Source organism: Protomyctophum parallelum (assembly GCF_964188405.1).
Source record: "Protomyctophum parallelum genome assembly, chromosome: 18".
NCBI classification, from domain to species: Eukaryota; Metazoa; Chordata; class Actinopteri; order Myctophiformes; family Myctophidae; genus Protomyctophum; species Protomyctophum parallelum.
The window spans coordinates 26,849,658-26,993,836 of NC_139716.1; the positions used below are offsets into that span (position 1 = coordinate 26,849,658).

The following is a 144,179-nucleotide window of genomic DNA, read 5'->3' on the forward strand; positions in this document are numbered from 1 at the left end:
GCATCAGTGTCGTTCTGTGTCCCCAGCATGTCAACCAAAGCAATGTTACCAAATCAAAGGAGCCTTCACCTCAAGTCACCTGGGGCTGGGTGAGCAATCGTATCCTGTATCTAGCCTCACAACTAAATACAGACTGCCGTTTGAAAGGGTCAAACCCTTCATCCTGATTGGGGAAGACCACCCCACCTAATCACACCAACCGAACAAGTGAGGTTGGGGCCTCCAGGTGAGCCAGCAGCCATCTGCACAAGACTGGGCTGGACCCTGCAGGAAAGCAATCTCCAGCCAAGACAATGTAAGTTGACTATAACAGAGCCCCAGAACACAGAGCTCATGAGAAGGATGGAGAAACACTGGCAGGAGGCCACCAAGATACAACGCCACACTGCAGTGGCCAGTGAAGTCAAACTGTGCGTCTGTACCTGAAAGGGACAAGTCAAAGGCCAGAAAGCCCACCTCCTTTTAATGTCCTGTCAGTAGCAACTCAACCTGCACCTGAAATAAGCCCTGACCCCTCCCAGAGAAAGTTCATCCTTGAAAATGTAATGATTAGTCACCAGAATCAAGATCCTAGGTGGTCTAAAACTTGAGTAATTGTAAAATAACAGCAGGTGGTGGCCATTTTGAAAAACAATGGCTGCCATGGTCACAGGACAAATCTAAATTGTACCACTGTATCCCTCATCCTTGAAAATGTAGTCTTATTCACCAGAATCAAGATCCTAGGTGGTGTAGAACTTGAGTTATTGTAAAATAACATCAGGTGGCGGCAATTTTGGAAAATGGCTGCCATGGTCACCACGAGACAAATCTGTGATGGCCCTATCGCCAAAAATGTTCCTTAATGCATGCTCTAACTGTGTGCCAAATTAGAATACGTCCCATTATTCAAAAACTATAATTTTATTGTTTTAGGAACACTTTTGTCAACTCCGTCAGATACATGTCAACTCCGTCAGACACAAAACCTGACGGAGTTGACGTCTGACGGAGTTGACAAAATGTCATTTGTTTTCATCTTAACCCTCTGTAGTACAATGTAGCCATTTTGTTTTTGCTTCATTTGTTAGCTAAACCTAACTCTAAACTAAAATAATAAACATTATTTTGGAATTCTTAACAAAGATCATAATAATGTCCTGACGGAGTTGACATGTAAAAGCTGTGACCTCATTGATATCAACATTGTTTGTTTAAAATATCAAACAATTGAATGCTTGTCAGACCAGGTGCTCCACTGTTGCAACAAATATAAACGGGACTTGGAAAAGGAGTCTTCAGGCTAAATCTGTCGACAATATTTTCTGATTAATTTAAGACTTTTAAAAAACCTGACGGAGTTGACGGAAGACGTGGGACACACATTTGATATGAGATATCTAATGGAAAATATAAATTAGAATTAACTGTGTATATTGTTTGCTATGTTGTTGACAATCTACTTTAATTTAGTATGTATATTCATGTGATTGTGCCAGTATTAGACACTTTTTTAGCAGTTTGAAATTGTGACCACTTGCTGGGGACAGGCTAAATACAGGCGTTTTTGGGTACAGTGCCTGCTTTTAACTAATTCAGATGGCATATGAAAACAATTATAATGAAATTAATGGCATAATAATACACAACTGTATTACATTTAACTTTGCAAGTGCTTTTATTTTTATGAATTAATTTATTTTTAACATAAATAAGGCTCTTATGTGTGGGACATGTTTTTTCCACTTTTGTCCCTCATCTCAAGAATGAGTGAATTATAATTTGAGAAATATAAAACATTATTATGAACCTTTCATAACTCATTATCGATACCAGGTATGATGAAACCAAATCTCTTCCTGGATTGTTTTGCATGTTGTATCGACGTGTTGTTATTGTTATTATAAATAGCAATATATTGTTATGTAGTTGTGTTATAATACCAGATAAAAAGGGTAGGCACAATTAGCTGTAGGGCTTGGACCTTTTCGCTCCAAATATTGGGGGGGGGGGGGGGGGGGGGGAGGCACTGGGGGGGCACAGGGGGGGGGCTGGGGAGGCACTGGGGGCATGGGGGGGGGGGCTGGGGAGGCACTGGGGGGGCCCTGGGGGCACGGGGGACACTGGGGGGGGGCACAGGGGGTTCCTGGGGAGGCACTGGGTGGGACACTGGGGGGGCACTGGGGGGGACACTGGGGGGGGGGGCATTTTCTTTTTGAAAAACGACAGTTTTTCTGTCTTCTGAAACCATGAACTATAGCATGTAGTTTTTTCACACCTGTGTGAAATGAGTGGTGCAACTCCGTGTGGGGGCCCCGGGGGGTCCGCGGAAGTTCTAGACCCACAGGAACGCGGCCAGGGTGCCAGCCCGGTTCCGGCTAGTTGAAACGGTCGAGAAATGACAGTTACCATGTGGGGGTCCCAGGGGGTCCCCGGAACATCCAGACCACCAGGAAAGTGCCCAGGGGGCTGGCCCGGTACAGGGACAGACAGACAGACACAGACAGACAGACAGACAGACAGACAGACAGACAGACCCACCCAGGGACAGACCCAGGGACACACATAGATGTGTAATGGAGTGGTTGCACCACTCAAAAAGATGAAAATCATAGAAAAACTAGGTTACACTATAGTATGTCGTTTTTCATGATTTTCAACCATTAAAGAATTTTGGGGAGTTTGACACTTTTATCAGGCTTGCTTTACTAGCATTGGAAAATTATGGGTAGGCCTATACAATTTCAGCTATTAAAACACAAAAACACGGGGGACGGTGGCACAATTGGTAGTGCTGTCGCCTCACAGCTAGAAGGTCCTGGGTTCGATTCCCACTCGGGGCGCAGTGGGTGCTGGCGGCGTGTTTCCTCCTCCGCGTCATCAGTGCCCATACCCGAAGGTGGGGTTGGCGAAAGGGCCTTTCTGTGTGGAGTTTGCATGTTCTCCCCGTGTCCCCTAGGGTAGATACCCTCACAAAAACATGCAGTAATCCTGGTCTCTAACTGCCTCCCCCTGGCCAGCCGCGGCGCCTGATGGAGGGGAAAGGAACTGGTTGGAATAACGTGTTCCTTCCATGCGCTACGTCCAACCAGGGAAACTCCCCCCTGTCAGGTGTAAAGGAGCAACTTGGACACTCAGGCATGAAGGAAGCATGAGTTCAAGTCCGTTGCTCTCCCCAGGTTGGCGGAGGGTGTGTAGAGCCCAGGATCACAGTAGATGATTGAGACAAAGTTCTTCCTCGGGAGACAAATAATAAAGAACCTTGAACCTTGTGTAATCAGTGGGACTGAACCAATAGGTTTCATAGCACCACCCCCTCAGCTCAGCATATAACGTAGCTAGTCAGGCATAGGGGGAGGCTGCGTATTACCCAGGTTGCCCACTTCCGGCGTCTGTTTAAGCTGTCTGGCGCCGCTTCATGTTTGTGTCCGCGTCGCCGTGTCGAGGTAAGCTTTAATGAATATAGTGCTGTCTAGTTTCTAGGTTGACTTATGTAGACAACCTCCCAAGTACTTACGTTTATATCTTCTATTGTTAGACGTTGGTGGAGCTCTGACTTAGAGCGGACAGCCCTGTCATTGTAGGCGTGTTGGTATACACCGACTGCTAGAAACAAAGGTAGGCTTGCCTCGTACGGCGACAGCACAAACAATCCGTGAATCTAAGAAATGGTGTTCCAGTTATTTATGTCAATGCTTCTCTCGTTAGTAGACGCTGTGAACGAGAGCCCTGCTATTGTGTGTGTGTGTGCGTGGTACACACACGAGCTGGAACGAGAGACTGCAAGTGTGTGTGACATGAGTCTAGAGGTAGGCTTAACGTCTGTATTGCGACAGCATTACGTCTTTTTGTAATGTATACAATGTGAGTTCTCATGATGCATTTATATTACACAGATGGCGTTCTGAACGAGCAAACGCGCACTGTACAAACAACCTGGGATGCCCTGACACCTGTTAACAGGGTATGTGCTAACCACATAAATACTTTGAATGCACTTCATAGTACTAGTGTAATGCTAATGATGGCGATGTCCAAATTGTATTAAGTACAACTAGAACAAGCACGTTAGACCCAGGATGAATTGTGATGCTAATTCAATGTTTGCTCTATTACAGGACTGTGTACTGTTGAACCGCTGTTCTTTTTTACCTTTTTGTTTTGGTTTTTAAACTCTATGCTGCTACAGTTTTATTCTTTTGTATTAGATATATCTATCACGGAAATAGCCCAGGTGGCTTTAAACGAGTCCCGCATTGTCATCTTGACCAACGGCTGTAATAGGCTACCCTTAAAGACAGACATATACTTGGTTAATGGTTATGCTGTAGACTGGCACTTGATTACTGACCTTTTTGCTGTGTTTATGGCTTTTAGCCTTTTGATATTATTTTGCAGTGATCTTTGCTGTGTTTAAAGTGTTTAATGCCAATTACTTTTGGCTCAGAGTGGCTTCGATTTGCTGTGTGGAATTAATCAAATAGTACATCTCAGTACAGCTATTTACCCAAGTTATGATCTGACTAATTAAGCCTGTTGCAATCTATATTGGTGACATTTAAATGTTTTTATTAAATGCCAATACTGTGTATCTTCTCTGAATAAAGTTATATTCCATGAAGCAACCGACAGTTATTGTTCACTCAAACTGAACACTTACCTTGTGTATTCCGGGTCTCCCACCCTGTAATTGGGAGTGGCGTAGTAATACTGTGACATTAGGAGTACGTAGCGACTCCACTTGGTTACACTTGTAGTTTGCATAATTCGTCTGAGTGACTCATAAAATGAAACTAACTGGCAGAGCGTTTACCGGGAAATGAAACCACAGAGATTACAATAAACAGCTGTGGAGTAAGACAGAAAGAGGTGTAAAACAGCAGTGACTATAATCTGACCTACTCTCAGCAGCACTAAGGTAATGAACATGTCATATCCCATGTTTAATAATATGTTTTTGTGTGTTATTGTGTGTTAAGGAAATAACATTTTATGAAGATTGTGTTAAAAAAAAAGCTGCACTATGTAAATTTCCTCTAAGTTACCATTAGTAACAGAGCCTATACTTGCTCAGGGGCTAAATCAAATCTTGACCTTCAAGGTCAAAATCCGTGTCAGATCAGATGTGAAACATGACCTTTGACACGATAGAAGAGCAGTTAGACAAAATACATAAAAGCACCCCAATTGTACAACTTGTACAACAGGGGTGCCCACACATTTTTGACGTGAGAGCTATTGTACTTTCAAAATGACCAGCTCAACAAGATCTACCCACCGGAAAAAAAATTCATACCATTGCTGAAAATAGTTTATGTGATGTACCTGAGGGGGCTTTGGTCGTTCCATATAAGACAAATGCACTTGTCTTATATGGAAATAGAGGGGGAAGAAATGGAATAAGTATTTGTATTGTATAAGTATTGTATAATTTAATTTGTAATGCTTCCAACGTTTTTGTGCACAGCAACACTCTTTAATACATACAGGGAAGGGGGTGAAATTATGACAGGCAGTTTCTGCTGTCAAAATATGTAAATATTAAATAAATATATATTTTATATTCTTTAAGGGCATGTCATGTGATCTACCTGCACAGCCTTTGTGATCTACTGGTAGATCACAATCTACAGTAATGTACAAGTTATATTGAATTAACATACGATACCATACAGATTGGACAAAATAAAAACATCTTCATTAAAAAGTGACATATATAGCCTACGCTAAATTCCAAAAATAATTGTTTGTTTTGGGGCAAGCCCATATATAAAGCCCATAGTTAATTATTTACCCCATACACGGGATGGGCTCCTCTGTATTATGTAAAGTTATATAACTGGTTATAATACCTGACAGAGCTATTAAACTCTGCTCTGGTGATGCAGTGAAGGTTGACTATTAGAAAATCTGACTTATCCACCCAGAAATTCCACAGTCTCTCCCAGAGGATTATTTTATTTCACATCCATTTAAACTGTACTCTGAGATCAAAATAAAAGTTATAATGATGATCCTGTGTAATAACTGTATCCAATTATCAACCAAATGTTTAAAATTCAGCATTGAGTAGGCCTATGCTTAGGAAGTAATCCTGTGTGATCAGTTAGTAATTAGTAGGCCACTAGGCCTATATATATATATATATATATATATATATTCATCATTTCACTATTATTTAATTGACAATAAATGTAGGCTACCTACTGATGTTTAGTTAGATTGCTGAAAAGGTTCTCAAATTAAAGATTCTGGTCCTTACCTGTTTGAATATATATATATATATATATATATATATATATGATAACATATATGAATTATGTACAGTGTGGGTAATATAAAACATATTAGTGATGTATTAATTTTGAGATGTACGCTGGGGGGGGGGGGGGGGGGGGTGTTAAGGGATGAGTTTAGGAAGTTGGGATGGCACAACAAATAATACTGTTATTAGGCAGGTGGTCCGCAGACCCCCAAGTGGTCTATTCCTCGGGCACACACACACACACACACACACACACACACACACACACACACACACAATAATTGCTGACCCCTGATATGTGCTGGTTGGTGCCTTGCATGGTTTCTTCCGCCATCAGTGTATGAATGTGTGGGTGAATGTAATGCACAACCTATGTAAAGCGCCTTGGCTAAAGGCGCTATATAAATGCACCATTTACCATTTATTGGTTTCAAAAGAGTTTTGTGTTTATATTTTTCCCATTTACAGATAACCGTGGTTCTGACAGAATAAAAAAAAAACAGAACAAATTAATACCAGGCATTTAAACGGTGCAAAATCAGATATTGTAAAGTAAATCAGATCTGTAACTCAAAATATAATAAACAATAAGGAAATACAATAGAGAAACAAAATTATTTTTATAATACATTTTTATCATTCCACGCATGGCTTGGTCTGCAGTGGAGATGGGATGACTGCTGACTGAGTAGGCTCAGTAGTAGTAGTAGTGAGTAGCCTACTGTGGAGTGACTATTCATAGTCTGGATTTTCGGTGGTGAGGTGACCACTGCTCTGGTGGTGAGCTGACCACCGGAGCTGAAATAACGTTGAGCGGTGGTGAGTATAAACAGAGAGAAGGGCTGGAGAGGTGGCGGTGGTTTGCTCTTCACCGCGGCCTGTGACGTCATGTTGTAGTTCGGTGGTCACCCCACCACGAAAATCCCGACTATGTATGAGCCTTGAGTCTTTACACACCCGCACTTATATTGGCTAATCAATCGGGGTAGTGATGGCAGACACCTGTTTGTTATTGGTGCTACAGGGAACAGTGAGAAGGGAACTGTCCACCAGAGGTTGCCATTTTACGTAGCATGAGAAAATTCACAACATACCCAATGAGAGAATGTTTAAAAATGACTATTCTGTTCATTCAGGTTTCATAATATTCACTGTCGATCTGCCGATATACAGTATAATATGACAGGTAAATAACTTCCCAAAAGTTTGGGAACCACTAGTGGTTCTCAAAGTGGATTGAGATTCCAGGGACTCTCTCCGAGTTACTTCAGTGGCGGGTCTAAATTGACCCTTATACAAGAGTCTCTGGACTCTCCGACGACTGACCTCATTGTGCCCCGCTTCAACAGACATGGCCTCATCGCGTCCCGGATCGTCCTCCATGCCCAAATCTCTGGAGCAGCACCTGACCTGCTCCATCTGCCTGCAGGTGTTCGATGACCCCGTCACCTCGGCCTGTGGCCACACCTTCTGCAAGCGCTGCCTGTCCTGCAACGCCACGTACAGCGACTGCTGTCCGCTGTGCAAGAAGGTCCCCGGCGCGACAACGCCGGACGTGAACATCGTCCTGAAGAACCTCGCGGAGGACCTGAAACAGTCCATACAGTCGGACAACCTGAAAAAGGAGGAGTACGCCTGTGCAGCTGACGAGGTTATTATGGAAGATATCAAGAGACTATTTTCTATTTCTGTGTATTTTTTGGTTTCTTCCTGAAAGCTGAAAGCCTTTGAGTCAAAAGGCCCAATTGAAAATACACAATCTTTTGTGACATATCCAATATCATAAAAAAAACAGCTGTGGGTGAGCCTTATAGTTCAGGTAGGTGGTGCTATTGTGAAAATCAGGTATACGTAATAAACTGGTGGGTGTGGTGTGGCCACGTAAAAACATAATCGTAACACTTTCTGTACACCTTTTTGAAAATAATCTTCCTCCTAGTATAATCGTGGTAGATGATTATCATGTTTTAGGGGAGAAAACAATCACGGCACTCTTTGATCAGTGGCAATCTTTAAAGGTATATTCAGTGATTTCACTTAATTCAAATATCACTTATTTTTGTTTTGTTGTGATAATCCTCCCTACTATAGAGTGTGCTGGCCATATAAGGAGTTCCTCCCTGTCCCCAGTTAACCCCTGGGGGTCAAAAAACCTTAGGTTTCGTTTTTGACTCTCTATCCTGATTGGACGAAAGGCTGGGTCCCACAGCCAAAAACGAAACCTAAGGTTTTTTGAGTGAAATCACTGAATATACCTTTAAGTTAACGACCATGCTAAAACAGTTCCATTTAGGCCTGACGTCGAAATTAAAAAAAAGTCTTCCGAAAGGATATATTTATTCAAAGATTTGTGCCGCATTTTCACGATTTTTCTAAAATAGCAGACCTACAGGCTCGTAATGCGCCACTCGGTGGCGCGCTATGAGCTTGTAGATCTGCTATTTTCTAATAGCTAAAGTATAACATAATGATTAGTTGAAACGCCAAAAGGGGTTCCCGGCCCAGAATGGGTTAAGAGTTTGTGGAGGAGTGTTTTAACAGATTGGCATTCTAAAAAAAAATCTCATTATAAGGTGCCATGCGACGCGTGTGTCGGCACGGTGAAGCACAAGGCCCACAAGTCGTGCCTGGTGTGCCTGGCGTCGTTCTGCCAGGAGCACCTGGACGGCGGCCTGCACTCGGCCGCCAGGCTGAAGGGCCACAGGCTGGTGGAGCCCGTGGACAACCTGGACGAGAGGGCGTGCCGGACCCACGGGCGCCCCCTGGAGGTCTACGACAGGCGGGAGCGGCGCTGCGTCTGCGTGCTCTGCATGGAGGAAGGCGACGACGTCGTCTCCCTGGAGACGGAATGGGAGCGGAGGAAGGTAATGGAGTAATTGGTTTGTGTTGTGCAGTATCTGTTTGAATAAGTTTGATACTTCATTTAGCGTCTTTATTGATTCATGTGCCAATACTAACGTGTGTGTTTGTGGGCCACAGTCGGAGCTTAACGACACCAAGACGGAGCTGCAGCAAAGGGTCCAGAAGAGAGAGGAGAAGGTGAAGGAGATCACTAAATCTCTGTCTGACCTCAAAGTAAGCCTGACTGTTAACTAGGCTAGTTTATACTTAGTATAGCTTATACACATAAGTCACATAGCCATGTCATACCCCGTAAATATATTGCAGCTGTTCATACTACAAACGTACATAGGGACACACGCAGCCAGTCATTGGAGCGGTGTGCATCGCTCAAAAAGAAAGAGCAAATAACACAAATTAATGACTTGAAAAAAATCACACCTGTGTGAACTGAGTGGTGCAACTCCCCTCCTCCTCCTCCTCCTCCCTCCCTCCCTCCCTCCCTCCCTCTCTCCCTCTCTCTCTCTCTCTCTCTCTCTCTCTCTCTCTCTCATTAGCAGGCAACAGTGCAGCACTATCTCTATCTCTCCGTTTCTGGCACAACAGCGCCCCTACTGGTACTCATAGTCATACTGGTGCTCATAGTCACATAGGTTAACTATAAAGGCTCATACATAGTGTGGATTGACGGTGGTGGGGTGACCACCGAACTACAACATGACGTCACGAGCCGCGGTGAAGAGCAAACCACCGCCACCGCTCCAGCCCTTCTCTCTGTTTTTACTCACCACCGCTCAACGTTATTTCAGCTCCGGTGGTCAGCTCATCACCGGAGCGGTGATCACCTTACCACCGAAAATCCAGACTATGAATAGGCCTTAACACGGACATTGCTGTTCCTTGGACTGGTTGCACCGCTCAAAAATAACAAATAAACTATAGCTTCACTGCTTGTAGGACCAGCTGGATGGTGAGTGGTGGTCGATCGAGGCCGTGTTCACGGCTGTAATGAAGGCTGTGGAGGACGCCCAGCATGGAGCGCGACGGCCTCTGGAAGTAAAGAGACAGGCTGCAGAGAAAGAGGCCAAAGAAATCACAGACGACATGCAAAAAGAGATCGGCGAGCTCCAGAAGGCCATCGCTGACATGACTGACCTGTCTGCCTTAGAGGATCACATCCACTTCCTTCAGGTGAGAGTTTGGCCTACGATTCAGATGCCTGTAAGCACTCACTGAAATCATTTATTAAGGTTTTAGGTGTAATATAGTCCATCCGTCCCTTTGCCACTTTGGCCCCAAACAGTGTCTAGGAAAACAAGCCAAGCCAAAAGAAGCGACTATTAGAGGCCACATGAGCAGTTACATTTTTTGATTGATTGAAATATTTATTAACAGTTTGCAGAATTACAGTACAATTCAAACACAACTCAATACAAAGACTGTTAACTGTGAGTGGACGACCCAATAAAGCATTACACTTGTTTGCAAGAGGGACCACCTTGTTCAATTCATCAAAACCTATTTGCATCTGCTAGTTTCAAATATTTGGACAAATATACATATTCATTGGGGGGGGGGGGGGTCCTTGACATACATTATTTTGAGAACAACTGTTTAACAGTTGTTCTCAAAATGGTTTCCCAATAGGAAACTAATAAGCAACTACATCTTACAAACAAGCCCAAAACCCTGCAAACCGCAACTACCAATAATTTACAAGCAACTTTACAGAAAGACAATCCCCAAGTCACTTATAATAAGCCCCAAAAGTCACATCTCAAAGACTACTTGGATTGGTATATTGAATCTTCAGTGCACCTTCATGACCTCCAGAGGATGTCCCTGGTACTGATTTTGATGAATCTGATGCCTTTCCTCTAGTGCCACATTTACCACTTGCACACAAGACTTGCATAGCCTTGCTTCCAAGATATTGCAAAATCAAACGGGCGGGTTGCCATAACAGTGAAACTCACCGAGCACATGCATTCTTTGTGGAGGACGGCTTCAACTCATTCGGGTAAAGCAATGGCCTTTCCTCGCACACCACCAAAATAATAATTATAAACAAAATCCAGTTGCACACACCATATCTCAAAATAAATGGCCAAATACATGTAATGGAATGATGAAGGATGGCTTTTAGCCATTTTGTTTTGTTAAACCTATACTCTGATACTTTGATGTGTACATCTTTAATACCACTACTACTTACTATTACTGTTTCTACTATATTCTGTATGCTGTGCTAGTGTATCACATTTTGACAAGCTAATGTATAGACTCAGTAAAGAAATGTTATGAATATTAATAACACATCTTCCCAGTTGCAATTATCTTGCTGGCTCTCCTGTCTGTCTGTCTGTCTGTCTGTCTGTCTGTCCAAATTGGCCTGAAAAAACTTCAGGAGACCAGCGTTATCCTGTTAGCCAAAATGTCTGACTGTACCTTTGTGCCACTTACATTTCTAATTAATAAAGTATTCAAAACCACAAGGGGAGGTAAATGCATACTCGCATAGAAAGGAGACGTGTCATTCACTTTCACGGCAACCATTTTTTCCTTTGTAGTAGTAGTTTTATATTTGTTGATGACATATATTATTATTGTGTAATTTGTTTATGCTATGTTTATGAATGTTATACATTTTTGTGTTATCCTTTTTGTTAGGGACACTTATGCCATGTATCACAATAGTACAATATCCCAAATCACAGACAATATCCAGTCTAATATCATGATATGGATATAATATTGATACTGGGGATGTCCCGATCAATCAATCAATCAATCAATCGTCTGTCTGTCTGTCAGATATACCGGCATCCAGGTCAGGAGGTTGCCCGGGACTGGACAACAGTAGCCGTTGACACAACGACATCCTTCGGCACCATGAGATCCATCATGGCCGCCATGATGGAGAGAATTGAGGTGGAGCTGGAGAAACTCACCTCCATTGGTAACATTAAACTTAAAAGCTTAATGTATAATGGATGTATAGATATGACAAATGATGATTGCAATTGTTTTACTTCACAGAAATCCAGAGGATTCCACAGTTTGCAGGTGTGTAATTATTTATATATTCATTTACCACATAAACCCTACTTTGTTGACCGGAATCCCCCAGAGTTCTATACTAAGCCCCCCTCCTTTTCCCCCCTCTACACCAAATCTCACCAAAGATTAGGTGAAAATCATAAAGCGTATTGTGAGCTTGCAGATCAGCTATATTTTCACAGAACCTTTGCCACCAGAATAGGGACGATAGGGTTCATGTCGAGTGATGAAATCAGTTTGTAAATTTGGCTTGCAGTGGACGTGAAGCTGGACCCAAACACGGCACATGCACGTCTCACTCTGTCCGACGACGAGACGCAAGTGAGCGACGGAGGTGAAAACACGGAGGAGAAGATGGAGGAATTCGTGGCGGCGGCCCCAGAGAGATTCGACGTGTTCGCCAGCGTCCTGGGCAGGGACAACATAAGCCCAGAGAAGTCGTACTGGGAGGTGGACGTCGGCGACAAGACGGGATGGGACCTGGGAATCGCCCGTGGTGACACAAACCGCAAGGGGCACCTCGGTCTGAATCCAGACAGCGGCTACTGGGTGACCGTCCACTACGACGACGAGCATTACGCCGCCATGACGGCCCCGCCGACTCGCCTCGCCCTCAGAGAGAAGCCCCGGAAGGTTGGGGTGTTTGTGGACCGCGACGAGGGTCTCGTGTCGTTCTACGACGTGACGGGCGCCGGCTCGCACATCTACTCTTTCACAGGGTGTTCGTTGGGCGGCGGCGGCAAGCTGTACCCTTATCTCAGTCCACACCTGAGACAAGACGACGGTAACGACAACGCGGAACCTCTGGCCATTTCTACCGTGAAACTTTAGACAAAGAATATCTTTTGTAGTTTATTGTAAGGTGCCCGGGGCGGGCCCCTGTTCAGCACGGGTTCACCGCAGCACAGGTCGGACTAATGGGAGGTCTGACTTAAGTGCAGTCCCCGGTCCCTCTTTGTGTTTCCCTGTTTTTCTCTCTGTCTCTCCGCCCGTGTCTTTAGAAGGCCTGCTCCACAGTCCTTTGGCAGATCCTTCTTTTTTTGCACCTCACCCACATGCACTCCAACTTCCAACATGTAGGCTAAAGGTCCTAGACCTACAACATGAAATTCAACTATTCCCTTTTGGGGCTCCCCTACGTCTTCTATCCCCACAAATACCCAATTTTGAACAAGGCACTGAGGCACTGAGGTGGGGGGGGGGTGTTGCCACGACAACGGACAGCAGCGTGCAGCTAGTCCGTTAGTTAGAGTTAGTTAAGTGTGGGGAAAATAATTTGCATACAATGTACAAACAGTGCCCCACCACATCAGGACAATGTAGTACCGAGGCTAAAAAACTGCTTTAGAAGTCAGACAGAAATGCCATGGACTGGTTATATCAGTGGGGATTTAAGCTCAAACCATTAGAAATACGTTTGACGGACATAGTGTTATGATATTAAATATTAACAGTTTTAAAATGCATGTTGTAGTTCCTTTAGTATACATACTGTACAACACTCTCACCCACGCTACACAATCCATGTATGCATACACACATTAACACTGGAGTGACTTTACTGATTTCCTCACTTCATCTGTTTATTCTTAGTTTATTTGTTTGTTTGTTTGAATAAAAAGAACAAATTAACTTTTAAACTGTCTCCCTTCTTATTTGTTACGTACTCTGGTACCCCTTAACCCCTAATAGGTTATAGGATCATAATTTACAAAAGGTCTACACAATTAGAGAATGTGGAGGACATTTTGATCAAAGTTTGCCTGTTATCTCTCCTATGGTAGAAAAAAAGTCCTTGTGCACACCTACGGAGGACAAGGTGCGTCAGATAGTAGATTGAATCCATTTTTTTGCTATTTTGCATTCATTTGCATGTGTCCTAAATGCAATGTAAACTCTTCTAAAGTTGTATGGACCACTGGTATCCAAATAACCTGTAGCTACCACACACACACACACACACACACACACACACACACACACACACACACGCACGCACACAGAGGCAGAGAGAGAACACAAGGGGGAAGGAACACTGCTCTTCAGAATTAGGTACAGTATACATTATTAGTTTTTGAGTGATTTTATTGATACAAATCGACAGATGTTCTCTCTTTTGATCCTAGTATATAGACCTATTGCTAATTTGCTATTCCCTAATTGTTTTTATAAAGCACCCTGTGACAATCATTATCCTTTGATATTTGTATTCAAATAAATGTGTCGTCTGTCCAAAACTCCTACTGCTACTTTTGATGCTTTTGTGTGACGCTGTAGTTTTGTGTGACACCTTGGTATGATCAAATAGGACGGTAATGTACTAAAAAAGCACAAACAATTAAAATATGGAGGTAAGAGGTTTCTGCCCGACAACACCAATATATATAAATTCATTTTCTACTCAAATTGACTGCAGGCAATATACATTTGCATGCCATTACTGATACTGTTGCATTTAATAGCTATCTTGAGCTCTTTCTATAAACACACATGATGTAATCATCTGAGCAAAGCACCAAATAATATTTCCATTTTGCTATCTCTCTTTTGATTAGCCAATAAAATAAAGACGGACCTTTGAGTTGGAGAGAGAGAGAGAAACAAACTGAAATTACTTTAGCAGGTGAATCTGATTATGATGATGATTATGTAGTTGTTGATGATGACGACACAATTTTGATCTCAACAGCAATGGAGTTGAGGCGTAAGACTGAATATTGTACAGGTAAGCAAATTGTTATGGAACTATATATAAGTATAACTATAATAAGTATATATAAAGTTTCCATAAAGGGAAAAAAATCTAACAAATATTGCAAAATAAAATGGCATAAAAGTAGATTATGGGAGAAACTATTTGTATAGCGTGAAATATGTCTAAAACATATTTGAACAGGATTAAAATAAGTCACTCCCATCCAAAGGCATGGTGCTGGTCCCTAAACAAACCGAGATAATGGTTGTCAGTCCATCATGCCTCGTGACATCATGCCTCGTGACATCATGCCTCGTCACACATCACGCCGCCATATATGGCCGTCTCCATATATGAAGAACACAACACTGACCTCATCAAACCCTGGATAGTCATACATGGAGAAGATGGATCATCACCTACATCTGCATGGAGCCGGCCAGCAACTCTACATCTGACCTCAAACCCTTAGATCTCCATATATGGAGCTGACCTGTTCTGACATTCCATGTTGATCCACCCTCACCCTTCCTTCCTCTTCGAGGAATCAAACCCTGTACACTCACGCTCCATATATGGCCAGACCTCATCAAACCCTGTACACTCAAGAGACTGCCCCACTTCCACCCTTAGATCTCCATATATGGAGCTGACCTGCTCTGACATTCAATATGTTGATCTGACCTCATCAGACCCTGTACACTCAAGAAACGCTCCATATATGGCCAGTACAGAATTAATTCATCTGACCGCCATGCCAAAGAGCCAGCGCTCGCCCAGCAGTCTGCCGTCACCCAGGCGGATGCGCACACGCGACCTCGCGCATTAGGGCGTCTTACTGGTAATATAATAATTTGGTACACACTCCCTTGCGATATTTCTGTCACTGTATATTAGCATAATCGTCTCTGTCAGTTGCAAACCTCACAAGTCCACCTGTTACAGGATTCAAATTAAAAAATAGCAACACATTTACTGTACTAGCACAAAATGTGGCAGACAGTGATGCATTCTTTGCATTTTAGCATTTTTGGCAACCTTCTACTGCTACTTTTGGTTGATGATGTAGTATGATCAATTAAGGGCGTTAATTTAGGGGGAAAAAACCCCACAAAACATTAGAATATGGAGATGAGCAGTTTGGACAGCAACGATATGCAGTGGAATGAGGAAGCTACGAGGCAAAGTCATTTTCTCTACACTGCAATTACAGCTGGGTGGCAAACTGCAGCCGAAACTATGATGGAATACATTGGCGTCAATGGAGCTGAGTGAACAAAAAAACACTGTTTCTGAATGATTCATGGGATTGCTGTGCAAGATGATTAATATGTCGCTTTCCTAAATTGCAGGGATATTCCTGATGTCTTTGATGACAAGTACATGGAATGTTATTCAAACAGGCAAGTAGCTTGCTCGGTAAAAGGGGCACTCCACAAAACCACCAAACACACAGCCTGAATGGTCTATAATATCTTATCTAACTTCAGTTGTCGCTGTAATTGTTTTTCATTAAAAAAATATATATATATATAACATCTACCACTAGAAGATTTATCTTGTGCGCAAACCCTCATCCTAACCCTAACCTCCCACGAGGCAGCACACCTAAACCTAACCGTAACCCATGTCTAACCAATGCTATGTCTAACCAAAGTATGCCTCCCATGTGACCCAGGCGGGTGCAGTACTTAGTTTAGACAGTTTTTGGTTTAGACTAGTCATTGGTTAGACCAGCCATTAGTCCTACAACTACAACCTATCTCAAACCCTCACCCTAAACCTAACCTCCCACGGGGCAGCACACCTAAACCTAACCTTAACCCATGTCTAACCAATGACTAGTCTAAACTAAGTATGCACCCCACCCAGGTAACCACTGGCGTATAGCGTCCATTGGGCCACTCGGGCACAGGCCCAGTCAATTGAGATCTTGCCCAGTGCAGCTTCTGAAAGACGGGGGCAAAAAAAAACAAGAAAAACAACAAAAGTTAGCCTACATTGGCATTTGCCAGTAACCTCGCGTCACCAGACTTTCAACCTCACCTCAGAGTGACATTGGCAGCCCCCTCACCTTGTAGCCAACGTGTCCAAAATCACACTACAGCAAGCCCCCATAAGCAACCCACCCCCCACACACACGCTATGCGCCTGCATGCAACTGACTTCCATCTAAACCAAAATGCATTAGCCCCGGCTCTAATTTCGAAATAGTCACAATTTTCCGGTTCACTGGTCACTGGTCAGAGGAGAGATCGTGATGAACTGTTAAAATTGAGATGAACTCCTCCCAATGACTGATTGTGGGGGTTAGCAGAGATGGAGTAATGTAGAGAGGCTGGGGAATTGGGAATTGGCTATACTAAATTGGGACTTGAAGGGGAGAAAATGTTTTTCTTTTTCTTTTGTCTTGAAGGGCCATGTTTTGCACAATAACAGTCTTTTCATTATGTCTGCCCACAATCTCTGTGATTCATACAGTACGTTTGTTTACAGTCACTGATACTAAAATCTGATATTTTATTTTAATTTTTTCTATGAATCTGTGACTTGACACCCATACTGTTATAAAACGAAAAGAAAAATATTTTGAAAAGAAAAGAAAGAAATTGAGTTGAACTGAAATTCACCTGAAACGTCAGTCACATCACACGTACGTGTCTCCTGTATCGACAGCCTCTGACCAGTATTATCACCACGTCGACCGAGCCATGACCTGGAGCGACGCGCAGGCCTACTGCGCGGTGAAGCACAGCGAGCTGACCTCCGTGGACAACCAGACACACATGAATCAGCTCCGCTCTGCCACCGCAGGGACCTTCTGGATAGGCCTGGAGAGGAGAGGCCCAGACAGATGGGTGTGGTCCGACGGTTCCGGGACAGCCGGCGGGTATTTCAACTGGTTGGAGGGCGAGCCCAACCACCCCGACACCGAGAGGTGTGGAGAAGTGTTAGAGGACGGTAGTTGGAACGACAACGTCTGCGGCGACACCAAGAACTTGATGTGTTACACACGTGAGTTGAAGAATACTGTACAATATGGAACCTCTCCCTCCGCTCATATACTGTAGCTCCGACATGAGGTCCCAGAACAGAACCGGCGCAACATTTTCCACTATTTCCACAATTCGTACCCTTTTCCGCACATCGTATCCAAAAAAAAGGTCAGGGGATCTGCTCTCAGAGGTTTTCTTTTTTCACGGACAAGAACATCTAAGTGACGGGTTGAAATGAGTGTTTAAAATCGTTTATTTAGTCAGCCAGTTCCATGTTTTTCAGGAAGTTGTGGCCACAGAGGCAACATTACTGCCTCCGCTGGTCAGATGTTGAAATTGGATTTTTTGCATGAACATGCAGGGGGACAATCCGATGAGAGCAGTTCCTCCAACCTTTACTTTTTGGATACAATCGGCCGGAGGGGGTAGGAATTGTAAATAGTGGAAAATATGGGCCGGTTCTGAAACGTGGTGGAAGGTTTAGATGGTGCGACCTCACCTCAGCTACAGCATGAGGGGAGGGAGAGGTTCCATGACGGGCTAACTGTAGAAAGCATTATCCCGCCACAGTTATACGCAAATGTATTCAACTGTAAGCTGCACTGTGCCTTTATTTGATGTGCTTTGTAAATATACTATGCTTTATAAATATTATGAGTTCATCGGTCATTATTCAGAAATAAATAACACTGCTGAATTCAGCGAATTTGAATCAAGCATTCAACCAAGCCGTGTAATAGTACACAATAACATATTCATAATAATAATACACAATTGCCCTGTCAACTGCAAAATATGCCGTGAAGGTTTGAGCGATGGCGGTCAGGTGTTGGTGCACGTGAGAGGAGAAACGGCGTGGCAAGGCGGCCAGGAGCACTGCAGGACTCACTACACCGACCTCGCCACCGTCCGTTCCGACGCGGAAAACAGAGCGGTCGTCTCCGCCGCCGGCGGCAACAAAGTCTGGTTCGGACTGGTCCGGGACAAATGGGTGTGGTCCGACGGACGACAGACCTCCTTCAGGTCAGTGTGTTACTTCATTTGGTTGGTGGAAAGAAAAACCTTGACTAAAGGTTTTCGTTGACTGTACCTTTTCGTTCTAACCTGACTCCGCCAGCTGGTGGCAGCCAGTGTTGTTTTTGGCAGCAAATTTCTATTTTAGTTTTAGTCATAGTCTCCTGAATAGTTTTCACTTAGTCTTAGTCACATTTTAGTCACCTGGAATGTATTAGTGTTAGTCTAGTTTTAGTCGACTAAATGTCATAAGATTTTAGTCGACTAAATCTACAGGTGATTTAGTCGACTAAAATGTATTTTTGCGGGCCTTGTTGCCGTCATAATGACTTATTTTACACTTGGTGAAAATAGCCGATCTACAAGCTCACAACGCGTCGCAGCTATTTTCAGCATGCAACCAAGTGTAAAATGACTTATACTGGATCTGTTGTCCACTAGTCCCTTCCTAACATTTTAGTCTAGTTTTTATTTGTTGACGAAATTGTCAGTATTTTTAGTCTTAGTTTTAGTCACCATAGCATAGTTTTAATTTTGTTTTCTTCAGTGGAAAAGGTAGTCGACGAACATCTTTCGTCTTAGTTTTAGTCGACGAAAACACTGGTGGCAGCAGTGAGTTCCTCCTCCTGCTCCCATCCGGTCTCTCTCTGGGCAGAGACGATGTACTCTATGGCTTCGTATACACTAACACACATATCAGACGAACATGCTCTGTGCCGTCCGTGTTTCATGGCCCGCCTCAATGCTTTTCCAATGGAAGTCACATGGTTTGACCAAACAGTTGTGTGTGATGGGGGGAGGGGGGGGGGCAATCAAACACAAGTGTTTGGTCAAACCACGTGACTTTTGACTTCCATTGGAAAAGCATCGGGGCGAACATGAAACACAGACAGAGCACAGCACAGTTGTTATTTATGTGTGTACAAAGCCTGAAAATAATCTGATCGGAGCGATATGCGGCCGCTCTAGAGGCGGGGTCAGCGTGAGACTGGTGACGTATTGTAGCTGTGTCGCAGCGCAAATGTAAACACAAGCTAACAAGACTACAACTCGAAATTATTATGGTTCATCGTTTCTGCTTGAGAGAGACCAGATCAAGGCAGGAGGGGGTAAACTTGTGAACTCAGTGGTGCCGCAATCTGGCGGAGTCAGGTTACCTTTTTTCCACTGACCAATTTAATTAAAACTGACTAAAACTATGACTAGATATTTTGGCAGTTTTGTCAGCAAATAAAAAACTATATGGGACTATAGTGGAGAAGAAATCCAGTAAGAACTAAGACATGTCATTTTATGTTTGGCTGCGCTCGAGTGTCGAAAAGTACGCTTGTGCAAGGACGCGCTGTGATTGGCCAGTAGCCACTTTGAGTGGCACTATTCTCGGTCTATGGGCCTGGGGTCGCAACTCAAATGGCCCTGAGTCGGCTCAATCGAACTTCGCAACGCTTTAGTTCCCTTGGTGGTGCCGTACATGGCTCAAGTTCGCTTCAAACGGCGGGCCTCCGTCAAGGTCATGAACTATATACTTCTGGCAAGAGGCATCTCTGCGTTGGCCACAGAAGCAGGGCGTGGTCATACAGGTATGGGCAAGTTAAACCCCGTATAGGCTTTCGAATGTAACGCTCCGCAACGGAAATAGCCGATCATTAAGCTCACAAAGTGTCTCGGACTCACAGCTGCAGGCCTCGTTGTGAGCTTGTAGACCTGCTATTTCAGGCATTGTGACACCGTCATGGCTCAGCAAAATACATTATAGTTAACTAAATGAACTGTAGATTGACTTGACTGAAATCGCATGAATGTCATTGTGTGTTTAAATCAAAATATGAATCAATCCAAATCTGCTGTCAAAACGAACACTTCTTCAGGGCCTGGCTGCCGGGTAAACCTTCCACTCAGGGGTCTAAGACATGTGCCTGTGTGACGGATGGGGGACAATGGGACAACGCAGAATGTGACACAAAGATGGCTTTCTCCTGCCAAGGGCGTGAGTTAACTGCACTCACTGACACACTCTATATATATATATATATATATATCAAAAAAGAGAAAAACCTTCCAAGGATGTCTATGCCTGCTAACTAGACTTGCACCTCCTACGGGTCTTTTTATTACAAAATACCGGTAAATCATCTCTGTCGGGTGGAAACTTCATATGTCCAAAATTGTTACTTTATACTAGGATTAAAATGAAATAATATAGTTACTTTTTAGGATTCGAATGCAAAAAATAGCAAAAGTCGCAATTACGAAGAAAGAAAACATAGAAAAACAGGTAGAATATGTAGATAAGGTTTCTGCCCGACAGCAACGCTACTGTATACACTATACACCATGCAGTGTAGTCGGGACAAAAGGCCCATGTCTTAGCTTTGTGTGTTTTTATACAACATTTCTTGAGCTCTTGAAGTACTCACAGTTATTTCTGTGTTGGGGATAATGTGCCGTCAGGACTCAGGTCCAAGAGGACGTTGATAAAGATGGAGGTGACCTCAGAGGTGGATATGAACACAGTCAGCAGCTCTCTTCTGTTGCAGGTGAGAGGAGAGGAGAGAAGAGAGTCATCTTCAAGTCATTTATTTATATTACCCATGGATTCAAGTTCTCAGTCACCACGACTGATCACTCACTCATTTGGATTCCATATAGAAAAAACCAGCATCTTCTATGGTAGCGTAGAAGTGGAATAGCAGATCTACAAGCGTCACAGATGCATTGAGAGCTTGTAGATCAGCAATTATTTTTGTCTGCCCACCAGGGATGGATTAACCCCCAAAAGGGCCCCTGGGTCGATAATTTTTTAGGGCTCCCCGTTTTATTGTATTAGCTTTTTTGACCCAAATTTATAAAACACCCCTGGGCACCGGCCCCACTGGCCCGAAACGGCTCATTTGGCCCTGCTGCCCACTAGGTTGTGGGTTCGAATCCCCCGTAGTGCATCCGGCTTGGTCTACACCAGGGGTGCCCAAAAGGTAGATCGCATCTACCAGTAGATCACAATGGCTGTGCAGGTAGATCACACGCATGACATGCCCCTAAAGAATATTTAATTTAAATATAAAAACACTTTTTGGCATCTGCCACTTGAATTAAGTTGACTTGATTGATTGACTGACATAAAAAAGGGCCTGTCAGCTCAAACCCATAATGTGATACTTTGTTTTCAAGAGTGTTGCTGCGCACAAATGTGGTAGATTACAAATGAAACACAAAAAAACTCTACCTATTCCATTTCCCCCCTTTCCCATTCCAAGTGCATTTGTCTTAAATGTATTGCCAGCGCAATGGTATTGTGTTTTTGGTGGGTAGATCTTGTTGAGCTGCTCATTTTGAAAGTAGCTCTCAAGTCCAAACAGTGGACTACACTCTACAGTCACAAACAATTGGCCCATGTTTGGGGAAGGGATGCCGGGGCGTGGGAGCTTGAAATCGTTACTGCAGATAATCCTACGGGCTGGGAGGCGGCACGCGTCATTATCAAGGTTAGTTTATTTTTTTTCATTATAGCTTAGTTTTTACATCTTTTTTTCTAATTCAGTTAGTTTTAGTTTTATTTTGTCTAGTTTTTATTAGTTTCAGTTAACTAAAATGTTTTTTTAATTTGAGTTTTAGTTTTTTAGTTAGTTTTAGTTAACTATTATAACCTTGGTCAGTATACTGGCAGGTGAGCCAGTAGGATACAGCAGTGACAACACACATGGGAGGAATTCATTGGTATAACGACTACATTGGCGAGGTAAAAAAAAAAGAAAACCTTAAAAGCTCCAGAAATGCATTCTGACATGTTGTCACGTTGAATCCAGTTGTTGCAGGAACTGCTGGTAGGTCAGAGTGTGTCAGACTTTACACTGAGATGGAGGACTGGACCGGAAGGACAGGTCTTCACACGCAGAACAGAGACGGAACAGCCACTCCCAACATGCGGGCCTGCTGGGACACTCATAATATAACATCAATATAAATATAAAAATAAAAACATGTAAATGCCATGGTATTTTTTTTTTTTTATACAGTTTTCATTGTGATATCGATAAATAGGAGGGGTGGCAGTGGATCAGGGGGTAGAGTGGCCAGATGGGAACCACAAGGTTCCCAGTTCGATCCCAGGCTCTTGTAGTGTCCTTCAGCAAGACTCTGAACCCCTAATTGCTCCTGATGAGGATGGCGCCTTGCATGGTTTCCTCTGCCATCGGTGTGTGAATGTAATGCACAATCTATGTTGGATAAAAGCACTATAGAAAACGTACCATTTAGGAACTTGAAGTATACTACATTTGCATTAGTTCCTTTTATACAAGCTGGAATACAATTGATAATTATTTACAATAAACATGCCCTGGAAAATAAATCACATGGGTGATCACTTAATGCAGGGTTTTCAACCATTTTTCATATCAAGGTCCATTATTTATTCGGCATTTAAGCCACACAGACCACCATTTCATGAGACTTTTCCCCACAGACCCAAAACTATATTTTGTTATCGTTGGATAAGACGGTCCACAATTCCATGCTGTATTGATGTGGTACCAAAGTGAAATATCCCTCTGTGGAAAATGTGTTATACTTACAATGACCGCACGAGTCTGTGGTTGCAGGAGCCTTTTTCTTTGCAGAAAGCTAGACTAGGACAGTGAGTGGATTTCAGCCTTTTTAGGCTGCTTGTGAAAATAGATCTATTAGCTTGCAGTACTTAGTTTAGACAGTTTTTGGTTTAGACTAGTCATTGGTTAGTCCAGTCATTAGTCCTAAAACCTCTCTCAAACCCTCACCCTAAACCTAACCTCCCACGGGGCAGCACACCTAAACCTAACCTTAACCCATGTCTAACCATTGACTAGTCTAAACTAAGTATGCACCCCGCTTACAACGCATCGCATGGCAGACAGGAGCAGATTTATTTAAGAAGCAATGTTTCGGTCACTGATTACCTTCTCCAGGCATCAAAGTAATTACAAAATGTGGCCACCGTTTAAAAGCCAAATCTTTACAAGTGCACCCCCAGCTATATTGTAGTATAGTATAGTTTGTTGGTTACTTTTGATGCCAACATTGTAATTTTAATTTTATTTTAACCGTATTTAAAAGATCTTAAAAGTCCTTAGATTGTCACTTTAGAAATGTGCAGATGCCCTGTATACACTTACTGTATGTACTTACTGTTGAGTGAGAAAAACAATGTTCTCTCTCTATATATATCTATAAGAATTAAAATAGATCTAATCTCAGTTTACACTTATTGTAGAGGACAAATGTTGCAAACAAATTAAATACACAATACTAGATTTGTTTTATTAATTAATTTTATATTTAAACTCCTGAGTTAGATGATACACCAACTAAAAATAAGTGCCGACAAAATCTACAGCACAATTTCACAAAACACTCAAAAACAGAGATTGCTTTTTGCATTGAACAAAAGTCTTACCAATTCATTTAAAAATAGATTGTAATAAAGACCTGGCGAGCAAATCAGGTTTCACAAAATCAGATTTCACATACTTTTCTAAACATTATTCAAAAGTTGCTCAAATACTAGTGCATTGCTGTATTTTGGCATCATGTGCCACCATTTAAATATGGCTGGTCAAGTAGAAACCAGACCTGACTAGTAGGGATGGGACGAAAATCGAAAAAACTAGGAATTAGCTTTTGTTGAGCTGCAAATTCAGTACCACTTAAACCCTCTATAGGTGATTAACACATTGCTGCACAGCCCTCTAGGCGAGATCCTGGCGCTAGTGCCAGAGAAATCCGCGAAATAAGCAGAGATAAAGGGTCACTTCCGCCAAAAGCGATTTAGTCCGTATCTTTCGTGTAGGCATAGGGAACGGACGTGCCATCACCCCCAGAGCAGCAGCATGATCAGCGTGGCTCAGATTAATGTTTTGATATGCTATAAACATGGCATTTTATGCCAACTAGAAAGCTAGAAAAGAGGTAAAATTATACCTTGACTGGTAATCCAGTCAAGGTATACAACTCGGGTTCAACTCCCGAACCTGACGGCTTTTACTGCATGTTTTCCTGTCAGCCTACTGTCACTCTGTCCCTCTATAAAAAAATAAAATAAAAGGCGAAAGCCACAAAAGAAATATCTTAAAAAAATAATCGTAGTTTCGCGTGGCCAGATCTTTGCCTCTCACAATTTTCAAATGCTTACGTTTATACAGTCTGGAGGACGGAAGTTCTGATTATGAGTACGCGCAAATTTACGCAATGTAAAGAAGATATTAAAAAAAACAAAATGTGAACGGAAATACCAGCTTCCTTGCTTGGATTTCCAGTGTAGTTCCAGACTCGATATAGCATTCGGAGATTGTGGAATAGTTCTTTGGCTATAGTGAGAGTACAATAATCGTGACATGTCATTTTCCTATTGTCCCATCCCAACTCGATTGGCATTGTCTGAGCCAGTGGCTATTATTTTGCAAGTCTTCTTGGGTCTTGGATCGGGCCCATATCCCAGGTGTTTCAACATGTGCTTTATTAGGTTCTTCTTCAACCTGTAGTGCTTCTTCTTGCAGAAGTCACAGCGGTGGGGCTTCTCGCCGGTGTGAACTCTAACGTGGACGGCGAGCTTGCTCTCGCTGCAGTACTGCCTCACGCAGTACTCGCAACGGAACAGCGGGGACTCCCCGCTGTGGACGATCTTGTAGTGATTCTTTAAGTTCCCCTTCAGTGCGAAGGACCTGCCGCACTGCTTGCACGCGTGGATTTTTTCTCCCGTGTGGAAGCGAAGGTGCCGGCGGAGAGAAGGCTGCAGCTTAAACGTCTTGCTGCACAGGTGGCATGCGAAGGGATTCACTTTCACGAGCTGGACGATGCATGACTTCAGGCGCATGGCATGCTGGTCTGACGTCTGACCAGTGGCCGCGGTCCCTTCTAAGGCTGAGGGTTCATCCTTCATCTTTATGTTGTCCGGCTGTTCTTCATCCGGCTCGTCCTCGATGGCGATATTCCACTCGAGTACCTCCGCCGACATCGAGGAGGGCCCACGACATTCTGACGTCTGAGTCAAGGAAGCGGACTGCAAACAGGACGTTTGTGACTGAGACGTTTGATCTGGATTAGTTTTGCTTCCATTCACAAGCAGGTTATCGTAACGCGCTTTGCATTTCGTTGCACTTGGACGCCTGGGTACGGTGCGAGCTCTTAGTACTAATTGGTCACACGTCGCCTGCTGGGTAGCAACGCTTTCTTGGGAATCTTCCCTGGAAACAACTTGATTCTGATCAGCGTCTGCGTTCCCTTTTGAGGCAGAGGAGGGTCCAGGATGCTCGTCAGCCTCCATGTTGTCCACTGGCGTGCATGGAATAAAAGCAAAAATAAAGTCTCATGACGACATGAAACATTTGTGACAGGCCCAATCCTAATCTGAGACTTGGGAGATGGCACACTAGCGCTACCCTTCCTGAATTAGTACAATGTAAATAATTAAGATGTTTAGGTATTATCGTTCTACACACAGCCAAACCATTTGATAAGAATCGCAGATTGAGGCTTTTACCTTTGCTAAATATCTGAGACCACTAGGGTTTTATGGAAGATGCTTATGAAAGTTTTTCGAACAGAAGCCCAGGGGCAAGTATAAACGTTTTTTAGTCAAGTTAATTAAAGGACAAATTTTGTTTTTTTCAACCAAGGTTCATGTTTTAGGTTGTTTAAGGTGAATGTTAATTTTCTTTCATTTGCTGCTTTCTTTCGTTTTAGGGATTTTCGCCGTTTTTGACAGGGGGGCGGGGGCATTCGAGCATGGGGCTAAATATGTATTTCTTTACAATGTTTTATGGCGATTTTTTTTTAAATTATTTACTATAGTCCTACTAGACACCAAGAAATTACATCTGGCCACAAAAGATCACAGGATCTATTGAATGTGACAAACTGACATATTGAGCCTATCCACACAGTATAAGCCTTCCCACAGTAGGCTACCTTCACATTCAGTAGATCCTGTGATCTTCTGTGGTCAGATGTAATTTCCTGGGGTTTATTAGGACTATAGTAAATAATAAAAAAATAAATCGCCATAACATTTTGTCAAAAAATACATATTTAGCCCCATGCTCGAATGCCCCCGCCCCCCTTTCAAAAAGAGCTAAAATCCCTAAAACGAAAGAAAGCAGCAAATGAAAAAGAAATAACACTCATATTTTAGTTTCTCTAATAGCGACCTAAAACATGAACCTTGGTTGAAAAAAACTAAAGTTGTCCTTTAAATTCAATCCCCTATCCCAACCTCCCCCACCCACAATCCCCAGGACAGTTGGAATGCAGTCTGAAAAAATAATAATAATAATAATAATAATCAGGAAAAATGTTCGTAGCAGATACAAGTACAGATTTGTTATGGTTTGTTTAAGTTTCATTTCAAGTCCTCCAATAACCAAAAATAGCGTCTCCACAAGCTCACAACACGTCGCACTGCGACGTGCTGTGAGCCAAAACGTCTATTTTCGTTGCGCAACATGCTTCCAAATGATAGAAGGCATGGCGTCATGAAGTCAGTCATGGCGAGTCATTGGCGACTGAGAACTTCAAATCCACGGGTGTGTGTTGTGCGTCGTCTCACCTTCGCCTTGACTCAGCGACTCTGGAAGCTGGGCCTGGTCTCGGTCAATCGGCGTACCAATGCAAACATCCAACACTTCCCTTTTCAGAGGTGCGGTCGAGACCGGAGATTGTAGAGGTGCAGTAGTCGAGATGGAAGGTCGTAGATGAAAGCACAAGTCAGTCTGCGAGCACGCATCCTTTCTGGCCAGAGATGTTACATGGACAATCGTAGGGTGTTGTAAGGGGGGGTGGGGTTCGCTCTCCAATACCTTTAATAATAATGGTTTAAAAAAAGAATTAACGTTTTGAAACGTTTCGACATTTCGACACATAAGCCACGCTTTACACTTCAGCGTGAAATGCAAAAATAGCTGATCTACATGTAAGCACACAATGCATCGCGATGTGACTCGTAGTGAGCATGTAGAATGTAGATTGACTCTTTTATTTTTTACTCATACAATAAACATGAGGACATATTATAGTCAGGCCCCAATCAAGACTATGTTCTTCTTTTTTTTTTTTCATTGTGGAAAATCCGAGATGTGCATGCTTGGAATTTAGTTAATTCAAAAATGTGCAGAATTTGAAATGATAGCCAATGGTAACACACACAAAATATTCTTTAGTTGTGGGTCTGCGAGGCTAAATCTCATCAAATGGTCCCTGGCTCAAATGCTGAATAAAAAATGGAGCTGGATATGAAAAAGGTTGAAAACCACTGCTATAGGGATACTGTAATACCCCTGTTGAAAACCTAGAGACAATATTGTACGCTCACAGCAGCATCTAGTGCAGCATTCATTTGCATGTGTCCTATGCAATGTAAACTCTTCTGAAGTTGTATGGACCACTGGTATCCAAATAACCTGTAGCTGCCTACCGCACACGCACACACACACACACACACACACACACACACAAACCCATTTTGACCTGAGATCAGATTCTAAAAATGTCTTCTACATCCTGACAGTTTTCTGAAAAAACTGTTTCCATGTCAGTCGTTCTTCGATTTTTCAAAAATAGCAGACCTACAAGCTCGTAGCGCGCCACTCGGTGGCGCGCTATGAGCTTGTAGATCTGCTATTTTTCAATAGCTATATTATAACATAATGCTAACACCAAAAGGGGTTCCCGCCCAAACTGGGTTAAGTCAGGGGATATTAATAAAATCCGACATTGGTTTATATTCAACCACCCTAGGGGAATTTTTGACAGCTGCTGAAAGTTGGGGTATCATACAACCATTATAAGGCAACATGTTCTAAATTTCATTATGCTTTAAGTAGCATGTGACGTGTCAAACTAGGGGGTTTTCATCATTCTGAATCGTGGCCGATTCAGCAGCTGTCAAAAATCCCCCTAGGGTGGTTGAATATAAAGCAATGTGGGATATGTTAGTATACACCTTTACAAACACTTTGGTGAAGAAAATTCTTGGTAAGAAATGTATTCCCAGATTTGACATTATTCTGATAATATTCCCTGACTATCTCTGTTAATAATCAAATAAACAAGAACAGGTTGCTGTTTCAACCTCACCTCTTTTTTGAAGGGCACAGCAGGTGGTGGTGATGATGCTGGGACGTCAGGGCCAAGGCTGTCCGTCTTGCATGGTGGCGCTGTATTTAAAGAGATTTATATGAAAAAAAACGTTTTTTTTATGAACACATTTTTATGAAGCATATGAGCATGTCAGAAAATAACGTGCTACACATTCCTACAAGCGTGCACAACTGTAGTCCCAGATGCTTAGAGGGAGGTGTACAACTTTCCTATTGTGGTTCATTTTCCCATAGCCATATCTTAATGTACTGTACTGTACTGTACTAGAAAGACCTCCAGGAAAGACTGACAGGGCAACAGGGGTTAACATTAACAACCTCTGTTGCAGCACTTGCAAGAGGGCACCAAGCAAGCTACAGAATGTACACATGAGCAATACCCCCAGAGTCTCCAGAGAGGAGGGGAGGAAGAGAGACTCGATAGGACAGATTCAACGACGACAGTGACATGGGTGCAGAAAGGGCTTCATTGACTCAAATATACCAGAGTGTGGACAAGGACGGACACATGCACACCGCACAGACGAACAGTCTGGTGAGACGTAGGACGACACTAGGCAGGAGGCAAACCATAGTCCGAGAGACCTCTCAGTGCCTGCAATCCCCCAAGAACACACACGGCAGAGAGAGAGCCTCCTGTTAGTTCTGGCATGAGAGAAAGGACAGTGGGCGGGTTACCACTAAGACTTGTTTACATCAGTGTCCTCCATTTCCAATTCATCAGACCATATAGACGCAAAAGTATGCACTATGATGAAAACAAAGTAAATCATCATATATACAGTTAAATACAAAAATGGGAAAAGTGTGTACAGTATGGAAGAATAGGGGGGAGAGGGGGACTTTAACTTTTTTACAGGGGCCTTCCAGTTTCGTAAGTGATCTTTGTGAGCGGTTTTGAAGGAGTCTAGGGATTCACATTTCATAACAACGGCTGTTAGTAGGGCGTTCCACATTTTAGTGGCAGAGCCTAGCGAAATTAATTAACCCTAAGGGCCGATTCATACTCCTATTTTAGAGCCGAATAAAAGTCGGTTCGGCTCTGTAGAGCCTACAATGTGACGTCATTTGAGGTTCGGGGGGGCGGGTACCGTCCTAAAGTCGTCTCTTCGGTGCTACTGAAAATTTCTGACGAGCCGAAATCATTTCGGCACTACAGCGCCGAAACAGCGGTAAAATAGGAGTATGAATCGGCCCTAAGCCATTCCTAGGGCCTAGGCATACAGCGTAAAAATAATAGCACATAGCCTAGGCCCTAGGCTATGTGCTATTATGCCCCAAAGGGCAGATAAAAGCCTAAGGAAAATGGAGAAGGCATAGGAGCAAAATTAATGTAAACTCTTTTTTGAGCCGAATCTGGGTTGCACGTGGTATGTTGAACTCCCTCTGGTGCTGTGATTGTGGACGGCGTTGACATTAATTAAGGAAGTATTTAGACAGGTACATGGGTATCTTGGTGGTGTAGAGAATCTTGTAGACCAAACCCATTTATTGCAAGATGCTGTACTCATTGGTCAACCCTTAGCCATTCCAGCCTGTCAAAATGGGACTGGAGCCTTGTTTTAATTTAAGTGCATTTGAGCTGTGGTACCATGAAGGTGCATGCATAGTCGACTGTCTGTGACTATCCATTAATCTGGAAGTGGGGACCTGTTAGCCCAAACATTTCGATTCTCGTAGGTTTTTTTCGATTTTGACGAATCTCTCTACGAGTCTAAAAGATAACCCCGCCCATAACGTCGAAAAGGAACGTTTGTGCCTCAAAATCACTCTTACCTTGTACAAATGCAAAATCTAAGCTGCTATAAATGTTGCCCCACTTGTTTGTGATCTGTGCGCATCCATATTAAACACCGCACATGCTTATTTTTCAATAAAAAAGGTATTTTAATCCACTCTGTCTCGGAATCTGGCAGCCATCTTTGTTTTCTCTCCATTGTAGATGCGCAAGAGAACCCTGGCCGCTAGGGGCGCGGGCAATGTTCTGTTGCGCATTTACAATGGAGGATTCCGAAACAGAGTGGATTAAAATACCTTTTTTATTGAGAAATAAGCCTGTGCGGTGTTTAATATGGGTGCGCACAGATCACAAACAAGTGGGGCAACATTTAAAGCAGCTTAGATTTTGCATTTGTACAAGGTAAGAGTTATTTTGAGGCACAAACGTTCCTTTTCGACGTTAAGGGCGGGGTTTTCTTTTAGACTCTCGTAGAGAGATTCGTCAGAATGTTTTTTTTTTTTTTTGCTTTGTCCGGATACCCTTGCGATTAAAAGTTTAAGAACCACTGTGCTGTGCATGACATTAATTCCATAATCCATACACTACACACAACATGGAATTCGGCCATACGGGGGGGACCCACATGGCTCTGGGGAACCATGCTTAGCTGCTCTGGTCCACAACTCTAAAATGCTGTTGCTGCCGTTGCAAGGGCATTAGGGCTAGTAAACATGAACGAGCGCCATGTGAACCATGGCTATAGGCTAGCCCCTTTCGGGACCCTACGTAAAACTTTTTTGATATTGTGTTGAGTTTTACGTTGGGTCCCTGCTCTCTACTGTATTTTCGTATGGAAATTCCTAAATGCGGATGTGGAGATTCTCTCTAAAATAGGCCCCGCGGCATGTGACGCCATTATTTTCCTTGAGTTATTCTGAATTCGGTAACTTTAAGTAGCTATACATCCCGGTGCGAATATCTCCTGTGGCGCGGAAGCCGTTAAGTATTTTTAATCTTTGTTTGACCGATTTGGTCGCTTTATTTCTTCTTGTTTGTTTACCGTTTATTGTACCGCCTCCCGGTGTGCGGTTGGCTTGTGAGGCTACGTCCCTGCCTCTGATCTGCTGTGTCATAGCTATAGCGCCACTAGCTAGCCAGATAGGCGGTACAATGAGGTGTCAATAAACAAGAAGAATCCAAGCTTCCAAATCGGGCAAACATATATTAAAAATACTTAACGGCTTCCGCGCCACAGGAGATATTCGCAAAGGTATGTATGTGTACTTATACTTTACATATTCAGAAAGCCTCATACTGAAGAATATCGTCAAAGAGCGCGGGGAGGCGTTTTAACATGTAAACACAGCCAGTAAATGTTTTAATCAGGTGGCATGGACGACGAGGAACAGGACCCAATGCACTGGGTCGAACAAATGTCAGAAACTTCAGTAGCATTTGGGTTCTGCTTGGAGGGCTAGCTATAGGCTATGGACCAGAGCTAGCGCTATAGGAGTCGGACGACTTGTTTATCTTTGTTGTTTGTGAAACTTACAAGAAGAAGACTGGTCTTGTGGAGGAGAGTCCCCCTCCTCCATTGTAAAAATATTAACGCTCGTGCTGACATGATAGACGCGGGTTATTTCCGTCACAGCATCGTTTAGTAGAGTTTCCAGCACGGATCTGAGCTGTGCGCGGAACAGAGACACGCGTGGACCTTCTTCTTCCACCAGCACGGACATTCTGTCTGCAGATTAATAATACTACGCTGCTGTTGCCGCTGCTAGGCTAGCCTACTACAGCGCAATCTGAGAACCCACCGTCAGTAAATAACTAAGGAAAAACAGCGAAGTAAACGTATGTCTCTCGAGATTTAACTACAGCGGAGCGGAGTATTTTGAAAAAGGAACGGTCGTGTGTCACATTCTAGTAGTCCGTCCGAGCACGCACACTGGCGCGCACGTCCCCTGCTGCGCGCAGCTTAAAACCCGGGTTTTTAGACAGCTGGTGGGTGGAAAAGAAGCTCCACCTCCGCGTCCGACTGACGCGACGGGGACAGCTTCACGGACGCGCTCTCCGGTGGAGCTTCTTTTCCATCCACCAGCTGTCTAAAAACTGGGCGCAGCTGTTGTGCGCAGCCGAAACAGTGCGCGACAGTGTGCCTCCGGGGAGTGTGGTTCAAGCCGGACCTAGACCAGACCGTATAATAGAAGAGTTGCGTTAGTGAGGGGGCGCAGAACAGAGCTGTATAATAGAACTGCATAACTGTCTATTTCTAAGGCTCTGGGCTGAGTGAAGTGCAGGGTGTCTCACTGTCAGGGTTCACCTTATACCTCGTTCTGGTTTATTGATTATAGTACAAATGGTTTACAACTATTTATTCATTATTTATATTAATATAAATATTATTATTTATTATTTATTATTTATTTATGGTTTATTGATTATAGTACAAATGGTTTATCCTGCTTGAATATTATCGAATGTAATAGCATGAATTACTCAATTGAATTATTAATTTAACTCCGAATTATATTTGATTATTTCTGAAGATGATAGGCCTATACAGTATGTCCCAGAAAGAAAGTCACATGCCAGCAGAAATATGCCTTCAACTGAGTTTTATTATAACAAAACGCGACCTAGTTACTAGTTCCATCCATGTCAGTGTCATGGTCAGTATAATGTCAGTGTCATGGTCAGTATCATGTCAGTGTCATGGTCAATATGACTAAAATGTAATAAAATGTAATAATCAGCTCATATATTATAAAGACATTATTGCATTATAAAGTTTTATTACAGTATGAGTCGCCTATGTGGAGGTTCTTAATGTAACACATTATTACATTATAGAAAAATTATTAAGTTATGTGCTCGTCTTTTAATTACATTATGAGCTGATTATTACATTATAAGTTGCTAGTACACACCCCTTAAAAAATTGCCTTGAAAATACATTTAAGATTTGTGGACTGTCGGAATGGTGGGACTAAAATGTGTCGGAATGGGGGGATGTCGGAATGGGGGCATGTCGGAATGGCAGCATGTCGGAATGGAGGGATGCACCCAATCAATGATGTAGCGAGACGTCCCTCTGTGCCCAGCTACGATTTGGTGCATTACCTCTGGCAGTTGAGGTGGGCAGATATACTGGCATTCCTTTTGAAGTATAGGACACTTTCATGAAAAAAATAAACCTATCTACATTGCCGTATTGATACTTTTAATTAAGTTAAAATAAAAGTACCTTTTCCCCCCCTTTTATACTGTATATCCTGCTATATGGTCGGACCATAGTCTGCCATTTGGTGGAGCAGAAAAACTGCAGTAGAATACCAGGGAATCTATTTCTGATCCCTACATTTGAGAACCACTGATGTCATACTGGATTAGGATGGAGTTCCATTAGCCAAAACATGGAACATTCCTGACCTCTAGTGGTCATGTAGTGTAAATAGAAGCCAAGCACCAAATACTGAAGGTTTATTAAAAATAATTATGATCTTTGATGTAGTGTCAAAGAACACCAAAACAAATAAGTTAAGGAAGACCATCGTGAAAAAAAAATCTACTTTCCGACGACTACAAATAGAGATGCACTATATTGAAATTATGACCGATATACAACCACTGATTATTTCCAGGGTCATATCAGCCGATACATTACGATATATTACATTATATTTCTCATTGCGGATTTAAATTTATTTCACTACTACAGCAAACAATTCAATCAAACTAAACACCTCATGAATGCGAAACTGAAAACCTAAACTATAAGGAAGAGAATTCAAACAGAATATAAAACAGTTCTTTATTTTTTGACGCATCAGAGTGGTGTAACTGGTACAGAAATATGTACAATATTAAACAAGATGCTAATGTACACACCTAGCTTACGTTAACAAAATGCAAAACCACACCAGTTGTGTCGAGGGGGAAATAAAATAGGTCTATATTCAAATGAATAAATGAGTGCATACATGTGCACATTTGCCTTCCAAAGAGGGAAAAACAATATACAGCCATTTTTTTCCTGCTCCCAGTCAAAATAACACTTTTCTTTAATAAAATGTTTAAAAACACTTTAACACAAATAAACAAGCCAGCTTCGGTAACAAAATAAAATAAATGCTCCCTTAGGAACTCGAAACGTTTTTTAATTAACAGGACCCGTTAAAACTTTATTTATGCTCGCTTATAAAAAACACAGGCAAACGACTACCAAAATATGAAAAGCTCAGGCAGCCTACACTGATATAAATATTATAACATTATCAAGTGCAAATATAAACAAGTGTTTTTTATATATACATTATACACATACAGGTTTTTTTCCTCTTGTAAAAATGTACATCTTCTCACTTCTCATGCTGTCAGCACACCTTCCAAGAGGTCCATGGACACTACCGGAAGAGTTGCAACTTGAAAGAACACCCTAATGAAGTTAACACACACACACACACACACAGAGAACGAGAGAATGATTAGCCATTTTGTCTCAAATGAATCTCTTGAAGGTACCATTAACACATTTCGAGCCATAATCGTATATTTACGACCAATAAATCCCTTCACTTTAATGCCACCGTCGTAAATTAACTTTTAGGGTGTTTAGAGAAGTGATGTAAATAGGTTTTCAATGTAATGAGTCCCGGGATGCAAGGATGGTCTTTTAGATGAGTCCGAGGGACATTTTATTTTATTCAAGATCTCCCTTATTATTATGATTTTATTCAAGAATATCCCTACTTACACACCAGTGCATCTACGGAAATGCCCCTCCCTCCCCCCACCCCCCTACCTCAAAGAACTCATCTGCCCTAAACCCGCCACCCGAAGCCTCCGCTCCTCCAACACCCATCTTCTCCCCGTCCCCCACACCAACCTCCGCACCATGGGCGACCAGGCCTTCTGCCACACAGCCCCACGTCTGTGGAACCCTCTTCCCATTCTCCTGAGAGCACCACAGTCCACAGACTGTGGACTTAAGACGCACCTTTTTAAGAAAGATTTTCCTTCCCGATTATGATGTTGCTTACACTTCTTTTATTGTTTTGGTTTTTTTGCACTTTGATGTAAGAATGTAAAGTGCTTTATAAAAAAATGCATTTATTATTATTTTACGAGTCCCACTTCAACATTAAGAGTCAAATTTTGCCATTTGTACAAATTGCACCATTTGGTTATATGCATGTAGAAAACAGAAATGATTATTATAACTAAAGCTAGCAAAATAAACTAGTATAAAAAATGCTCTACATATTTCATATTTTGGCTATATGAAATTAGGGCTGACCTTCGATTACGTTTTTGATGATCGACGCTTCGATATAAATTTGTTTCGATCATCGACGCTTCGAAACCCAACGGGGGGGGGGGTGCGCGATACGAGGTGCGAGGTAAACAATAGCGGAGAGAAAGGCTTGGTCTCATTTATTTAAAACGATAAGCATTGAAGCAACAACTGTTGCAGCCTTCATGAAAGCAGTGACTCACAAATAATTAGGCTTAATAAAACATCCGACCGTAACAAGTCAACTGCCTGACGCAGGCATTACCTCTCAAAAAAAAATATATATATAGCCTATAATCAAGCTTCTCTTCCGATTGAAACTCAGATGTGAAAACACAAAAAAAAACACCAGTCCTGGAGCTCCAGGCACGCTAATTTGCGCCGCGGTCTACGCCGCTCTCAGACCCTTCCGACGAGGCTCTTTCTTGGGGTAGAAAAGTGTGGATGACCGTGGCTCAAATTAGCTCGCCTGGAGCCCAGGAGGTCAGCGGCTTTTTCCCTTGTCCCATGCGTGAAATTTCGCCGATTTTTCGCCCGTATGTGATACGCCAATTTCTTGTCACATAGTTGACACTGTACACCACTTGTTCTTTGTTCTCCTTGCATATTCTAAAATGCAACCACACTTAGTAGTGAGGGGGAGAGGGGAGGAGGCGTTGCGGTGCTGCGAGGCGCGAGCATGGCTCGCGGACCAAATGGGGCCGTCTCGCAGACCAAAAGCGTCCCGCTTTTTTTTTAATGACTATTCGATTCAAATTTTAAAAATCGATTCCCGTGCGTATCGATTGAACATCGATTAATCGATTTTTTTGGGTCAGCCCTATATGAAATCTATAATAACTGCCAGTTTCTTCCCAGTCTCTACAACAATTCCTACGTGGATTGTATTGTTTAGAACGTAGGATGAGGTCGGATGTGGCCAAGCAAAAATGATCGTGTCCGTTGATTATTGTTTTACCGCAATTTATTTTCGCGTGTATTATTTTTACTGTACATGCCGAGTACAGTAGTGCATCCCGTGGATGCAGAGGCCGTTGGTTTATTGCGTCTCTTAACTATATACTGTGGTTTGGGACACAAAACGCACCCTATTTTAATCTGTTAAAAGTACTGGCTTGAAGGCCATAGAGCAGGGGTGCCCACACTTTGACTTGAGAGCTACTTTCAAAATGACCAGCTCGGCAAGATCTACCCACGAAAAATCAATTATTATATCATTGCTGAAAATAGTTTAAATATGTATTGTATTACATTCTGTACAATATAAGACAAATGCACTAGGAATGGGAAATAGAGGGAGAAATGTTTTTTTTAAAATAGTTTTCTTTTCTTCAATATATTTAAATTAAATACTCTTTAGGGGCATGTCATATGATCTACTGGTAGATCACGATCTACCTTTTGGGCACCCCTGCCATAGAGCATCACAGTCCCGCCCCTTTCAGGGCACCGGAAGAGAATTCCCCCCAATAGAAAAATGCAAAGACCGGCACACCGTCTGCACTTGCAATACAAACTTTTTTTGGCGACGTTTCGGTCAAAGACCTTCTTCAGATGCCAATAAAGTTCGTATTGCAAGTGCAGACGGTGTCTTTGTGAACTTTATGTGCATTTTTCTGAATACATCGAGCCCTGCCTACACACCCGCCTCAGAGCATATAGGTGTGCATAAGACTTTGTTGCCCAATATGGAATTTCTCTTCCGGTGCCCTCGCCGTTCTCAAAGGGGGACCGACGCGGGACCGTGACGCTTTATTGTCTGTGATGGAATCAACTACATGCTCTGTTCCACACCCGGACTGACAGCAGTGTGGAGAAAGGTCCTATTCTGTCCAATGTGCGTGTATTGGGAGCCTGGGAGGCTGAGAGCATGTTCTGGTGTGGCCATGCATAGGCGGGTGGTTTGCAGATTACTGTTGTTGTGCCTCAGCGCCACTTACTTGTGTGCATATTTATTCCTGATGGCCTTCAGTTTGTCGTCGGGACTCGCACACAGCATGGTGTGGAGTCTCCCGACTACAGGGGCCAAATCTGACACTGTGTACCCTGTGTGGAACTGCAGGATGGGGGACTGGAAGAGAATGGAGGGAGAGACAGAAAAAGAGTGAGAACATAATAAATTAAGCCCTGAGGCCGATTCTACAAATCAGTAGAATGCTAAAATCAGCAATTCTCCCAAAGCTGTTAAAAAAGCAGTGGAAGGAAATAAATGTCATAACTAAATTGGAAAATAGGGGGTAAAGTATGATTTTGCTGTGAACGCTCCACAAGGACCAAAGTGGGGTGCACCCTGCACCCCACTTTGAGAACCCCTAGCCTACTGCCTAGTGAAACAGACAGCGTCTCCCTCTATAGAGACACATGGATTAAAGCAAAAATGAAATCCCACGACTGAAAGATTGTGTACTAATGTGCGATTCGTGAAACAGTGTGAAAGGAGCCCTCCCCACACTAGTGCCGTTTCCTAAACACCACAATATGTAAAACTATGTTTTGGTAAAAAATTGTTCCAGTTGGGTGAGCGGCACCATGTAAGACGCAGGTTGGAGGAGCTCACGAAGGAAACATACTAAATATCATTATTTTAGCTAGTTTATAAACATTTGATCCACCCTTTGTCATTTCGTAATTAATTGGACCACTATTCTTGAATTTGTGAGGAAATCACAGAGGCTTTGACTGTCGCTTTATGGAAGCTGCATCTAAACATACTGCTAGTTTGACCAATACGAATGCTCCAATCTTAAAATACCAGTAATCACCACAAATGGCCCATCTACTATTTTTGCTGTGAAACATGCTTCCAAAGACATGCTGGCTTTTATGGAATCCAAACCATCACCGAATGACTGAAAGCCATCGTGGCGACTGAGAACTTTAAAGAACCACCATTCTTCTGTGCGTTACTCACCCATCCTCCGAGGTCTTTGGTGACCAGGGCTATCAGCAGACAGGCTGATGCCAGCCGGGAGCCTCTCTCTGGTACCAGGTCCATCTCTTGAAGGCTCAGCTCACACACGTAGCGGGCCAGGGTCAGGGTCTCCATGTCTGCACTCACGCACTGCACAAACAAAACCCATAATAAGCAGACAGACATGAAAGGATGCAAATCAAACACAAAAATGGCTCACTAAGGGCCGTCGCGGACAAAGCCAACTCTTGTCGTGACAAATCATGACAATAAACACAATGTTTTGGGCTAAACAAAGAAAAAGGCATGTTTTGTTGTTTATCTTCTTTGTAATCATTTGTTTGGTCAAAAATATTGTGTTTGTTGTCATGATTTGTCACGCCTCGGCTTTGTACGACGCTTAAAAAGGTCTTTAAATAAATACTTTTTGAAATGTCTATGGGAAAAATACATTGGGAATTAGTTCCTGGGCCTGGTGTCGTGAAAGGGGGCGGGACTGCAACGCTCTATTGCACGAACAGTGCATGGCGACGTGAACACTAAACCACTACATTACTAAGATTAACCATCATAACCAAACATAATTTGTCTAAAATCAGCAAATATAATAATAAACCTTTGTGCTTTTAGAGTAGACTACATTTAAGTCAAGCTCTTTAATATGATATGGTATCGTAGTTCTTTCCACCCGCGGCCTACTTCACCTAGTGGAACTCTAAACAAAACTCACCTCTTAGTAACCATAAACGAATAAGTCCTAGCCTTAACGTACCACTAACCCTAAACACAAGTCATAAGTCATAACCATAACTCACTAACTAATCTTAAACATGACAAACACCATAACTCAAGTCTAACTTTACTCCTAAACATAAGTCATAAACTGGGTATTAGAAAAGCGCTATATAAGTCCCAGGTATTATTATTATTAACGCCAATTCTAATTCTAACCCTGAATCTCTTCATCGCAAAACGGCCTCTGTTGAGAACTTGAGGAAAGTGAGGACCAGCAAAACGTCCTCAGGTTCCAGAATGTCCTTTTTCAATACTAATCCTTGTTAAGGACAACAGGTCTTCACAAAGACAGGAAGCTTAAAACACACGTACAAACCTTGGCATAGCGCCTGAGGAAGCGGTACGGGATGGGGATGTTGATGTCAAAGCCCAGGGTCTGCATGATGTTGCACTCCATGGTGATGAGCTCCTCCCTCCTGTAGGCGTCGTCACAGATGTAGAGAAAGTCGTCCATCAGGGGCGGGCTGCGTTCCTGTGGATGGATGAGCAGTTGGGTCATTTTGAAATCGTACATCTGGTACAGTATAGTTCCAACAACCAGAATTCTGAGGGAAAGGGACAATTTAGGACAGACAGGGAAAGGAGAAATGCGTGGTTTTCTTCAAAAATGCTTAGATGGCCACTTTAATTCTGCCATACGAATTTACCAAAAAGTTTGAGAATAAATATACCGGTACCCTTTTCTACACGAACAAAAATTATTCGAACATTTTCAGGGGAAAGGGGGAATTCCAGCAAATGTAATGGGACCCGGGACCCAAAATTAGGAAAATGGCAGATCTACAGTACAGTCTCAGTTTATTATTATTCATTAACTACTTTTGAAGAAAGAAACAGGGATTGTTCTTAACCCATTTTGACCTGAGATCAGATTATAAACATGTCTTCTACATCCTGACAGTTTTCTTAAAAGGCTATGTTTCTACGTCAGTCGTTCTTCCGATTTTTCAAAAATAGCAGACCTACAAGCTCGTAGCGCGCCACTCGGTGGCGCTCTATGAGCTTGTAGATCTGCTATTTTTCAATAGCTAAATCATAACATAATGCCATCACCAAAAGGAGTTCCCGCTCAAACTGGGTTAATTGACACACGTGATTTATATATATATATATATATATACACACATTTAAAAAAAAAAGTCTTGCCCCAGTCTTGGCAAAACAGCGCCGTAAAGCACAACCCTGCTTCATTCTCTCACCTCAAACTTGGAGGCAATGAGCATGGTGGTGGAACCAATGAGCTGCAGACTCTCTCTGTTGACGGGGCAGAGGGACAGATAGTGGTCTGTCAACTTCACCGCCAGGTACAGGGTCTCATGGTTCAGCTCAAAGTTCTCCTGCAAGAGGCACACGTTTCGTTTAAACTTTAAATAAAAATGCCCGAGACCGATTCCACAAATGTCCTGAAAAACGCATGTTTCTATATCAGTGTTGCTCAACAATCTGTTTCATGTCATGGACACACGAAATTACATGTTATTTGCCCCCCAGAGTTTGCAGAGTCCCCTGGAAGCAAAGATTTTAGTTAAAAATGTTTGCTTTGTGGTGCATACGTTCAACAGCCCTACAGTCATTAGTCCGACAAACCCTGACTGTTGTATGTCTATTGTCTAACCACACACACACACACACACACACACACACACACAGCATTATAAATTCAACGCACGTGCAAAGTACTGTAACAGGAACAAAGACACACACAAAGATTTTTCAAAAATAACACATCTACAATCTCATAGCACGACACAAAGTGACGAGATATGCACTTGTATATCTGCTATTTTTTAATAGCTAAAGTATAAAATAGTTCTAAATCAGCAGTTCACACTTTTAAGATTAAAAAATTAAAAGACACTAGCTTAAGTACAGTACTTTCCACTGTCTCTCACACACAGTGACACACAGATACAATCATACTCTGTGCGAGTGCAATTCTAAGTAATAAATAACATCAACTGAGGCACACATGTTCGCACTTATATAAAACTTATATAAAACCGAAGACAAAAGCAACACAGTGGAATAAAGCCCACCTGCACTTCCACTAGCCAGTCCACCAGGATGGCTCTCATTCCTGTGTTCAGACTGGGCTGCATGGGCATGTAGTCACACAGGACAAACTTCTCCTGCAGAGAGGGAGAGAAATGAATAAATATAATGATTCAACGCATTTATGAATGTTATTTTAACCGTTTCAGTTCGTAGGACGCATGAGGCCGTCATAAGGATCCCGAAATATTAGTGCCTACGACGTCTGTGGACGTCCTAGCGACGTCCCAGCGACGCGGGGCGAGATGAGAATATTCAGAATCTTTCCTATATTTTCTTTTTGGCATTTCGCTTTCCGTATGCTAACGCTCAGTGCAATAATTAGCTTGTCATTGACTCCCATGTTAGCGCGGCGGAAAGAATGACTCGTATCTCCTAATCCAGGGCGCTCTCCGTGGTGATGAATGGATCGATATGCTTGAGCTTCATTTCTGCTCCTCATCCGAAAGTGTTTTGGAGCGTAAAAAAAATAATTAAGATGATCGGGGATGTGAGGTCTCTTTGTAAAGTCAACTTTTTTAGGAAAGTGTTTCCGGTTCATGGCTTTCAGAGTAAAAGCGACCAGACAACTCTGGCACCCCGGAGCTTCTATTTTGATGCACTTCCGGCACTAAATGTGATTTATGGGGAGTGGTGCGTTTGTTGAAAAACAGTGTAAATTCACTGAGAAAGAGTGGATAAGAGAGGGAGTGAGAATTTGAAATGCATAGCGTGCAGAAGAGAGAAACAATATGAGGGGGAAGACAAAGAGAGAGAACAGAAGAAAAACACAGGTCAGCCGACATAAAAAGGGGGATTATTTGTGCATTCACTTTGATATGCAGCATGTGCGCCAGCATGTGCGCCACGTTACAAATATTTCCCTAGCGTTTTGTTTTTACCTCTCTTTGTTTGAGGTAGTCAAAGATGTCCAGAGCATACTCGGGGTTCAAGAAAATGTCATCCTTGTTCTGGGAGTCGATATCAAAATCCACCGGGACCTATTGGGAGAGGAGAATGTGAGTGACTGACAGTAAAACATGAATTTTACCATCCTCTGCTATCGTTTGTTATCGTCCACAGGGCAGTAGTGAATAGACTGTGTGTCTCCAGCTAAATGATAGTTTGGAACCAAATGGACCCTTATATGGGTCTGAGTGTACAAATAAATGGACGTTATGGTAGCTTAATTCAGGTCATGGGTACTTGAAATTACCGTAAACGGTTTGTAAAAAATGTTCTCTTATGGGTGTCCCTGGCATATGTTTTTAAATGGTAAATGGTACACAGGCTAATTAGTGTCAATTTGGGGGTCCTTAACATGAAAAGGTTTGGAAACCACTGGCCTAGACACAGAACAGCAGAGCATTTGAAGAACAGACCACCAGCACCATCTAAAATTGACTGGAAGAAAAGTATTTGTTTTCTCCAAGTGTATCTTCTGTGCGTTCTTTCATCAAAGTAAGTACCTGTACCGGTACTATGTTTGGGTCACAAGTGTTACTTTAGTAGTTAAATAATATCTGTGACTCTGTATATTAGGTTTTGATAGTTTGTTTGGTTAATTGACAGCACATGGTTGTTTGGTTAGCTTAGCTCCCTACTGCCTGTAGTCCGTTTTTATGCCGTTTATGTTACTGTGTTACAGTATTTAATTCTTTACATGTTTATCAACATTTGGACCGTTTTTGGCCTTAATATGTTATATACCACATGGAGTGTTGATTTCCTTATCCTGTGCCTATACTGTGCAGACAATTTGTATTGTACAGGTTTACCATGCAGCAAGATTTGGATAGTTTGGGTTTAATTTGTGTACCAATGTTTGATGGCCTTTCAAGATACTGTGCAGATAATCTGTATTTCTAGTGTTTACATAATGCTGTGGATATTTCAGTTAATGTAACAAGCTCATGTTACTGATGCTATTCTTTATTTATGTTTATTGTTTATTCCAGACCACATTGCAAATAAATCTGCTTAAGATATCCTTTCTCCGGAGCCTAATTCTTTGATCGGAATTAAGTCCATATTGTCCGCCTCAACCAGTGTTTAATCTAAGTAACCGGAGGTGTCCCCCTCAGTTACACACCCCGTTACCTACCGACCCAGCTGATGCAAATATAAATTGTATAAGCTATACAAAGACATATGAACCTGAATATGGCTATATACTGCATATACTGCCATAATATGTCAATATATTTAAAATAAAACCATAGCGCAACCATTAGCCTTTTTATGTTGCTCACGGCCTAGAAGGTGCTCACGCACCACAAGGGGTGCACGCACCACAGTTTGGGAAACACTGATATAAAATAATGAATATTAAATAATAATACTTAAAGTGGCTTTACATCTTTTACAGCTGTATTAGGAGAAACTAGTTTAACACATTTTGGGTCGGGAACCCTTTTTGGTGTTTTAAGTATTACGTTACGCTTTAGCTATTGAAAAAAATAGCAGATCTACAAGGTTAGCAAGCAAGCACAAGCTTGTAGGTCTGCTATAATTGAAAAATCGTGAAAATGTGGCACAAAGACATTTTATAAATGTTGCAGTCAGGCCTAAATGGGTTAAAATAAGAGTTACAAACTATAAGGTTCAAAACCTATAAGGTTCATGGTGACGGCGAACAGACCACTCTTGCAAGCCACATGAATGTAAGATCAGAGATACACGACCACAATGGAAAAAGATAAGACCTCAGGGCTTTGTGTCATCCTTTTAGCACCAAACCCTTACAGACATGTTTATTGTATATTTTGATCCCCATTACCCATTAGCTACTACCTTAGCAGCCGGGGGTCTGTTTGGCTCCTCCTATCTATCAATCATTTAGCTGCACTGGGGACCCTCTCGAGGACCCCACTTTGAGAGCCACTGACACAAAGAACAGAGAGAATGTGAGATGCCATTACACACACACACACGACACATTACCTGTCGTCTCTGAAGGTGCCATGGCTGCTTTTGGCCAGTGGAGGGAGCAGCAGTAACCACCAGCAGCTCTTCTACCGAGGTGACCACCTCCTCCTCTGCAACCTGCACGTCAGAGGTCACCGAGCAGCACGAACTGAGGACTAGATCGGTGTCGTCGGTTTTCACAGAGGGCGAGCTGAGGAGATCGCCCTCGTCGGTTTTCACCGAGGACGAGCTGAGGCGATCGCTGTCGTCGGTTTTCACCGAGGACGAGCTCAGATCGCCGTCAGTAGAGGATGACCTGGGGAGATCGCTGTCCTCGGTTTCCACTGAGGACGAACTGAGGAGATCGCCGTCCTCGGTTTTCAGTGAAGACGAGCTGAGGAGATCGCTGTCATCGGTTTTCACCGAGGAGGAGCTGATGAGATCGGTGTCGTCTGTTTTCACAGATGAGCTGAGGAGATCGGTGTCAGTAGAGGATGACCTGGGGAGGTAGGTGGCGGAGGAATGACCAAAAAAAAGGAAATGCGTTTAGACATTGTGAGAGAAGCAGGGTGTACAGGTCTGAAGTTGTAACAGTCAGTATGCAATGCCAGTTGGTCAAAATCCACCGTAGATATGTACTTCCTTGCATATCTACGGTGGATTTCTATGAAACAAACACTTTGCCGATGTAAAGAGAATAATTCAAGCTTTTCATACAACATGGTTTAATACAATCAGATAGGACTTTTCTGTTTGGACGTATGGGCTGTCAATGGGAAATTGCAGCTAGTTACCACCTCGCTGGCAAGATGGCCGCGGTATGCATATGGTCAATAGGAAGAAAGCTTGCTCTCAATTGACCTGAAAATACTGCCATGTCAAAATGTCGCCCGCACAATTTCCCAAAATCTTCTAGAGCAGTGGTTCCCAAACGTTTGAGCTTGAGACCCAAAAGTCAAATTAAATGTCTCCCCGAGATCCAACCTGTGAAAATAAGACCTACAACTACAAGGTCACAACAACATTGCAACCTGTTGCTTGTAGATCGTCCATTTGTTTTCTAATTTGGGGAATTTCGTTCATAATCTTTATGTATGAACTTCTTTTGAAATTTAAAAATCCACTGTTTAGGACACCTTGTTCTAGACTAGAGAATACAGCTGTGAGTGACGAGAAAACAGCAATATTTTATATTCAAAATCCTAATAGCATTCAAGCTGCTGTCCCCTTTTTATTAACTGCCTTGTGTTCACGAAGGGAAGACGGATCTTCTCGATAAAAGAGGAACAGATGAAGGGTCAGAGAGCGAGGTATCAGAGAGCAGATAAAATTAAGGGGAGAATAAATTAAAGAGGAAAGTTAAAAAGCAGGAGGCCTTACTTTTTTAGGTTATACACATTCTTAGACACGGAGGTAGACGCAGTAGTTTTCTTGACAGTCTTCTTTTGGGCGTCCTTCTTCCTCCCAGGCAGGCTGAGGTGGAGCTGCTTGTGCGCCTGTTGGACAGAGTCAGCGCGCACGCACAAGTTCAAATGGAGAAAGCTATAGTGAGGTCAAATTATATCAATATCACAAGCGCATATCACAAGCGTCCAAAATACGTTTTACAGTAGTTCGGGAAATGTCAGGTCCACAGATAAACATACTGTGTACGTTTCACACCGAGTTGCGGTGGCAGGGTGCATGTGTCAAAGTCTACGGGGGTGTGTGTGTGCATAGCAGACTCAAAACGGGGACACACATCTGTATACTTACTAATGTACTGACACACAAACACAGCTTGCACAAAAGCTAATAACCCGCTTTGTTACATGTAAAGATGTGATATGACAAACTGATTCTGAGACAAGAGTGTAGTGGGCCAGGCAGAAAAGAGGAAAGTGATAGAAAAGTTATTCATTCTTACAGTTACACTTTAACTAGATGCCTCACACACACACACACACACACACCACGTGCATGTGACCACGAACGCCTGAGAAGTTTTGGAACCATTGCTGTACAGTATTGTACTTGTACAGTACTGTATCTTTGTAAATGGTGCATTTATATAGCACTCTAAAGTGCATGCTTAAGGACACACTAACTCTGGAGGGGGCCGGGATCGAACTGGGAACCTTATGGTTCCTGCAACTCTATATACCGGCCACTCTACCATTGATCCACATCTGTATGTGTCCAGTGTTTCATACTGTTCTGCTATGACAAACTGACATCCAATCGCTGGATCAATAGAGGGTATGCGCATGCATAAAGTGAATGGCAGAGTGGCAAAGTGAGTGAAAAGTGAATTTAATGTTGTTTAAAGTCATTTAATGCAAACAAATAGGACTTTTCCACTGAGTAGGCATTCCCGCATAACTTCCGGGTATGATGATGATGTCACGCGCATACCCTCTATAAAAAGCCCTGTCCAATAATAAAACATAAATATATATTTACATTGGTGATATCCACGAAGGCTGTCCTCTTCTTTGGAGCCCCCTGAGGGGGAGAAGAGGCCCTCTTGGCGTGGGGAGCATCCTCCTGTAAAACATGCAATTAGCACACATGAACAACATTGAGCTTCTTCACATCAAACTCCTAAATATTAAAAATCTCTCTCACGTTCAAATTCTGGTCATTTGTAACATACACAGAATGTCTTGACTGGAAATCAACAGTGTAATTTTGGGAACAGTACACTTTCTAGTTATCCATTCACATTCTCTACGGTGGATTTTTAGGAAACAAACACATTGCCGATAGAGGATAATTCAAGCTTTCTGTACAGCTGCAATGTTGGCGAGTTTAATACCTTCCCCTTTCCCCAAGAGGACCACAATGGAAACAAGCCTAACAGCTTTCTTGTGAATTTATCCTTTTGAAATATATTTTCAATAAAGTATTCAATCAATCAATCAAATACAAGCAGATACGACTTTACCGTTTGGATCCATGGGCTGTTGAAACTCTAGATTCCACATTATATATATACTATTATAATTTTGAATCTAGTGTTGCAAGTTGTGGATATTGCTATACATGATTTGGTCCAATGTATTCTGTAGTTTGGTGCAGACTTCCTTTACTGCCTAATTGTCTATCCTCAAAACTGATCAAAATACACTTATTGTCAAGATTAACTATTCATCAGTTGTGTAAAGTAAATGTTATCCAAGTGCTGTACTCGACAACTAAAGTACAATTTCCAGCACTTCTGGAAGTAGTATTTCTACATTGCAGTATTGATACTTTCATATAAGTAAAATGAGTACCGTGTCCACCACTGATGGTCATTTAGCTTTGAACCCCTTTCAAGTTTCAAGGTTTGTGAACAGCTTCACAGTAGGTTATGTTCCATATCCCTTCAGGATACCGTGGTGGACCATTGATTTAAAAATGTTTAAACGGCCAGATATAATCCCATGCATGCAGGGAGACGGTTAATCTTAACGTACCTGTTTCTCAGTATTCCCTTTGTTGCTCGGCTTGGGTATCTTGCTCTTCACCCGTGTAAAAGGCATGGCGGCTGACTGACTCCAATCCCTTCTTTCAAAGTGATGTCAATAAAGAAAGATTCCCAGGAAAATAATGTATGTCCTCCTGCGAAAAGGAAAAGAATCCTTTGTTTACAATTTACAATTTAGGCATTTAGCAGACGCTCTTAATCCAGAGCGACTTACATTTAAGCAAGAACAAAAGCATGGGAATACATCACATAAAAGTATTTATCATGAAACATGCGTAAGCTAAGAAAGTAACAGTGGAATATCTATATAATGAAACTATACATACACTATACATATAAACTATACATATTTACTACCATGCTATACATATGTACTATGGCGTGCTATGACTAAATACAATACAATTATAGTGCTGTCTACATAACATGCTATAAGTCTGTATCAAATGCTATCTAAGCCAACATAAATGCTATCTAAGGGGTTAGGGTAAGTGCTATGGGCTATGTTTTTAAACCGGTTTAGGGCTGATAAAAAAGGATGCATTAGCATTACAAAAACGTGCATTTATATGCAAGGTTGTTGCAAGCAACCGTTGCAAGTTGCAGTAGTGGTTAGTTTAGAGTAGACCACCCCCCGGGTTTCGTTTTACAGTACACAAGTCTTCTTCACACGATAGCCGTTAGAAAAGTAAAGGCAAATGAGTTCTCATCAACTTCCAACTATATGGACCAGAGCTACTTCCACAATACACACGTTAATGTCTTCTTCATACGATGATAATATCGCATTAGGGAAGTTCGAAAAAGATTAAACAGTCGCACGCCAATGATATTTTAGCGTGATCTTGTGGTTTCACATACCGTGTTTGATGGCAGTAAAACGGCAGTTTGTCCAATGTCCAGTTAGTTTTCCCTCAGCTCGGTTGAACTCCAGCAACCAACACACAGACACACCAGCCACACGACGACAACAAGTAACAAGTACAACAGAGAAACCAAACCACAGTGCCACCCGGGCGTTGATTCTAAATAACGCGTCCCAGCCTATCACCGCGCGGCCTGGGATGCAGTGGGAGGGGCGCTTGGAGCTTTTCAAACTGCTAGCAACCGAGGGACCAATAGGATCATCTGTCTGAGTCTGACTCAAACTAGGAAAGTAACTAAGTACTTAGTTAGGTACCTTTTAAAACCTGTACTTAATACAGGTTTTAGGTAAGGCTATTTGTACTTTTAGGTATTTTAACCAATTTCCAATACTTTTACTTAGACTCCTCTATATCTCAGAGGCAAATATTGTACTTTTCCTACATTTATTTGAAAACTTTAGTTATTTTGTAGATTTTGATTATTATTTCAAAACATACAGTAACCACTTCAGCCCATTTTGGCCATTTGAAAATAGCCGATCTACGTAAGCACACACAATTAATACATCATGAGCATGAAGATTGGCTATTTTCAAATGATTTTTATACATTTGAAAAATTGAACATGCTTGCCCAAAGTAGGGTTCGGCAGGTCAAAAGTATTTTAATAAGGGACCATAATATTTGTAATTGGTTGTCGGTATGTTAGCCCTAAATTGGACTTCAGCTACTACTACTCGACAATACTGCTGACCGGTTTACGAAGCGTGTGGTTTTGTTACATTTTGGAATAAGAGATTTGTAGATTTATATTGGGGAATATTTTCTGCAAGACTTTTCAAATCAATATGTGGATTGAACTGCCTAAAACAAAACTCATGGACACTGGACAGACAGATCATTGAGAGAACGCAGCACCTATATCTACCAGGAGAGGGCAGCGTATTCCCAACACAATACAAGCATGGATAGATGTGTATGGGTGGCTGTAGGTGCAGACTATATTCTCTAAAAGAGACTGGATTCTGGATGTAGAGCAAGCAGCAGAAACACACACACAAAGGGAGGTGTGAAGCAGTGGAAGATCATCGACTGCTACAAGCGAATCAGGCTAACAACACAAGTATCTCTCTGGACACCGTGGACACCCCACTGGACACCTGGAAAGGACCAACGGGTTGAACCAGTTCTTCCACCGGTTTCATCCATGCATGCAGGAGGCAGGAGACATCAAAGCGGGCATCAGCCCCCGCCTCCCAATTACAGTACACTAGCTGTCTGTAGCCTAATAAGTGACCTCTTCAGACCATGATGATTGTTACTCTGGTGAAATAATCAATCAATGCAATGATATAAATCAATGCAATGCATGGATTATTTAAATCATTTTCTTTCCATGCTATTGTCAATTCACATGAAACAATAATTGAGGACCATTTCACAAGATTTGTATGGGTTGGCTCTGTTTTGTGCAGAAACTAAATGTCCAACTAACCATTTAAGACATCATGGCTTTCAAAATCTAGATTTCTAGCCTATCCAAATTGGAATCAAATTGGTTTGATCAAGTCTAAACAGCAGAAAACGACATGGAAACTGATTTATATGAATCACATTTGAATCACCATCACCATACTTGCCAACCAGTCAGACTTTGAAATCAGATTTGGGCTGCTGGATTAAGGCTGACAGTCTGAACAAGGCCTAATAGTAGGCAAACTAGGCATACATAATATTAATTTTACAATATCACCTCTAGGCCTACTTTCGATATAGATATTTCATCAGTCAGATGGGATCATGGGACACAAGCACGCACGCACACCCGCACACCTTAACGTATGTTTTGTAATAGTAATCAAAATCTACAAAGTAACTATAGCTACAAATTGCAAATTATTGTATAGTGAAGTAAAAGTACACATGTATTTGCCCCTGAGATGTATAGTGGAGTGAAAGTAAAAGCATACACTGAAAATTTGAAATACAGTATAGTTCATACAGTATAGTTACTATACTGTACTTCTTACACTTTTGAGGTTTTTTTTTACTTAGTAATTAACTGTAGCCTACTTTAGTTACTTTACACCACAGGCAATATCTTCTAGAAGACAGTGCAAGATAGATAAATACTGTATAGAAATGCAGGCAAACGCGATAAACCCTGGCACACACGCACGCACACACACACACACACACACACTTTGTTTTGGGTATTTTAATACAGGTGAACTGAACGCAGGACAACATCGCAGACAAACTGGCATGATGCAACACACGTGCACACATCAATGACCCTACAAGACTATATACACATGAGGGCTGATTACAGCTGGGGAAATCATGAACATAGAATCAAGAAAACTACAACATAAACATAACAGAGATTCAAGACCTATAGACATGACTTCCAAGACAGGCAAAGTCTGTGCACTGTATCAGTGCTACTATAATAGAACACTAGAGGTTCTAAGCCGAAGAAATAACAGAGAGAACTAAAAGAACCTTTAAAGAACCAATACAGGGGCTGAACAGGTTCCTAGCAGAAGTTTTATGTCCATGAAACGGACAACAACAGGGAATCAGGAAAATATTAAAGTAGCAGTTCAACCAAAAATGACTTATTTTAGCTCAATTTATTACACAGCCGCTTTTTAATTCATGGAGATTGTTTTGTTTTTGTCAAATTCCTAAGCCAATAATTTGATGACCGGCGGACTCAGAAAAGTCTCCATTGCCTGGCGGTTATCAAATTATTGGCTTAGGAATGCGACAAAAAATAAATAAAAAAAGAATCAATTGACAAAAAGTAATTTTGGGAGTGAACTATCCCTTGAAGAAATTGAGTCCTTGTCAAGGCCTCAAACGAAGTAAGAACCACTGCTGTATTTCATTACCCTATATGTATTTGAATCCCATGACCGAGTTTGATAAGTGAAAGCCACTGAACGAGTTACAGCCATTTTCGTCTCCCCAGATGCTCATGTCTTCGTCAATAACAATAAATACAGTGTCTCCTTTTTCCAAATGCAGGATCACAGAATTGCCACCATGGTCAATATAGTCGGCAGCGCTGTTGTGGTGAGGGGTGGCGACCATTTCCCTCCCCTCAACACTGTGGCCAGAGTTGACCACACGGTCACCGTTCTTGAAAAGTGACAGCCCAGTGAGGGGGGACTTCCTGCTTTGACTGTGAAACATGAACGTAAAGAAGTACGCGCCACTTTCAGGTGCTGTAAAGATACCTGTTGAATGAAACACATTGCCTTTACAATTTAGGCATTAATCCAGAGCTACTTACAGTAAGCAAGAACAATATGGTAATACTAGTAACAGTAGAATGAAGAGGTGGGTTTTCTGTCTTGTTGAGTTTTCGGTCTTCCTCAACAGCTGTTGAGGTATTGTGAAATGGCGTTGTCCCAGTGACAACTATAGGGTCAGTGTGACTCTTAAAAGCAAACTTCAACCATTTTGTTTTTGCAGAACAAGATAAGCAAAAGTCATTCAACCTCGATTGAGGCATTGTGCCACAGTTCCTATACCAAACAGCTCCCAGAATTAACTGTGGTAAATAAAAGTAGCCAGAGACACTCTGGAATTTAGGTTGAAGTTGGCACAGTTGATCTATAGGGGTGAAGCAATTCAACATAATTATAATAAAATAATAAAACGGAAAATGAATCTGATGTAATTTTAAGTGTCTTGGTGCGAAGCTTGTCTTTTGTTCCCCAAAATGAAGTTGTGATTTGTTCTGATGGGTAAATATGTGAAAGTATAAAAAAGATTGACAGATTAATCAGTGATGAAAATAAATGATGGTTAAGGGTTGATTTTGTCGTATAAAACTGTTATTTGTTGTTACAGCTTATTTTGTAAAATCAGGCATTACGACAGCATCACGAAGGCCTACCAAAATCAACTGTAGATTTAGTCGACTATAATCTTATGATATTTACTCGACTAAAACTAGACTAAAACGAAAACCTTTCAATTGACTTAAATAAATATGATAAAATTGTATTCAAAAATTGTTGTCAAAATCAACATTGCCTTTTACCTTCATTGTAGACGTTGTCAACATTGGCAAAGACTTTTTTAAAGATGAGAACGGTGTCGGCTGGGTGTGGCACATTGTCTCCCAACGCACTGGTAGGGTTAACGGCACTAAAGAGAGCTGTTTAATGAGAGAGAAAACATTCACCTCAGTATGTTTTACTTCGACAAAACGAAATGTTCTGTTCAAATATGTTTTTTTTAGATTATGTGCAGATATACCGTGCATGTGCATAATAACCTGTGTACTAAAGCTATTGATGCACAGCAGCAATTAATAGCTCTTTAGCTACTTCCGGGCAAGGTATATGAAAAAGAAGGTATAAGTAAGGACACCAAAGTCATTTTCACTGATGAGAGCCCACTCAGCCCAGTGACAAGCTCGTAAACAAACACTTGTTCTGAATGACTGTGACCTTTGTAAAGAGAAAACAGAAGACGTGTAACACATTAGGCTATTGTCTGCTGTGTTGCTTTTCGATGTGTAAACTGTGTAATTCTATAGAGGTAGTTCTGGTCAAACACTGCTATACCAGTGGGTCTCAAAGTGTCCTTGAAGCGTCCTTCGAAAGCCTAGTTCATATTTATTTTGTCTAGCCTGCAGTAGTTGTAGGCTAGAGGCACTTCCACGTTGGCCACAGATGCGGGGCGTGGTTATAAGCACAGCCCGTGTAGGATTTAGAATGTTGTGTCCTTGAGTGGGATCCAAATGTAACTTTGAGAGTGTACAAATGGAAACTTAATAACTAGTATCATCGGTAACACATGTGAAGGAAGTCGGAAGAGGCCCAGCCCAGCCAGAAGTAGGAAGAGTTATTTCCAAAATGGCATATGTGCATTAGCAGATTCTAAATTGACCCTTAACAGTCTGTAACTCTGACAGTATACAAATGGACCGGTTATTTTCCCCCTATCCAATATAAAGAAAAATCACACCCGTGTGAAGTGAGTGGTCTCTGTTTCAAAAGTCTGTATGATCCGGTCGGGAGCAGATGATATTGTTACGTCATGTTGTAGTATTGTTTTGTAGTCATCAGGCAGGAAAAAGCAAACTGGAATGGTGCCCAGGATAATATTTTGCTACTACTCCTTTATGAAAACAAAAACAAATCATAACTAAGCTTCTGCCTGATGAAATAGAAAATGTATGGATGAAATGTCCATCTTCATACCAGTTTTGATATGCATAATTTGCACATGAGAAGAATCGTAAAAACAACTTTAAACGCTATGTAAGTTTTGTACATCTGTATTTAAACTGTATGCTGTATAAGTATTGTTTTGTACCATTTGATAAAACTACATACGGTACATATTCTTTGGTGGCATTTGATCTGTATTCTGGATTGTACTAAGCTTAGCTTAGCCTATACAGTAGTAGGTTTAACAAGAACATCTTGCTCAAGAAGCCACATACTGTACCTCTTGGCTTCACTTCCTTCAGCTTGGCTTCCAGAGTCTCCACTTTGTTCATCGTGGTGAAAAACTCTTGCAGATTCTCACGTATAGACTTTGACCATGCCGCAGTTTTGTCGGGCTCCCCTGGGGTTTCTTTTGCGCCCACTCCCACCAGTGCTAGTCCACAAGACAGCAACGCAATTTGATAAATGGGAATACTCATCTTCTGGGCCGAATTGAAGACCATTTGATCAGTTGGGCTGGGGATTTACACAAGCTCTCTTCTATAGTTCTGAGTTGGTGAATATTTAGTCAACAGTGCAGCTTGTTGTTGACTCCTCCTGATTTCTCCTCTCTGGGCGGATCAATAACTCTTATCTCTGCTGTAATACTGCTGTTCTGATCCAGGGATGGTTTTAGTCCTGCGTATTAAGCCCATTAAGACCTGCAGGCCGATTCTATAAAATGCTTCTAAATCAGTAGTTCTCAAATCTTTCCGTGCCATGGAGAACCCCAAAATACCTCCCCATCTGAAAATGTTTTGTGCCAGGGTCCCATGCAGGCTCATCTCCAGGGTGGAATGACTGAGGAGGCAGTTGAAAATGGCAAGGGGTCACACATCACACATGTGGCGAATTGAAGTGAAACTTGATTCAGAGGATCATTGGGCATTTCGATATCAAATATACAAATCCTAGTATGTGTCATTTGTGTCCCCATGACATAATACAGCTTACCATTAAAGCCTTAGAACACAATGATTTGTACCTCAGGGTGAAATAATAAATCATGTTTATTCATGTTTATTCGGCTTCAGTTACATAACTAAAAAACATCGCATGGATGCACCTGGGACGTATCCTCAGTGATGTATCCAGAGGTCTCTCAACATCATACCCCTCACTCAGGCGACCCAGCCGGGAGTGATCAAGTCCCGAATTACGTCCCAGTAGCTACCCTCAATCAGTCCCACTAGGGCAAAACCAGGGGCACACAATCCGTTGGAACTACTCCAGAACTACTCTGCCAGGGCTGGGAGGTACACTTCTGGTGCATGGAGGGACTAGGCTCTGTGGGTTGTCTCCTGTCCGGGCCCCTCCTACGTCTCACCAGGTCCACTCCTGCTCTCACCAGGCTCAGGACCTGTGCGTTGCACCAGAGTCCCAGCGCAAGACAGTTCTTTCAGGAGTGGTGGGCAATGGTTCCGCAGGGACAAGGAGCTGCGGTTCTGCTTGTTGCTTGCATGGCCCTCCCAAGGGCCTCACAGAGGGTTGTTGGGACACAGGCAAATACTGTGTCCTCCGATTACAAATACTAATCAAATTCCAACTAAATCTAAATTGTATTGTTATTATATAGTATAGTTATGTTTAGCACCAAATGTTATTAATTGCGATTAATTGCGATAAATGTCTTTGAATGCTTAAAATATTGAAATCAATGTTTGTCCCTATACTTGACTGTCCCTCCTGTCATGTCCAAAACACAGCGCATGTGTGGGTGGAAATCCGTTGATGGAGCTCATAGCTGAAGTTCAGGAGCAGGACCACACCTCCAACGCAGCTACCTCCACCTCGATCAACCATCGATCCCCCATTCGGGTCACCTCCACAGTCCACACACAGTGTATATAAAAGCCCATCCAACCCCCGGTCCTCCCCCCGTTCTCGCTTTCGTCATCCCTCCCCCCACCCGAATTCTCATCCTATACTCCCTCTAACATCTCCTTTATCAGGTGTCAGGGGGGTTCGTTGTGCCCGGGAGCATGGCGGATCCCCGAAGCCTCCCCACCTCGGCTTAAATGACCCGATGTCCGGCTGGATGGCCATGATGACCCGTCATGGGTCATCTTCGTTCTGTTCATTGTTCGTTTCCTTCAGCATTTCATGCATATTTCGTTAATAAAATGTGTTAAACGTCCTCATTTGGTGGTGTGGTCCTTGATAGTGAATATATAACTGGCACTGGCAGATGGGCCCTTCTTCACTTGGGTGAGGTATGGTCACAATGCACTCAACCAAATTAGACCCATTCGGCAAAAGAAAGACTTGAAGAGCGGAGATCTTCAAAGATAGACGTGCATAGATGGGAATTATGAAAGCCATTCCGCACTGTGATTAGCTGAGCTTTGCATAACGGGTTTGCCGAGTTCGGAACAAAGAATTATAATAACAGCCGGGTCCATTTGGTTCTGGGTACAGTTCTTACAGGTATAGAGGGAGAGAGACAGAACGGGTCATATCCCGGAACGGGTATGGAGTTTATATGGACTATAGTTATATTAATAAGCATTGATCATTCATTTGAATCCGTTGTGTGGAGGGAGATCTTGTAGAGTAAGTAGGCAGACTAATGTGACCCTTCTTGATTCATGTTGTGTTCCCACATTAAATGTTGACTGACACGGATGCAGTCAAATCAATTGAATGACCACAGGAAGTGTTGCCATGGCAGTTCAAATATGATTATTTAGGGTGTGGTGTCCTCTACCTCAAGCACCTAGCAAATACAAATATACTGTAGCTGAAGATTCTGATTGAATTGGTTGGTTGGTTGGTTGGTTGGTTGGTTGATTTTATTTGCTGATATTATTACATAAAAAAGAACACAATAGCACTTTCCCGACATACAGTTATAACATTAGTGTGGCAAAAACAAAATAAAGACGATTTGGTGGAATTGTGCACTTTACAATAGGATTTGGTCCATCGCATATGTCTCATGGTAACCATGGCAGCCATCCCAAAATGGCCACTACCTGTTCTTACTTCACCAGTAACTCAGGTTGTAGACCCCCTGGGTCGGATCATGATTCCAGCTTCCACTTCCAGTATGGGGAATACAGTGGTACTACTTACAACATGCTGGAAGCTACATAAATACATATCCGGCATCCAGGGACCGAAATAAGAGTAAAAACGTTTTTAGCAGACATAATACACATTTTCCGCAATTAATCAGCCAATGATGTGGTGCTCCCAAGTGTTGGCCAGAGTGTCCACGGCCTCCTTGAAAAAACCTCAATGGCCACTCTTGCCAGTCACAGTCATTTTGACAACGTGAAACACTCCATACTGGTTAACAAGTGAGTGGCGTTCCACAAGGAAGCATACTAGGGCCTTTACTATTCCTAATATATGTAAACGACAGGACATCAGCTAGTGATTGCAAATTGTTCCTGTTCGCAGATGACTCAGCACTGCTGGTCTCGGACAGGAACGAACTGCAGGTTGAAAAGGCCCTCAGCTCTGAACTCGGTAGAATCTGCACCTGGCTCGCTGATAACAAACTATCTTTACACCTGGGAAAAACGGAATCAATTATTTTTTGATCAAATAGTAATCTCATTTTTTCACAGTTTTGTTTATTCAATATTTCAGGGTATACAGTAAATCAGATAATATAACAATATATGTGACACACCCATACGGGACATACCAAAAAGATAACATGTACATAAATGACATAACCACCATTATGCAAAATATTGTGGTAGCATAAAATGAAAAATCACACCTGTGTGAACTGAGTGGTGCAACTCCCCTCTCCCCCCCCATCTCTCTCTCTCTCTCTCTCTCTCTCTCTCTCTCTCTCTCTCTCTCTCTCTCTCTCTCTCTCTCTCTCTCTCTCATTAGCAGGCAACAGTGCAGCACTGTCTCTCTCTCTCTGTTTCTGGCACAACAGCGCCTCTACTGGTTGCGAACGCAGTGAGCCACTTACTATGACAGCAAGGGCTAAATGTCTGTGTGTGTGTGTGTCACGCGTGTGTGTCACGCTGTTACACCACCCGCCCGCCACCAGAGGGCGCAGCTGTAGCACACACACACACACACACACACACACACAGGGCGCAGCTGTAACACACACACACACACACACACACACACACACACACACACAACCACACACACACGAGCTGCGCGTTTGCGCGTCTTACTTGTACTCATAGTCATACTGGTGCTCATTAACGTCACATAGTCACATAGGTGAACCAACACATATGTGAACACGGACATTGCTGTTCCTTGGAGTGGTTGGACCACTCAAAAAGAAAGTAATCTCAGCAAATGAAGGCAGATGGCTTCTTGGTTAGAGTGGGTGACAATATCATCACACGGAAAGATGAAATTATCTACCTAGGTACCTAGGCAAATCTTTCCGGTGATAAAATGGCCATCAAGGTAATCACAAAAGTCAACCAAAGAACAAGATTCCTATACAGGATCTCATCACTGGTCAACAAAAACACCTTGAAGACCCTAACAGGAGCCCTCGTACAAGGTTTCTTTGACTATGCATGCACCTCTTGGTACCACAGCACCTCAAAGGCCCTTAAAACAAGGCTCCAGACTTACCAAAACAAACTGGTCAGGCTACTGGGCCTCACCCCCTGAACCCACCTCACCCCTGCCCACTTCGACAGGCTGGGATGGCTTAGGGTTGACGTACAGCATCTTGCAATGGGTCTGGTCCACAAGATTCAATACACCACCAAGATACCCATGTACCTGTCTAAATACTTCCTTAATGTCAATGAAGTCCACAACACCAGAGGGAGTTCAACAAACCATGTGCAACCCAGATTTGGCACAAACAAGGGACTAAATTAATTTTGCTCTTATGCCACAAAAATGTGGAATGCCCTACCAACTGTCATTAAGACATGTGAATCCCTTGACTCCTTCAAAACCGCTCTCAAAGGGCACCTACGGACGGCTGCAATTCGAAACTGGACCCTGTAAAATATGAATCTCCCACCCACCCCTTTCCCCCCTCACTGTATATGTTTTTTTCTCTTTTTTTACCTCCTTTATGATGATTTTCTATTTTTGGCTATAGTGTAGTTTGTACGTCTCTAAATGTTATGATGAATTGAAAATGGTGGACCCTCTTGTCTAAATATGCTTTATGGTGTCGTCCACTCACAGCAGTTTTTGTATTGAGTTGTGCTTGAAATTTACTGTAATTGTGCAAACTGTCAATCAAATTGAAACAGACTATACTGTATAATTGTCAGGACCGAAAATGGAAAAAAATATTTGTCCCTTATATTAGAAGGCTTAATAGCCTCAGCAGATTAGCTGGCAACTAGATATCGTAGTTTAATCATAGACAAACGTTAGTTTTAATACTAGATTTAGGATATATATATACTGCTCTAAACTGTGAAATCAATAGCCGACTAAAATGTTTCATTAAAAAAATTGATTGATTGATTGATTGATTGATTGAATAGTTTATTAGACAGAAATGTGAAAACAGCAACAGAGTACAGTCAAACACTTAGTCCAAACCTCTTTCCATTTAGGCCCTATGCCTATGCAATCAATTCACATCATAGCATTCCCGAGCTGATGTGTTTTTAACCTGTTACATGTACTGTTCTTATTGGTTTTACTCTTATTTTACTTGTTTTCTAATAAAGTTGTCTTTTTCTCCCCTGGCCACCACACATGTAAAGCGTCTTTGGGTATTAGAAAAGAGCTATATAAGTCCCAGGTATTATTATTATTAGTATTATATGACATGAAGAATAACAACAAAATGCAATATCATCGCAGGTAAAAAGAAGACACTGCATGTACAGAGGGGGTGATATTCTCCCTTGGGCCTGCTGAAAAGTGGACTTTCAGGCCTGTTTTCAAAGTGCAAAGAAATAAGATTCAATATACCGTAAGCATTTTGTCAGCAAAAGTAAAGGAGTTTGGTTGCTAGATGCTTAGCTATACTTAGATTTGATATTGTAACATTGTCACGGTCCGTGACATGTTATGTTTTCTTGTGTACCTTTTATTTTGTAGTATTGTTTTGTGCCATCCTGTCTTCCCCTGTAGTTCTGTACCTGCCTTGTCTATAACCTGTGTTGTGATCAGTCTTTGTTTTCCACCTGTGTCCTCTTAGTCCCCCAGCCAATCCCTGTCTTGATTTTGAGTTTTGTTCACCTGTGTCTAGTTATCCCATGTCTATAAGTATGCCCTTGTGTTTTCAGTTCTTTGTTGGTTCGTAAATTGTTGTCAGTGTATTCTAGCTCCTTGTGGTTCCTTGTATATTTCCTAGTCCCAGTGTTTTTCCTTGCTCCTAGTTATCCCTAGTTTCCTCGTGTTTCCTGTGTTTTGTTCCTGTACCTGGTTTTTGGTTAATAAACCACCGTGCACTCGACCTGCCTTGTGTCTGCCTCATCCTCTGCCATTGTCCTGCGCTTGGGTCCTACACACCTCTGACTCTGATCGTGACAGTACGAACCAACCACGATGGACCCAGCGGACAATGCAGAGGTGGACGATTTTTCCAAACTGCTGCTCTCCATGAGTTCCATAATGGAAGACTGCCTTCGTCCGTCCACCAGTGCAGAGAAGAAGATCGAGTCTGTGAAACAGGTTCTCCGCGTGGCCTACTCCAGGCCCGACCTAGCAGGCAAGCTGGATGGGGTTATTAAGGGGTTGTGGGCTGCCATAGGCAATGTGCCTGCTAGCCTTCGGGCTGCTAGCCTCCGACCTGCTTCACCACCTGCTCTCCAGCCTGCTAGCCCTCAATCTGCTTGCCTGTCTGCTCACCATCCCAGCTTGCCCTTTACCTGGAAGAACTTTGGGGTGACCAGGGAGGTGTTTTTTGAAGACGGTGAGTTCCTTGAGCAACTTGCTCAATATTGGAGGAGGGACCGTGAATTTGCAAAGTATTTTGCGTTTTTTCGGTGGGAGAGTCGTGGTGCCCCTCAGCCTCAGTGGGCACCTGGTTCGATTTCTCCAACCTCCTCTACACTTCCTGCCACCCACGAGCCTCTGCTGCCCAGCGCCCACGAGCCTCTGCTGCCCAGCGCCTACGAGCCTCTGCTGCCCAGCGCCCACGAGCCTCTGCTGCCCAGCGCCCACGAGCCTCTGCTGCCCAGCGCCCACGAGCCTCTGCTGCCCAGCGCCCACGAGCCTCTGCTGCCCAGCGCCCACGAGCCTCTGCTGCCCAGCGCCTACGAGCCTCTGCTGCCCAGCATCCAGGAGCCCCAGCTGACCAGCCACTTTGAGTGTCCACCGGCAAGCGATACTGAGTCCTCGCTGTCTAGCGACTCCAAGTCTCAGCTGCTGTCCGGTGAGGCCAAGACTCCACTGCTGCCCAGCGTGACTCCGCCCCCAGCCCTGCCTGGTACCTTATCAGCCTTCTGTACCACTATCCGGCCGGACCCCCTGTCGGCTGCCCACGACGACGTCCTGCCGGACCCCCCGTCGGCCGTCCCCGCCGACATCCTGCCGAACCCCCCGTCGGCTGCCCACACCGACGTCCTGCCGGACCCCCCGTCGGCTGCCCACGACGACGTCCTGTCGGACCCCCCGTCGGCCGTCCCCGCCGACGTCCTGCCGGACCCCCCGTCGGCTGCCCACGCCAACGTCCTGCCGGACCCCCCGTCGGCTGCCCACGCCAACGTCCTGCCGGACCCCCCGTCGGCTGCCCACGCCAACGTCCTGCCGGACCCCCCGTCGGCTGCCCACGCCGACGTCCTGCCGGACCCCCCGTCGGCTGGCCCCGCCGACGTCCTGCCGGACCCCCCGTCGGCTGGCCCCGCCGACGTCCTGCCGGACCCCCCGTCGGCTGCCCACGCCAACGTCCTGCCGGACCCCCCGTCGGCTGGCCCCGCCGACGTCCTGCCGGACCCCCCGTCGGCTGCCCACGCCAACGTCCTGCCGGACCCCCCGTCGGCTGCCCACGCCAACGTCCTGCCGGACCCCCCGTCGGCTGGCCCCGCCGACGTCCTGCCGGACCCCCCGTCGGCTGCCCACGCCAACGTCCTGCCGGACCCCCCGTCGGCTGCCCACGCCAACGTCCTGCCGGACCCCCCGTCGGCTGGCCCCGCCGACGTCCTGCCGGACCCCCCGTCGGCTGCCCACGCCAACGTCCTGCCGGACCCCCCGTCGGCCGTCCCCGCCGACGTCCTGCCGGACCCCCCGTCGGCCGTCCCCGCCGACATCCTGCCGGACCCCCCGTCGGCCGTCCCCGCCGACATCCTGCCGGACCCCCCGTCGGCTGGCCCCGCCGACGTGCCACCTGACCCCCGCTCCTCGCTTCTAGTGACTGTGTCTCCTTGTCCCCAGGTTCCCCTGTCTCCATGCCCTTCTACTCCAGTTTCCCAGCGTAGCTCCCTTTCTCCGTCTGCCAGCCCCTTTGTCCCCCATGTCTCAGGCCCTCAGTTTCCCCAGGCTATGTCCAGTCCCCAGCCCCCTCTGTTCCACTCTGTCCCACCTACCAGCCCGTTAGTCCTTCTCCCTGTCTGTCTGTCCGCCTGTCTGTCTGTATGCTTGTCTGCTAGTGTGAATGCCTGTCTGTTTGTCTGTCTTTCGACCCCCCAGTCCTCCTGTCGCCCTTCTGACCCCTTTACCCGCCTATTGTGTCAAACATCATGTCTGTCTGCCTGCCTGATTGTCTGTCCCTCGGTTTGTCCCACCTGTTGTCTGTGTGCTTGTCTGTGTGTTTGCCCGCCTGCCTGTCTGTGTGATTCCTTGTGTAGTTGTTTCTGTGTTTTGACCGTTTTTTTGCCCTGCCCAGTCCATGCCAGTAGGTGTTTAGTCCTGTGCCCCAGTTTATTTTTCTAGCCCCTGGTCCCATGGCCCAGTGCCCCTCCTTCCAGACCCCCACCACCCACCCTGCTCGATGTTTAGGGATGTTTAGGGATGTCTGGAAGCCATCCCTTGAGGGGGAGGCACTGTCACGGTCCGTGACATGTTATGTTTTCTTGTGTACCTTTTATTTTGTAGTATTGTTTTGTGCCATCCTGTCTTCCCCTGTAGTTCTGTACCTGCCTTGTCTATAACCTGTGTTGTGATCAGTCTTTGTTTTCCACCTGTGTCCTCTTAGTCCCCCAGCCAATCCCTGTCTTGATTTTGAGTTTTGTTCACCTGTGTCTAGTTATCCCATGTCTATAAGTATGCCCTTGTGTTTTCAGTTCTTTGTTGGTTCGTAAATTGTTGTCAGTGTATTCTAGCTCCTTGTGGTTCCTTGTATATTTCCTAGTCCCAGTGTTTTTCCTTGCTCCTAGTTATCCCTAGTTTCCTCGTGTTTCCTGTGTTTTGTTCCTGTACCTGGTTTTTGGTTAATAAACCACCGTGCACTCGACCTGCCTTGTGTCTGCCTCATCCTCTGCCATTGTCCTGCGCTTGGGTCCTACACACCTCTGACTCTGATCGTGACAAACATGATCTAAAATGGCTCTTATCCTTATAGAGCTATGCCTGTACCCTATAGACATTGTAATAATAGACAATTGTAATAATATTACCAGTACTCCACTGTACTGTAATATTGTACTGATTCCTGATTTTCTTTTTTAATACATTTAACTACAACAAAAGTCATATCATTTGAGATTTCCTGAACAGAGTTTGGTCTCCTTGGCTTATGTTCAATCATAGCCTATAGTTAGATGCCTTTAGCAGCTAAATGCCCAACGTGGCACTTGATTAGTTTCTTTTAGAAGCTTGCTTTGCTAGATGACGGTTGTTTTTCTCAGCTTACTGCCTGACTTGCAAAAAACAAAAACTGCCAAATTAAAAGATCAGGAAACAATGGGTTATAGGTCTTTAATTTCCCTGAAATGTTCATCTAACACTGTCAAAAGGATTCAAATATGTTTATTTCAACATTTGTCCACCGAGCTCTCATTTGACTTCAACCACATTCAATCGGCTCATCAATATGTTGTGCAAACAGCTTCAAAAACATTCAAATGATTTCAAAATAATACATTCTCAGCTTATCGAGTGAGACTATTGGAAGACGTGAAAATACTGTATGAAAAACAAAACACACAAAGTGAGATGTGAAATGTTTTTACAATGTCCTTTATATCAAAAGAGGAATTGATTTGTTACAATGCACAATGTATGTGAAAGATTTTATGTTATTTCTTGATGCTTTTATATGATGCTATACTAAAGTACAATGAGTAGAGAGAGAGAAAAACATGTTTAGGATGTACAATGAAATAAAGTAGAACATATGCTGCAGTATAGTGGAATAGGCTGTTGCATTAGAAGAGAGGAGAAAAATGAAGGCTAAATTTGTATTATAATTTCAACCAGGACTTTGACAATGTCTACACAAAAACAAGAAGAGTAAACACAAGAAGAGAGAAAAACAAACAAACAAACAAACATGTTTAAATATTATTTTAACTTGACAGGGTCCATTCACGTTAATTTAGGCCAGTTAACAACAGTGAGGACTTTACTGTGTATGCATGCTTATCATTTCAGAAATCATACACAAATACGCACTTTGCAGCTGTAACCCAGGACATTCATATTGCTTCCAACAGTGGGCTGAGACATTGTGAAATACTTACTTTGTGTTGCACGGTTGAAGTTCAAATCTAAATTCTCATGACAATATAGTTCTCTATCTTTTTTTAAATGTAAGACGTCAAACATTGATTATTTTATGAGCAATAAGGGGTAGGACTATAGATAGGCTACATTTTAAATGTCATCCTATACTATGCCCTTCGCACACTGTCTAGAGTAATTAATTTGTTTGTTTATTTTATGTATTCTTAGTTTTTAAACAGTGTCTCAAATAAACAAATCGATACAAAATGTACTTCAGTAAAAGTACAAAAGTATTGGTATCAAAATGTACATAAAGTGCCAAAAGTAGAATATATAAATGTAGTGGAGTAAAAGTACAATATTTGGATCTGAGATGCAGTGGAGTAGAAGTAAAAGTACTGGAAATTGGTAAAGTACAAATATCTCTGAATTGTACTTAAGTACAGTAGCCTACTTAAAAAATGTAGGGTACTTAGTTGCTTTCCACCACTGGTGCTATTTGGAAAATAATTTAGTGCAAAGTTACATTCTGGGACCTTAACCTTAATTATTTTGTTAAATGTCATCTATTTGTGTTAACCTTTTTTGCTTAGATGATTATGAAAAACTTGAATTATATGTTTATAGGAAAGGTATTTTTTAAGTAAGGCTTGCGGGGAAAAGACAGAATGTTCTGTATGTTTGAAATAGAGCTTGAAAAATATAAATTCTATTTTATTTTGTACTGTACACCTTGATGCAACGATTAATATGTTGTGTCCTGTGAGTCCATGTCCAAGTCTAATCATACTTAGGGATATGAGGTTGTAGTAAGAAGCCGGTGAAGGTGTTGACATAATCCTCGTCCTTAATGCACATCTCTTGTTTTATGACCACTGTCACCTGGTCACCCGCGACCAGGTCCAAGATGACGGCGTTGCCGGCGCTGTCACCGTAGTCGCCCCCGGCGACCTGCTCGATGCTCTTCACCTTCTGATCGCCGTTGAGGCGAAGCTCGAGGCCAGTGAGGGGGCCGAACTTCCGGTTCTTCGTGTGAAAGAAGAACGTGAAGTAGTACAAGCCTGGCGTGTCCACCAAGAAGATGCCTGTTGATGATGAACACATTGTTAATAAGGTCTATTCATACTTTTAGGTGATAAGGTGACCACCGAAAACAAGATATTGGGGTAGATACTGAAGAAAGTACAAAAAGAAAATCTAAATTGTGATGATACTTAGTTACTTTCCACCACTGGAAATGTTCCTTTTCCAGTAAAATAATTATGTTGTTTGTTCGCAGTTTGTTTTGATGGCTGAGAAAAACATTAAATGACGTCAGAGCCAATGAAATGACCTGTGTCTTCATAGTCAGAGCCAATGAAATGACCTGTGTCTGTATCGCAGTCAGAGCCAATGCAATTACCTGTGTCTGTATCGCAGTCAGAGCCAATGCAATTACCTGTGTCTGTATCGTAATCAGAGCCAATGTTGGTGAAAACGGTCTTGTACTGGAGCGTGGCATCATTATCGCCGGCTATGGTAGGCGTAGGGTCGGTCACACTAAATGCAACTGTTGAGAAAGTAAACATTCACGTCACGTTGCTGTTAATTTTAAATAATGTTAAACACAATCATGGTAATATCTCTTTGCCATGGTGTATTGAAAAAGTGTGGATAAAATGTTTCATTATAACATAACGCGCCACTGTAAATATATTGTATATATATTTTGTTAATTAATCACACTTCTTTGCAACGTGTTCTAATTGCATTTCCACTACTTCGTACCACTTTACACATACTATATACTATAGTAACACAATGCTTGCAAGGAGAATGCCAGAATAATAAGTATACCCAAGGAGGTCACTACTCCTTGGGTATAGACTACTTATTATTATGGCATTCTCCGACGTCTTGACAAGACGTTAGACAAGACATCTCTGACGACAGGTGCAAACGCAAACCTCATATGTCCAAAACTGTTACTTTTCGAGGATTCAAATTCAAAAATAGCAAAAGTAGCACATCGACAAGCTCGGAACCCTGTCACGGATCAGCACATTTTTATGCTTTTGTTTGAGACGCTGTAGTATGATCTATCTATGAATATGGAGATGAGAGGTTTCTGCCTGACAGCAACAAAGACCATCAGATCTGGTTTGAAACAACACCTCTTGGCTTGGTCAACTTCTCCACGAGTTCTTCCAGAGTTCGCACTCTTTCCATCAGTCTGAAATTCTCGTCCAGCAATTCGCCGATGGACAGCTTCCACGCCGCGTTTCTGTCCAATATTTGTTGTTTGGTTAACGGTGTATCGTCTGGGTCTGGGTCTGGGTAGCCTAAGCCTCCAGGCACCAAAGTTAGTCCACAGGACAGCAACACGATGAGATAAAATGAAGGATTCATCTTGCAATTTGGATCGAAGATAATTTGATCAGTTTCTGGGATCCGTACAAGCTCTCTGTTGCTCTTTTATATCAAGTATACAATCTGCCTCCCTGCAGATTGTTGTTGACTCCCCCTGAATTACTGAGGATCAATAGAGGCTTAGCCAGCCTGTTGTTTGACTTCTGTGTCATGTCAGATTGTACCAATCACTCTTATCTGTCATTGGACATGATTGTGGACCGCTTGTTTATGGCAGTAGGACACTTTGGAAGGCAAAGAATGATACAAAAAAGTATGCCTTAAAGTCTAAAAAAAGAAGTCTTAACAATACATAATACTGCAGGCACATGTGTTTGTGTTATCGTTAAGGATTCTGTATTGATTTTGATGTAACAGTGTGTGTGTGTGTGTGTGTGTGTGTGTGTGTGTGTGCGTGCGTGCGTACTTGTGAATTGTCACAAATATATTTAATATTTCAGGGCTTATCGCATATGCCTGCATTTCTATACAGTATTATCTTGTACTGTCTTCTATAAGATATTGCCTGTAGTGTAATAACTTGTAGTTAAGTAATAAACTTAAGTAATAAATTGACTCAAGTACTGTTACTACTGTAGTACAATTTTGAGATCTTTTTACTTTACTTTACTTTACTGAGGTATTTCCAATTTGCCGTACTTTTACTTCTACTCCACTACATCTCAGAGGCAAGTATTGTCCTTTTACTCCACTACAATTATTTGAAAACTTTAGTTACTAGTTACTTTGTAGATTTTGATCTACAAAGTATACTGTTCTATTTATAGTGACTCATAGGAATAGACTATGTGACAACCGGGTATAGGCTGGTGACCACAGAGAGTCACGTGACAGCCGGAATGTAGACGGCACCACGGGAGCAGTATGGATTTGGCTCCCCAGGCTGTGTCTTCCGCGAGGAGGAGGCCCAACACCCCACGGTGAGGCCTTTAGGAGGGCCATTCAAGCCGCAAGTGGAGCTGGCAGCACCATCGTTGCCCTGCAGGTGGGACCATTGCAGCTCAAGAATCCGCCACTCCATGAATGAAGTGTCTGGTGCTGGGAGTCATGGTGAGAGCAGGAGTGGGTGGACCTGGTGAGATGTATAGGAGGGGCCTGGACAGGAGTAAACCCACAGAGCCTATCCATGTTTTCCCCCGCCAAGGTACTGGGGCTTCTTGTGTGTGTGCTTTGCTTCCTTCAGGCCGTGTTACATAAATATAATATATAATACATAAAACAAACTAGAAAAAGTGCCCTTCCGGGCACAGGTCTCCACCAGGTTATCCACAGATCCGTGCAGTTAGAGGTAAAAACACTTTTCGGCCAGTTATAGCGCCACCTTGAGGCTGAGTTGAAATTGTTCATGTGGCATTTCGTCCTCGGCCTAGTGGGAATGTGGGTGCACAATTTCACGGAATTCACGCGATGTGTTCATGATTTGCAGCATTTTGTTTGAAACTGAGCACTCCTGTGAACTTTGGAAGCCAATCTTAACCAATCAGGATGGAGTCTGATCAATCTGAAAGACCCGTTTCGTTGAATGGCTCTAGAGAGACTGTGTACCAATTTGCGTGATGTTTGGACAAAATCTGTAGGTGTACTGTGCAAAAACTTGTTTTGCACAAAGCGGCCTCCTGGTGGCGCTATAACAGGCCGTTCTGGAATGTTTGGGGCAGAGGTTCATGGTTGGCATCCAGGGAGTGTGTGTGCAAAATATGGCATCGACCGGGTTAACGGTGGCCGAGATTAGCTGTTCACGGACACACACACGGACGGACGGACGGACGGACGGACGGACACACAAACGGACGGACGGAGTGCAAAACATACTCTCCCCACATGCCTTCGGCCTGGTGGAGACAATAAGAAATATGCTTTATGGAATTTATTATATTGGGTAAAATATACCCAGGATTTGTGATGGTGCATGTGACAAAATGAAGGGTTAGTGTTCTAGGATTAAGGTGTTTCCACAACTCCGCAACTCTCCCCCTCCTGTTGTGTGAGACTGTCAGGGTAAGCTCATTCATTCATTCATTCATTCATTCATTCATTCATTCATTCATTCATTCATTCATTCATTCATTCATTCATTCATTCATTCATTCATTCATTCATTATTCGGATCCCCATTAGCTTCCGCTGCTGCGGTCGCGAATCTTCCTCGGGTCCACATAAAACATCACAACATACAATACAATATACATGTATAAACAACAAATGCACTAAATCTAAAGTGCAATTACATTAAAATGCCAAAGATATACAGGCGTTTTTGGGTACAGTGCCTGCTTTTAACTAATTCAGATGGCATATGAAAACAATTATAATGAAATTAATGGCATAATAATACACAACTGTATTACATTTAACTTAGCAAGTGCTTTTATTTTTATGAATTAATTTATTTTTAACATAAATAAGGCTCTTATGTGTGGGACATGTTTTTTCCACTTCTGTCCCTCATCTCAAGAATGAGTGATATATACTTCACTATATATATTGATTGATTATCTGTATCTGTATAATCACTGACAAATAAATGACATGCCACACCAAATGTTTTAAAATTTGTATTTAATTTTCCTCATTAATCCCAAATATATATTATACGATCACATATTTCTTTCTCTTTCATTTGTCTGTTCCAAGATGTTGATAATTGTACATGAATCTCATACTCTTAAGACTTACCAGTGAGCTTAAGTTTAATACATTTTTTATTTTTTTTACAAAATAATACAACAAAGGTTTCTTTTCTGTTCATCCAGTATAGAAAACATGATGTTAAAACAGTGTAAAGGAATAGATGTACTTGTAAGGGCTGGTGCTGATCTTTGAGACACGTGTCAGGTCGACAACGCAACAGGGAATCTCCATTAGCCTACCTGTTCACTTCCACCCCACGGTGAAGAGAGATAAAAACATTTAACAAATGACGTGTGACACATGTACTACGACAGCCCTTTTTTCTGCTTTGTACCCTGCTTTTGTGAAACTTTTCAGGCAGTTTCAACAGTCGTATCGGCTCACAGCAGATTGGAAACAATCGGAGCTCGTAATAATGGATCAAATATCTTATGGACATGTTTCATGGCTAGCTTATATAGTAGATAGTTATTGGTTGTTTCTTGGATCTCAGGGCGACAGTAATACGGACGTTCGCAAAAAAGTTGGAACATTCAGGGCAGTGGTGTTATTTGTTGACCTGAAACCATCTATATTCCTTTAAAAAAAATGATAGCTTCCCTTTTGGGCTGTGAGTTTTGTCCGTCAAAAAACAATACAGGAAGCATACAGGAAGTGACAGGGCCAGGCTTTTTGTCAGGATATTAGAAAACTGAAGATTGTTGCTGCACTTGATTTTTTTGCCATCATTGGCGAAAGGAAAGTAAGCCCAAAGATGTTCGTGAACATTTATTCATCATCGTCATCGTCGTCGTCGTCGTCGTCGTCATCATCGTCGTCATCGTCGTCGTCATCGTCGTCTTCATCGTCTTCATCGTCCTCATCATCATCGTCGTCTTCATCGTCGTCCTCGTCATCATCCTCATCGTCGTCATCATCATCATCGTCGTCATCATCATCAACTTCATCATCATCATCTGGGTCGATCTTCCCAGACAGAACGTCTTCGACCCACTGCTCGAGCTCATCTGCTGTGGGCATGTCGTCATCGTCATCCATTTCCAGCCACACACTGTCAGCCTGCAAGGGAATTAAGCACACCACCAATTGCTGGTTTAATTGCTGGACCTATATCAAAGTCACATTATACTGTATTAGGGCAGACAGAGGTTCTCGGGGACCTCTTTTGCAGCTGGTTTTCTGTCTAGGATATGCTAATTACTGGGTTTTTGTTGTTGTTGTTGTTGGTGGTGGTGGTGGTGGTGTTGGTGGTGGTGGTGTTATGTATTTTGTTGGGTACATTGAGAAGAATTAGCACTTACATCCTCAACGTCTACCACGCCAATCTGAGGGGAGGAGAGGTCAATGCGGAAAGTCTTCTCCCAATAGGGCACCAGCTGAAGGTGGCAAAGAGAGACATGGAAACAGGAATAAGGGGAAAGCTCGGATTGTGCATGCACACTTCATCATTGAACACATTCATTGTATTTGCAGCAACCGTTCCAGTTCAGAAGAATATATTATTGTGCAAACGAATCATAGGGAATCGAGAAACGACCACAGTGTCGCCTTTACAAAGTGCTAGAACCCTTGGGAGATTGCTCAGGTGATGCGTCACACCTACAGGTACAGTACCCAGCTCAGCTCGTAGTACTTACCCCAGTTAACCCACACCGTCAACAGTGCCCAGTTAGCACTTTACCCACTATGCCTATGCTACACAATCAATACACCATCACTATCATTATGAATTGATATACTAGTTATTTGTGTTCATACCAGGGGGAAGTTGTCAGGGTCGATCCAGATGATGCTGAGGTTGGGGTTATCTGTGTTCTCACGGGCCACTTCCTTCAAGATTTCCAGGAACTCAAAACCATCTGAGTGTAAAGTTCAAAGATTGGGTATTTTGCTAATACAATGTAATACCAATTAAAAAAAAAAAAAATCCATTAACAATAATAACGATGTTATATGATGTGATTTTTGTACCTGGGTCATCCTCCTCAGCAAAGGCAACAATGTGCTCTCCATCAATGTCATCCTCCTGAAAAGAATAAGTGTGAGGGGTGATTGACTTTCAGGTTAAACTTAATTATTCAAGTGCAACAATTGAGGATTCTTAAAGGGATTTTAAGTCTTACCCAGATCTCATACATGCTGAAAGGCTCAAGTTTTCTCAGGGTTGGCCTGGATATAAAAAAACATAAAAAGATTAAAAAATAAGGTTAATTCCTTATTACTTTGGAGTCTCCTCACTGTCTCACCTGTCATGCTCCTCAATGTAGTCAACAAGTTCTGCCTCAACGTAGGGCTTTCCTGGAATGGTTTCAGACTCCTCCATGAAAGGCTCGTAGAAGTCAACTTCATTCATCCTCAGTTTCAGTTTCTTGGCAATCTGAAATGAGAACGAGATATTTGAATGAGGTGGTCATGAAAAAAGAAAGAACTATAGTGCCCAATCCCCAAAAACCTTCAATCCCCCAAAAATGTCAGCCTCTAGACTGGATATCCATACCTTAGGGTCGAAGGTGGCGTAGAACTTGATGAAGGGATGGAACTCCTCAGCGGCATCGTCATACTCGATGAAGTCTGGATGTTGAACATACAAAGCATAATGAAACTAGTATGTAAATGTCCCATTTTATTAAAATTCTTTAAAAGTCTTTAAAAGTGTCCAGCATTTTTTTTTAAACATTCCTAAAATATGAATACCAGGGTTAAGGTGGTATAGTTAATAAAACACATTTGTGTCTTTCCAGGAGTTTTACATCTTTGTGTTGCATAAATTGGTGGCTCTTTTATTGCACTCGAGGTTCGTTCCCCACCTTAGGGGTAGCGAAAAAGCTATATGACCACCATGTGAATACGGTCAATAGCATTATGTAGTTATTTTCTAGTGTAGCAACTTTCATCTGGTCCCACTCAATTGTGGGAGGACTTCACGGCTGAAGTGAAGTCCTCCAGGGTATGCAAAGTGATATTAGTATCGCTACACAAGGCTAGTTGTATTCATGGTTATAGGATGACGCGTGGTTGCACCTACGGGGGGATTTCTCGCTCTTGAAGTAGCCAACCAGCTTGGTAACCTCATCGATGTTGTAGAAACCCTTCAGCTCACGGTCGTTGTCAATGACCTCCACAGGGTCTTCAATCACCTGTGTAGAGATGACAAAGTTACGTTATTTGCACAGGCTTCTGTCATGGCCAACATTCATGTATACTCGTTTAAAAAAGGTGCAGAAATAGTTCTTTTCAGTTGCACGTTCAGCCATTGGAAAAAGGTTGTGTCGCACATTGGCCATTTAAGACCATTTTATTTACTATTTTTGGTAAAATATATCATCTTCTCCCCTCTTCTGTGTTTAGCTCTTGGCAAGATCTCCTCAAGCTAAGGGAAGCTTAGTTAATACACATGGAAAATTGGAAATCGCTTGACAAATATACAAAAATGATGTGCCTTTACTGTTTATCACTTACATCATAGAGGAATTCCACCAGAGTGTCTGCAGCCAGCTCACCGTCATACTCAATGATCTCATTGTCTGCAAAGATGTAGATGCTCTCCACCTCTTCCAGGCCTGATGAGAGAGAGAGAGAGAGAGAGAGAGAGAGAGAGAGAGAGAGAGAGAGAGAGAGAGAGACAGACAGACAGACAGACACATGTTTATTTATTTTGCTGTCTGTCTCTGTGGTGCATGTGGCAGCCTGGCAGGTATGTGAACAAAATAACTTGAGGACAGATCGTGAAACTGCAGTGCATGATGGGAGTATATGATGCCCATAAGAGATAATTATTTTATTATATTTATTTTGGTCATCCATCAGGAACAGAGAGACAAATATCAAGATATGTTGGTGCCAGCCGTGTTCTTAACCCAGGTGTGTTTATTCACTTATTTATCTTAAAAGAAGAAGAAGAAGAAACAGAAAACAAATCATCATCTTGAATGTGCTTAAATGTGACAAAAGGGGGGTCTGGAGACTCTGGAATAGCATGGTCTGGTCACCCACACTTAAGCCTGGTTCAGTTCATATGGCTTCTTAATTACCATTGTTACCAAATGCACAATTCTAGTAGTAACATTTATTAAAGACCATATATTATAGTACACAGTAAGATCATCAGTGTTAATTCAACTCTGAGTGTTAATTCAGCTGTTGTAATGCATGTATCAGTGGTGTAAACTGTGAAGTAACCAGTACATTACCAGTACAAGATTCGATACACCACCAAGATACCCATGTACCTGTCTAAATACTTCCTTAATGTAAACGAAGTCCACACCCACAACACCAGAGGGAGTGCAACAAACCATGTACAACCCAGATTCGGCACAAACAAGGGACTAAATTATTTTCGCTCCTATGCCACCAAAATGTGGAACGCCCTACCAACAGTCATTAAGACATGTGAATCCCTTGACTCCTTCAAAACCGCTCTCAAAGGGCACCTACGGATGGCTGCATTTCGAAACTGGCCTCTGTAAAATCTGAATTCCCCCAACCCCCCCCCCCCCCCATTTTCCCTCACTGTATATTGTATCTTTTCCCTTTTTTTGCTTCCCATATGATGAATTCCTGTTCTGTTCTTTACCTACAGAGAAATGTCTATTTGTATGTCTCTAAATGTTTGTATGTCTTTAAATGTTTTGATGAATTGAACAATGTGGACCCTGTTGTAAACAAGTGTAATGCTTAATTGGGTCGTCCACTCACAGTTGACAGTCTTTGTATTGAGTTCGTGCTTAAAATGTACTGTAAATTCTACAAACTGTTAATACAGATTTCAATCAATCAATCAATACATGCATGTTGGATCAAGTGCTGTATTAGGTATTGGAATATTTCTCATTTACTTCCTACTCCAACACATCTCAGAGGCAAATATTGTACTTTTACGCCACTATTAATATTTTTCAGAAACAATCACACACACACACACACACACACACACACACACACACACACACACACACACACACACACACACACACACACACACACACACACACACACACACACACACACACACAACACAATGCACTGCGACGCACGGGCCAGCTTTGGTCCATAGCTCTAAACGCATTATATTAGAGCTATGGACCAGAGCTAGGGCTAGGGCTAATCAGAGCGCAGCTGCAGGGCATGAGGGAAATAATGCTGCTGCACTTCTCACCTCTCCCGCTCTCGCCCTTTTCAGAATTAAATCTGTACTAGTTTAAAACGAGGAATTCGATTATTATGCTATGCATTATTTATGCACCGTCCTCTTGAGATAAAGAACAAGGATGAAGCACGTAGCAGTCCAATTTTGTCTCCAGTCCAGTAATTACATTTAAAATCAGGTGAGTGTGGAGGAACGGGAATATGGAATCAAACAAGATTGTTAATGTTGTGAGTTTGTACTGTGAAAGTGAAAGACTGTATTTACAGGGCCTGGCCAAGAGGGGGCACAAGTACACCATACTAGGACTATAGGCAGGCAGGCACTAGAAGGCAACCACCCTCTTGGAGGAAATGAGTGACATTATCGGTGCTACTCTTTTCTTGGAAAATAAACAACAGCAACAGGCATATTGATAACGTAATATATTGCGTGGCGTCTTCAGCATGCAAGTTACTACATTAATGGACTTATGGAATCAAGATTAATTTATGTTCATACACGTCCTACTACGGTAGGCTACTAGGCTCAGGCTGTGCACTGACATAACATCACTCAAGATGGAGTTGCAATTTCACGAAGGTAGGTCAGTCAAAAGATTATTAAAATTAAAGAACGCCAGCCAGTGGATACATGCCTGTAGCTTTAGTTTTCCTTTTTTTACAGTGTTATTTGCATTGTGGTTTGTAGTCTTATATGGATGATTTTAAGCCATTGTTTACTTGTGAGTGAATATGGTAGGCCTATTTGTTGGCACTGGCAGTGGTGGAAAGTAACTATGTAGCCTACATTTACTCAAGTAGCCAAGCCTACTACTGTACTGTACTTAAGTAGGCCTAGGTATTTGTAGTAGCCTACTTTACTTGAGTATTTCCAATATCCAATACTTTTACATGTAGGCTACTCCACTACATCTCAGATCCAAACATGTCTACAGTGGAATTTTATGAAACAAATGCTTTGCATTCAAACTTGCCCTACAGCTGCAATGTTGGTGAGTTCAATACAAATTTCAATTTGATCAATGGGGAGTCAATGGAGGGTATTGCAACTCTAGATTCAACCCATTATATATTTTAAAAAAATCACACGCGTGTGAAATGAGTGGTGCAACACAACACAACACAACACAACACAACACAACACAACACAACACAACACAACACAACACAACACAACACAACACAACACAACACAACACAACACAACACAACACAACTGACTAACTAACTGTGACATTTCTAGTGAACACGTGAGGGCAGTATTGCATCATTTTGTCTCGTATTGCCATAGGCCACTGACACATTTCTTGCAAAAAGGTGGTATTTGCTCTTATTGTCTGAGATTTCTTTTGTTGTTAGCATATAGATGGATGTTGTTTCACTCGGGACTCTTCCCCACCGAGTCCACTTGAGTCACGAGTCACTACAAGGCAACGAAATAATTGTATTATACCCATATTAGCTCATTCACATTAACATTATGAGAGAGCTTTCTGGCACTTATAGACAGCTATCTTGGGAAGGAGCAGAGCGCAGCTGACACGCCTTCCTGCTCTCACAGTGTTATCTGTACCTATCAAATAGGAAAAAAAATCTTGTCTCAGTCAGGAATCCGGACTCTGATTCGAGCCCCTCCCTCGGTCTTTACTTGGACTCGCCCCCCCTCAGACTTTGTCTTGACTTGAACTCTCTTTAGGTGGACTCGACTACAACTACAAACTAGTGTGTACGATTGCATATTTCTGTATGCTTTCTTTCCGTTTGTTTCAAGCTAAAATCGGCTGATTATTACTTGCGCAAGCAGAGCGCGCAAGTAATATTTTCGCCCGGTCTCCTTCGTCGTGACAGCTGTTCCGCCATTCGAGGCTTACGCAGAAAAACATCAAATCTGTGCCTGTGTTGCTGGTCCAAATGACCACAAATGACCATATCTCTTACGTCATCATTTAGAGCTAGTCATACGTATACTATATACATAATCAGTAAAAAATAAAATAGCAAATTGTGCCTGATCTGCTGGGACCAGAGTACGTGGTGTGTATGTGTATGACTAGCTCTAAATGATGACGTAAGAAATATGGTCATTTGTGGTCATTTGGTCCAGCAACACAGGCACAGATTTGATGTTTTTCTGCGTAAGCCTCGAATGGCGGAACAGCTGTCACGGTTTTTGGCGCAAAGTAACCACAGTATACCGCTAATCAACTTACAACTACACACTTTATACAGTATAGAGTATAGAGTATATATGTATTCGTATATAGTATATGCCTATATACTATATATATACTATATATATTTCTTACGTCATCATTTAGAGCTAGTCATACGTATACTATATACATAATCAGTAAAAAATAAAATAGCAAATTGTGCCTGATCTGCTGGGACCAGAGTACGTGGTGTGTATGTGTATGACTAGCTCTTAATGATGACGTAAGAAATATGGTCATTTGTGGTCATTTGGTCCAGCAACACAGGCACAGATTTGATGTTTTTCTGTGTAAGCCTCAAATGGCGGAACAGCTGTCACGTTTTTGGCGCAAAGTAACCACAGTATACCGCTAATCAACTTACAACTACACACTTTATACAGTATAGAGTATAGAGTGTATACGTATAATAGTATATGCCTATATACTATATATATACTATATATATTTCTTACGTCATCATTTAGAGCTAGTCATACGTATACTATATACATAATCAGTAAAAATAAAATAGGAAATTGTGCCTGATCTGCTGGGACCAGAGTACGTGGTGTGTATGTGTATGACTAGCTCTTAATGATGACGTAAGAAATATGGTCATTTGTGGTCATTTGGTCCAGCAACACAGGCACAGATTTGATGTTTTCTTGCATAAACATCAAATGGCGGAACAGCTGTCACGGTTTTTGGCGCAAAGTAACCACAGTATACCGCTAATCAACTTACAACTACACACTTTATACAGTATAGAGTATAGATATGTATACGTATATAGTATATGCCTATATACTATATATATACTATATATATTTCTTACGTCATCATTTAGAGCTAGTCATACGTATACTATATACATAATCAGTAAAAATAAAATAGCAAATTGTGCCTGATCTGCTGGGACCAGAGTACGTGGTGTGTATATGTATGACTAGCTCTTAATGATGACGTAAGAAATATGGTCATTTGTGGTCATTTGGTCCCAGCAAACCAGGCACAGATTTGCAGTTTTCTTGCATAAACATCAAATGGCGGGACAGTATCCTTCACAGAGATACTGAGATTTGACAGTTTACAGCGGCCGAAAGGACTTGCGCGCTCTGCTTGCGCACTAGTTGGCCATTTATGGCCTACTAGTGTGCAACAAGCAAGTATGCACTCGACAGAGTGCATTTCTAGTTATAATTGTTTTCATTTTGTTTTGTTGTTCTCTCTGTTTTCTTTTGGTTGTAACTAATAAGTTACTCTTCAAAAATAATTGTCGGCTTCAGCCTACACCCTTTTTGGGTGTCACCTCTGTTTCATTGATGATTGATTAATTCATTCATTCAAAGCCTAGAGCGATTGTATTTGATTTCAGTACAAGATATCCTACTCTAAGGTCCCAAATCTAACATTATACTTAATAATACTTAAGGAGACAATCAAATATGGAGTGCTGTGTTTTTTGTTTTGTTTTCATGTGTTTATGAGGTGACAGTACTTCATTAGACCCATTGGTGTGGTTGTTATGTGCAAGTGCAATGATGTCTTCCCTTTCTATTTAAGGTTTCTTCCTGGAGGCTGAGTGATATGAGTGATATATCACAATACCGTGCCCTCTATAACTAAAACAAATCATTAAAAACACCTCAAATATTTTATTTCTTTCATAAATAGATAATCTTTCACTCAGGGACTGCTCCTGTCGCAAGTTGATGATGTCATATGTCCATGTGTGGTCCAGCCCTATGTAATTATGGAATGCACGTGCTAATAACAAATATTAAAAAATATTGCTTTGATGCTCATATTAACTTTAGAAAGTATTACATTGTTTTTTATTAGCACATGCATTCCATAATTCCATAGGGCTGTACACTTTTTTGGCGCTCCATCTTTAAAATAATCTAAAAATGTAAATGCATACAGGCTTACCGAGCTTTTTTGCAACCGAACTGTCTTTCTTCTCGTCCACCAGGCCAAAACCAATGTCCTCGTCGTCCAGGTCGTCCAGGACTTGGGCTGCGAGCTGGAGGCAGAGCAGAGAAAGCGGTGGAGTGGTGGATAAAGACGAGGACATGGAGGTTAGTGACATCAAGACAAATGAAAATCAACCGATAATCATCAGTAGGTTACTTATCAAGATTCAAGACGATGTTATCGACCTGACTCATGTACAGTATAGAGCGTCGCAGTCACGCCCCCCCTTTCATGACGACGCACGGCCCAGGAAATAATTCCCAATGCATTTTCCCCATAGACATTTCAAAAAGTATTTATTTAAAGACCTTTTTAAGCGCCGTGCGAAGCCAACTCGAGTCGTGACAAATCATGACAATAAACACAATATTTTGGACCAAACAAATAATTACAAAGAAGAAAAACAAGAAAAGAAGTGTAGTATTAACCTGGCGTTTCCGTCCTCTGTCTTTCTGTGTTCGGCTATTTTCCTCATTTTTGTCAATTTTGAAAAAAAAAAGCGGTTGAAGTAAAAGCAAAGTGATTAAAACCAGACAACATTTGCAATATCACAATATTCCAATAAGCAATAGTCCAGACAATCTCACATCACAATATTGATAGAGCATAAGAGCACCAAAGTCTGACATCACTCGCTACAGGGCGCTATCATGGCATTATTTTTTGTATTGTAATTCCCTTAGGGAGAGCCCATGCTGGAATCACAATGACGATTTTACTCCTATGGATATGAAGCGTCAACTGAGTACTATTAAGTACTATTTTATCCAAAAAGTACAAAACTGGTTTTTTCTTTTTTTCCCTCTAAAATGTATTATTATTATTATTATTTTAATACGACGCGGTCTAAGATTTGCCTATGGGAATTCCAATACAAAAAAAATAACCCAGGGGCGAGAGTGACGTCAGGCACTCGGATACAATATCGATATAAATACCCAGCCCTAGCTGCATGCAGTGTCACTAACTCCCCAGAGAGCAGTGCATTCCTGTGTGCTCCCGCATGACAGACAGCCAACAGATGATCTCTCTCTCTCTCTCGTGTGAACTGCGTGGAAAACACACTTCCTGTATGGTTTACATAAGCAAACCCTTGGCATTTATCCTCAATCCCAAGGCCTTAAAAGCAAATACCTCGGATCGCTGCCTGCTTGCACTTTCTAAATCCGAGTGAAATTGGAGCCGGCGATTGACAGCCCCCGTAGCCAATCAATGGGAGGGAAACTCGGGCAGCAGGGGGTTCCGATAGAGGCAGGGGGGGGGGGGGGGGGGGGAGTCATGTCGAGGAAGAGACGCAACAACAGGTGCTTTGAGGGGAGCAAGCTGCTGAGGGCGAACGCACACACCCTACACACACATAGGCTACGCGCAGACATAATATGACACATGCACAATTGCACACACACGTACGGTAGGCCCACAGTTGCTCTTCTCTTTCCTTCTATCACTTTCCGCACCACACTGTATTGATCTGACATTTTGCCCACGGCAGTATTATGTTTCGTATGACATAAACACACAGCCTTGTCTGATGTGAAACTTTATAACGGTTCAAAGGGTGCTGTATATAGTGATATTTCTTTTTGGGTTAACCCATACCTGAGCTGAGGCTGATTCTACAAATGCCTTCTAAATCACATAGTTCTCACAACTACAACTCAAGATTTTTCAAACATTAAAAAAAAAATAGCAGATGTACTAAGCTCACAGCGTGGCATGAGGTATATGAGCTTGTATATCTGCTTGTGTTGAATAGCCAACGCAAAATCTTTCCTGGTTTTAATGGGCTAAAACTAAACATTTCCTTGTTAAAATAATCTGAAGCTCCTATTTGTAACAGGTCCATCTCTTTTTGTAAACACAAAAATTACACCTGTGTGATTCCTGTGGGGTCCTCAATTATCTGTCCTCACTTTTTATCCTCAATATGTCCTTTACTCAACCAATATAATTATTGCTATGGGGTACGCACAAATAGACACAGCTGGGCATATAGGAGGGCCTAGCTCCCCTCAATAAATAAATACATTTCCATCTTCTCTAGAGAGAGAGAGAGAGAGAGAGAGAGAACGACTCACACATCATGATTTGTCAGCTTGTGTTCCAGTTCCAATTTTGACTGCTAATTTATTTGCTTCATTGCTTCCAATTTCACTTGTTTATTCTGTGCCCTGCATGAGCTCTCTCTCCTGATTGGATGAAATTGGTATCCCGTCCTGAAAATAGATTTTCTGTTTACTAAAAGGGCTGCATGAGATGGGGGAGACTCCTGTTATTGAGCAAACACTATAGACATGGTTAGGATATACAGCAGATATCGCTTACAGAACCTTTAATAATTAATCTTTCTTTGTATTAATGGATTGTCATACCACCTACCACAAAAAGGATATAGAGGCATGATTCGCCTTTTAATTGGCCTTTTAATTGCCTCTGAAATTACACACTAAAGACAGACAAAAGTGCCATCTAGTGGAGGACAAAAGATCAAAGCCGTAACGAGCAGGGCCATATCGATGGCCACAAAATGGACGCCAGTCAAAAGCAGGCGGCCAATACTCCACAAGCACCAGCCAAACAAATCGTCAGATTCCGATCCAGCGGGGGAAGTGTTCAGATGAACTCTGTCCCTTGCAGCCCACGCCATCCATTTATTGCTATGGTCTCAGCAGCCACCATCCATGACCTCATGTTTGGACCCGTGCCCATGCAGCCTTTCTCCTAGAGCTGCTATGGGATCCTGGCCCATTGCCTGGCAATGCTAAATTAAGATAAGCACCATGTAAAAGCCAATGGGACAGGCTCCGGTCCAGAGCCAAGATGTTGTTCTTTGCAAACATTTTGGATGGATGCACACATGTCAGAATATAATAATGGATTAAAGGGGATATTTGTTGGGTAAAAAGAAAAAAAGTTTGTTGCAAGGTTAAATCCCTATATTCGGATAGTAATCATTGCTGTATAGAGTGTTTGTTCAGTAACAGGTGGTCTCCCTGTCTCTCCAGCTCTTATTTAGAGCATCATTTACATTTCCAGGTAGGTGTCAACATTTCAGCCAACCAGGAGAAAGTAGCCATTTATCAAGCTTAATTTATTATAGTGTCATGTCATCACTTACAATTCCACTTGTTTAGTCTGTATTCTGACTGAGTTCTCTATCCTAACACTTTCCGGGCCACAGACGCTATCGGACGACTATTAAATGTGATTAAATATCGGCACAGAACGACATCGGACGACCCCTGATGTCGCCATTCATTTTACATCTACGGATCCCGCGCTGGGTACACTAAACTCTTTCCAATGTAATTGCCCTCAGATTGAGGTGATCATACGAAACAGCTATGTTTTTGGAGGTGGATAAAAAAAGAAATTGGCTACCGCGCTGATGCATTCCAGCTGTTCTGACGACGACACACAGATCAAGGGTGCACCGCTGTGCGTGCAAGTGCGTCAATTCCGATGGTTCCGGCTCGTAAAGGGGCCGTGCTGACTGAATGCGTGGCATGCATTTTCTGTTTAATGAAATGCTGGAGAGAGACACGGAGACTCCTGTTAATTAAGGCCTCGACAGAGTCCGTTTTGCCTTGGAGGGGCGAGTCAAAACGCACACAAAAAAGCAACGTTATTTAGTCCTTACATAGTCCCTGCGCCAGTTACGTCTCCATTGTAGGCTTGCGTTGGTCTATATTAATGTGCAATCAACTATTCGTCCACTAGATGGCAGCTATGACAGATTTGATTGTTCAACTGCACTGACACATGCCACTTTATTTTAGTTTTGAGTTGAGATGTAGTTGCTAGTGGATGATCATCTGTAACGGAAAACACGGTTTGTTGGTCGCGTCTGTAAACAACCAAATTCTCACTAAATGGAAGCATAGGATTATAGGAGACGATAAATTATACACGGCTATCGGAGCTTGTACACGCTCTGTTCTCTGCTGTAATTCTGCTGAGTTCTCGTCTGAACAACCGCGGCCACGGATTCCGTTCGGTCCTGATAATCACGCAGGGCTGGACTGGGTCAAAAATTCATCCCTGACATTTGGGATCTTGGCCCATTGCCCATGCAATGCTAAATTAAGATAAGCACCATGTAAACGCCAATGGGACAGGCTCCGGTCCAGAGCCAAAGATGTTGTTCTTTGCAAACATTTTGGATTTGATGCATGTCAGAATAAAATAATGGATTAAAGGGGATATTTGTTTGGTAAAAAGAAAACAGTTTGTCGCAAGGTTAAATCACTATATTCTGATAGTAATCATTGCTATCGAGTGTTTGTTCAGTAACAGGTGGTCTCCCTCTCTCTCCAGCTCTTATTTAGAGCAAAATTTACATTTCCAGGTATTTGTCAACATTTCAGCCAATCAGGAGAAAGTAGCCATTAATCAAGCTTAATTTCTTATAGTGTCATGTCATCACTTCCACTTGATTAATCTGTATTCTGTAAAAACAGCCAAACAGTGTCATGTTGTCCTGTTTAACTTTCAACGTGATCTATCCATGCCGATCGGGTTTACGTTTACAAAGGTGCCGGCGGAAGTGTCATCCTCTTTCGGGTCGAGTAGAGGAGGAAAAGCCAAAGGACGACAGGGGTACTTTTATATGCTTGCGGCTGTTTTGCGTTCCTTGCGCTGGATTGGGGTTCGTTCCAAGGTGACGGATGGCACAAGGGGAGAAATTGATCTCACCCTCCGTTTCTTAGCGCTTCCTGCAGGGATTACGTTCGACTCTGTAAAGCACTTTACTGAACAAACACTCTAGCAATAAGTACCATCACAATATAGAGCTTTTTAAGACTTATTTTCACCAAAGAAAATCACTTACCCTAATCCTCATCATCATACTATAATTCAATCAATGTCTGTCTGAATGTGTGTCTGTGTGTCACTGTGACTGCCGTAGCTCCTCAGTGCCTGCACCAATCACTCCCACTTTTCACACAGGCATTGACCATAATAATATGGAGGGCGTAACGAAGCCCCTTTTCCAGTTTAAGCGAAAACGCACCCAGTGCGCAGTACCCCCAGCGGCCACTAGGGGGGGGTGTCGTATATTAAAATACAATACAGGAGAGTAAATGTGCACGGCAGACAGACGAGATTCGATGTTCCATGAGTTGTTTATTCAGAGTACAGCACAGCAGCAAAGCATAGCATAAGCTCACCTCCGACGGCCTTCGCCATCGGAGAGAATGACACCCCGTTACATTCAATTTCGACTGGTTATCAAGGGTTTACAATACTCATTGTTCCAGACTGGCCTTTGGCCCCTCCCCAGAAGGTAAATCACTGTAGGCCCTTGATCCATTGTTCATCTTCTAGCATGTAAAATCTTTAGGTGTGAGCAGGATCTAGACTCAGTGTATATGGAACTACAATTCACATTAATAATAGTGTAAATAACTGTTTTAGGTTGTCCCTCTTAAAATGAGAGACTTAACTTCTGCTCTGACCAACGCCTAGTTGGGACAGCGGCAGGAGAAATTTTAGCAGGGGCCTGTTGATAGCAGCTGCTGATAGCAAGCACCTACTGTTCTTCCTGTACCTTCTTCCTGGTGAATATTACCATATAAAGGACAGTGGGGGTTTGGGAACCTGCTTTTGCATTTTCCCTTTGATGTCTTTGTCTTGAGTTGTATATCTCACAACGGGTAAGGGCTAGTATTGATACTATTAGATGGTTGGCTCAGTTGGCTGGATAGACATAAGTGGACATAATAAACAAGTGCATATTAATACCCCCATATCTCCGCTATACCCCATATGGCCTTTACCCATGCGAGAAAGACAGCGTTTTTGCCATACGGTCCCAAGCCACAGCCAGCTTGAGTCGGATGGCAGCTCATAGCCTCTCTGTGAGACTGCGATGTCTGTTGGTTCTTGCCTTCTTTTGAGCACTATCTTGGACAATGAACTAAACCAATGACCTATATACTTTTAAAGGAGACCGAGAACGAACCAGCAGATAATGCAGCAGCAGGAGAAGTTTGCAGATGTTTTGTTGTTGCTGTTGCGGCCTAGCTTTAGCGTTGACAACAGAGATGCTCACAGGACCTACCTGATAGATTCTAGCTTCTGGCTTGTCGAACTGTAAGGATAGATAGATAGATAGATAGATAGATAGATAGATAGATAGATAGATACCTTTATTATCCCGCAGGGGAAATTCAGTCGCCCAGAGAGGCGACACAGCATTTACGCTTACATAGTTACAGGTAAAGAGTAAAGGAAAAGGAAGCAAAACAAGAATCATTCAATGACACAGAGCAACAGTATACAGACTAGGTAAAACCTTGACAATGGTCCTGCACTATGCTGGAAAAACAACAGTGTCTCACCGCGTCCCGTCACATGCTTCACAGTAAAAGCAACAACACAGGTTACAGTGTCTTGCAGCGTCTCACCGTATACCACCATAATTAGACAGGGGGGGGGGAAAGGGTCCATTACGAACTGCCACTAAACCAACTCAGTGGCCTAGTGGTTAAAGAGTCCGCCCTGAAACTGGGAGGGTCATATCAAAGATGTAAAAATGTAAAGATGTAAAAATGGGACCCAATGCCTCCCTGCATGCTTGGCACTGGGTGGGGTTAGATCGACTACAAATGATTCCCGAGCGCGGCACGGCTGCGGCTCCAAGAGATGGGTCAAATGCGGAGAACACATCTCTCATACAGCAACGTACAGTATGTGCACAAATAGTACTTTAAACTAAAAAGGAGACTACAACTTTCGGGAATGAGACAGTAACACAGACACTGAACACGTACAGGGCTGCTGACTTGCAACCAGTAGTGGAAAAAGTACTCACATTTTTGTACTAAAAGTATCAAGTAACTGTCAAAATTCAAAATGTATTTGAGTAAAAGTACAACTGTATTGGCATCAAAATGCACTTAAATTACCAAAAGTAGAAAGTACACATTATGCAGAATGTCCCATTTCAAATGTATAAAAATATTTTGAAATCAGCTATTTTCAAATGGCTAAAACGTGTATACTATAGGGCTGATATAGTAAGATAGTAAGGTAATCAAAATCCAAGTTTTCAAATAAATGTAGTGGAGTAAAAGTACAACATTTGGATCCGAAGTAAAAGTACTGGAAATTGAAAGTACAAATACCTCAAAATTGTACTTAAGTAAATGCACTTAGTTACCACTGCTTAGAACATAGTTGACCTTACAGGACAGGGAAAACCAACCAGCCACACACTCACTGCGTGGGCCAGCAATCACCGTACAGTCTATGTGGTTCTCAAATGTTTTCATGTCAAGGACCCTCAAATTGGCCGTACCAGTATGGAAAAGACACGCCCGGCACCCCCCTATAAGAGAAGAGTTTTACAGCATTAGCAGTAATTCTCAACCATTTTAATTTCAAGGACCCCCAGTTTGACATGCATTTAGGCTACGGACCCCCATTGTATGGCATTTATGGGGAACCCCAATTTATATTGTGAGTGAAATCACTGTCAATTTAACCCTGAGAGTGTACAAATGGAACCAAAATGATGTTCCATTTGTACACTATCTGAGTTACATATCCATAAAGGGTGCATGCTCTGTAAGCCAGTTGTAGCTAATAATCAGCTTAATGGTACACCTCAGTAATGGCTGCGCTCAGGGCACCCCTCTGTGGATTCGTCTATAACCAAGTGACCTTTCCTCGAATGGACAGTGGATTAAAATGCACTGTCCAATTTATACACACGCACGCGCAAAAAAACAATTGTACAACAACACAATCTGTTTAGCCAGCTCCTTTTAGAACTGAATCCCTAATGAGCCAAACTGAAACATTGCAAGGCCATAAAACAAAACCGTCAACAGTCTTTCGTCTTCCGAACTCTTTTTCCACTGCATATTCCACATTATGTACTGTAGATATTCTATATAAAATAAATATTAGCATCAATACTAGTAATAGACTATTTTCTGTTTTTGGCCAAGTAATACCTTTACACTACTCGTTACAGGGTAAAATTATAATATTGCAGTAATATATTGAAAGTAACTCGTTACTGCCCAACACTGCATATATATAATGTATGTTGTTGCTGCGTGACTTTCAAGCCCTTGTCAAAAAAACACATCCCCCCCACCCCACCCCCTATGGAGCTCCATACTCCACACTGTCATAGGTCACGGCCATATTTGTAACACATGTTTATTTATACGAGAGGGGACGGCCGTGGGGTGCAAAGGGAGGGAGGGAACAAAGCAACAAGCTGCTCGGCTATATAAGGACTTGGTGTGGGTGAAGTGGCGGGGGTGGGGGGCGGGGGGGTTAAGTATTATGTGTGTTTTTGACAAGGGCTTGAAAGTCGCACAGCAACAACAACCAAATGTGGACAGTTCTTACTTCTTGTCCATATTTGGAGTTACGTACATCATGGCAAGGTAACTAAATAACCCAAACCTCTACCAAAGTGGTCACAGTACTTGAGTAAATTAACTTGGTTACTTTTTCATCACTGGTAGGATGCACGAGGAAAGAAAAGAGGCAGGTCCTGCTGCGTATAGCTTAGCTATTAGACAACGGACGAGGGAGGAAGGGACATGCCCACGACAAGGAACCGTGGGATTGACGGATGGAAGAAGGCAACTGATACTTGTGTCAAGAGTGACCCACCGGGAGTCGCGAGACATCCATCAATTTTCCTCAGGCCATGATCGCTTTTGGTTACAAGTTCCAACTCCACTTGGGCATGAACTTTCTGTCTGTCTCTCTCTCTCAGGAGTCATCGCTATGTTGGATGGCGAAGAGATAGCCCTGAATAACCATAACAGGTCTGTAACCCAGAGTAACTGAGAGTATATACATTTGGACCCTTATACGGGTCCATTCGGTAGTCGACGGACATTTTTCGTCGTAGTTTGTAGTCGAGGAAATCAACACTGGTCTGATATCATCTTCATGAGCATCCCCCCCCCACTCCCTCACTCCTCCAGTCTGCGTGAGGGAGCCAAGACAGAGGTCAGCGCTTGCTAGCGATATCATGGCTTCCCCTGCCAATGCCCAGTCACCGTGAGCTCGGCAGGTGACGCCAGAGACGGCGTGGCACCGTGCCACGGCGAGGTGTCGGGAGACCTTCCGCTTGGCTTTAATAGCAAACAGATCGACCGCGGGGCGAGGGAGAGGGCTGGGGTACGCAACACCGGCACACACACGGGACAGGAGTCACATTTCTTGTAACATACCCGCCAAGTAAAAGGGAAGCCACCGTTTCAGTTTTATTGCCTATATAATGCATACAGCGGCTATCTGAAACCCAGTTTACATTTGAACCGCTTGTGTCTGGACTCTGGACTGCATACTTGACGTCATGCAGTGGATCGAGAAAATAGCCAATCTCCAAGCTCACACATTGTCCTAATTGCTTACATTTAGGCATCATTGGAATTCAATCCCAAGTAACCACACAGATCAGAATGGAACACCTCAGTATTGTGTTGGCACAGTAGGCACACGAGGGGCAAAATGTGTATGCCATTAGCTCTCTTTGTTATGTGAAAGTACAGCGATACGTGCAATGATAATGTCCAATATTATATTTCAGTCGAGCGTGTAAGAGGGGTGACATAATTTGGGTCGTTTTGGGGGCCAAGTGAGTTCTGAACAAAAAGGCACTCTAAATTGACCCAGCCTACTGTTCGTCCAATTTTACAATTTATAGTAAGCATTCAGCAGATGCTCTTACCCAGAGTGCTTGATCCCAGTAAATGGCACGAAACCCATGTCCACAAACGACGAGAGTAAATGGCAGTGGTGGAAGAGGTACAGTACTTCACACTATGTACTTAAGTAAAAGTACACCAATACTATAATGTAGAAATATGTCACAAATAAGTCTGGTATTCAAAATTGTAGTATTGGTAATATTCAGGCCTGACGTCGAAAAAAAACTTTTCTAAATCATGACAATTTTCGGAAAGATTTGAGGCACATTTTAACGATTTTTCAAAAATAGCAGACCTAGTGGCTCGCTATGAGCTTGTAGATCTGCTATTTTTCAATAGCTAAATTAATGGGTTAAGTGCTTAAGTATAAGTAGTAAGTACCCATCGCATTTCACAGGTTTTCTAATCATCCTTTGGAAAATAGCCAAATTGTACATAGGGCTTAAGTGTTTAATCATGTATGTTTTATTGTTTTGTAATAATAATCCAAATCTAATAGATAACTATAGTAACCAGAGTTTTCAAATAGTGGAGTAAAAACATTTGCCTCTGAGATGCAATGGGGTACAAGTAAAAGTATTGAAAATTGGTACCGTACAGTACATCATGTACTTCCCTCCACCACTGGTAAATGGCATGAAGCCTTGTCAACAAACGGCATAGTAAATGTTCGGGTGCAGTACTTAGTTTAGACAGTACTTAGTTTAGACTAGTCATTTGGTTAGACCAGTCATTAGTCCTACAACTACAACCTATCTCAAACCCTCACCCTAAACCTATAACCTCCCACGGGGCAGCACACCTAAACCTAACCATGTCTAACAAATGTTCACATAACTGCTAGCGCAAATCCATCGACTCACTCTTTCTGTGACATTTACATTTTGGTGAATGCAAAGTAGTTCGAGGTGGCATCCTGCTGTTAATTAATGGCTTCAGCCGTTGCGTCACGAATCTGTGTGAATCACATTCTGATGTGAGTCATGGCTCCATATTCCATAACCATCCCTACTATAGAACATGCACGCACGCACACAAAAACACACAATACATCTACTGTATCTACGTGTTCACAGATTCGGTTATTATTTCTCATGCTGCGTTCACACGGGCAGATGCAAAGATACGTACAGTTTACCAGCGACATGAAGATGCAAAGATGCATCCAACGTTTGTATAGCTGCTACGAAGCTACAAAAAGTTGAGCTGGTTTTCAACTTCAACTACAAAGATACAAATCTACAAATACGCCGTGTAGCTTTGCAGCTTTGTATCTGCCACAGTGTGAACACAGCCTTATAGTAACGCCTTTGTGTCGAGAGCGGAGGCGCGCCGTCTAAAGTGGACTTGAGCCACGAGATATTGAGTTATAGGGACAGAATGGTAACTCATATCCCCTCTATAGTCAACATGTGCCGTCGACATCCGTCATCCCATTTTGGGATTGAGAATGAAGCTATTACCCTAGCATAAGGGCACACGGGGAGAATAACTAACACACAGAACGGCCCTTAATTTTGCCAACCCCACCTAGGGTATGGGTGCCGAGGACAGTAGACTCCCCCAGTGCCCACAGCGTCCCTGGCGGGAATCAAACCCAGGACCTTCTAGCTGTGAGGTGACAAGCTAGCGCTACCGACTGCACCACACCGTGCGGCCGTGCCCCCTCGCCTTGCCGTTTAACCCATTTAGGCCTGACCTCAACATTTAAAACAATTCTTCTAAATCCTCCAGTTTTCTGAAATGAATATTTTAAATAAATAGCAGATAAATAGCAGACCTACAACTTGTAGCGCGCCACTCGGTGGCGCGCTATGAGATTGTAGATCTGCTATTTTTTAATAGCTAGCTAAATTATAACATAAAGACACCAAAAGGGGTTCCTGCCCAACATGGGTAAACGCCAGCAGTGCAGCAATCATTTCACGTCTTCCAAGATGTTTTTGTCGTGAACTGTACTGCGAACTGTGCACTTATACTTTTATTATGTAGTGATGTCCTATAGTGTTTCCTGCACAGTTCCTCATTCCCAGTTACACACCCGTCTCCATTCTCTCATTAGCCCTGCAGTTGCCTGATGACACTCACCTGTGTTCACTTCACTAATCGGCCTGTATTAAATACTAAACACCAAGTTTGTTGTTACTGTATGTGTTTTCCTCCTCACCTCCTGATGTAAGCCTGTTTAGTGTTCTTTTGTGTAATAAATACTGGACTTAATTGACCTGCCTGCCTGCATTGTTCTGCTTCTGTTTGTTTCCTCACCTGACAGTCACACACCGTGACAGTTTCTGTCTCGGGACCTGAGCAAACGGGCATCACCCCACCCCACCCCACCCCACCACCCCTCCCCCCCATTCCCGCATTAAGCTAGACGGTAAATTATTAATGTCTGCTGTAAAACATCACAGCCTTCTGCGTGGAGCGTGTTGCGTAACACTGAACCGGGGTGGCCATGAAAGATTCAGATGAAAGCGTGCATATAAAACAAAAGCAAGTGCTACGCCCTGCTGTCGGCTATAGAACAATGTCTGGAATTTGATGGAGTGTGTGTGTGGAGGAGCCGGAGGAGAAGAGGTTGGGGAGGGAGATGTGTTGTCTTGCACGTTAAATAGGAAAGTTACTTTTCTAGATCTCAAAACATTTTGAGGACACCCCGGTTTCGTATGCATTTATGCATCTAGGCCAAGGACCCCTGTAACTGACAGCGTACGAATGGAACAAAATGTACCTGTTAAGAGACTTTTAATGGTCCTTAGTTAGTTCCTAACTCTCAAATGTTTTAGCTTGGAGCTCCTTCAAACCGCCTGAAGGAGCCCTGGGGGTCCCCCTGCACAGGACCCCACTTTGAGAACCACTTGTTCTAAATCTAAATGACAGAAATTGAGCCTTTGCATGCACCTGGAAGGTTGTCGAGACTATAGGGCAAGTGCTACAGCTCTATCGTTTGATTCGTTTCATCGTTTCATTTTAATTGTTTTCAGGGAAGAAAGAACTGAAGGCAGAGTGCAGAGAGCGCGGGAGAGCAAGGAGGGGGAAAGAAACAGAAGAATAAACGTCCTCGAAAAGCATTTCAAGCTAAGCACCAAGTACGTACTTGTATGTACATGAGGTCACACATACGGCACAAACTGTAGCGGCCCAATGGCTTCCACATAAGACGGTATAGTCCACATATTATGGCAAACACTTTCGCAGGTAACGATCCACCTAATAGACCCACAGAAAGCAACGTGGCGAAACAGCGGAGCTCATTCTAGCGCTGTCTTCCCTCTTCATGCACGCCAGTTGATTTATAGATAACCCACTCACGCACGGGCGGGCGCACACACACACACACACACACACCTCCATCATCTCGGGGGATATTAACCCATTTAGACCTGAATTAAAAACATTCACTTTGAAAGAATATATATTCAAAGATTTGCGCCACAAAAGACCAAAATGAGTTAAGACTGAAATACCCAAATAGCATTTGGAACCTTTTTTCATTTTTTTTTTCTTCATTTCATCATGCTGGTCCTCGACGTCCCGCTGGTGTCAGCATGCATGCGTTCCAATGTGAAGATGATGGAAGAAGGGCCTCCATCACACACCGACACCGAGCAGTAATGAGGTACTTCTGAAAGCTCTCACTCTCTCTGAACCCCCATGCAGCTCTGAATATATCGTCTGCTTACGTCGGTCTGGTGGAAACCAGATTCGAGTTTGTCGCATCTACTACTTTTGACGCTTTTGTTCGACGCATGTAGGCTAGTGTGTGACATATAGGGCGAAAAAATATGGAAATAGGAGCTTTCTGCCTGACGATGACGATATGCTTCCACTGCTCATACAACTACACGTAGGCCTGAAATAACTAAAACTATGATGAAAAACATAGATGCCGACGGTCAACTATAGCTTGTCTTCCACTGACACACTAAATAAAAACTAAGCTATGATGACAAAGACCATGACTGAAATACACTGGCAATTTCATCAACAAATAAAAACTATCCGCAAATGTTTAGGGAGGGCCTAGTGGAGAAGAGATCCAGCAGAACTAAAAGCAATTGCTTGGCTGCGTGCTATCTACTTCACGCTCCGCATTATGCCACCAAGGCCTGCCAACATAAACTCACTCGACTAAATCAATTGTAGATTTAGTCGACCGAAACTAGACTAAAAGTAAAACATTTCAGATATTTGTTTTATTTCTACGTTTATTTGGGAGGGACAACGCATCATATTAATGAACACCACACATACAATGCCATCTTAATACACGGAATTAGCTCCCTGACTCAGCTTCTATACGTATAAGTCCCCCATAAAATATGACCAAGACTAAATGGATTTTATTTGAAAGACTAAGACAGTTTGCTGTCAAAATGAACACTGTTTAAGTAAGTGACAATAGAGCAGCAAAGTCCTGACATATCTCTCTCATCCCCTGGTTCCAAGGGGTTTGCGGTAAGTTTTTCTCTATGGAGAATAACATCGGGTCACCTTAAAATCGTCTCATAAGAATTGTGGTACGAAAATAAACAAACCCTCTCTGCGATATTGTCGGGGAGGTGTCTCTGTATCGTTTACGACAGTCAGTCAGTCACTTTTGATACAGCTTCTAGCGAAAATGTTAGTAATTTGGCGGCAGTAAAATCAGCGTTTTATCTCAGTCAGTTGATTCTTCATATCTACACATTATGAGTGAAACTTCTGGGAAGATTTGTTTATTTGTCAAACAAAGTTCTTATGAGGCGATCTAAGACCCCCCCCCCCCCCCCCCCCTATAATACAAATAAATAAATACACGAACCCGTGGACTTAGCGCCCTCTAGCGATATTGACGTCAGTCTCTATGGGTTAACCCTAAGCCGTACACACCCGTACGGGGCCTTTTGGAACCCACTCAAGGACACTTTGAGACCCACTGGTGTTTCCAGCAGCACCCTTACTCTGTTTGACCAGAATGGAACGGAGCCTTCATTAGTATCAGCGGTTTTAAGCCCTTGTAAGGGGCCCCTATAGGGAAGGGGCCCAAAGTTCTTTCCAAAATGGCGTGTGCATATAGAGCCCATTAAAACGTCTCCGAGTCTTTGATCGCAAACAAACGTAATGGAACATTTTCAAAGAATGTCATGTTTCCCAGAGCTACACTGCCTCCCTCCAGCTGCTGCAGGTGCACCTCTGGATGAAACAAGTCACTTTAAATAAGCATGAGGCCCTTTTTTGCTCCTCTGCATTTCCACGACATTCTTCTCCCATTAATAAATTATATGTGTGTGCATGCATGCGTGCGTGCGTGTGTGCGTGCGTGTGTGTGTATGTGCGAACAAGCAAAAAGAATCAGTCCCATTTCATCCATATATTATATGTTCGCCGTGCGCATTACGTTAGTGATATAACCAAGCCGCCAGAACCGAGAGGGTTAATTGAAGCGCATCATTAGTCATGCTGGCCGATCGTGGGTACTGCAGCGTATTCCAGCTGTGGCCAGACACGTGTCAGCCCTTGTTAAAGCGCACCGTGGGGACTGTTCTGGTCAGCCGTTGTTAAAGCTGCACCGTGGCGACCGTTCTGGTCAGCCGCTGTTAAAGCTGCACCGTGGGGACTATTAAAGTCAGCCCTTGTTAAAGCTGTACCGTGGGGACTATTGTGGTCAGCCCTTGTGAAAGCTGCTGACAGATTCCCTTCCCGAGTCTAAGGCGCTCGGCATGGACATGGAAGCTTATATACACCAGTCAACACTGCAGAAAAACCTTACATCTAGATGAACTGTCTGGGTGGATGACGATTTGTACTTTTATAGTTACATAGGAGTTATATAGTTATATAGGGGGACATTTGAATTCCCCATTTCTGCTAAGCATCAAAGGTGTATGTGCTTGACCAATTTGATTTACAGTAGGACAAATGTACGCAAAAGTAACGGAAAACAGAAGCGGGGAGGCGGCGTCACATCCACTTTACGCTCGGACCATATCCAGACCGTCCGACGGAAGCGCTCGAAAATTGTGGGAGGCAACAGTCTGCCTCACAAGACTGTAATAAGCCATAAAACTCGCAAAGAGTTAAAACTGTGTACATTGCATGTTCATATATCCTATTGTCAGGATAGGTTGAGAACCCCTGAACTAGATTGCAGAGACGTGCTGCCCTATGGGGTTGTATTTAATTTCATTCAACTTTGGGAGCATTTCAGGTTTCTTTTTTTTTCCTGTCTTGCAAAGGGAGAGGTTGTAATTTGTAGTTGTTCCAAATATTTGGCTTGTATTTTAGAAAGACGGTCGATGTGCATCGTCAACTAGATTGATTAGCATCGCAGCCATTTGGGTGCATCACGTTCACATTGATGAAGCACCCATAAATCAAAAAATAATAAATAAATAAATCTAAAAAAAAATAAAGAAAAATAACGTATACCATCTCCCATGTCTTTAAAATCACATATTACATTACTCCCCGCCACACAGATGCACAGTCATGACTGTGACTGATGAGATTTAGATCTATCTACCTTTTGAGTGGAGAGAGAGAGAGAGAGAGAGAGAGAGAGAGAGAGAGAGAGAGAGGGAGAGAGGGAGAGAGGGAGAGAGGGAGAGAGGGAGAGAGAGAGAGGGTTGTGATTATTAACTGCTTAACACATACTGCCATTGGTGGAGATCTCCGTCTTTTAATGGTTTATATTGATTCAATTAGAGACTGCGCTGTGTTGAGCAACGACAAACCGTGATGGTTCATCAGCATAATGCCCCCCCCCACATTGACTCCAGCGTTAGCCAAAATCTGCCCACACTTTTATCTCTGAAACTAATCACAGATTACGATTCTAATCAAAGCAAGCGCTATTGACAGCCGGTCGTGGTCGCGGTCGCTAGTCGTGGTAAAATAAATCATGCCTCATGCAATAGGATTGCTCATCCATTAGCTAACTTCCTGTCAAGCCCTCTGGGGTATATTTTTCCCTTGAAAAAGGCTCATAAGGCTCAACTGCCGTCCGTGTGTGTGTGCACGCTCCACAACATCACAATCTTTTTATCCATTTATACATTAGCTATTCAAAAATAGCAGATCTATACGCTCACTGCGTGTCACTTTGTGCCGTGCTGCAACCTTGTGTACATCTGCTATCTTTTTTTACTTTATTATAATTTTATTTACACGTCTTCTGGGGTTCCTGGCACAAAGAAGCACTGGTCTACACCAACATTTATTTTCAAAAAAATAAAAAAATAAAAAACCCTCTAGAACCGGGCACAATGGTTAGTGAGCCAATAGGAAGTCACCCGGCGGTCTCGGCCCGGAAGATGGTTCCGCCCCCTCTCTATGCCCAGAAAAGCATTGGGTGTCTTTCGGGGCTACATGGAATATGACTCTGGCCGCACTCGAACAAACATCTCAGCCCCCCGGCCGTGGTCAGCATGTCTTGTCAGCAGCATGTCAGCCGGATACATTACCTAACTCCCAGCGTAACTCCCATCACATTCAACCACAGAAAATGCTTCTTCATGCTATATATAAATGTGGGTGTCCTTGACTTGACAAAGTTTGAGAGCCACTGCTATAGAAGTCCTCTGCCATGCATTTTTACCACACGCAGACTGCATTAGTGATTCTTTCTTTAGTTCGAGACTAGTGGCTCGCCCCTCAATAGACTCATTTGGACATGAAACATGCACTCGCCTTGGATGGCAATTGGATGATTTGAGGCATTTTGTTCCAAAAATGTGTTTTGCAAAAATTCAACTGTTGGTGGCTCTATAACAGGCCAATGAGAAAAGGGTGGGATATATTCCTCAGCCTAGTAGAAAAGCCTGTGAAAGATTTCACGTAAATTGCATGCTGCAATCTGGAGGAGTAATATAAAAAAAGGTTTTACAAAAGTCAGCCTCCTGGTGGCGCTATAACAGGCCGATCTGGAAAATCTGGGGCAGAGGTTCTTCATCGTTGGCATCCAGGGAGTGTGTGTGTGCAAAGTTTGGCATCGGAGATTAGCTGGTAAAAGACGGACGGACGGACGGACGCACACACAATCCTGCAAACTTTCAAAGACAATGTTAGCCAATTTAAATATGAAATATCGGACTGGTAACAGACGGACACACACACACACACACACACACACACACACACAGACAGACTCACACATGGACGGAGTGCAAAACATACTCTCTCCCCATGCCTTCGGCCTGGTGGAGACAAAAATCTAATGTTGCTCACTTTTACCCAGCTGTCAGGAGTCATACAAAATGCTTGTCAACGTGATGGTTGAGTTTTGTCTATTGCATTGCACAGTACTGACATTGGACGGATTTGCCTGCTGTACTTACAGTATGCAGGCATCAGGCGAAATGAAGGAATACATTATGGGGAATTTCTATGAAGGCTAAACTAAACGCCATTGGCACTGAACAGGCCCGGTGAAAAGTTCTGTATGTTTCCTATGGCTCTGGACTGATAGGGGCCCTGAATGAGGCCAACATGTATTTATGAATAAATAAATGAGCGTGTGTGTGTGTGGGGGGGGGGAGATCCGCAAAAAAATGCAGATCTACAAGCTCACAACCCGTAGCAACAGCTGTTTTCGGTCAATAGATTAGTTTACAAAATCAGCGGACCAAGGACAGGACTCCCCCAGTCATATCAGGTTCAAGTGAGTTTCTCTCATGGGGACCACAATTTCCTACCAGCTCGGGTCAAAATGTTCAGTATTACTGTATATATATAATCGTCTCTGACGGGGTGGAAACCTCATTGTGTCCAACGCTGTTATACTTTCAGGTTATACCGTCAGGGTTCAAATTCAAACGTATCAAAAGTATAGCAGATCGAGAAGCAAACGATATTCTATGGGAGAAACGTGGATCTTATTGAAGAAGAACAGCCCACTCTAGCCCATTTTGGGACGGGAACCCCTTTTGGTGTTTTAACTAAGCATTATGTTATACTTTAGCTATTGAAAAATAGCAAGCTCATAGCACGCCACCGAGTGGCGCGCTACGAGCTTGTAGGCCTGCTATTTTTGAAAAACCCCGTGAAAATGCGGCACACATCTTTGAATATAATATTCTTTCAGAGCGAACGTTTTTTTTTAATATCGACGTCAGGCCCTAAATGGGCTAGACTATAGAGTTCAGAAGGTAAGGGGCCCAGTGGGACGTGGCCTTTTGGCCCCCTCTGGGGACTGGGGATAATTCGGGGTAATGAGATCCTGTGCCCTGTGGTTACATTCTTCTGGCCTAACCTGGCAGCCGTTTCGCTTTCCGTGTCGCTTAGTGTCAGAGTCAACAGAAGGATCTGGCTGCCGTTCAGACACACACACACACACACACACACACACACTGCTGTAGTACACATGCTCAGTGGTTGGAAACATATGTACTCAAATGTTTTACTTTTACTGTATAAGTAAGGGACTCCCCCCCCCCCCCCCCCCCCCCCCCGCACAATGTCTTCAAATGCAGTGAAATTGTTTATTGGCCCATTTAGGCCTAACGTAGAAATAAAAAAAACGTTCGCTCTGAAATAATATATACCTATAAGATTTGTGCTGCATTTTTACGAATTTTCAAAAATAGCAGACCTACAGGTTCGTAGTGCGCCACTCGGTGGCGCGCTATGAGCTTGTAGATCAGAAGTATAACAGAATGCTTGAAACACCAAAATGGGTTAGGGAACTAGCAATGTTTCGGGCCTCTATGGGCTTCATCAGGCTATCTTTATCCATAAAGATAGCCCGATGAAGGCCGTAGAAATACTGAAAGTTGGAAATACTCCAGTAAAGTAAAAGTACCTCAACATTGTTGTACAGTACTTGAGTAAATGTAATTAGTTACTTTCCACCACTGAGCAGAGAGCAGCCTGTCACCAGTGTTCTTTTTTACAGCAAATGTTTTGATTTAGTTTTAGTCATAGTCTTTTGAATAAATTAAATTTGTCACCTGGAATGTTTTAGTGTTAGTCTAGTTTTAGTCGACATTTAGTCGACTAAAACTAGACTAACACTAGATTTTCGTAGACTAAATCTACAGTTGATTTAGTTGACAAAAATGTGTTTTGGCGTGCCTTGATGGCGTCATAATGGTTGATTTTACACTTGCTGAAAATAGCCGATCTACTGTACAAGCTCACAATGCGTTGCGAGCTTGTAGATCTACTATTTTCAGCATTCAACCAAACATAAAACAACTTGTCTTTTAGTTCTACTGGATCTCTTCTCCACTATTCCCTCCCTGCCGTTTTAGTCCGTTTTTATTTGTCGACAAAATTGTCAGTATGTTTACTATTTAATCATAGTTTTAGTCACCATGGCTTGGTCTTTATTTAGTTTTTATTCCATTTTCCTCGGTGTAAAACGGTAGTCGACAAACATTTTTCGTCGTAGTCTTAGAAGTCAACACAGCCTGTCTCTGACATGTCCTAGCTTGGCTTATAGAGCGATTCACAGAGGGTTTCCTGGGTGCGGCCATTACTGAGGTGTACCATTAAGCGCAACAGCACTGATTAGCTACACCTGGCCTACGGAGCACCTGCTCCATGGATTACACCTCAGTAATGGCCGCACCCAGGGCACCCCTCTGTGAATCAGCTTATATCCTCCCAGTCAGTTCAGTTCTCTTCCCCACCGTGTATATATAAGCCCCTCTGTGATTGACAGAGCCAATGAGCTGGAGCCAGGCTCGGCTCTAGGATGAAATGACTGAGGGGGCATTTGAAAATGGCGAGGGTGCACATCTAATTTTTATATAGTAAAACTATGCTGTATGTACATAAAAGTGAGGGTGCAGAATTTGGAACGGAGGGTGGCGCCGGGCCTGGCTGGAGCCTCTCTCTCTCCACTGTTGGTCTGGTCATTATGCAGCGCTCTGTCAGAGAGGGGAAGGCATTTATGGACCTAATGGTCGTAAAGTTAAGGAGAGGAGAGCAGGGTCACCGCGTGGCACTTTGAAGCGGCATAATTGCCACGCACTGTAGGCTATAGCAGGGGGGCGCGCAACGGTAAATCCAACTCGCGGTCTCACTCTCACCCAAACACGGTGAAATGACACGGATTGGCAATTCCGTACATGCACTAGTAGAAAACTAATTAAGTCTGAATAGTTCATGAAGACAAATTATCATGAAATGAGTCTCTTTCAGGAACTGTTCTTAGCAGAGCCTGCTTGGTTGCCACGCCGACAGCCTGACCTTTCTGTGGAGATGAGACGGGAACAATGCAGACGCACTCCTCCTCCAAGCCCTTCAGGTCACACATAATAAATGAGACACACACAGACCATAAACCCATGTGTGCACCCATAGCTGCCCCCCATGCATTTGTAATGACTCGCATAATTAACGGGTCAATATTACTACAGAGGAGCACGTCTCCCGCGGTTCGAATGCTATCGATGCACTGAAATGACAAAATCACGTTTAATCAGACCGTTGAATGGTCTCAGTAGCTCCGTCCACTGACCTACCGAGATCTCACTAGATGCATTTTGTAGCACTGCCACTGATCACGGCTACTGTTCTGACAGCGACGGGGTGAAATTACTGCCGCCAATGTGAAACTGACTTACGTAGCCGGTTAAGACTGATATGAGGCCCGGACGGTTAGCTCACCCGTCTGGGCACCTGGGCTGCCAAGCCAGCCGTTCAGCGTGCCGCGTGTTTGACTACCGAGCCCAGCGGCCTTTCCTCCCCATCTCTCTCAACCTTCTTCCTGTCTTATCTACTGTTCGCTATCAATAAAGGCATAAAAAGCCCCAAAACCAATCTTGAAAAAACAAATCACACCCGTGTGAAGTGAAGTCCGCTATTAAAGTCTAACTCATGTTGATTAGGTGATGTAATGGTGATGTAAAACAAACGGTGCAAACACAAACATTAAACGCCGTTAACAGCGCCACCTGGTGGTCACCAGTTTAGGCTTTGGTTGCCAATTCGCCCATTATAAAAAAAGAAAGAAAATGTAATTATATTATGCATGTAATGTGCATGTCATCACCTGTACACCAGATTAGAGGAACTTTCTAAATATGGATTAAAAAATAAATAAATAAATTGGGTTGGCTAAAGGGCCTTTCCTTGTGGAGTTTGCATGTTCTCCTCGTGTCCCCTAGGGTAGGTAGGTACCCTCACAAAAAACATGCACTAATCCTGGTCTCTAAACTACCAACCCTAATAGGGTTGGTAGTCGGCACAACCTACGTGCTGTCAAAACGGTAGACGAGATCAACGCACAGAATGTACTGAGATCTTTGTAGGTCAGGATTTTGTTCCTTTCAGTGCATTGATAGCACTGGAAGCGGGTGAGCACGTAGCGTGGATTAATCAATTTTGGGCAGGAACCCCTTTTGGTGCATTATGCTATGCTTTAGCTATTGAAAAATAGCAGATCTACAAGCTCATAGCACGCCACCGAGTGGCGCGCTACGAGCTTGTAGGTCTGCTATTTTTGAAAAACGAAGAGCGACTGACGTAGAAACATAGCTTTTTCAGAAAACTGTCTGTAGAATCTGATCTCAGGTCAGAATGAGTTACCATACCATCTGGGTGTACTGTAGCAATGTGTCTATTCTCCTTGGCTCTAGAACAGTGCGGTGCGCTGGTCCCCCCAGCCGTGCATTATTATCTTAATACGAGATGCATATCATATGTCCATGGAATCCTGAGGACAGGAATGAATGACATTAAGAAAAGGGGGTGAAAAAAGGTGTGGCTAATTGCCGTCAGGGTCATTTATAGCTACCCTCACAGCATGTAATGTAGCTGCATTAATCGTCTCTGTTGGGTGGAAACCTATGTCCTAAAACTTTTCGGGATTCAACCAAAAAAAAATGGCTACGACACGCTTAAAACACGTCGCTTCGGGTCGCGTTTCGAGCTTGTGGATGTGCTACTTTTGATGCTTTTGGGTGAGGTCATAGGTTATATATTGTCAGTTAAGGTCTAAAGAGAATCTCCCATCTGAGTAAAATGGTTTTTGTATTTAAAAGGATATTTCCCTTTCAAACATGTTTGGGGTAATATTAATGTGACTTTTGTGAGCATCCCAGACAGTTGCTTTATTTAGTATATTTAGATATATTCAGACTTTTCCCATTGCAACTTCGAACTCCATTTTAACCATGATAAGATTTGTTGAAAACGCCGTGCTTTTTCAATTACTTTTTTTTATTTTTATTTATTTATTACATGTTCCCCAAAAATTACATTCCCTATAAGTATATCCTGTAAAATGAGAGTGACGTTTAACCAAGTAAACATGGACCACCTCATATAGTGTCCATTTTCTCCACATGTAAGCAAGTGCTATCGCTGCAAAAAACCTATACAGGACCAACGCATGGCATGGCGGGGCGACGGTGACAAGAGAGGGACGGCAGCTGTAAACTGACACGCGCGGAGAGCGCCGCGACTTATACGTACAAGGCATTTACTGTACAGGCAAAAGGTCGGAGTTCAACCAGACACTCGACTGAAATGGACTAACGGTCAGGCCGGCCTCGACAAGGTAGAAAGGAAGGAGGCACTAGTCGAAACATAGAAGTGGTGTCAGTGGTGGAGAAAGTATTCAATTGTAAAAGGGTTGAAGTGGTTAATATTGTAGTATTTTGTGATAATCAAAATGTACAAAGTAACTAGTAACTAAAGTTGTCAAATAAATGGAGTAGAAGTAAAAGTACTGAACACTTGACATACTCAAAGTACAGTAGAAATACCTCAAAACTGTACTTGGGTAATGTACTTAAGTGAAATGTACTTAGTTACTTTCCGAGTGGAGGCGATATGTGGCATATAGCCCATAAAGACCTGAGGCTGATTCTATAAGTCAGGGTTTCCCAAACTGTAGTGCCGCAGCTATCGAAAAATAGCAGATCTACAAGCTCATAGCGCAGCAACCGAGTGCTGCGCTACGAACTTGTAGATCTGCTATTTTTTGAAAAACCTTGAAAATATGGCGCAAATCTTTGAATATTTCAGAGCGACCGTTTTTAATTCAAATATTTGCTTCTCGGAGGTCACTGGAACAACATATTTTCAGATGGGGGTCCCGCAGCCAAATTGAGATAATTCTGGGGGTCCTTGACATGAAAAAGGTTGAGCACCGGCACTGACATACTGTAGAAACACAGGTTTTTCTGAAAAAACTTTTAGGATTTAGAAGTGATTACTTTTTAGAATCGGCCTCGGGTCTAAATGGGTTAAATATATGAACATATGCCAAAATATGGCATATTCAGGTTAATATATGTGCATATATTATGTGTAATATGCTGTATGCACATATGTGGATATATATATATATATATATATATATATATATATACAGTATATATAGCTTATGCGACATATGCAGGCGGCCAATTTAGAATAAAATGTCACATATATGTTGCACATATAGAAATGTGTATATGTTCATATATTTCATTTACACGTGGGGGGGGGGTGGTCAGCTAGGCCCGGGAGGTAACGGGGTGCACGGCCAAAATAGTTTGGGAACCACTGCTATAAAAGAAATGCTGGTGAGGTCCCACCAGACCAGACCCTCCCTGTTGAGGAACCAGGCAACCACGCATGCAAACAACTGTCAACAGTGTCATTTCACAAACCAACATATTCCAAGTATTCAAGATCAAAACTAACAATGTGATCTATATGCTTATAATAAATGCCCCTGTGGTGTGGGCTAGCAAATTATTGGGGAAAAACCTCTAGAGCTCTCAAAACTAGGATCACAGAACATATAGAAGAAGTATAACATCGTGACAAAAATAGTCCTTTCGCGCTACATTGTAGAACATCCCCTTATGCCCCATTCCAGGTGGGAGGAGTCAGACTGAGAATTGGCAGAGATTGCAGAAAGCCTTGAAAAGCCACTCACTTGGTGCCCTTGTGAAGAGAGACATAGATAGAGCGGTGCCCATTGGGCACTGGCCTACTTGGAACGATGCAAGTTGGAAATGAATGCCCCATCCAGTTATTATGTATGTGTCCATTTTAAGCCCAAATATGGAGTTCTTTGTCAGGCATGCCCAAATATGGGTGACAAAAGGACCCCCGACATTACATGTATAAAAAAGAGAAGATTTGTGTTTAAAAAAGATACAAATATTTCAAAAATATGTTAAAAAATGTTCAAGGTCAAAGTGACGCGGCGTGAGCTTGTATATCTGCTATTTCCGAGACCCACTGTTCTACAGTATATGTAGGCTACGCGCTGTTGCTATGCGTAACGTAAATCTAAAATGACACGGATGCTTTCCCGCAATTTTAATGGCTTAAAGTGACTAGTACGATATTAGACTTGATAGCACTCAGGAAGCATTTCCCCCCTTGAGACTAGGGCCCCATGCACTACTCTCTGCGTCTGGCAGTGAACATTACATTCTAATAATAAAAAAAGAATAATGTGCATCGCTGTCAGTCAAGTGTCATCGTCGTCGTCGACATTCCAAAGATGCCGATGATTGACTGCTTTTATTGCACAGAGCGGAGCCATGTCGCTCTCTCACTCATTCTCCCATGACTCACGAGATGTCAGTCTTTCAATCATTCAGTCATTTCGTCCCACCCACACCTCACTCACTCACGTACGGTACTGTACTGTACTGTATCTCTCTCTCTCTCTCTCTCTCTCTCTCTCTGTATCCAATTATCTGACACAAACTATTGAATAGCCGCCACACATTCAATTGCCAAACATTCAATAGCCTGCAAGGGAACATTTCTCGCAACGCTTGATACATTTTAACCCATTCTGACCTGAGATCAGATTCTAAAAATGTCTTCTGCATCCTGACAGATTTCCATTCTGACCCGAGATCAGATTCTAAAAAATGTCTTCTATGTCAGTCGCTCTTCGATAAAAAAAAAATAGCAGACCTACAAGCTCGTATGAGCTTGTAGATCTGCTATTTTTCAATAGCTAAAGCATAACATAATGCTAACTGTAACACCAAAAGGGGCACGATAAGTTATATTTGAACACATGGACAAACTCGTGCCTTGACATGAACACAGAGATTACACACATTTATAAATAGACCGAGTGTAGCAATATGGAATGTAAAAGTGATTAAACCATTCCTTTTCTTTTTTTTTCTTCTTAAAATTGCTAAATGCAACGCACATTGCAAAACGATTCAATACTGAGATACGATACGATACAAAGTCAAACGATACGATATGTTGCTCTTTACATTTCGATATACTTCGATTCTTGAAATTAAAATAGATTTTTCAATGATACTATATCGTTACACCCCTAAAACTGACCACTCTCTCTCTCTCTCCTCTCTCTCTCTCTCTCTCTCTCTCTCTCTCTCTCTCTCTCTCTGGTGTTACCTTGCAGAGGGTGGTGATGGTTACAGGCAAGGTCAGAGGTGAAATATCAGGAATATTTTTGGTGTGACTGCAATTTGCTGAGTCTGTTGGTGATCTGTGCGTGCGTGCGTGCGTGCGTGCGTGCGTGCGTGCGTGCGTGCGTGCGCGCGGGGTTTTTCAGGGGGTCATCCAACCTGTCTTCTTGGCTGACAGCATTTCTGATGTGTCTGCACTTTCGCCTCTCTCTCTCCTCTTCCACTCTCCCTCTGTCACCATTCTTCTCAATATAGCTTATTGTATATCTCTCTGTGTCTCTCTCTCTCGAATAACAACAAAATTCAATGTCGTCATTAGCAACAAAAATAACATCATTTCAAGAAAAAAATAATTATGTACGGGGAAAAAGGAAGGGGGGAAGGATAATTTCTTCACACGCACGCACGCACACGCATGCGCACACAGACATAGTGACAGATACCATCAGTGTCCCCCACCCCCTCACATTGTGTCATCGATATAATCCATCATTGTCAAAATAAAGGAACAACTAAATGAAGCAATATCCTACTTCATGGAAACTGTAAGGTCAAATGTCACGGGTGTCCACCAGGGCAGGTCAGGTTGTGGCCTCCTGGTGGCGCTATAATAGTCCAATGTGAAAAGGGTGCCATTTAATTCTTACGCCTTGGATGGCAATTGGATGATTTGAGGCATTTTGTTCCAAAAATGTGTTTTGCAAAAATCCACCTGTTGCTATAACAGGCCAATGTGAAAAGGGTGGGATATATTCCTCGGCCTAGTAGAAAAGTCTGTAAAAGATTTCACGTGAACACACACACACACACACACACACACACACACACACGGACGGAGTGCAAAACATACTCTCTCCCCATGCCTTCGGCCTGGTGGAGACAATTACATCGGTACAATGGACTTGTTTTTGTTTGTTCGCACAATTCAAGCAGTACATAATAAGGTAACAATTATTAAAAAGACACAAGCGCAGCTGAGAAAGGGAACCTATAAAAAATCAAGTAGGTTGAACATAATATAGTATAAGACGAACAATACATGAACGTGCTAAATGTGTAGCGCGTGTGCGACTATGCGTGCGTGTGTGCTTGCACGCACGCAGTACAGTAGGGCTACATTAAATAGTAGAAGCAAGTGGAGGAGAGGCTTGATTCATCAGGCTGGCCCCCAACCCATCTCTAACAACATTCATGTAACAATGACTTGACTTGACATGTAACAATTCATGACTTAAAGGGGCACTTCACCCATTTTCAATCTGTCTCCATATTATGCACATACTGTACGCCATACTTCCTTCACATGTGTTACTACCGATCATACAAAATGTAAGACTCTGTTCCATTCTGGACTGGTCATACAGGCACGCGCACGTACACACGTACACACACACACACACACACACACACACGCACACACACACCTATTTTTACAAGTTGAACCCCTGAGTGTGAGTCATGTTAAGGAGATGTATATTCTGAATGTATTCTGTCTGTCTATTCATAGCTGTGACATCATAGAGCTATATGGTTTCATTATCACTAGATGACCTCATCGTTTCTGTCTGACCCTAACGAGGGGGGCGGGGCGGGGGAAAAAAGCAATTTAGCAGTGATTTATTTATTCTTCCGACTATACATATAATTATGTCATGTCCTATAGTATGAACGAATAGGGGAAGGGGATCCACGGCGGCGTCGCGTGATTCTGTGTTTGATGCTGCAGAAACTCTCAAAGGACATGATTGTTGGCAGAGTTACGGAAAGTTTAGAATATTTGGCGGTCCCGTTTAACCCTATAACAATGTGTACGTCAGTGTTGTTTTCGTCGACTAAAACTAAGACGAAAAATGTTCGTCGACTACCTTTTTTCACTGGCGAAAACTAAATGGTAACTAAATGACAACTAAGCTATGATGACTAAAACTAAGACTAAATATATTTACAATTTTGTCAACACATAAAAACTAGACTAAAATGTTAGGAAGGGACTAGTGGACAAGAGTATAAGACACGTTATTTTACACTTGGTTTCATGCTGAAAATAGCCGATCTACAAGCTCTGCGACGCGTTGTTAGCTTGTAGATCAGCTATTTTCAGCAAGTGTGAAATATGTCATTATGACGGCATCAAGCCCCGCCAAAATACATTTTAGTCGACTAAATCACCTGTAGATTTAGTCGACTAAAATCGTATGACATTTAGTCGACTAAAACTAGTCATCATGACCTGACGTATAAAATAAGGGCTTAAACTGTCTTGAGTTGCTCCAGTGCCTCCTTTTCTCCTCTCCAATATAGGCACGTTAGCAACGCTTACTAAGAGAGGAGACATTGCAACTTTCCTTCTCACCCATGGAGATGACATGGCAACTTTCCTTCTCACCCATGGAGAGGACATGGCAACTTTCCTTCTCACCCATTGAGATGCATGTTAAATGACGGGGGTTCCACCATATAAATTAATCGATCATTTCAGTAGCAAGAGCTGCCTGACGAAGGTCGATAGACCGAAAGCACCTCAACAAAATCCTTCAGCAGATGAGCGGAGGCTTTTTTTTTTTACATAGCTTCAAAATGTCTTAGTCAAGCCGGCTTGCAGTAGGCTATGCACTGTTACTGGACAAAATTAATGTGCATGACATTATTTCAATTAACTAGAAATATGAGGAAATTATTGCCATCACCTGGGAGGGTCAGTCGTGAGTCGTTAAGATGTGTATATATATGTGTTCAACAACACAGCCATGCAAAATAACATTGACAGCTATGAGGTGACGAAAGCTTGCCATCCTTAGCAACGGTTGCTAAACTATTTGGAATGGCATTGGACAATCGCTTTTGGGGTGGGGTTTAGCGAAGGGATAATTTCAATCGTAAAGGCTGTTTTTTGTGTGTTTTTTTTTACCCAATGAAGGAATGTCTGATTCGGCTACGCCCTGAAATACCCGTATGTGGGTCTAAAAACATAGAAAACATCCCTCGTTGGTGGAATGTAGAGAACAGGTCAAGAGTCAAGACTAATGTTGACAAATGTTTCTATAGAGTCAGCTAGCCATTCATGCAGAGGTAGGGACTTAATTTACGGCTCTGTGAATTAAGTTAATTCAACTTTTTATCTATATATACTCAGATCTTACACACACACACACGCAGTCACGCATGCCTGCACGCACGTTCGCTCTCACACGCACGCAGTCACGCACGCACGCACGCATGCACTCACGCACGCACACACACACACACACACACACACACACACACACACACACACACACACACACACACACACGCGCGCACCCATGTACACACACACACACACACCAGACCACTCTTCACAGTTTCCAAAGCAATTAACATTTGGCTCTCTCTTAATAATTCATACTTCCTGGGTGCTAATTATCAGCTATTCTCAGCGTCCCTGCGCCGCTGAACACCCTGGGAGCTCGTTGGCGCTGATTGGCTACATTCAGGATTGATAATGGCAGGATGTCAAGGAGTATGTGTGGCCGACTCGACGTGCGTCACACTGACGGCTTTCGACGCGTCACAGCCTAGTGTTGCCGTGTCTGCTTATTATAAGTGACCTTGGGTTTCTGTGGTTGCGAAAGCAGTGAGCACTAACTATGAGACCCTGCAGATCATGTCTGTCTGTGTGTGTGTGTGTGTGTGTGTGTCTGTCTGTCTGTCTGTCCCGCTGTGACACCACCCGCCCGCCACCAGAGGGCGCAGCTGTAGCACACACACACACACACACACACACACACACACACACACACACACACACACACACACACACACACACACACACAGGGCGCAGCTGTAGCACACACACACACACACACACACACAACCACACACACACACACACACACACACACACACACAAACAAACAACCACACACACACACACACACACACACACACACACAACCACACACACACACACACACAAACAACCACACACACACACGAGCTGTGTTCGCTTCCCGCGTTTGCACGTCTTACTTGTGTAGCTTGCAGGTTGCGGTTATTTTTGGGGAACTTTGTTTCTAATGTGAGTATTGTTTTTCTCCTAAATGTTTGTTTAACCCATTTAGGCCTGACCTCGAAATTTAAAAAAGAATCTTCTAAATCCTCCAGTTTTCTGAAATAAATATTTTCACAATTTAAAAAAAATAGCAGACCTACAAGCTCATATAGCGTGCGCTATGAGCTTGTAGATCCGCTATTTTTCAATAGCTAAATTATAACATAATGTTTAAAACACCAAAAGGGGTTCCCAAAATGGGTTAAACCAGTGAGAATGAAACATTCTCATTGTATTTTATGTATATAAAATGTAATATCTTTATATTTTCCAGAGTTTCTTCTGAAAATGGCAGATCTACAGTAAAAGCTCAGAATTTGGTTTAACAAAATAATCTGATGTATAGATTACATTAATATAGCTTATTTATTTATTATTATTTATTTGCTCATGTGGCCTATTATTATAGTCGCTTCTTTTGGGCTTGTTTTCCTAGACCTGGTCGCTTTTTTATCTCACTTGTCATGGCCTTCACAGCAGTAAAGACCAGCGAGCATTCACCTCTTCCTCTCTATCTCTCTATCTCTCTCTCTCTCTCTCTATCTCTCTCTCTCTCTCTCTCTCTCTCTCTATCTCTCTCTCTCTCTCTCTCTCTCTCTCTCTCTCTCTCTCTCTCTCTCTGAGTGCGGGCACACGCGAAGAAGCAGCAAGAAAGCGCCTAGAGCAGGTGTCTCTTCCTATATGGTGGATGGAAATGGCGCTCGCGCGCGGCTTCAACTTGCAGCGTCGGCGAAGCGTTTCCATTTTTTTTGCTGACGTGTCAATTCGCAAGCCGCGCACGCAAGCGTAATTTCCATCCACCTGCTGTTTAAACCCATTCTGGGCGGGCACCCCTTTTGGTGTTACATATATTATGTTATAATTTATAGCTATTGAAAAATAGCAGATCTACAAGCTCATAGCGCACCACCGAGTGGCGCGCTACGAGCTTGTAGGTCTGCTATTTTTTTCTTTTTCCGAAATTTTTCATAATTTAGAAAACTTATTTTTTTAAAATCAGGTCAGAATGGGTTAAAAACCCCGGAAGAGATGCCTGGAGGACGCGTTATGTGCGGCGAAGGTGTGCTCACGCCCTCTCTCTCTCTCCCTCTCTCTCTCTCTCTCTCCCTCCCTCCCTCCCCTGAGGGCTGGTATAGTATAGCCTCCCCTCTGGCTAAGCATTCACTGTCCCAGGCTATTTCCAGAGGTGACTTATACCAGCCATGCACCGCAAGGCACACTCTGCACACTGTAAGCGGACACTCACTGTTCTGGGAGAGTCAGTCAGAGGTAGTCCAGTCCTGCAGCCTCTCCCCACCGAACACTATGCAGGCCCACATTTTGGAAGTGGTTTTTGCCTATAATGTCAGTGGGTTGAAAGTGGTTGAATTATGTCTTTTATAATGATAATTGTGTTGGGCCAGGGTAAAAAAAAAAATTGCTACCCGTCGGCTTAACTGATTGGCCGACCTTATAGCGTCACATTTGCGACACAGCTGGGATTTGTTTGTTATGTCAGTGGAAGTTGCTCAGTGGCGTGTTGAAGCACCCGGAAGAGCCTTCTACTTCCGCCTTTTGCAAACACGCTCAACGTTAAAGCCCAGCTGCACGGGGTTTCCCAATCATACTTCCACGGGTCCGCCTGCAGTCCCTCCTCTTACCACTGGGGCCCATGCAGTGCTTCAACGTTGGAGAGCCTCACTGGCCCCTTGGTAAAAGCGTGTGAGAAGATAATGAGATAAGCCTGAGACTCCCAACAACGTACAAGGACTGCATCAGTACGGGGCTATTACACGCACTTGCATCATTCCTGACAGAGTTAGTTGCAACTAATAACTTACTAGACTGTTCTGGCATACATTCAAAACTGCCTCTACGTTGTTGGTCATCACATCCATACTGTAGTTTTTGGTGAAATATAGGAGAAACCAAACTGACTACTTCCTATGGGTAATGTACTGTAACAAACAACAATAATCTAATGTACAAACATTAAACACTAGACATCTCAGAGAATCGATAAGGGGGAGGGAGCACACTCCTTTTTCACTTTGAAATCACTTCAAACCTTCTCTGGATCAGCCAAACCATATGAGAGACCAGCATTTCTTCCCTGTGGTCAATGGGAGGAATTTCAAAAGTCTCTGTATAGGTTGCAATGGTCCCACAGGCTTGTACTTTGACTCATACCGTACATGTTTTGCTAGGTGGGGAAAGGGAAGACAAATAGAGCTTGTGTTCTGATGTAATCGTCTGCAACTATAATATATGACTCTGAAACTCACTGTCACATCATCGCTGTTTTCCTCTCTTTCTCTCTCCCTGCCTCTCTCTCTCTCTTGTATATATAATCAGATCTTCCACACATCCGCACACACGCACGCTGCTTCCCGTCAACTTCATCAGCAAACACGAAAATCTTTGTTACTCCCCCCCCCCCCCCACACACACACACACACACACAGAGGTTATGAGAGCTAATCACGGCACGTCACTCATGATTCATAATTGGAAAAGTATGACACATTAATTTAGGCCATGTTTTCGCCAATGGTTCCAAATCAGACCTTCGGAAGTATAACTGTGTCAAGGAGAAAGTCTCTTTAATCAAGAAACCCTGTTACTTTACGCTCGACTCTGCTCGCCATTACAGCACCTCTGCTACCTCTAAACTCCCTTACCTCTGTCTGAACATGGACTGTAGCAGTGTGGACCACAAATGCCAGAATTAAAAACTGGGTCAATATTTACGGATTGCTGAATGCACAGCAGCGGTGGAATTGTGTGCTGCCATGTTCAGAGAAAGCGACATATTTGATGGAGATGAGTGAACCTGCTTTACCCTGCACATGTGGCAGGAGACGGAAGCAGCTAAAATTGAAGGGTCAAAGTTGCGCAGAGTTCAACGTTGCTGCTGCCGCTTGTGGTGAGAGATTGATCGAGATTAATTATCCCATTTTGGACTGAGGTCGATTTAAAAAAAAGGCTTCTAAATCCTAACATTTTTCTAAAATAAAATAAAATGTTCTATGTCGGTGGTGCTCAACCTTTTTCATGTCAAGGACCCCCAGAATTATCTCTATTGGGCCACGGACCCCCATCTCAAAATATGTAGTTCCAGGGACCCCCCCCCCCCCAGAAGCCAATATTTTAGTTAAAAACGTTCGCTCTGAAATATATATTCAAAGAATTGCGGCTCATTTTCACGACTTTTCAAAAAAATAGCAGACCTACAAGCTCGTAAAGTGGCGCGCTACGAGCTTGTAGGTCTGCTATTTTTCAATAGCTAAAGTATAAACATAATGCTTAAAACACCAAATGGGTTCCCGCCCCCAAAAATGGCTTAAGGCCATATTTCTCACCTGAAATACATACATCATTTGCACCTAAAATACATCAACTATTTGCAAACAAGCTGAGGCAGAGACGATATAGCGTCGAGTGTCTCTATATACTCTACTTCTCCTCCCTGCCGGGGGGGGTGCGGCTGTGCTGACTGTGATCCACTCAGAGCAGCGCAACGCGGACCGACACGCCCCATTTTAGCGCACCTGGCTTGTGAATGTCCGACACTATGTATGAACATTCACCCGCCGCTGGCTGCCGGTGTGACTGGTGTGAATTCAGTGTAGATAGATGTCACCGAGTGCACCCGCCATATACCACCCTCCCTCTGTCATGCTTTGCACGGTAACAAGATGACTCGCCCCGTTTCTGTTTTCCTCCCAGAATTTCCCCCAGTGAGGGGTGGGAGAGGCTGGACTTTGAATTTCTCTAACTATAAACTTTCATGACAGCAGAACAGCCTAAGTACAAATATAATTTATGAAAGCTACTACAGTGAAGTCTGTTCACAGAAGTTGTTGTAGGATATGTGGGGATTATCTGACGAGGTACCATTTGAGTGGGCAAAACCTTACATTACTTACTTACCTTACTAAATAATACTAAATTGTTTATAGGGTCAATATAAGTCAAATAATATAGCCTTTCCACAGGAGTATCTTTTTATATTTTTCCAAAAATAATACAAACAGCCAATAGCATATTACAAAGTTATCCCCCTCACGGGTGACAATTCCGGGAGGAAAAACGGGCAAGCACCTGGGCGAGTCATCCGGTATTCCTTTGCACCCGCCAACCCACCGCCACCTCCCCACTCCGTCACTTTGTCACCCACTGTGGGGGCAGTGAGTGTCATGCTGCTTGGTAAAGGGGGGGGAAGCACTCCCCAAGGGCCTCGGCCAACTTGTTCTGAAACTGCCTCTGCAACTCGTCTCCCCTCCACCCTGCTGCACCCCCTGGCACACACACAACCCCCCAAACACAGAAGGCACATTGGTTTCGTGTTTGACCATGCAGGCAAACGAGGGGAACCCTCACTTCCATGCCCAATAAACCTCCTTCATTTCCTGCCACCACTTATTATCCCCGCTGACCCCCCCATGCTCCCTGCCAGCCACAACTATAACCACGCAACCCCCCCCCCCCCCCCCCCCCCCCCCCCCCCCCCGCATCCGTATTCCGGGTAAAGCTTGTCAATCGGCTATTTTCCACAATAACAGAAAACAGAAAAGACACTCAGTATACATATGTAACCCCCGGGAATCCAAGTCTCCAACGTGGAAAGCCAACATCTTAACCACATTGCCTATGGCTTGGGGGAGATATTGGACTTCTGAGGTTGTGAGCCACTCTGCTATATACACTCACCCCCCTTTTTGACCTCCTCCCGGATCGTGACCACGACCCATCGGGACACGGCGCCAATGTATAACACCCGGGAATCGAACCCTGCAAGGTCTCCCGCATGGAAAAGGCCAACATCTTAAACCATTAAGCAAAAGGCCTTTGGCTTCACCCCATTCTGAACGGGAACCCATTTTGGTGTTAGTGCATCACGTTATGCTTTAGCTATTGAAAAATAGCAGATCTACAAGCTCATAGCGCCAGTGGCGCGCTACGAGCTTGTAGGTCTGCTATTTTTCGAAAAATCAAAGAACGACTGACATTTCAGTTCTCGGGTCAGAATGGGTTATAATCAGACCAGTGTGTGTCCAGTTGGAAAAACCTCGTATGAATCTGATCTCGGTGTCAGAACGGGCTTTATAATAACTACCCACCTCCAGGGCCAGCTCCTCGATCTGGAGCTGCTTGGTGGCGACGCGGTCCCCGGCCACGTTCTTGTGGTAGTAGATGACCATCACGTCGTACTGCTTCATCACCGACTTGTAGTTCTTGGCGGTGAGGTCCACCACGCGGTCCTTGCCGTCGTACTCGGGGATCTCCAGGCCGCTCTCCCCCCAGGAGAGGCTCCCCAGCGACAGGAGGAAGACCGCCGCAAACCAGGCCCAGGCCCACTTCATCGTGGTCGACTTGACTTAAAAGACGCTACACGTCTGAACCTCTGCTTTAAAAAAGAAATATATATATATATCTCAGGAGAGAGGGGGGCTCGGCTGTCCGTCAGCCGGCTGGTCGGCGGGTGGGTGGGTGGGTGGGGGGGGGGAGACGATATAATTAATTAGGAAAAAATAAATAAAAACACACGGAGCGTTGTTCCTAATGAGAGCTGGGCTAGAGGGGGGGAGCACCAGGAACAAGGTTTCTCCGTGTCGTTTCTCCGTGTGCGACCGGCTAGAGAAGAGCAGGTCAGAGAGCCCAGCCACCCCTTTTAAAAAAAGAAGAAGGATACATGGGGGGTGACCGCACGTGGTCATTTTCATTTTGGAGAGGGAGGGGTTATTGGAGAGGAGGCACTGCCTACCGGTGAGTGTCCGAGCCAGAGAGAGAGAGAGAGAGGGGGGGGGGGGGGGTAGGAGTGAAATAATGGTGTGTGTGTGTGTGTGTGTGTGTGTGTGGGGGGGGGGGGGGGTTGCTGAGTAAGGGTCAAGAAAATAGCAAATGGGCAGCGAATGGGCGGAGCTATCTTTTTGGTTCCTCTCCATGCAGCCACCTGTCTGAGAGTGTGGCTGCAAGGGGCCCATGCCACTCTCCCATTGGTTTATTTCAAAACATATAAGAATTCATTCAGAAATATATTTTTTTATAACTTAAGTTGTACAATATAATAATTATTTGGCAAGTCAATATGTCAGACAATTTCTTTGCATATTATTTATAGTCAAAATACCGGTATATACTAATGTCACTATTCTATATTGTGAGCAGTTTCTATTCCATAGCATACAGTAGCACTGTGTGTGTGTGTGTGTGTGTGTGTGTGTGTGTGTGTGTGTGTGTGTGTGTGTGTGTGTGTGTGCGTGTGCGCGTGCGTGCATGCGCGCATGTAGTTGGTTTGTTAGTACTGTAAGTGGAGAGACTTTGTTGCTGTGTGCCGGCCAGTGTAATGGGGATACAGTAAGTAAGTATACTGTATGTAATATTGTGACAGAGAGAGAATGCAACCTAGTAAATAGGCTACGCAACCATGAGGGAAGGGCTTATAGGGGAAAATACTAACTACTAACTGTCACGTTGGAATGAGGGCATGGATGTATGGCTGCCTGGATGGATGGATGGACGGACGGACAGACGGACGGACGGATGGGTGAAGTGGAGAGTAAAATATGGCTCCAGGATTCCATGGCCATATTAAGTTTTGTGGAAGAACCTGATACTGGCTAAAAATAAGGCCTCGGTGGAACAACGGCGTGGACACCACGGCTTCCACACAGTCCAAGCAGGGCTATGGAGACACTTTATATGAAGGCTGTGTCTAATATAATGCATTATGATCATACTTTGTAATGCAAGTCAAACGTTTGATATAGTAGTGAGGAGGAGAGCTTAGGAGCACTCGCTATACAAGAGCTTCCAAACAAGGGTTGCAGATCGGCTATTTTCAAATGGCCGAAATGTATAGGTGGTTAATGTATGGTTTTGTAATAATAATAACCAAAATCTACAAGTAACAGTAACTATAGTAACTAAACATTTACTGTAATTTCCGGACTATAAAGCGCACCTGAATATAAGCCGCAGCAGCTACATTTAGGGGACCAGCTAAAAAGCATGTGTACATATACAAGCCGCACTGGTCTATAAGCCGCAGGTGGCCATAGAAATGGGTTCAAAGCATGGGGAAAAAAGTAGCGGCTTATAGTCCGGACATTACGGTAGTTGGAAAATACTCTGTTAAAGTACAAATTCCTCAAAATTTTACTTAAGTACAGTACTTAGTTACTTGACACCACAGATAAAGACAGTTGAAGAAAGGTAAGGGGGGGGAAGAGGAAATGAGAATGTCAATGTCAGAGTTTTTGTGATGTTGAATTTCACGGTTGCGTGTCCAGCTGTCGTCAGACTATAAATTAGTAAGCCATTTTAAAATGCTCTTAGGCACAAAAGGGCTTGACCCCCAAATATAAAAAGCAGAAGAGGCACAATGACGCTGTTATAGATCTGTGAGATAACCACACCATAATGACTTTAATCGGAGGAGGAAGAAGGAAAAATAAGATGGCCAGAAACAATCTGGACGACGGGGATAATGGGTTTCTCATCCTTAAATCATCATCTTTTCCTGACAGCTTGAATGAGGAGCGTGCATACTGTGTGTGTGTGTGTGTGTGAGAGAGAGAGAGAGAGAGAGAACATATATGTTGACGCATATATAACGACGGCTGTTCTACGGAATGGCTGACATGACTGTGTGTGTGTGTGTGTGTGTGTGTGTGTGTGTGTGCTTTTGTGCTTGCGTGTGTGTGCGTGCGTGCGTAAGAGAGAAACCTATTTAGGAAAACTTGATGTACAGTAGTCAGAACCAAAGGAGGGAGAGAGAGAGAGAGAGAGAGAGAGCATTTAGTCGGCTATTAGTTTCCAAAGAGAAAGAGGAGAGGGGAGCTATTAATAACTGTGTGTAATGTGATCTCTGCTGTCCTATGGATGGCTCAGACAGTGGGTGCCTATCTGGATGCCATGGGTGCAGAGGAGAGCAGGGTATATGATGGTGATGTGGGCTAACTAGGGTTTGGCACAGAGACCAACGGGCATTATCACTACAACACCGGCCGTGGTCGGCTTTCAAAGCTATTCACGAGTCAGTTCCTTAGCTGGTATATATATATATATATACGTGATTATATCACAGACCAAATTTAGGCTAGATATATTATAGCCCTTTTTTTCCAAACTGATGGAAATAGGAATAGGAATTTGTGTAATGTGTTGTTTTAAACACGTCTTCATTTGTTTGTCTTCTGTTCTATTTTCTAATTTTTATCCCACGATTTTGTAACCCATTTTTTCACCCAGTGTCAATAATGTAATCCTGGGCGCTACACTTCCTCTACCAACCCGGGGGGGGGGGGGGGGGGGGGGGGGGGGGTCAACGGACTGACCTCATGCTTCCTTCTATGCATGAGGAGTCCAAGCCGCTTCTTCCAACCAGTTCCTTTCCCCTCCTTCAGACACCAGGTGGAGGCAGTACAGAGATATTAGATTTGTATTAACGTGAGAACAATGACTTCTATTATAGCATGCTATAATAGGGGCGGCGGTGGCTCAGGGGTATAGAGTGGCTGGATGGTAACCGCAAGGTTGCCAGTTTGAACCCGGGCTCCCCCAGAGTTAGTGTCGAAGTGTCCTTGAGCAAGTCTCTGAAACCCTAATTGCTCCTGATGTGCTGGTTGGTGCCCTGCATGGTTTCCCCCGCCATCGGTGTGTGAATGGGTGAATGTGATGCACAATCTATGTGAAGCGCCTTGGATAAAGGTGCTATATGCACCGTTTACCATTTATGCTAACTTTCCAGGAATAGAAAGCCTGCTGTTTCCATTAGGTGAGAAAATGCTAATGGTTTAGTAATTAGTCAAATCTTTCGCCAGAATCTATTATTACTGCTCCTGGCAGGTAAATAAATCTTTCAGGCAGGTGGAGTTTGATTTTAGGTTGCCTGACCGGGCATGTGCTCGTTTGAGAGGAGACACAACCATCTGAATATAAACACAAAATGAGATATCTCATGTCTAAACACCTGCATGTGGCCATAAGCAACGCTCTGTCTTCTTGTCTGTCAGTTATGACATTTGAATGACATTCTTTATCGCTCACCCCTAGAAAGTTAAATGTAACGGTAATTGTAGCTATCATTTCATATTGAACCATTTACTTTTTGGGCAAGTAGGCAGTAGAACATGACCTGTATTTGCCCGATGGCCGATGGCAAGTGCCTCTGTGCCTCTGAGATCTTCGTGTCAACCCCTGTGTTACTTTATACATAGAACCTTACATTTATGTCATATTATGGTATGTATGTAAACAATTCCCACTATAAGAAGATGCAGTATGTGTCACAAGGATAACTTAATAGTAGTTTATTAGTAGTATACGAGAGATTGAAAATAACTCCATGCTTGACAAATAGCAGATCTACAAGCTCACAATGTGGCACGTTAGTGATGCGTTGTGAGCTTGTAGATCGGCTAAAGAGACGGACAGGACAAGACAAGACACCCTCCTTGGGAGGGTTCCAGGTGGTCCCCAGCTAAATGATGGAGAGTTGGTAACCACAGAGGGGGTTTTACACTCTCAAGAGTTAAATTGTTGTTAAACATCTGCATTACTTAAATAAGAAAGTCTAGAATGTAGAAGAATTGTTATTTTGAGCATTGTTTGAGCCCGTCATCTCTCCTAATGGTACCAACATCAAAACAGCATGGAATTGTGGACAGAATCTTATCCAACGATAACAAAATATTCTTTAGTTTTGCTCCTGCGAGGCTCAATCTCATGGTGGTCCGCGACTATGAAAAAGGTTGAAAGCCACAGCTCTACAGCCAACATTCTATATTTAACTTTAACAAGCTCTCATGCGCTGCTGTACCTTCATTGTTGATTTATGGCTCTTTATACATATGATATTGATATGTGATGTTCCTTCATGTGGCTCATGGACTTCCATCCATCCATCCATCCTCACAATTCGAGTTCTGGTGCCATATTGTAATGTAATCATACATCCCCTCCACACATTACACTCTGTGAACCCCATGCCCCCATAGCAACGTGTGTGTGTGTGTGTGTGTGTGTGTGTGTGTGTGTGTGTGTGTGTGTGTGTGTGTGTGTGTGTGTGTGTGTGTGTGTGTGTGTGTGTGTGTGTGTGTGTGTGTGTGTGTGTGTGTGTGTGTGTGTGTGTGCGTGCACGCACTCTGCTGTATTTATGCATGCATTGGTGACCAACTGACCACCCTAGTGACCACAATGTTTCACCTCTGGAGTAAACAGCACCCTCTAGTGGCCGCTGCAATAATAGCCCTGATATCATAATGAACACAGTACATAACAGTACACACACAACTTATGGTGGAAAAAGTACTAAAATGTTCTTGTATCAAAGTATCAATACTGCAATGTAGAAGTACTCGGTTACAACTAAAAGTCCAGAATTCAAAAGGTGACAAACTGACATAATTGAGCCTATATACGACACACAGTATTGCATCCCCCCATATCCTATAGTATCCCCCATTCACATTCAGTAGTATCCATCTTTTACTTTCTCTAATAACAATCTAAAACAACCTTTGTTGAAAAAACCCAAAGTTGTCCTTTAAAGATGGAGTGCCACGATTCTTTTCCACCCTAAAACATGATAATCAGGTATTATTAAAATATAAGGTGGAAGAACTCTTTCCAAAAAGTGTACAGTATTTGTTAAAATCATGCTTTTAAGTGGACACGCCCACCAGTTCATTAAGTATGCCTGGTTTGCCTGGTGGGTGGTGATGGGTGGTGATCCACCTGAACTGAAGCCGCACCCACAGCTGTAGTTGTATGATAAAGAAGGAGGGGTTAGGGGAGGGGCTGATAGTGTGATGTCACTATATTGCTGTTTACTTCATTGGCCCGTTTGACTGTCAAGGGTTCAGCCTCCAGGAAGAAACCCTAAATACAAAGTTAATACACCATTGCGCATAAAAACAACTCCAGGGTGTCTAATGAAGTACTGTCACCTCATAGACACATGAAAAACTGGAAAAATACAAAAATTGTGGCACTCCATCTTTAAGTAAATGTACTATATATACTGTACATATAGTTACTTTACACCACTGTAAGTGTAAATCATGAGTGACGCAACACATCATCCTGGCAGTGATGACGGACAGGCAGGTTGATCATTAAGCATATTGATTGAAGGGCTGTACAAGTGTGTGTGTGTGTGTGTGTGTGTGTGTGTGTGTGTGTGTGTGTGTGTGTGTGTGTGTGTGTGTGTGTGTGTGTGTGTGTGTGTGTGTGTGTGTGTGTGTGTGTGTGTGTGTGTGTGTGTGTGTGTGTGTGTGTGTGCGCGCGCACATTTGTGCGTGTGTGCCGTTGCCATGGTAACGACCTGCAGCGAGTGCATCTAATGAGGAGATTTTGGTTCACTCGTTTTTCTTTGACTGTGTTCATGTTAATACTTTTTTCCCTTTCTAATGTATTATTATCCGCTTAAAAAACGGAATTAAAATGTGCAATTAAGATCAATGAGCGGAGCAGCAGATTACAATGAAAACCAACCGATAATCACCAGTATAGGTTACTTAGTATCACTCGAGCCAGCAGGCTGGTTGTGATCAGATCAGATCGACAAGCTCACAAAGCGCCACGCGTTGTGAGCTTGTCGATCTGCTGTTTTCGGCTAAAGCAGATTTCGCCCGTAATTATAAGAATGCTGCAGGGTTTAAGTGGCCAAGAGCAGTTACTTTTCAGCAAATGGGAGGAAAATGTTCCATAGTTACAGTATTTTAGTTGCAAGCTTGTGCGGTTAGTCGCGCATCAAAACACAGAAGTTGACTGGTAGTCAATGACTGGCTGCTATATTTATACATTCATAAACATAATGTACATAATGTTATATCATTGACCTAAATGGCATTATATCAAGGATAGGGTGATTTAAAAAGGTATGCCAACTCGTGTTCTGTCTTCTGAGCCGTCGTCGCATTGTCATACTTTCAACTTTGTTTGGTTTGAATAGATCCCAGGGTGTGGGGGGTGTATCGTATCTTAGCAACACTGAAAGTGATAACTCCCATTGGTCATGTGTCATGATTGAATAAATGAGCCAATTGAGCTGCTGGGCACATTTCCAGACACCAGGTTGGGAGCCGAGGCTAATGGGTATAGTTTTAGACCGCGACGGATGGGCGCCGTCTCAAGCGAACTTGAGCCAGACACCGCGCGAGGTTCCGTGTCGAACTTTGCGAAGTTCGCTTATAGGCTTCGTACAGACATACAGTATCAGACAAACATGCTCTGTGCTGTCCGTGTTTCAAGGCCTTCTCAATGCTTTTCCAATGGAAGTCACGTGGTTTGACCAAACAGTTGTGTGTGATGGGGGGAGGGGGGGGGGCAATCAAACACAAGTGTGTGTACGAAGCCTTATCCGACTCAGCCCACGTTCGAGTTGCGAGTTTCCGACCCGATACGGACAGAAAAGTGAATCATGTTTCCGGCGAGAGTGCACTGGCCAATTACAGCGCGTCCTTATACTTCAAACGCGAAGAGGATTCCATGCTCGCGGAGGGGAGATGTGTGAAAAATGCATATTATAGGGAAGGTCGAAGAGCATTGACTGACCATTCTGGATTACTGTGTTTATGTCGCCATTAGCGCATGGCATTGTGTTGAACCTTTTAGCCACAATGAATAGAGGGAAAAGGGCTCAGAGGACACTCAATAATTCATTCTTACTCTTACTCATCATATCTCTGTGGTGGTGATGATGAAAGGCCCTCTGTGTTCCCTCACCACCTCCTCCTCCTCCTCCTCCTCCGTAATGGAGGGTGCGAGCACGACACGTCCAAGTCACACACACCCGCTAATGAGATCTAACGCTCTGGGGTCGGAGGAGTGTGAAGAAGACGAACACGGGGAAGAGATATTGGAGAGCAGGAAATTGGAGAGACAGACCAGTGGTTTTCAACCCTTTTCATATTTATGAGGCCCGTTATTTATTCTGCATTTGAGCCACGGAACCACCGTTTGGTGAGATTTATAGCATTGCTGCAGACCCAGAACTATAGAATGTACGTCCACCATTCCCATGCTGTACTGTATGTATTGATCTACATTCTCTAATTGTGTAGCCTTCCCCCCAAATTAACTTAATCCATTCTGACCTGAGATCAGATTCTAAAAATGTCTTCTACATCCTGACAGTTTTCTGAAAAAGCTGTGTTTCTATGTCAGTGGTTCTTCGATTTTTCAAAAATAGCAGACCTAATAGCAGCTTGTGAGCTTGTAGATCTGCTATTTTTCAATAGCTAAAGCATAACATAATGCTAACACCAAAAGGGGTTCCCGCCCAAAATGGGTTTTAAAGTAATGCAGATTTTATAATTGAACTCTTGAGAGTAAAATGAAACCTTACAGGTCCATTTGGTTTCTCTCAGGAGTTAAAGAACTATAAGGGTCCATTTGGCTATCATTTATCTGGGGACCATCTGGAACCCCCTCAATGACCACTGGTGGTCCCCGGACCAGTGGTTGAGAACCACTGCAATAGACAATGTAAATAAAAATATTAAAGTGTCACTATGTAACTTTTTCGTCACTATATGTTTATACAATTAACTCATGCCATTGGGCTGGTTGTATTTCGCCTCCCTGTTCTTCAATTTAACCCTGAGCAAGTAGGCAGGCTCTATTAGCATGCAAACAGGACTAATAAATAAAACAACAACAAAAATACAACGAGAGAGAGAGAGAAGTTTGCAGACGGCCAGTCTGGTGCATCCCAGAGGCAGGACAGGTTACAGGAGAAAAGGAGGCACTGGAGCAGCTCAGACAGTTTAAAGCCATCATTTTCATTAACGGGGTGCAAGTGATAAAGCGACAACGTCTCGATGTTTCAGTTACATCTTCGTCAGGTCAAGAGAGGAGTGTGTTTGCGACAGACTAGAGGGATTGAGAAGGGGCATGCATTTATAGGAATGGAGGAGTGGAAGAAACAAATGAAGCAAACAAAGGCAGAAAGAACTGGTAGAAGGAAATTAAAGTGGGTAGAATCTAGGAGAGACTGTGCCTGGTGGCTTTAGTGAGTACACAACACAGTGGTTTATAAAGTTGAATAGAAGGAACGTTATGTTCTCTGGAGGTGTTTGTAACACGCACGCCCGCACGCACGCACACGCAGAACTACTTGACGTTTTCTCAGATATCGATGTATAACGAAGCAATTTTCGACAGCACTTCGATAAAGCGCTGAGGGACGCTGGGTCGATAACGTGTCGCGTCATGAATGTTTTATGGGCATTATTATCTACATAAGGGAAACTTTGACACGCTCACCATATAGAAAAAGAAGTAAAACTCCTTAGACTGAGACTTAAAAAAATATATTTTCTTTTATTTTATCATGCTCTGTGCTCATGGTGCTCTGTGCTCAAAATGCTTTTTAATTGCACCATGAGCACAGAGCACCATGAGCACAGAGCATGATAAAATAAAAGAAAAAATATGTTTTCTATACGGTGAGCGAGTCTTTTCCTGTAAAAGTTTCCCTCATGTTTTTGAGACCACCGCTACCGTAGTCAGCAAGCAGTTTTCTCAGTGCTTCATTATTATCTACAGCCACACAGACAGCCACCTCATCTCGTTAGCGGCAGTTGGGACACAGCTGGGCAACGTGGGACGGCGGCGAAGACGCCGGCGACGTACCCCTGCTGAACGTGGCGTGTGGTCGGCCATGAAGGCGTGGGAGGGCTCGGCAGGCAGCGCAGCATGCTAGTGCTAGACGAGCCTGAGCAGACTGCTGAACGTATAGTTATACCAACCCTGCCCCCATGGAGACCGACCGCCTGCGGAAGCCAGCTTCTTCGACTTGTGACCAGAGAAAAAAGACCATTACTGCATCAAAAGCATAAACCATCATTGTGATGTCGGAACAGGCCAGCTCCATATATATACAGTATGGAGATCTAGGGGTGATCAGGTGTGATCAGTTGGCTAAATTGGGCGCTGTCCAGAGCCTGCGGGCAGAGACCTTTGTGCTGGTTCTGAACAACCGTATGGGTCTGACCGACTAAAGGGCCGGTCACTGCACTGAGTGCACTCCACAGTGGTGGTGTGGAACGTGTGTTTGGAATTTGAAGTTGGTGCAAGGGCAAACGAGTGTTTTCGAGTTAACACTTTTAATGTTTGATTTAAGATTATGAAAGCAATAAGGTACAGTACACACCCGCACACTGTGTATCTGCCCGGCACATGAGCATTGTCTTATTTAATTAAGCAACGTTTCGGACCTTCCGGACATTTTCCTCACGTCACTGGCCTATATGACACCTGTGCATATACGCCTGATTTCTGGGTGTGCGAAAGTTTTCTCCTATACAGTTGATTTAAGATTATAAAATAAATATTAGTGATTGCTGTTTTTTTTTTACTGGTGATGATTCTGATGGCTTAGTCATGCCGTGGGTTTTGTTTTTGGAAATGTAGCCTTACTTGTCACTCATCAGATCAACGCCTCCGGCCCCCTGCTATACGCCTGCCATGGACCCCCCAGTGTCCCCATGCTGGCATCAGTGCTGCTAAACGTGCCCCCCGCCAGTCCTATACACTTACTGTACAATCAGTGTTGTTTTTGGCAGCACATTTTGATTTTAGTTTTAGTCGTAGACTCGTAGTAGTAGTAAGATAGTTTTCTGGAATGTTTTACTGTTCTAGTCTAGTTTTAGTCGACTAAATGTCATAAGATTTTAGTCGACTAAATCTACAGTTGATTTAGTCGACTAAAATGTATTTTGGCGGGTCTTGATGCCATCGTAATAACTGATTATACACTTGCTGAAAATTGCAGATCTACAAGCTCACAACGCGTCGTGCTGCGACGCGTTGTGAACATTTTAGTCTAGTTTTTATTTGTTGACGAAATTGTCAGTATATTTAGTCATAGTTTGTCATCATGGCTTCGTCAGTGAAAAAAGGTAGTCATAGTTTTAGTCGACGAAAACAACACTGTGTACAATACGATATTACTTCAGCATCAGCTCACACTGAAATGTGTCTTGCGACCCAGCTCTATGTACTGTATATGCAACACGTGAGAAACAAAACAACAATAAACGGCATACAGTACATAAAAACGCTCAGCCTACCGCGAACTGGCCAGACTCTAGATTGAACAAAGGACTTATTTAGTCCTTAGTCCAACCTTATTGTGTTTCGGAACGCCAGAGACAGAAAAATGACCAACGTTTCGGACAGAGAAGCTGCCTTCTCACTTGAGTACGCAGTACGCACGCATGTACATACACTAGTACACACGTACAGGTACACGCGTGCGGACCAGGGGGGCAGTCAGCCAGATATTTCGTGAAGCCTCTTTTGAAATCGGGACTTCCTGAAAGTTCATATAATGGCCTGTTGTGGCGCTGGACTGGACCCAAAAAGCCCCATAGCTCCATAGAGGCCCATGTATTTGGGCCCAACTTCACCTAGACTGTATTACCTTAATAAACATGGTCATGAATACTTTCTGCTTCCAGTCACTAGTTTAAAGTCTCATTTCTAATGTCATAATATTCTTTTTGGAAAATTATGGTCCCATTTATAAAATAAATGACCATAAAGTCGCGTATGTTCTGAGGGGCGTGGCTACCGTTACAGTCTATGATCGGGATCCCCCACCCACTCGAGTCAAAATAAAAACCAACGGAGAAGAAGGGGGGAAGTCCAGCCTCATGTCTGGGCCAGCCAATGGCCAGCTGGACCAGAACGGATCAAGAAAGATGGCGACTTACAGTGCATTAGAGTGCAAGGAATTTCAGGCTTCATTTTACGTTCATGTTAGACCCGGGGAACGCTTTGTCCATATTTTTTACAGTCTATGGTGCGGACACAATGCAGCATTCACCTGCTAATGCTTGTCCAGTTGTCCACACATACAGTACATGAACAGATAAACATAGGCCTACGTTCACAAGCATAAGGTCCAGTATACATATGGAGATTATACACATACACACACACACACACACACACACACACACACACACACACACACAATTCCCTTGGTAAAGGGATGGATTTGGCAGGCACTGGGCAGCCTCTCAGTGCTGGTGTCCAGGCAACCAGAGAGGCCAGAGAAGAGTGCATGTGTTGGATACACACACACACACTCACCACATGCACACATGCAAACATGCACGCACTCACATACACACACACACACACACACACACACACACACACACACGCCTATACACAAACACATGCACAGCGCACACACAGGCGCGCTTGTGAAGCATTTCCATGACATGTGGTTTTACATTCTGAGCGTGTTTTGACATTTTGTAAGAGGCTATGAAAAGAGCATGCTCAAACAGTTGAGATGTATGTCCTACCCCCGGTTCATAACAGTCCAACTCTGGCGAGGCATCGCTCACAGCCTAGCCCCGTCACATCTCCATACATCAGTGGTTCTCAAAGTGGGGCCCAGGGACCCCCGCAAGGGCCTTTCTTGGAGGGGGTCCTGCAATAGGGTCTGATCTAATGATGTCGGTAGAGCGCGGAGGGATACAAAATAATTCAGCTCACCAAAAACATCCCATGGAACGATTTGTGTTTAACAGTATGCTGTGGTCAGAATCACTGTTTGTCTCCACATGCCTATAAGAGACATCATATCTTGGGCATGTCGGTGTCCAAATATGTCTAACTACTTCAAAAGCATGAGAAAGGCCCTGCACAGACAGACACAACACCAGAGTGACCGTCCATCACTGATCTCACCCCCCCCCCCCCAGTTCATTCAGACAACTCTGAATTTAGAATATATTTATTGAGCATTCATAGATATATGAAGCATAGATTGGCGTCAGGGCTCTGTCCCTATTCAATTCCCTGTAACATTAACATTTTAGTTAAGCTAGAAGCCAAATAGAATTACAGGGAATGAATAAGACCCCCCCCCCCCCCATGCAGGGGGATCTAGAAACAGAGCCGTATACAGGTGGATGCTGGGGGAGCCTGTGGAATTTGGGAAAACTTGGGAAAACTTTGGGAAAACTTCATGAGCAGCGGGTTAGCAGCAAGCGAGGCAGGGAGACAGCAGAGAGAAGCCAGGAATGAGCAGGTATAGGCAGAGAAGTTTAAATTGCTGCTCAGATCAGGTAAAGAGTGCATGAGACTATAGTCACCTGATCAGGTATAGGTGCACTCACGAGTTGTCTTGCCTGAACAAGCTACGCAGGCTTCGCATCACATCCGGCACAAACATGGGGATGAATTCATTCTATTATGCCACCGAAAGGTGGAATCAATGCTTTTTTTGCCTTTTAAAAAGTGCGATCCGGCTATACCCTCCTTCAAAACTGCCATAGAAGAGCACCTGCAATTTGCAACTGGACCTAGACAACAAATCTTCTAGCTTGCTAAAAGAAATTACCCCCCCCAGTTGTCAAATTGTTATAATTAACTTGGCTGAATAGTTGCATGTGGAAAATAACCCCATGAAGATGCTGTTTAGATCATTTTCAACAAATACATAGCTTATAAAACGAAATACAACAAATATATCTGGGTATTGAAAACCTCAAGGGATGCAACCGTGACTTGAGATTTACAGTACAATGCTAGCACTTTTCACAAACTGATGGAGTATATTATAGTACATTGTAGGATGTATATTGAGATGGCAGGTATGTGTCATGGAAAAGGACAAATCAAACATATGGGACACTTTATTAGAACACAAAGAAAATCGCTACAGCCTGGGTATTTTATGATGCCTCTCATAGGGATTGCATTGGCAGCTGCAGTACACAGTTGAAACGGACCAGAAGTGTGGCCGCTGTCTCATTTGGGGGCGTGACATTTGTAGTCCCCGTGTGTCTCTATGGGACCACAATGGAAACAAGCCTTCAGGGCTTTGTGTGTTATCCCATTTTAGCATTTTGGGTATATAACGGTATAAAGTCTAACTTCTTGCAAACTGTTAATACAGTATTCAGTCTATTATTAATCATCAGGTATTTCTTTGTTTACAGTGGAAACATATGCTCTGTGTCGTGTGTGTTCAGAAGCCAATTTGGACAACGATGATGGCCTTACCGTAACTACAGAGACAGAGGAGGAATGCCAGGAGGATGAATACATGTCTCGTCACAAACATGACAAGAGGTATACCTTTACTTTATTTGTTTATTTGGACAGGACAATGCATATTAATGGACGTCACATGGACGTAAATACACCGGATATATAGCACAGTTGCTAATTTTCATCCGCAGTCCTCACAGGACACACAAAACGGAAAAACAGACCTGCAGGCTGATGGAACACACGAATGAATACTATAGGCTCATAGTAAACAAAGGACATGATCAGAAATGTCTACAGTAGACAGAGGGTCAGTCAGCCCATCAGGTTAGAAGGTTTAGTGTCCGGGTATAGCTCAGTCAACTCAGAGTATAGAGTAGCACGGCTTGGGTGCGGGAAGTAACTGGGAGCTGATGGTAGGTGTGGTGCTCTGCACCTCAGCCATCCATCTCCCAGGGGTCTCTAGCGCATTGTGTTACGGGGACAGACTCCCGCGTGTTTACAGACAATAAGCCACTCGCCCACTCCCAACCTACTTCTGAGGTGGAGATGGTTTAAACATGTGCAGAGGAGGGGTTGGGGAGAATGATATATTTCTCTCTCTCTCTCTCTCTCTCTCTCTCTCTCTCTCTCGCCATTGATTGACTGGACATGAAAACCACACTTTGCTGATTGCAGAGAACCCTTAAAGGCCTCGTTCACACGTACCAAACACCAATCAAGCAACTGTTTTTTTGTTTTTTTTGGGCCACCACAATGCTTTTCCAATGGGAGTCACATGGTTTGATTGTGTTTGATTGCTGGTGGTGTTCTGCCCCTCCCCCCTCATCAAACAAAAAAAATTGGTCAAACCATGTGACTCCCACTGGAAAAGCATTGTGGTGGCCCAAGAAAACTAAATAAAACGACCAAACATTCGCTCTATTGGTGTTTGATACGTGTGAATGAGGCCTCACATAATCAGTTCTGCATTTGGCATCGTGTTGGTTTGCGAAAACGCACACCACTTGCATTCTAAATCATGTTGTCTTTGATTGGTGGTGATTAATGGAGTAATTATCCTATAGGTTGTGTGACTGTGAACCCCCCCTCCCCCAACCCATTGTTATCATTCCCATTATAAGTCGTGCACACATGAGTGCTCTTTATAATTCCCTCGAGATGTGTCTTTGAAATATAAAAAAATTACGTTCATGTTCCCTTTTCTCAGGTAATGGTTCCGTTGAAGCACAGTGAAGTGTTATTGAATTAGTGTGCAACGTGTTTCAAGGGGATGCAGCATCTCGTTTTAGAGGGGCTCAGGGGTTAGAGGGGGTTTTACACACATGTACAGATACAGTTAGCCTGCTCACCCTCTCCCACACACACCCCAGCCCTCAACTCATTTAAAAACATTATTTTTGGGGATATCATTGGTGCTTTTTATGCAATGAAATAAACATATAGTTACTTACAAGCTGTAAAAGCATGAAGAGGTTGTTTCAAGATGTGAACACAAGATAGTCCTGAATAGGTAACAGATCTGAGAGAAATGGAGATTTTTTTATAGTGGAATGACCTGTGTCCAACTTCAGATTTTTGAGGAACAGTAAAAATAGGGATGTGGTGATTATTGTTTCAGATACTGTTTCAAATACAGTAGGGAGGACAGTTAAAGTGAACACGTTTAAATTTTTAATTTGCCTTCTTGCCTTATAGGCTGCAGCCAATTAAGCAAACTATACCGAGAGGGCTGTGTGTGTATACCTGTATGTGCGCCTGGGCACGTTGAGACAGGCAATGTTATATTATTATCTGCTACTGTATGTAAGACACCATGTACAGTGATGCACAGTCATTAGGCCTTAGGCATTAGTCATTAAAAGTGTGTGTGTGTGTGTGTGTGTGTGTGTGTGTGTGTGTGTGTGTGTGTGTGTGTGTGTGTGTGTGTGTGTGTGTGTGTGTGTGTGTGTGTGTGTGTGTGTGCGTGCGACACCCACTAATTAGACCACCAGAGAGAAGCCATGTGGTTCTTTAGTGTTATTAGCGGTCATTGTCCTGTCATTGTCTAATCACAATGTCAATTTACAATTTAGGCATTTAGCAGACGTTCTTAATCCAGAGCGACTTACATTAAGCAAGAACAAAAGCATGGGAATACATCACATAAAAGCATTTATCATGAAACATGCGTAAGCTAAGAAAGTAACAGTGGAATATCTATATAATGAAACTATACATACTGTATATACTACTATGCTATACATATGTACTATGGCGTGCTATGACTATATACAATGCAATTATAGTGCTGTCTACATAAAATGCTATAAGTCTGTATCAAATGCTATCTAAGTCTACATAAATAACATGCTATAAGTCTGTATCAAATGCTATCTAAGTCTACGGAAGTGCTATCTAAGGGGGTAGGGTAAGTGCTATGGGCCATGATGGAGTCTGAAAAGGTGGGTTTTCAGACTACGGCGGAAGATTGGGAGTGATGCTGCAGTTCTGACTACAATGGGAAGTGCATTCCACAGTTTTGGAGCCAATGTCGGCCCGCGTCGTGCATGAATATAAATATATATATTTAAATATGAACCTCTTATCTCCGTAATTCAAACATTTTGTGTCTTTTCGTAAATTAACGCCCCACTTGATCATATACTAAAAGCATCAAAAGTAGCAGATCTGCAACGCGGCGCGAAACAAACGGGCGACGTGTTTCGAGCTTGTAGATCTGCTATACTACTTTTGCTGTTTTTTTTATTTGAATCCCGAAAAGTAACAGTTGTGCACATACAGTATGAGGAGACGCCCACATCCATTGCCCTTCACGTGGGAAAAGGTGTGGAAAAATACTGTACAAACGTGGAACGTTTCTCGGCGCATACAACACACAGTAAGCAATTCAACTTCTGTGAAAACCACAGCATGCAGCGATGTTTATTTTCTCTGAAAATTACTGTTTTACTGTTCCATGCTGTTCCATTACTGATCCAAGTCTTCTAAGTCCTGACAGTTTTCTGAAATACCTATGTTTCTATATCAGTGGTGCTCAATATTTCATGTCAAGGACCCCAAAATATATTTGTAATTGGCCGCCAACCCCCATTTGAAAATATGTTGTTCCAGGGACCTCCCCAGAAACAAAGATTTGAGTTAGAAACGTTCACTTCAATGAATATATATTCAAAGATGTGCGACACATTTTCAGGATTTTTCAAAAATAGCAGAGCTACAAGCTCGTAGCGTGGCAGAAAGAGCTTGTAGATCTGCTATTTTTCAATAGCTAAAGTATAGCTGCTTTTCAAAGTCACATTTCTATCTTGAAGAGCAGTGGCTTGAAACCAGTGGTCGCGATGACCCTGTCCACATCCACTCTGTTATGCAGTTTTAAGCATCATGTTATAATTTAGCTGTTGAAAAATAGCAGATCTACAAGCTCATAGCGCGGCACTCGAACTTGTAGATCTGCTATTTTTGAAAGATCGTGAAAATGTGTCGCAAATATGTGAATATATATTCTTTCAGAGCGAACGTTTTAACTGAAATCTTTGCTTCTGCATGGGGGGGTCCCTGGAACAACATATTTTCAGATACACTGCCTGGAGAAGGTCTTTGACCGAAGCGTTGCCTAAATGAAGTGTGAATAGATTGAGCCCTGCCTACACACCCGTCTCAGAGCCTATAACAGGTGTGCATAAGAATTTGTAAATTACGTGATATGACAATAAACTTGACCTTTAACGTAGAAATGATTCCGGCCAGAGAGTAGAGCATGATTTAATTCACAGACGGATGAATTGAGAGGTTGCTTAGTAACAGCAACCCTGACAGACGGACAAAACAAGCCCAAACTGAACATTTGGCGTATGTAGGCGTGTGTGTGTGTGTGTGTGTGTGTGTGTGTGTGTGTGTGTGTGTGTGTGTGTGTGTGTGTGTGCGTGTGTGCGTGTGTGCGTGCGTGCGTGCGTGCGTGCGTGCGCTAGTATGTTCGTGATATGAGCATTATTATTCTGCCAAGGACCTGAATAAAAAGATAGATGGAGAAAAAAACAAGATGGACAGAGAGACAGAGTGGAAAGTTGAAGCAAATGGACCTGTTAGGGTCCGTTTGGTTCTATTTGTACTCTCAGAGTTAAATTAACATTGATTTTACGATATAAATTAGGGTCCCAGAGATAAAAAATGCCATTAAATGGGGGTCCGTAGCCTATAATGTAGGTCAAACTGCAGGTCCTGGAAATGAAAATGGTTGAGAAGCACTGCTAGAACCGTAATAAAAACCTTCTCTCATGGGGGTCCCTGGCATATCTTTTCAAATGCGGGTCCGCGGACTAATAAAATGTCGATTTAGGGGTCCTAGACATGAAAAGGTTTGGGAACCACTGACTTAGACCATGGTGGTGTCGGCACTGGGGCCTGGCCAATGGAGCCAGAGGGGGGCACAGACTCCCGCTGCCAACTATTGCCCGCTAAAGAATGTTTGTTCACAAGCTGTACTGGTCCAGCAGGCTCCACTCACTGCCATGTATTTCATCAAACTTCCGGTGCGAGGTTTGTCACCCATGAAAGCGCCATTTTCGCGATTTTTCAAAAATAGCAGACCTACAAGCTCGTAGTGCGCCACTCGGTGGCGCGCTATGAGCTTGTAGATCTGCTATTTTTCAATAGCTAAAGTATAACATAATGCTTAGTTAAAACACCAAAAGGGGTTCCCGTTCAGAATGGGTTAAAAACGGGGTCATATTATAATCGGGGGACTAGACTATTTGACAATGCTTTGATTCAATGTTCTTTTTCCACAAATGAGTGGGGGTCGTAATCTTTTTAAATAGTGTACAGTATTTGTTAAAATGTCGTTTTTATGTGAACACGCCCACCAGTTCGGAAGGGGAACCCCTTTTGGTGTTTTAACTAAGCATTATGTTATACTTTAGCTATTGAAAAATAGCAGATCTACAAGCTTGTAGTTATTAGCTATTTTTGAAAAAGCGTGAAAATGCGGCACAAATCTTTGAATATTATATATTCTTTCCGAAAAGTTCTTTTTTTATTTCGATGTCAGGTCTAAATGGGTTAAGTATATGCCTGGTTTGCTTGGTGGGTCCATAGAGCTATAAAGGATAGAGGGCGGACTGCCCCCGCCCCCTGCTATTCATTTGCGATGGAAGTTGCTCAGTGGCGTTTTGAAGCACCCGGAAGAACGGTATACTTCTGCCTGTGTGTGTGTCCAAAATGTGGTACTAGTGCTCAATGTTAAACCCCCAGCTGCTACAGGGTTTCCTCGTGCTAAATGCACGGGCCCGCCTGCAGTCCCCGCTCTGACCAGTGGCGGGTGGTGATTCACCTGAACTGAAGCCGCACCCACAGCTGTTGTTGTATGTATGATAAAGGGGGGGGGGGGGGGGGGGCATATTGTGATGACGCTGTTTTTTTTTTCATTGGCAATTTTGACTGTCAAGGTTTCAGCCTCATGCAGGAAGAAACCCTAAATACAAAGGGAAGACATCACTGCACACCAAGGGGTCTAAGGCTCATACATACTCAGTTTTTGGTTATAGGTTATCACCGTTTTAGGTGATAGCTAAAGAGTTGAGGCCATCATACTCGGGGCGATGTCCTTAAGGATTGACCCCGCCTCCCTGTGGTTTACCCAACTTCTAGACCAATCAGTGAACGGGGTGATAGCTCCAGAGTGAAAAGACTTGTCTGATAGTAAAAACAGAGAGATGGGTCTGTGTCCGCGGTGATAGCTGATCATCACCGCGACTGACGTAACGGTGTAGTTTTCCAACCCTTTAAAAACTACACCGCGGTGATAACCTATCACCAAAAACTGGAGTATGTATGAGCCTTAAGGGTACCTAATAAAGTACCTCACCTCACAATGACAAATCACGGCACTCCATCTTTCAGTAAAACGTTTCCTTGTTGCCAGTGAGGAAATGGACAGTACAGCTGCCCTACGGTGACCCCCAAGGCTCAATTCTAACTGGCTATACATTTTCGATCCAAAGTTAATTTGAACTTTTAGGTGTATTATGTTGCACTCGGCAGTCAATCAATCAGAGAGTATACTTGATGGCCATGTTTGAGTACATATTCTACTGTATGTCTGACCTTTTTGTTCCAGTCGGCCTAGAATGATCTACCGGTATATTAAAGTGGCACGGCCAAAACCTCAACAAGAAACCCTGAGCATCACTGACTGTTGAAGTTACACAGGCCAACTGTCACAACTTCCTTTGTCCCTCCCCAACCCCAAGCATTCGTTACATGGTTCTGCCATATATTATTAGGTTTCCTCACTCAGGTCTCCAAATCCCCAGCCAAATCCAACTACTGGGGAGGACCATTAAATTGGACTCATTATGTAATAATATGTCGAGTAGAGTCTTTTTGGCTTACGCTTATATTTTAAAAGGTTTGTGTAGTGTTTTATGGTGATGCTATTTATAAGTAAGTAAGTAAGTAGGTCGAAGAGGCTTAGGGCTGTATTTTGCGTGTCTTAAGTACCAGGTCTTATTACCTAACTTGAGTAAACTAAAGACCTGGAGGCGTGGTCAATGCTCTTTGGCCACTCAGAATAGCCAAATGGCATTGATCACGCCTCCAGGTCTTTAGTTTACTCAAGTTAGGGAATAAGACCTGGTACTTAAGACACACAAAATACAGCCCTTATTGTCAACCAAGAAGCATGATGGCTATTTAGGACCTCTGAATACACAGAAACATCAGTTATATATTTGAAAGGCATCCTTTCGTTGGTACTTTTTGAGGGGCGCTTGCCCTTCCTATGCACAGCTTTGTGTGGAGGTGTGTTTGTAGCACGGGATGTGATGATTTGATTGGTGCCCCACACTTCACGTGTGTGTGTGTGTGTGTGTGTGTGTGTGTGTGTGTGTGTGTGTGTGTGTGTGTGTGTGTGTGTGTGTGTGTGTGTGTGTGTGTGTGTGTGTGTGTGTGTGTGTGTGTGTGTGTGTGTGTGTGTGTGTGTGCGTGCGTGCGTGTTTTTCTTTAACACATGCTATTTGTGCACAGCTGTGATGAACGAGCAGGAGTCAAATCCTCAGCAGCAGTGGTTCTGAGCAACGGATAACCGTCTCGTCACGTTTAATTTGGTAACTGTAATTACTATGTTAAATGGTCCGCACCAGCAGGGGGTAATTAAGGAAGCGCAGGTAATGGATACTAATTATCATTGAGTCTTTTGTTTCACCATAACCCGCAAGTCCATTTTAATTTATTGATTGATTACTTCATTGACAGTTTGCATGGACAAGCACAGGGCAGTAGGCTACAGTACAATACAAGGTTCTGCTAAAAGGATGAATCCAAGAAAGCCTATCGGCTTGGGGTCCTCATGTACTCAATTCATCTGAAATGCTTTACGTAAAAGTAAGTGGAGTAAAAGTAAAATATTTGCCTCTGAAATGTAGTGGAGTAGAAGTAAACTAGATTGGAAAGTACAGTTAAAAATACCTTGAAATTGTACTTAAGTACAGTAAAAACCAGCTCAGTGCCGTGGCCTTGTGGTTAGAGTGTCCGCCATAGGACTGGGAGGTCGGGGTTCAAACCCCGACCGGGTCATATACCAAAGACCGTGACCCCAGTGCCTCCCTGTGACATACGTAGGCTCCTGCCCCGATATGGGCCTTGCATGGCTCGGCAAGGCTTACAGTACTAATGCAGTACTTTGAGTTGAGGCTGCCCCTTCCCCAAGGCTTACAGTACTAATGCAGTACTTTGAGTTGAGGCTGCCCCTTCCCCAAGGCTTACAGTACTAATGCAGTACTTTGAGTTGAGGCTGCCCCTTCCCCACTGTCCAAGTTCTCCCTCGCCAGGAGAAGAGTCACCCTTTGCTGACGGAGGGACCTGGGTGTGCTGAAAAATAATTACAATGGATGCTTTATTGTCATCTTCCTCTTGTGTTGGTGCTGTCGCCCCCGTAGCCTTGAGGAACAGGACACTCCGACATTTCACACCGTGTACCTGGTGTCTGTAGTCTGAGTGACAAATAAATAAACCCTGGGATTGTGGATGTGTCGCGGTCACGATGTGCTCCGAGCTGCATGGCTATAGCTGCTGTATATGTGTTCTTTGTGCTTGTGTTGGAAAAAACCCTGCAGATAAAGATCGTCTGCTCTTAAAGGAGAATTCTGCATTAACCGTTTTCTTGATGGCATATATATTGCCAATGACGAGTGGTACACGTGAGATATTTTAGAAATATTACACGAGAGGGTGTGGGTTAACGTGATTATTGCCACGACACGACAGTGATGCGGTCAGGAACGAGACGAAGTCGAGTTCCACACCCTCAATTATACAACAGTTACCCTTAAAACTAAGAAAATCGCTGAAAAAATATATTTTTAATGACAAATGTAGTCGCTAGGACCACAAATGTCCCAAGAAACTAGCTAGCCTAGCCACCGAGTTTGCTAGCGCTCTGGGAGAACAGAGCAGCTGAATTTTTTTGTTTTGATTAGGTGGTGAATGGTGCTGGTTTAACCCACGGCTAGAAGGCTGTTTCAACCAATCAGATTGCTTCCTCGAAACGACCTGTGGTATAATACATAACATCCAGAGAGCAGTGCAGCAGCTCCGACCGGGGCACAGAACAATGAGAACGTTGACATTGTCTTGTCATGTTCTAGTGTCAGATCAGATGTGATGTTAAAGTAGCACTATAAGTAACTTTTCTTACCACATGGTTGAACCTCAGAGTCCCTCAGGGTTCTATATGCTAGTGTATTTTCTGTTTTCTGTTGTTCTACGGGGAAATCTTTTGCTTGAATAAGCTTTACAACGCGCTACGCCGAAACGCGTTGTATAAGCTTATCGATCTGCTAATTTTCGGAATGCTGGGGTTTTAGGTATTAAGGTATTCCTTGACCCATTTTGGGTGGGAACCCCTTTTGGTGTCTTAAACATTGTTATAATTTAGCTGTTGGAAAAATAGCAGATCTACAACCTCAAAGCGCGCCACCGAGTGGCGCGCTACGAGCTTGTAGGTCTGCTATTTTTTTAAAGTCGTGAAAATGTAGTGCAAATCTTTGAATATATATTTCAGAGCGAACATGTTTAACAAAAATATTGGCATCTGGGGGGGGGGGGGTCCCTGGAACTACATATTTTGAGATGGGGGTCCGTGGCCCAATAGAGATAATTCTGGGGGGTCCTTGACATGAAAAAGGTTGAGCACCACTGACCACTTTTTCAGAAATAATTTATAGGACATCAGTCCAAAATAGGTTAAATTGTCACTTAGTTCACTGTCATCTGTCACTGTCAGCCCGCAGGTTGAGTTGTTTGCGACTGACACGTCTCCAGTGTTCCTAATGTGTGTGTGCTATCGGTGGACTCTGAGCTGATGCTCTCTGCTTAGCTCGGCCCTGCTGATTAGTGCTGCTCACCAACCTGATTAGTGCTGCTCACCAACCTGATTAGTGCTGTCACATCAGTGTCACCTCAAAGGACACTGCAGGGGTGGGCTATCGCTATGAGTATGTGAAGTAAAAGGAGGACCTGTGAAAAATATAGAGTGAAGTGTGAAGAGAAGGTAAAACTTATTTTATGAATCCAATAGGCCTGAAATAAATAAAAAACGTTCGCTCTGAAAGAATATATATTCAAAGATTTGTGCTGCATTTTTACGATAAAAAAAAAATAGCAGACCTACAAGCTCGTAGCGCGCCACTCGGTGGCGCGCTATGAGCCCCTAAAGTACAACATAATGCCAAAAGGGGTTCCCGTCCAGAATGGGTTAAGACTTTTTTTATTTTGAAAAACATAATGTTTCTATATCAGTAGTGATCAAACTTTTTCATGTCAAGGTCCACCAAAAATGAGAGCTATAAAGATACACATTCCCCTCCCGTTCTATGGTGTGCCATTTCCAAATGCAGTTTTTTTTTTTTTTTTTTTTTGTGGCTTTCGCCTTTATTTTATATTTTTTACGGACAGACAGTAGACAGACAGTAGGCTGACAGGAAATGGGGAGAGAGACGGGGGTGGGGGGGGGGTGACATGCAATAAAGGCCGTCGGGATCGGGAGTCGAACCCGCGGCACACTGCCAGACTGGATTACCTGCCAAGGTGCCTGGACCGCTGAGCCACGGCCCAGGCCCAAATGCAGTTATTGCAAATTGTTGTCTAATTGTGAGCCGTCTTCATTATGAACTCCAGTCTCAACCTATAGTGCATGTGTACTCAGTATTAGGAAGGTGACGGTAATATTACTGTAGGCTATTTGTTATTTGTACTCACTCAAAACAAATAATAATCAGAAACGGAAACAGAGAGAGATGTGGGGGGGGGGGGATTAAACGAGGAGGGGTAGAATGACTCTGCATTTTCATTGTGTCTTTTTCTGTTGACTCACCCCTCAAATAAGCACTCCATTCACTGACAGAGCCCAGAATTTTCTCTCTCTCTCTCTCTCTCTCTCTCTCTCTCTCTCTCTCTCGTTATCTCCGCCAGGCGGCAGGCCCAATGGCCCCTATGACTTATTAGCGTACACAGCTCTTTCTTTCTTTCTTTCTTTCCTCCTTCATCCCAGCTGTCTTTGATTGCCTTAATTATTCCCGCTTCCTCTAAATGAGCTGGTCTTGTGATGGGAAACAACAAGAACTTCCCTATTAGACTCGACACTTGACACACGCATGCGCGCACACACACACACACACACACACACACACACACACACACACACACACACACACACACACACACAGAGAGACAGACAGGGTTTCCGCCCATCTGTAATATAGTAGTCGATTATGAACTCAGTTGGTGTGTGTGTGTGTGTGTGTGTGTATACAGTATATCCATGCAACACTACAAAGTCGGCAATGTGAAGCTTCTTTACAGTAGCAGCACTCATTCACTGTATATGACGGTTGAGATAAACCACAATGTCAGTCGGCCACAGTTTAATCTAAATGCAGTTTTAGTAATCAAATGATCAGTTTAGTGACGCATGGAGTTGACGTTCCTCATGTGGTGTTCACAGCTTCACCAAAATGAGAATGCTTGTCTTTATCATTTGTGTGCGTTTCTCTTGCTTTCATAGAATGTTGCTATAGCCATTGTACCCGTTCACTGCCGTATGGCCGCCAGATCTACAAGCTCGTAGCGCGCCACCGCGCGCTTCGAACTTGTGGGTCTGCTATTCTTGAAAATGTGGCGCAAATCTTTGAATATATATTCTTCAGAGCGATTCTTTTCAGACGGGGGTCGGCGGCCAAATTCATATACTTTTTGGGGGTCCTTGACATGAAAAAGGTTGAGCAGCAATTACATAGAAACAAAGGTTTCTGAAAAAGTTGAATTTTATGTTACAGGTCTTTAATGCAAGATAAATATAGAAATAGCCACGAAATCACTGTCAAATAATATTTCAAAATGTTTGCCTAAAATGATTTGCATTGGCCTTGTCTTTATATTTTATATAAAGACCAGGCCCAATGCACACAAAGGATCCAATTGACAAGATCATGTTTTCCACATGGTGTAATAATAATAATAATAATAATACATTTTATTTATAAGGCGCCTTTCAGGGCACTCAAGGTCGCCGTACAGGATAAAAACAGTACAACACAGTTAAAAGCAGAAAAATTAACTAAGGCACAGCTTGCAGCAGAGGACACAGGTCACACAGAGTCATAGGCCTGCCTAAACAGGTGGGTTTTGAGGTGAGTTTGAATAATATGGTGATAGAGTCCATGTTTCTGATGTCAGGGGGGAGGGAGTTCCAGAGGTGAGGGGCAGAGCGGCTGAAGGCTCTTGAGCCCATGGTGGAGAGACGGGCTGGGAGGACTTTCAGGGTGAGGGAGGAGGCAGACCTGAGAGACCGGGTGGGGATGTTGACATGGACAAGGTCAGACAGGTATGGGGGGGCGAGGTTATGGATGGCCTTGAATGTGTGGAGAAGGATCTTGAAGTCAATACGGTATTTGATGGGGAGCCAGTGGAGTTGGTGTAAAACAGGGGTGATGTGACTGATGACAGGGGTTCTGGTGACGATACGGGCAGCAGTGTTCTGGACTAGTTGGAGTTTATGGAGGAGTTTGTGGGGGAGACCAAAGAGAAGGGAATTACAGTAGTCCAGGCGGGAAGTGACAAGAGAGTGAACCAGGATCGCGGCACTGTGGGGAGTTAGGGAGGGGCGGAGGCGGTTGATGTTTCTGAGGTGGAAGTAGGCGGACCGGATGGTGTTGTTGATGTGGGTGTGGAATGAAAGGGTACTGTCGAGGATGACACCCAGACTCTTAACCTGAGGGGAGGGGGAAACCGAGGAGTTGTCTATGGTGAGAGTGAAACTGGGTTGCTTGGTGAGTGTGGATTTGGAACCAATGAGGACTACCTCGGTTTTATCACTGTGCAGTTTGAAGAAATTGGAGGTGAACCAGGACTTGATTTCCTGCAAACAGGTACAGGTGTGTGCTTGTTGATCGGATATTGTCACTATTTTTCACAGAACGCCATCGTGTGTGACGAGTGAATAAAATGGGTCAAAAGTGTGTTATCCAACAACAATAAACCATGTTTCAGCATGAAAACAGGACGTGGGGGCACAAGTTAATGGCCGGCACAATATAGTCTATTATTAGACGTGTGACTCACTGAGTTGATTGACTGACTATGGTGACAGCTGGGGTGGCATGATGAGACAGACACGGGACATACGTAATAGGTCACAGGCCCGGAAATACAATTTGATATGAATATATTAAAAAAAAACATTATTAGTTTTTTGCTGCCTTTGGTTATTGCATGTCATTCTCAGACAGACAGACAGACAGACAGACAGACAGACAGACAGACAGATGGATTAATTAAATCATTCATTCATAGTTCGTTCGTTCATAGAAAAAAGGCCTGAAAGTAAGACTTGTGTGAACTTTGTGAATAGAAAACACGTTGTTTCTCTTGGCCTTTTAGATTTACACAGCGATACAAAGCTAGCTACAGTACATCTCTGTCTGTGTCTGTCCGGCCAACTTGTGGCAGGGTTTTTCTTTTTGTCTGTATAGCTCCAATGCAAATGACAGCATGCGTGGTCATTTGCATATTATGTTTGGAGAACAATAGGCCGGTTGTTGTATTGAAACCACCCAGTGACGGGACAGCTAGGGCTGAGTTTATAGCAAGTCACAGGTTAAGAAGACCATCTGCAAGTGCAAAAACACTGCCGAACCGAAATAACGTGTTTCCTATAATGATAATTAAATCAATAGATTATATTCTATAATAAGGCTAAGCCTGTCTCTTATGAGACTTATTCAAAGGGGCATTCCACTCATTTTCACCGACTTCAAATTTGATACACACATTCGTTCCGCACCACCACAGGGAGTTCAGTGCCCGGTTGGCCCCCCTGCCCAAGCTCTGGACAGGGCCCAAATTAGCCAATTGATCACACCTGACACCTGTACACCCCTAGATGGACCTGGCCTGTTCTGACATCACAATGTTGTTCTGACATCTGCATATAGACTCCATATTCGGGCATGCCTGTCACATAACCCCATATATGGGCATATAAGGGACACAGACATACTTACCGGGTGGGGCATGCATTTCCAACTTCCGTTCCAAGTAGGCCAGTGCCAGTAAAGGTGGCCTTACACTAGCCGATAATCTGGCATTTTCGACGCTCGGGGGGGGGGGGGGGTGCCCGCGGGGGGGGGGGGGGGGGGTCCCCGCGACTCAATCGGGAGCGATTCTCGGGCATAAATTTTCGTCTAGTGTGAGTGTATAAAAGATCCAATCGTAATCCCTCCGATCTGCTCGGGGCCGCTCACAGCACGATCGGGATCGGCCCGATCAAGAATGTTTGATATCTGCGCCCGAGGTGCGCCCGAGTTTTAAACTTGTGTAGTGTGTGCTGTATAAAATAATCGGATAAAATAATCGGACCCGATTATCCTGTAGTGTGTGGTGCTATCAGATTTCAGATTGAAAAATTATCGGCTAGTGTATAAGGCCACAGACTGTTGTCTCCCACAATTTTCTAAATACAGTCTGGAGCAATGCAAGCAGAGATAAAGACAACATAGCGGATGCGACGCCTCCTCCCCACTTCCATTTCGTCTTTACAGCTGTGCAAATAAATGTCCTAATGTAAATGTAAATCAGCTTGCTGCTTGACAGAAATTGAAATTGAAAAATAAAATGCAGAGATATTTTAAAATATATTTAACCCATGTATAGTGTTTTGAGTACAGTATATGTACAACACTTGACGTGATAATGAGGTGGTCTGGGTCAATTTGTTCAGTGCTTTTGAATGGCCTAATCTTCCGCTGTGAGTCCCATGACGATTGGGGGGGGGGGGGGGGGATGTTGTTGCTCCATCAATTACTTTATTCCACATGAAAGATACAGTCATGGTTATTTTGCTGCTGTGCTGTAACTCGTGATAAGACCTATCTTTGGATCCTCTGGGCATGAATTAGGCTTTTGTTGGGTCACTTTATATGGCCCGAACGCGGCTGCACGCAGAGCAGCGCGACAACAAGAAACAAAAGCGCGGTCAGAAAGCCATTCATTTCCCTTTGGTATATAACTGGGCTGAGTGGTGTGAAGTAACTAATTACATTTACTCCAAGTACTGTACACAAGTAACATTTTGAGGTATTTTTTACTTTACTGAAGTATTTCCAATTATTGTCAGTGCTTTTACTTCTACCTCAATACATCTCAGAGGCAAATCCGTTATTACAATTGGGACGGTGAGTTGTGAGCGCACACTTCAGTTCAGTTGGGCGAGTCCCATTCTGACCTGAGATCAGATTCTAAAAATGTCTTCTACATCCTGACAGTTTTCCATTCTGACCTGAGATCAGATTCTAAAAAATGTCTTCTATGTCAGTCGCTCTTCGATTTTTGAAAAATAGCAGACCTACAAGCTCGTAGCGCGCCACTCGGTGGCGCGCTATGAGCTTGTAGATCTGCTATTTTTCAATAGCTAAAGCACGACATGATGCTAACACCAAAATGGGTTAAAGGACAACTTTAGTTCTTTTCAACCAAGGTTCATGTTTTAGGTTGTTATCAGAGAAAGTAAAAGATGAGTGTACATTTATTTTCATTTGCTTCATTCTTTCGTTTTTGGGGATTTTAGCTCTTTTTGACAGGGGGGCGGGGGCATTCGAACATGGGGCATTCGAACATTTTATGGTGATTTATTTTTTTATTATTTACTATAGTCCTACTATAGATCCCAGGAAATTACATCTGGCCACAAAAGATCACAGGATCTACTGAATGTCAAACTGACATATTGAACAACCTAAAACATGAACCTTGGTTGAAAAAAACTATAAAGTTGTCCTTTCAACCCAGCTCTGCGGTTTCCCTTTCCGTGATGCGATGGCCCGAGAATATGCACGAAGCAGCGGACACACGACATTCACAGAGAAACAACACAGAAGCAACAAGGTCAGTGGCCAAAGACACATACTGTATATACAGTAGCTGTCTGCCTTGGTTCAAAATGTAGGCCTATACGGTTTGTGGGTGTGTCTCACTCGGACATATATATATCGATATTCACAACGGAGAAACAAGATTCTAGTATTATAGTTTTACGCCACTACAATTATTAGAAAACTTTGGTTACTATAGTTGCTTTGTAGATTTTGATTATTATCACAAAACATATAACCACTTCAGCCAAATATACATTTGGGCCATTTGACAATAGTAGTTCTCAATGTGTCTCGATGCCAGGAAAAAATGACAATTTATAAGTTGGCTATTCAAAAATAGCAGATCTACAAGTTCACAGTGTGTCACTTCATGCTGCGTTACGTGAGCTTGTATATCTGTATATCATCCCTCTTTGTTTGATTGATTGATTGATTTAATTTGACAGATTTTTGTATACAGTATACATAATAGCCGTTTGGCACCAACAAAACGGGCATGAGTCACACCTGGCATGAGTCAAACTAATTGGAGTCCGAGTTGGTGTGACTTCACACCTG

The 144,179-nt window shown here is 43.1% G+C and overlaps 5 protein-coding genes across 8 annotated transcripts; 1 reads left to right on the plus strand and 4 right to left on the minus strand.

Annotated features, from left to right (window-relative positions):
- Nucleotides 1-7,607: 7,607 nt before the first annotated feature.
- LOC310875565 (E3 ubiquitin-protein ligase TRIM21-like) lies at nucleotides 7,608-13,014 on the plus strand. The gene is made up of 7 exons (XM_083788842.1): nucleotides 7,608-7,895; nucleotides 8,818-9,108; nucleotides 9,224-9,319; nucleotides 10,043-10,276; nucleotides 11,900-12,044; nucleotides 12,125-12,151; nucleotides 12,402-13,014. Exons 1-7 carry the CDS (start codon nucleotides 7,626-7,628, stop codon nucleotides 12,974-12,976), a joined length of 1,638 nt encoding a protein of 545 aa, XP_083644968.1. The 5' UTR covers nucleotides 7,608-7,625; the 3' UTR covers nucleotides 12,977-13,014.
- Nucleotides 13,015-24,872: 11,858 nt separating this feature from the next.
- LOC310875847 (uncharacterized protein) lies at nucleotides 24,873-32,432 on the minus strand. Of its 2 annotated transcripts, none has more exons than XM_083789247.1 (4): nucleotides 32,247-32,432; nucleotides 28,952-29,031; nucleotides 27,426-27,607; nucleotides 24,873-26,152 (listed from the first exon to the last, which is right to left on the minus strand). In XM_083789247.1, exons 1-4 carry the CDS (start codon nucleotides 32,316-32,318, stop codon nucleotides 25,227-25,229), a joined length of 1,260 nt encoding a protein of 419 aa, XP_083645373.1. In that variant the 5' UTR covers nucleotides 32,319-32,432; the 3' UTR covers nucleotides 24,873-25,226. The 2 variants fall into 2 exon arrangements, with proteins under 2 accessions (XP_083645373.1, XP_083645372.1); XM_083789246.1 differs by having other exon boundaries at nucleotides 27,426-27,675.
- Nucleotides 32,433-34,508: 2,076 nt separating this feature from the next.
- Nucleotides 34,509-49,080, minus strand: ccnb3 (cyclin B3). Its single transcript, XM_083788675.1, has 12 exons — nucleotides 48,947-49,080; nucleotides 48,075-48,219; nucleotides 47,077-47,160; nucleotides 46,015-46,130; nucleotides 44,671-45,133; nucleotides 42,630-42,728; nucleotides 41,733-41,825; nucleotides 40,896-41,033; nucleotides 40,013-40,168; nucleotides 38,902-39,051; nucleotides 37,931-38,061; nucleotides 34,509-35,132 (listed from the first exon to the last, which is right to left on the minus strand). The coding sequence occupies exons 2-12, from the start codon at nucleotides 48,138-48,140 to the stop codon at nucleotides 35,063-35,065; spliced, it is 1,566 nt and encodes a 521-aa protein (XP_083644801.1). The 5' UTR covers nucleotides 48,141-48,219; nucleotides 48,947-49,080; the 3' UTR covers nucleotides 34,509-35,062.
- Nucleotides 49,081-65,489: 16,409 nt separating this feature from the next.
- Nucleotides 65,490-67,156, minus strand: LOC310876048 (C1q-related factor-like; the record flags this gene model as incomplete). Its single annotated transcript, XM_083789495.1, has 3 exons — nucleotides 66,863-67,156; nucleotides 66,148-66,258; nucleotides 65,490-65,794 (listed from the first exon to the last, which is right to left on the minus strand). The coding sequence occupies exons 1-3, from the start codon at nucleotides 67,095-67,097 to the stop codon at nucleotides 65,490-65,492; spliced, it is 651 nt and encodes a 216-aa protein (XP_083645621.1). The 5' UTR covers nucleotides 67,098-67,156.
- Nucleotides 67,157-69,660: 2,504 nt separating this feature from the next.
- On the minus strand, nucleotides 69,661-114,827 carry casq1b (calsequestrin 1b). Of its 3 annotated transcripts, XM_083788743.1 has the most exons (13): nucleotides 114,288-114,827; nucleotides 85,134-85,163; nucleotides 79,498-79,539; nucleotides 79,025-79,118; nucleotides 73,209-73,309; nucleotides 72,775-72,886; nucleotides 72,247-72,320; nucleotides 71,996-72,126; nucleotides 71,873-71,918; nucleotides 71,721-71,775; nucleotides 71,508-71,608; nucleotides 71,051-71,125; nucleotides 69,661-70,808 (listed from the first exon to the last, which is right to left on the minus strand). In XM_083788743.1, exons 1-13 carry the CDS (start codon nucleotides 114,528-114,530, stop codon nucleotides 70,518-70,520), a joined length of 1,395 nt encoding a protein of 464 aa, XP_083644869.1. In that variant the 5' UTR covers nucleotides 114,531-114,827; the 3' UTR covers nucleotides 69,661-70,517. The 3 variants fall into 3 exon arrangements, with proteins under 3 accessions (XP_083644869.1, XP_083644870.1, XP_083644871.1); XM_083788744.1 differs by lacking the exon at nucleotides 79,498-79,539; XM_083788745.1 differs by lacking the exons at nucleotides 79,498-79,539; nucleotides 85,134-85,163.
- Nucleotides 114,828-144,179: the final 29,352 nt, after the last annotated feature.

What these genes read in the sequence shown, in the direction of transcription:
- LOC310875565 (XM_083788842.1), top strand. Translation starts at nt 7,626, where the DNA reads ATGCCCAAATCTCTGGAGCAGCACCTGACCTGCTCCATCTGCCTGCAG. An exon ending in ACGCCTGTGCAGCTGACGAG is followed by an intron (nt 7,896 to 8,817) that starts GTTATTATGGAA and finishes TCTCATTATAAG; the next exon opens with GTGCCATGCGACGCGTGTGT. An exon ending in GAGGATTCCACAGTTTGCAG is followed by an intron (nt 12,152 to 12,401) that starts GTGTGTAATTAT and finishes TTTGGCTTGCAG; the next exon opens with TGGACGTGAAGCTGGACCCA.
- ccnb3 (XM_083788675.1), bottom strand. Translation starts at nt 48,140, where the DNA reads ATGCCTTTTACACGGGTGAAGAGCAAGATACCCAAGCCGAGCAACAAA. An exon ending in TCCTCAGGCGCTATGCCAAG is followed by an intron (nt 39,052 to 40,012) that starts GTTTGTACGTGT and finishes TTGTTTGTGCAG; the next exon opens with TGCGTGAGTGCAGACATGGA. An exon ending in CCAAAGACCTCGGAGGATGG is followed by an intron (nt 38,062 to 38,901) that starts GTGAGTAACGCA and finishes ATTCTCTTCCAG; the next exon opens with TCCCCCATCCTGCAGTTCCA.
- casq1b (XM_083788743.1), bottom strand. Translation starts at nt 114,530, where the DNA reads ATGAAGTGGGCCTGGGCCTGGTTTGCGGCGGTCTTCCTCCTGTCGCTG. An exon ending in ACAGAGGACGGAAACGCCAG is followed by an intron (nt 79,119 to 79,497) that starts GTTAATACTACA and finishes CTCTGCCTCCAG; the next exon opens with CTCGCAGCCCAAGTCCTGGA. An exon ending in TACATTGAGGAGCATGACAG is followed by an intron (nt 71,919 to 71,995) that starts GTGAGACAGTGA and finishes TTTTATATCCAG; the next exon opens with GCCAACCCTGAGAAAACTTG.
- LOC310875847 (XM_083789246.1), bottom strand. Translation starts at nt 32,289, where the DNA reads ATGGAGGAGGGGGACTCTCCTCCACAAGACCAGTCTTCTTCTT. An exon ending in ACAAGACCAGTCTTCTTCTT is followed by an intron (nt 29,032 to 32,246) that starts GTAAGTTTCACA and finishes CTTTAAATACAG; the next exon opens with CGCCACCATGCAAGACGGAC. An exon ending in GTCGCTGAGTCAAGGCGAAG is followed by an intron (nt 26,153 to 27,425) that starts GTGAGACGACGC and finishes CATGCACGCCAG; the next exon opens with TGGACAACATGGAGGCTGAC.